This window comes from Hypanus sabinus, chromosome 8, assembly GCF_030144855.1.
Source record: "Hypanus sabinus isolate sHypSab1 chromosome 8, sHypSab1.hap1, whole genome shotgun sequence".
In the NCBI taxonomy this organism is placed as follows: domain Eukaryota; kingdom Metazoa; phylum Chordata; class Chondrichthyes; order Myliobatiformes; family Dasyatidae; genus Hypanus; species Hypanus sabinus.
This window is the reverse complement of record NC_082713.1, coordinates 146,626,922-146,747,055: the sequence shown is the minus strand read 5'-3', so window position 1 is coordinate 146,747,055 and position 120,134 is coordinate 146,626,922. Positions and strand designations below refer to the sequence as shown.

Sequence of the window (120,134 nt, the reverse complement as noted above, 5' to 3'; positions counted from 1 at the left end):
TTTTCTTATTAACTTTCAAAGGAAGGATAAAACTTTAATAAAATGTATTATAAGGTAAATGTATATATACTGTGTATGAATTAACAGTTAGACCATCCTATACCTCAATGCGCCTGGTTAAACCTCAGATTTTATACTTTATAAAAATAAACTATTTTAGAAATAGATTTAACAAAAGGAGCATGTGATCATCTAACATTGCTAAATTATGGATTTCTGTTTCATGTGTTTTCACTCAGTGTTAGCGCTGAGCATTAAATCCTGCTTTTGGATTTGGATTACCTGTGTCAGTGAGGGAGTGAAGCTCTCTGGCAGTGTGAGCGTTATTTGTATTTCAAGATTATGAGATATAAATTATATCTTACTTTATAGTTTATATACAGATATAGAATTCAAGATTGTAAGATATTATTCAAGATATGCCAGTGAGGAAGGCCCCACTCTGCTCCCCAAGGACCAGGCACTCTATCAATCCACTGAGGCTGTGGGGCCTCAGAACGTAACCGGTCGGGTGCTGAGGGATGGAGCAGCCCAGTCAACAGAGCTTCTAACAGAATCTTCAACATCTCTTTGGAACAGTCCACTGTCCCCTCAGACTTCAAGGTGGCCAGTATCATCCTGGGGCTCCAGAGGGTAACAGTAACCTGCCTCAGCCACTACTGTCCAGTGGCACTGACCTCCACAGTAATGAAGTGCTGTGAGTGGCTGGTTATGGATCACATTAAATCCCATCTTCATGCTGCATTGGATGTAGTTTTCACTCTAATCGGTCCACTGATGATGCCATAGGCTCTGCGCTCCACTTCGTCCTGTCCCACTTGGAAAATGGTGGCTCATATGCCGGGAAGCTGTTTATTGACGTCAGCTCAACATTGAATATGATCATCCCTCAGTGGGTAAGCTGTTCTCCTTGGTCCTCAACACTTCTCTCTGTAATTGGATCCTGAACTTCTTGACAGGTCCACGTGCTCGGCCCGCTGCTGTTCACGCTGCCGATGCATGACTGCACTGTTCAAACCGAATCATCAAGTTCGCAGATGACACAACAGTGGTAGGCCCCATCAACAACACTGACAAGAAAGCATACTGATGCACCATCAATAACTCACTCTGAGACGTAAGGCGAGATATCGGCTTTTATTGACTGGAAGAAGGAACCAGCAGTGAGTGACCATCATACTACATCCTGGAGACTGAGGCCGAACAGCAGGCCTCAATCGCCTTTATCCAGGGGTCTGTGGGAGGAGCCACAGGAGCAGTCAGCAGGGGGCGTGTCCAGACAGGTATATGTAGTTCACCACACATACGACGAGCAAATAGAGTGGCTTGTGGAACACTGTGAGCATAACAACTTGACTCTCAGTGCAGACAGGACTAAGGAGATGACTGTGACCTTAGGAAGGTGCAGACTGTCCACTCCTCACTGCACATACGCAGTTCCCCCTTGGAGAGAGTTGGGAGCACCAAGTCTCTGGGAGCGCACATAACAGACCGTCTCACCTGGCCCCCCCAACTCCACCTCTTTGGTCAAGAAAAGACAGCAGCATCCCCACTTCCTGAGGAGATTGAGGCGAGCAAGTGTCTTGACCAGGTGCATTATAAGGCATCTGACTGCGAGACCCTACAAAGGATTTGAGGACTGCCAAGAGGATCATCAGAGTCTCGCTTCCACCCATCAGAGAGATTTATCAGGAATGCTGCATACACTGCCCTCGCATTGTCAATCATCCCCCCAATCCGTCCAACGATCTCTTCAACTCCCAACCATCAGGCAGGAGGTACCGTAGCATTAGGACAAGGACTGTTAGGATGGGAATCAATTTCTTCCCTCAGGATGTAAGATGACTGAACTCACTGCCACCACCCAGGTCTCATCATGTATGAAGCTCTAGTTTGGTTTTTAACTTGAGCCGTATATGCACTTTACAGTTTTGCTAATTTATTTGTGGTAATAATACTTTATGTGTGAGTTATATGTGCAGTGTTGTACAACTTGGTCCAGAGGGGACTGTTGTTTCATTTCATGATATACATGTGTACGGTTGAACAACAATGAACTCATCTTGAGCTTGAAGGTTCAAGATTGTTTAATAGCATATCTAGTACGCAGGTGTAAAGGAGAATAAAATAATTGTTGCTCTGGTTGAGATGCAGCATAAAAAAACACAAATAAAGAATATGAGGGGTGATTGATAAGTTTGTGGTCTCAGGTAGAAGGAGATGAGTTATACAACTCTCGTTACGTGCACATGCAGGTCAACTCTTTGGGTGATTATGTTTGAAGTTAATAAATCATCAGGGTGATTGATAAGTTTGTGGCATAAGGTAGAAGGAGATGAGTTATTAACTTCAAACATAATCACTCAAAGAGTTGCACTGCATGTGCATGTAACAAGAGCTGTATAACTCATTGCCTACCTTAGGCCACCAACTTATCAATCACCCATCTGTGTACACTTTCTGGAGGTCCAAGGTCTATATGCTCCACGACTGCTGGACTAATTGTGTAAATGTAAGAGGGGACTATGTTGAAAAATAACTGTGCTAGGTTTTCTAAAATCGACTCCTTTTACCTTAGGCCACAAACATGTCAATCACCCCCATACAATAATTAAAAAAATCAAAATACATATGATAGCTTATATACAGTATACTGACAGTGTGTCCATAAAGTAACGCTGTATATAAGGTGTGTCTGTATATAAGGTGACTGACATGAAGTGATAAAGTAAAGGTGGTGTGGGGTGTGGAGGGCTGGGTTAGTGGGTGGAGATGTTGATCAGTTTTAATTCTTGGGGAAAGTGACTGTTTTTGAGCCTGGTGGTCCTGGTGTGGATGCTATGTAGGCTCCTCCCTGATGGGAATGGGACAAACAGACCACGGTCCAACACCGGTCACTGCCGCAGTGGCTGAGTATTGTGCACATTCTGTTCCGTTTGACATCTGGATTATTGTGTATTTTGTGAACTAAAACAATGCTAAAATGGGATGCATTATGTACACATGCCCATAATGAGCTACCTGGATGTAGAGTACTTCAGCTCCCAGTTCTGGACTGAAGCCACATTGCTTTCTCTTCAGGCAATAATAAATTACGGGCACAGGCTGGTGCTCATCCCAGATTGGTCTGCAAATTTCTGATATTTTGCACTGTCAGCTCCCATAGGAGGAATTGTGTAACTGGCTGTTACGCCACCAAGATTCCTTTGACAGATTTATATTAAGGAATATACATTGCTTTTAGGAGACAGGAAGGGCTAATGGTTCACAGCGGCAGAGTGTATTAGAGGATGTGAGTTACTTGACATGATTGGAATAAGGAACACAAAGCCACATCATGCTGTTAAGGAGAATGCCAGTTTTATGTCGGGGAATCATTTGACTCTTTGATTCAGTTATCATCATTGAGAAACACTTCACTGTGAAGGAACTATGTTTGGATTGATACTGTAAAGTGCTCCTTATCTTATAGCAGCCCCTGACCACATTTGCCTTAGTCAAAAGAACTTACGCTGTTTCAAGTGGCTTCCCCACTTCTCCTCCAACTGAGATAACCTCTATCCTGACAGCACTGCTTCTTTATAAGAGAAGATTTCTTTTACCAGGCTGGCCCTGGGATTTCTGATACGGTTAGCTGCCTCCTTTCTTCAACACATCCCAAAACAGCTGGGTAGTTCCTTTAAGCAGAGATGGTTGGGTAACTTAAAAGCAGCTTTAAGTGTCAAAGGTTAAGATAAGGCATTGGCTGAAGCATTAAATTGTTTTTGCTAATCTGTCAAGATCTGCGAACTCTTAATGGTTTCAGTGGGCATCAGCTCTGTGTGGACCCTGTGAGATTCTGACCACAGAAGTGTGCACTCTTGTTAAGATATTCTTCTTCAGCAAAAACTGTTCAACTTCTAACACCGACTTCCTAGGAGCAGAATCACCAAACCTCAGTAAACAAGTTATCCGCAGTACCCAGGAATGGCTTAGAAAAGGTGCTGCTCAAGCACAGCAAAGCCCACAACCCCTCTGGTAGCTTCAGCTCCGACCCGGAATATTACTACATATGTGTACAAACCCTTCGGGATGGCACATGCCAGAATACCAAACCATGTCTGCTTTTATCTGCATTCCAGACCACCCTCCCCGCCTTCATGTAAAAATCACTGAGGCCACGTTGATCAGTTGGAGAGCACGTTAAACCCTGAACAGGACAGAAATCCTGTTCTACTCAACTTTATCAATTTTGATATCTTTTCCACAACATGATTTCCTTTAACAGAGTCGTATTAGTGTCTGCCTTTCAAACCAGACTTGATAGGACAATCATTTATTAGCAGTAGAATCCTGGAATCATACAAACCTTAAAGCACAAAGGAGGTGGCTCGGCCCCATGTACTGTAACTTCTTCAAACTGAAGGCTTACAGCTGGAGATTTAGACCACATAATGCCAAATTATCCATCTCTCTCCGGTGATCTGCCTTTGGCAGATCCTAACACAAAAGTGTCGCAGGAGTTACTAGAAAGAATTGTTTGAGATGCATGAATTTTGAATCCTTTTGTGATTGTGGGGTAGGGGTTTACAGTCAGGGTTAAAAAGAAACCAGTTGGGGTTATTTGTAATTTTAGAGGGCATTTATTCCTATAAAAAATAACTCATTGTTTGCCACTATTTATAAATAACACAAAGTTACAAGCCACTCCAATTAGTAAGAGTGGGCTGTGTGTTCTGGCATCGCATGTAGACCAGACAAGAAAGGATGGTACACACTCCTTTCCTGAATCCTCCTTTTAATACCACACAGTTACAGTATATGAAGCTCCACACGGATGATTTTATGAAAGCTGACGAGATGAATGAGACTGGCTGTATAAAGTGGCTCCAGGTGAATGCTCAGAAAAGGAGTGAGAGCCAGGTGTGACCAGGAGTAGAAGTGAAGTGTGGCTGTGGAGGAGTGCCCCGTTGAGGGGTGTTTGCTGAGTAGGTTTGGCAGTGAGAACAGCTGCAGTTGGATGTTCAGAGCAGAGGAACAAGAGCCAAGAGCAGCAGAAAGCAGAATCAGAAAATAAAATAGTGACCTCAGAATCACTGCAGAATGGAAGGATGACACCCAAAGAGAATAATAAATATTGTAACAGGGACAGTCAACATTAAGTAGTGAGACACCTAAGGATGTAAGGTAAAGAGCTGTACTAGTTAGACAATTAGAACTAATAATCAATTAGTAGAACTAAATATAATTGCTTATTTTTAACTTGGAAGAAAATGATACATTTAGAGAGTTCAGTGATGAGAATGCATGGACTGAAGAGAGTCAGTAAATTTTACTCCACGCTTTCACAAATAATAGGGTGGCAGGTTGCAACATTCCTTTTGAATCCACACCCTACAGCAGTGAGGATTCGAGTTTTATGATTTGAAAGGATCAGTTACACTACCGGGGCAGTCCCGAAAACTTCAGTCAAAATGAAGCAGTGCGCTGAATATTTGGTCAAGTTTCTGAGAAATGCACGGGCGAAAGGGGAGTTATGTCGGTTATTTCACCTGGACGCAACTTTATTTATTTGTTTGTTTATGAGATTGAGAAGTCACTAGCAAGACCAGTATCGATTATCAAGCCTGATTTCAAAAACTGCAATGACGATTCTGAGGTCACTGATCAGTCAATCACTTATCGCGATATCTTTCAAGGGAAAGTATATTTTTGAAACTGCCAAGTTTTGTAAAAACGGGTACTCCCATGATTGCAAGGGGAAGAGATTTAGTAGGAACCTGAGGGGCATCTCGTTCACCCACAGAATTTGAAAAGAGCTGCTGATGGAAGGTAAATCCATTAACAACATCGGAAGTGTACTGGGATGTGTGCATGGATAGGTAAAGTTCAGAGTGATATGGGTCAAACAGGGACAAATGGGACTAGATTAGATGGATTCTCAGTCATCATGGAGCAGTTGGGCCAAAGGGCCTCTTTCCATGCTGCTTGATACTATAGCTCTGCTGTTAACTAGTCATGATTATATACTAGATATTAACAGGAGGAAAATCTGTAAAAATATATAAATAGAGAGAGGTAATGCAAATTTCTTAAATGCAAAGAAGTTCAAAAAGGGAGAGGCCACTCTAGATTTAGTTTGACATTAGCAACTGGAAGGGATATTAGAGAGGGAGCATTGTGCTGCTAGTGATTTTCATTTAGTTTGCCTAACATTAAATTGACATTTACAATTTGGCAAGTGTTTGGGTATGTGTTTCAAGTGTGGTAAGACATTAGCCTAACAACATTAAGGAAGTGGAATTAAACTGAGGAAAATTTTTGGGTGGAATGTGCTCGATAGACTGAAGAGTCTCCTGCATCACAAATTTGGAGGATATGTGTGTTCTGCAGGTTGTTATTCGAAATATTTTGTTTACTTTTAAGCATTGCTGTATAAACAGAAAAAAAACAAGCTTTAGTAAGCAACATGTGGACAATTTGTAGCTTCGTGACAGACGGAAAGTTATTGCGAGACTAAGTAGAAGCCCTCATTAGCAAAAGGTTACATCAGTCGTTTTATTTAAGACATTTGAACATCACAATGCTTCCGTGGTGATGCTGAAAGCTATAGGAGTAAATCACCAAATCTTGAATTTTATTCAGGTTATGTTCTCCAGCTCTCAAACCCTGTAGAGCTAACAGGCAAAAAATCCCTCAACTGTGCTTTGAGAACAGCAAAGTGAATCAATTATGAGCAGAGAACAAAATGTCCTCTGAAAGACAAATTCCAAGTTAGACCCCCAGAATGCAACAGCAGAGAGACTGAGCAGAGACAGCACTGGCTTTTTTTTCTCTGCTCCAATACTGCTTAAAAACATTAGGGTCAGACGAAGAGGAATCTTAAACAGGCACCAACTTCATCGAAGCAAAGGGAATTGAGGCTGGAAATGCTCTGTGGGTTAGGCAATATTTACAGAGAGACAAAATGAACTGACGGTTCAAGTTGATCTCTGATCAGACTGCGCCCAGACATCCCTGCTTGTGGCTTCTTGTTGTAAGCATACCCACATGCTTGCCAATGCCCCCATCCACTCCAATTTCATCAAATATTTTCTACCACAGAACTATATATTTTTGACAAATTGCTATAAGATTGATGGAATCCGTTAGTCTCACGAGACCATGGATCTGCGCCCGGAAAGTCTTGCTTCAGTCTCCAGGGTGCAGGCCTTGGCAAGGTTGTATGGAAGACCGGCAGTTGCCCATGCAGCAAGTCTCCCCTCTCCACGCCACCGATGTTGTCCAAGGGAAGGGCAAGGGCCGATACAGCTTGGCACCAATGACGTCGCATGAGTTGCCAGAGTGAGGTTGAAGGTAACGTCAGACTGCCTTAGGGACTCCAGCTCCGGATTTGTCCTCAGGGTTTACTCCCGAAGCTCTTCCCATGAGTGGGTATGGCCGCAAGGCAGCAGAGGTTTGAAATTAGAGTTTTCCCTCTCTTAGTTGGACTGCCTTCCCAGAAACATCATGTGGTTATCTCTTGTCATCATCTTGCACAATATTTGCAATTCAATTGAAAGCCAACTATCCCAAAAAAAGTTGGTGTTTGTTTAATACTCTGTGCCTAAATGAGTAAAAGAGTGGCAGTATTTATATATTACTGTAATTTTAGGAATATGACATAAGGTGTAAAACTGTGTAACTCATTTCCAAAGACAGGTTCAGAAGAACCCACAATACATTGTATGAGCTGATAAGTGCTCTGAGTAAGGGACTGGACATATTTTACAATGGAGTTAATAATATCCAACAAACTTCAAAGTAAAATCCTGGACTGTTCATGGTCTCGTCCTGTAGTCATGCCTGACTTGGTCAGGTTCATCAAATGATAGACAGGAGGGGGAGATGAAGCATTAACAGAGGAGAATAGTGAGGAGAATAGTGGGGAGAATACGTCTGAGGATAAAAAACAAATCAATTTCTTGTCATTTCCTGATTCTCCAATATTACCTTTTCATGTCAGTCTGCAGCAGATCTACATAAAGTCTTGTTACTCATTTTCCCTTTCACATTTTCACTGAAACTTTCACAGCTTTTAAGTGTTGATGCCTAGGTTACTGTTGTATTCTATGCTCACTTAAATTATTGGTCCTACGTAGCAGCAAACAGAAAGACCACAAGGAGTTGGTGTTCAAAATAACGAGTGATTTATTAAAGCTGATACATACTGGGAGACGAGTCAAAGCTGATCTGCCTGAGTGTGAAATTGGTACAGCTGACAACCTCCACTCCATCCACAAAAAGTGGAACTTTCCGATGGCCATCCATTTTAATTCCTGTCACCACTCCTATTCCAATGTGTTAGTCCCTGTCCCCCTCTTCTGCCACGATGAGGCCACACTGAGGTTGGAGGAGCAGCGCCTCATATTCCATCTAGGTAGCCTCCAACCTGATGTCATGAGCGTCGATATCTCCAACTTCCAGTAAGTTTTTTCTTCTCCTCCTTCCTTCTTCATTTCCCCACTCTGTTCTTTTATCCCTTCTCCTTGCCTGCCTACCATGGCCCCCTGATGTTCCTCTTCCTTCCCTTTCTCCCACCTTTTGAATTCCTCCTTCTCTAGCCCTTTTCCTTTTTCAACTACCTCCCAGCTTCTTACTTCATCCACTCTCCTCACCCACCTGTCTTCACCTATAACCTTTGAGGTTATCCTCCTTCTCCCTCCCTCTAGCATCTTCCCCCTTCCTTTCTAGTCCTGATGAAGGGTTTTGGCCCAAAACGTCAACGGTTTCCATGGTTGCTGACTGATCTGAGTTCCTCCGACATTTTGCATGTGTTGCTCTGGATTTTCAGCAGCTGCAGGATCTTTTGTGTTTGGAATTACACACCAGTAAAACTAGGTTTGGATAACAGAATAGTGGATACAGAAAGACTTAATCATGTAGCAAACAAGGTCTTGATTATAGAATAAAATGATGTACCACAAGTCTAACTCAGTTAGCAATGAATCCTGTTTTTTATTACAGCAATGGATGCTATAATATAACTAATGAAGTTCCTGACACTTGGGTTTCGTCACGGCTTCATTCCATGACTCTACTTTTAGGCTTTGTCTGTGATTTTCTGTTATCACATTAGCACAATCCACATCCCTGTTTACTAGCTATTAGGACCTTGATATTCTTTCCTTAACAAAGTCCTCAATTCCTGAATTATGAAGTTTCCCCAATCCTCAGGCTTGCTATTCTTATTACAGATTTATAACCTTTTCCTTTATTCTAATTGTCCGTTTGATGCTTATGTGCCAAGTCACATGATGTTGGCGATCATTGTCTTCATATGGCCGTGATTGTTCTTGGCAAATTTTTCTCCAGAAGTGATTTGCCATTGCCTTCTTCTGGGCAGTGTACTTAGAACTCGGGTGACCCCAGCCGTTATCACTACTCTTCAGAGATTGTCAGCCTGGCATCAGTGGTCACATAACCAGAACTTGTGATATGCACCAGCTGCTCATACGACCATCCACCACCTGCAAAGATATTCATCAACGCTTTCTGCCCTTTAAGTTTCTCAGCTCATCCCAAGTTGATTTTAAAGTGGTAAGTTGATGTATTATTGTCATATGTACCAAAATTTAAAGTGGTAAGTTGATGTATTATTGTCATATGTACCAAAATTTGTCTTGCATATTATTAATAAAGTGGTAAGTTGATGTATTATTGTCATATGTACCAAAATTTGTCTTGCATATTATTAATAAAGATCAATTTATTACAATAGTGCATTGAAACAATACAAGGCAAAACAATAACAGAGTGGAGAATAAAGTATTACAGTTACAGAGGAAGTGCAGTGCAAGCAGACAACAGGTGCAAGGTCACAATGAGGTAGATTGTGAGATCAGGAGTCTATCTTTTTGTACTCAGGAATAGTGGGCAGATGATGTCCTTGAGTCTGGTGGTATCTGCTTGTAGGCCTTTATATCTTCTGCCTGATGGGAGGGGGGTGGAAGGGGAGAAAAAAGACTGTTCGTGGTGGGAGAGGTCTTTGATTATGCTGGATTCTCCATGGAGGGGAGATATGTCTCCACAATGTGCTAAACTGTGTCCACAAGTCTTTACATTTGTTTGCCAACATGGGCAGAGCAGTTGCCCTGATGCATCTGGATAGGATCTTTCCTACGGTGTGTCAATAAAAGTTGGTGAGGTCCAAAGAGGCCATGCCAAATTTCTCTAACCTCCTGAGGAAGTAGAGGCACTGGTGAGATTTCTTCGATTTGGTGTCAATGTGGTTGGACCAGAATGGCTATCGGTGATGTTCACTCCCAGGAACTTGAAGACTCAACCTCAACACTTATTGTCAACAGGATCATGTGCACTGCTGCCTTTGTTAAGCCAACGACCAGCTCTTCTGTTTTGCTGACATTAAGGGAAAGATTTTTGCATGATAATGGACTCTCTATCTCTGCTGACATTAAGGGAAAGATTTTTGCATGATACCATATCACTGAACTCTCTATCTCTGCTGACACCATATCACTGGACCCTCTATCTCCTTCCTTTACTTTGAAACATCATTATTTGACCTCCAGGAGCATCACAATCTCATCATGACTGGAGGGCTTGTGTGACTCAATGACCCAGAGAGCTATGCTAGCTGGAGTCAGGGCTTTATTCTTTAGCTCTTGGTAGGGTCACCCATGCCAAACAGGTCAAAGAGTAGAGGTCAGACTAGGAGTGGTCCACCAATCCTCTAGGATTGGGGACTTGGCTCAGAGCTAACAACCCTTACTGGTAAAACAAAATTGTTATGGAAACAGCAATGAAGAATCCTTCTACATCTGTGTGCGATGGTATTTCTGAAACCCCACCCTGGACTTGTATGACTGACAGTAAACCAAGAGGAAGCTACTGACACAATGAAGGAAGCTGTGAACACCGCCAGAGATGGGGGACCTTCATTGCTGCCCTAAACTCCAGTGGTGTAATGGCCAAAAGAAGAAAGAATTATTATTTGAGATACAGCCCATTATAGTTGTATCATCTGCAAAATGGAGTTAGAATCTGGCCTTTTACTTGATTTTCTAAATTAAGATTCCCTCTTGTGCTGTCAGTCCATTCTTTACAACTCTTTTCCATTTTCAGTATTCTCTCTTTGAATTCTGTTTGTCATCTGAAATATTGACAGTGTGTGGAAAGCATATTTAAGCTTTGCTCAAAGCCCTAAACTATGCAAAATTCTATTGAAAGCAAGGTTTTTCAGAATATACACCTTACACGCTTTGTTTGCTCAAAGACCTTTTCTGCAGATACATATTGAGCATTCTGTTAGATTTAAATCATATTGTGTCCGCCTGCTGCCTGTGAACATTCTCATTGATGTAACTCCAGAGGGCGTGGACAGTTGTGTAAGTGGATGCCATCGACCTCATTGCCTTTGTGAAGTTTTGTCGAAGCTTGATGTACGTTAGAATGCATTCTGTTAGAATCCACTGTAATACCCCCCAAACCCCTCGCCAAGTTACAAATTAACTGCAAGATCAAAAATTACAAGTCAATACTTTATGCCACAGCCTATTAATGACCATAAAGGAACACAGCTGTGCCCTTCCTTCCAGACATTCAACATTACTGTCTGATTCTGTTACCTACATTCATATCTGAGCTGCCAAAGTCCCATTAATATCATGAATATTGATTTGTTAACGGATCAACTCTGAAGAATTGTATCAAACTTCTTTTGCAATGTCTCTGAGTTTATTCACCTTACCAGCTAACATTACCATTTGCAAATTGTATGTTAGCCATTGCGGTTAGTTAAAAGTTGACTGCTTCCAATAAAGGATAGTTTCTCTGTGGTTTTCACTGTGCTATTTGCTGTAGTCAGCAGCAACACTAAAGACCCTAGGCACTAGAACTTTCATCCATTACTCTATCATATAGTCCTGTTGAGTTAGTACAGAAAGGGCTGATTCCATTCTATCATTTCCTGTCAGGCAGAGTAATTAAAACATCTTCAGTGATTTTTGTACAATCTCCCCCTATGGGAAAATTCACAGTCCCTGCTGATCACAGCACAGTCAGATCAGCAAAACAGAATATCCTACCCTTTGTTGTAAAGCCCAAATGCACTCCCTCTTTAGTTTCTCTGCAGCCAGAGCAGAATAATGATGCATCAGTCAGATTCAGGGAGCTGGCTTTCACCCTAAGCTTGGCTGCCATCTGTGGAGAGTCTGAACATTTTCCCTGTGACAATACAGATTCTTGCAGGGTGGTTTCAGTGTCTGTGTAGAGTTTGTAGGCTTTTTATCTGCAGAGTGCTCAGATTTCTTCTGACAGTCCAAACTGAAGTAAAATATGCAGTCGGTGCAGTTTGTATGTAATTATTAGTTGTAGGACATAATTTGTCACAAGTGGCCTATAATCCTTCACTGCTGTAATATAACAGTGGTGCTTTTTCTCTTACATCATCTCTAACTCCAAACCCTGTCATTGCCTTTTCAAACAGGCAGCTCACTGTGAGACGAGGATCGGCCTTTACCAACCTAACAATGTGAAAATTCAGTGACAGTGCACGGAATGCGGGTTACTTGCTTTTTAGTTAGAGTACGTGTATCTTTTTGACATTGATTAATGTCAACTGATTTTGATTAAGAAGATTATGCACAAGAAATTTTTTGAAACCTTCACTGCTGCAGGCTTAAGCAGCAGCCAATTTACAAGCATTTACTGCAAGAAAGCCCATATACTGGAGCCAACAGTATCATTTTGGATAGCACCCACAATAAACAAGATGTTTTTAAACTAACAGCGACTGCACTCACAGGTCCCTGTCCATAAATCAATAAAAATAACAACAGATTGACTCTGCACGTCGACACACGGTGGCAATGATAAACCTGATTCTGATTCTGCTATCTATAATTAATTATGTAAACCATCTGCTCTGCTCAATGTAAACATTGTTTCTTTCCTGACGAAGGGTCTCAGCCCAAAATGTCAACAGTGCTTCTCCCTCTGGATGCTGCCTGACCCCTGCTGCGTTCCACCAGCATTTTGTGTGTGTGTTGCTTGAATTTCCAGCGTCTGCAGATTTCCTCGTGATTGCTTTTCTTTCCTTATTGTCCATTCTGGAACACCGGGCATGCTCAGATGTGTTTTGAATGGAAAATGCACAGAGTTGTGAAAATGGAGACGTGCCAATACATTATTACGTTGACCAAGTGGCGTAGCAGGTAGTGCAACTGTCTCGCAGCTCCAACAACATGGTGTTAGTGGAGTTTCCATGTGTTCTCTGTGTGACAGTGTGGAATTTTCCCCTGGTGCTCTGATTTCCTCCCACCTCCCAAGGATATGCTGGTTGGCAGATTATTTGGTTGGTATAATTTGTTGTTATACCTAATAAAATAACCACAGAGTGTGTGTTCATCTTGTGCATTCAGGGATGCTCTTCTGCACACCACTGGTATAACGAGTGGTTACTTGAGTTACTATTGCCTTCCTGTCAGTTTAAACCATTCTCACCTGATCTCTCTCATTAATGAGGCATGTTTTGCTCACAGAACTGCTGCTCATGAGATGTTTTTCTTGTTTTTTGACCATGCTCTGTAAACTCTAGAGACTGTTGTGCATGAAAATCCCAGGAGATTAGAATTCAGAGATATTCAATCCTCTCAAACTCATACGAACATCCGACGGCCAAAGTCTCTTAGATCGTACTTCTTCCCCATCCACTCTGATGTTTGGTCTGGACAAAAGCCCAACCTCTTGACCGTGCCTGCATGCTTTTGTGCATTGAGTTGCTGCCAGGTAATTGTGTGGTTTGATATTTGCATTGATGAGCAAGTGTACAGGTGTACCTAATAAAATGGACACTGGTGTATTTTAAAGGGGGGGAAACGCAATGTTTTCAACTTGGAGAATTGCTGTCTATTGTTACACTGACCAGTTGGTAGGGCAGGTAGCTCAACTGTCTCACAGCTCCAACAGCACAGTGTTGGTTTTGACCTTGGGTGCTGTCCGTGTGGAGTTTGCATGTGTTCCCTGTAAGAGTGTGGATTTCCTCCAGGTGCTCTGATTTCCCCTCACCTCCCAAGGATGTGCTGATCAGAGAATCATGGAGTCAGAGAACACTACAACACAGAAAAAGGCCCTTCAGCCCATCTAGCTAGTGCCAAACTATTAATCTGCCTAGTCCCATCCATCTGCACTCAGACCATAGCCCTCTGTATCCCACCCATTTATATACCTAGCCAAATTTCTCTTAAATATTGGAATCGAATCAACATACACCATTTCCTCTGATAGCTCACTCCACCCTTTGCCCACCCTCTGAGTGAAGCAGCTTGCCCTCATGTTCCTCTTAAACATTTCTCCTTTCGACCTTAACCAGTGACCTTTTGTCCTAGTCTCACTTTAATGAAAAAAACTGCTTGCCTTTATCCTTCATGTATGCCTCTGTCAAATCTCACTTCATTCTCCTATGCTCTAGGAAATAAAGCTGCTAGATTAATTCGTTACTATAAATTGCTGCTACTGTAGGTGGCTGATGGGAGAATCAGAGAGCTGTTAATTTGAATATCTGAAAGAATATCTTATTGGGTAATAACGTGGTTGATATAATTGCACGGAGAACTAGCATAAACGTTATGGACTCCTGTCTTAAGAAAGTATGAAAATATATGTAATAAACTAACTTAACACCACTACATCCAGCAGTTCCCCTTAACATACAAAATTACTTTAATAAAATCAGTCTTTAAGCTTCTAATTTCTAGGAATATAGCCTGAAGATTAGAATCTTAAAGAGTGATTTTATTAAAGTGTGTAATGTTTCCTCATAATTGAACTTTGGGTGAACAGATATCATTCTGATAAATCTCATTTCCACTTTGCCCCCAAGCCAACATGGCCACCACCATCCTGGGTTCTGGTGAGTACTCCAGATGTCGCGTCACTATAGTATAATTCCCGAAGGTTTATATTCGTGTCTAAAAACCAGCATTCCTTTTGCCTCTCCAGTTATTTTCTTTTAAGTTTCACCCGTGAAAAAGGTTATAATCTATCGATCCCTAAGTTTCCCTAGATATATTCCTAATATTTCACCCTTTAGAAAATATTCCATTCTGTCTTTTATGAATTCTAATTAGTTCACTTTACATTTGCCTGGACTGAAAGTCAGCTCCAACATTTACTTCTTTTTCTTCACTTGTGAATCTATGCATGCAGCATTATGCTTCTGGGTGCATTAGCTACTATATGGTCTACATTTTAGTCAAAGGCAGGTTTAGAAGTGTGACATTCTAAGGATATAAGAATATAAGCAAAAGGAGAAGTAATTCTTTCAATCGCTTGTACCTGCCTCATCAGTTATAAGATCATGGCTGATCATCTACCTTGGTGTCCCTGTTCTGTGTAGGAGTGACACCTTCTCATGCCTGGCTGGATTCAGGTGTTTACATTCTGATCCATCTGCCGTTAGCAGAACCTGCTTTTATCCACCACGTGTTGGGGGGTTTAGGGATACAAACTGGCAGGTGACAGGTGAATTCAGGTGAGAGGAAAGGTGGGTAGGTGGGGAAGGAGATGAAAAGAGAAACTGGGAGGTTATAATACCCTTGATGGGCTCGTTTAAATTATTGACATAGATTCTGAAAAACTGGGACACCAGCACTGATCTTTATGGCACCATTGTGATCACAGCTTCCTGAGCTCAAAAAATTCACAGTTTTTCCTACTCTTCCTTTTCTATTTGTTAGCCAATCTTTGGTCCATGCTGGTATATGATCTCAAATCCCAATTTCTTAAATGGGCTCAGGCTATGGGTGTCATGGTCCAGTCCATGAAGTCCACATTCCGGTTATGGTCCGGTCCAATTGTTCCTTATTCCAGGTTTACCGATTTGCCCTTGATCTGTTGGGTGCTCTAATTGAGGCACCTGATTCTTACTTTGGGCTTGGTACATAAACAGCTTCTGGGTTCAGCTTCATTTGCTTGACTGTTGCCTTTACCTTCCTCCTGAAGCATTGTCCGTATTGCTGGCAAGTTGTTTGGAACTGTGTCCATGCCTTTGCCAGGTAAGTCTGGCTGTTTGCTGCTACCTTGTGTTGAGAATTGTCTCTCTGTGTATGAGCCCTGGCCCTATGTCCTACTCTCTAGGAGGGGCCCTGACTCTGTAGAGTCCTGGCCCCAAATCCTGTTCCTAAGGAAGGGTCCTGGCTCTGTGTTCCATGTCCCTGTATTCCTGCCTCTCTTGAGACCAAGGCTCTGTGTTCTTGTTCTCTTCAGACCAAGGCTCTGTGTTCAGGTATCCCAAGATCAAGTCAAGGCTTTGGGTTTTTGTCCTGTCTGTGTGCCTTGTCCTGTGCAGGAGTTCTATGTCTAGTCTGGCAGCCAAGCCTTGAAGAACCCAAGCCATGTCCAGTCCTGTAGCCATGTTATGCCCTCACCTAGTTCTGGGATCTGAGCCTGAGTCAAGACCCAGGTTCTGAGTCCTTGTCCAGTACCTGGCCTGAAATCCAAGCTCAGGTTCCTAGTTCCCAGTTCCTCATCCTGGTTCTGCTCTCTAGCCAAAGTCCTAGCCCAGGACTAGCCTAAGTTTGTGTTCTGTCCTGTCCCTAACTCTAGTCAAGTCCAGTTCCCTGTATGTCAGTGTCTGTGTCTTGCATTTTGGTCTGCTCCTGGTGCCCACCTTATGACAATGGTTTTACTTTGGCTGTTCTGCTCTGGGTTAATGAGCTCTATTTGTTAGTTAGTCTTCAGTTCATGCTGGTGTATGATTCCAATTCCCATTACTTCAGTCTAGTTTAGTTGGCACTTGTGTTGCAGCTTTTCAAAGTCCAACTAAAAGGCATTAACTAAATTGGGAAATATATTCTCTGGTTACAAAATTTCCATGTCCTCCATCGCCCAGTCCAATTATTTTCTAAGTGTTCTCTTATCACTTCCGTAATAACAGATACTAACACTTTACCTACTCCTGGTATAAAAAGTCTGCATTTCCCTGCCTTCTCTCTTGTTTCTTACAATGTGGATGCATTTGCTGCTTTATAATCTGTGTGAACTATGCCAGTTATGGTTGTGTTTTGGAAAACAGCAGGTCATGCATTTCTCCATCAATGTCTCTTTCAAACCTTGGGATACAGTTCAGCAGGTCCTGAGGATTTGGGGTCAAGGGATCCTGGGGGAAGCCTGTATAAATAAAGCACTTTCAAAGAAGTTCTCAAGAGTGCTACTTTAATTGTTTTCAAGATATTCAACTGACTTGCTCTTTACAAATAGTGTACAGTAGTAGGCAGCTGTCGATCCCAGGGGATCATGAGTTTGCACCTCTGGTGGACTGTGTCCTTCCCAGGGTGCAAGCCTGGGTGGTATGATTTGAAGAACAGGCTGTTGCCCATGCAGTGGGTTCCTCTCCACGCCACTGATGTAGTCCAAGGGAAGGGCAAGCGCCGATACAGCTTGGCACCAGTGTCGTCGCAGAGGTCGCCAGATTGAAGTTGTAAACAACATCAAACTGCCTTGGGGACCCCGGCTCTGGATTTCTTCCTCGGGCTTTACTCCCAAAGCCTTTCCCATGTGGGTAGGTATGGCCGCAAGGCAGCGGAGGTTTAAAATCAGAGTTTTCCTTCTCCTAGGTGGCCCCACCTGCCTGAGTGTTCAAATAACATATGTTCACGGCACAGAGGAAAACAGTCAAGCTCAGGATCAGGTTAACAGGATCAAGGGCAGATGGTCTACTCCTGCTGTTTCCTTTATTTCTTATTATCGATATTAACATGTCCTTAACTGTGTCTTGCACCTATAAATTTGAACTGTGCATTGATGGGGAATGAGGGCAAAGATCAGGTGCAGTGCACTGATGGTAGGCAATTGATCAGATGAATTATTAAATAAACTCCACCTACCCTTCAACTTCAAGTGCAAAAAATACTAAGGTGAGGAGAAGTGTTTTTCCAGTGATCATTACTTGGCCCTCAATCAACTCCATGAAAAGAATATAATTGCTGATCTTCACACGATGCATCCTTGCCACTGCCACCCAACTGCTGGATGTTTTCCATTATAACGGGAAACTGGGTGATCAGGAGCCATTTAAAGTCTTGTACCTTCAGGGTGCAGTAATCTCAGATGTGCTCGGGGAATTTCATTTTAATGAGATCCTGGAAATGTGCTGGTGATGTTTCAATAAGAGAGGAACATGATGTAGATAAAAATGGGCCCAGTTCAATTTTACTTACTGACTGCCAAAACTGCCTACCCGATTATTGGGTATGGAATGGTTTCCATTCTATTCCTGAGCATGATTCAAGTGAGACTAAAATATCTGTCTCAATATGTAACCTGGATAATTCATGTCTGATTTGCCAATCATTCTGCTTTCAGTCAGATGATTTAACAGTATTGTATGTAGGTACAGTAACATAAGGTTGAACAGATTGTTCCTGGAGATATAAGACTTGTGATTGACTTTGTTTAGAATTAATTACAATGGAGAAGATGTATCACCATTGTAGTATTTTATTCAGTTTGGTGTGTATGTACCCTCACATGAAATATACACACTAGCAAGAATGTGTGTATACGGCTATGTGAGGGAAAACAACTCAAGTACTTGAAAATGAACCAAGTAACGCCCATCATCTGGAGCTGAGTGGTAGGTAGTGTGTGTAAGTGTCAGTTTGTGGTTGTATCTTCTAAACTCAAAGTCCAAAATCTGGATCTGGGGGGACGGCGATTGTTGGCTGGAGGCAGAGACGGAATAGAGTAGTCTCCATACTCCTATGGAAAGAAAGATGTACTAACATTACTCCAATTATGGGATGGTAAATTATGTACAGTACATTCAACTTTGCATCATGGCTGGTGGAAGTTAATGGATTCCCATAATACATATCTCCTTCAGTGCAAATTTGTGAAAAATGCTCTTAAATTTTGCCAACACCCTTTAACTAAAACTACCATAAACCTGCTAATTTATTGATGGTCAGAGTCAGGATGTGTTTCAGTGAGTGCATTGTAAAGGCTAATCTCAGAGCTCCTATAGGCTCCTAGGGGTGCCCTGTTGAATTTTGTGGAAGTGGTTAAAACAGAAACTGTAGAGAAGGATAAACCATCCCTTCAGTCTGACTTTACTGAACTGGTGTCTGTGATTTGATTAATGCCATTCACAGATGAGCTTTTATGTCCTACTTAAAGCATTGAGCACCTCATCATGAAGACAGAAATCCACCAACAATTCCATACCCAGAAAAAAAAATCACTCGTGCATTACAATCAATTTACATTGTAAACCTAGCAGATTTACTCCATGTAAAACACCAGGGCCATTAGCATCTAATATAACCATATAACAATTACAGCACAAACAGGCCATCTCAGTCCTTCTAGTCCGTGCCGAATGCTTACTCTCACCAAGTCCCACTGATCTGCACTCAGCTCATAACCCTCTATTCCTTTCCTGTCCATATACCTATCCAATTTTTTAAGTGACAAAATCAAACCTGCCTCCACCACTTCTACTGTAAGCTTGTTCCACACAGCTACCACTCTGAGTAAAGAAGTTCCCCCTAGTGTTACCTTAAACTTTTGCCCCCTAGCTCTCAACTCATGTCCTCTTGTTTGAATCTCCCCTACACTCAATGGAAAAAGCCTATCCACATCAACTATCTATCCCCCTCATAATTTTAAATATCTAGATTTATTCCTAGATTACTGTTCTACTGCATTCCTCAATGCCCTACCATTTACCATGTATGTCCTATTTTGATTAGTCCTACCAAAATGTAGCACCTCACACTTATCAGCATTAAACTCCATCTGCCATCTTTCAACCCACTCTTCAAGCTGCCTGACATCTCTCTGCAAGCTTTGAAAACCTATTCATTATCCACAGCACCATCTATCTTAGTATCATCTGCATACTTACTAATCCAATTTACCACCCCATCATCCAGATAATTAACGTATATGACAAACAACATTGGACCCAGCACACCACTAGTCACCGGCCTCCAACCTGACGAACAGTTATCCACCACTACTCTCTGGCATCTCCCATCCAGCCACAGCTGAATCCATTTTACTACTGCAATATTAATACCTAACGATTGAACCTTCCTAACTAACCTTGCCGGAGGCCTTACTGAAGTCCATATAGACAACATCCACTGCTTTAGCCTCGTCAACTGTCCTAGCAACCTCTTCAAAATATTCAATAAGATTTGTCAAACATGACCTTGCACGCACAAATCCATGTTGACTATTCCTAATCAGACCCTGTCTATCCAAATAATTGTATATACCATCTCTAGAATACTTTCCATTAATTTACCCACCACCAACGTCAAACTGACAGGCTGATAATTCCTCGATTTACTCTTATCAGATTTAATAAGGAACACCTTAAAATGAAAATTATCTCCGTCAATAAAATAATGACATCCTGCAATATAAATTCACTTAAAATGAATTTCTATATTAACATAACAGTAAATCTTGTATATCTGAATACATTAGAAGAATACTTCAGTTTAAATGTTTCCAAGTGGAGACCATGAGCTGGGGTTTCCTCACAGCATGTTGCTTGGAATAATGATGGAAAATGGGTTGTGAGCAATTATAACTCTACTCAAGAGTTCACCTTTTGTCCCCTTGCTTCTGTAAAGTTCCTTAATTGACTAGTTATTGCCTGTAACATATAATGTGCAATCCCCTTCTGCCATCATCGTACCTGTCCCTCCCAGGGATTCCTAAATGCAAGGCAGTGGTAGATTCTGGGATACAGTTGGAAAGGCCCCTAGGCCGCTATACAAAGGAAGAAGGCCACTCACTCTCCATAATAATCCGTGAAATGTAGGTACTGAAGTAATTGATTTTGTTTAAGGGCTTCATTAAAAATTACTTTGAAAATCCTGGCTCCTTAGGAGCTTTTCTGCCTCAGCCATTTCTGTCTCCCTGAGCTCTTTTGTAGCATGAGCTTATCAAGAGCCTGACCCATGAAGATGCCCTCTGGTTACAGGGGCATAAGGACACAGGAAGGTACAAAATTGCAACAAGGAGTAGAAAATCATAAACACGAGAAATTCTGTAGATGCTGGAGATCCAAAGCAACACACACAAAATGCTGTAAGAGCTCAGCAAGCCAGGCAGCATCCATGGAAAAGAATGGTGGTATGTATCCAGGACACAATGGTGTGTGATTGTTTCCCATAGACTGCTGACTTCCTCCAGCATTTCATGTGGGATGACTGGTGAGTGTTACTTTGCTATGATTGAAGTTTATTTTTCTGATGCCCAGAATCTTTCATTGTGCTATGGCAGTGCTGAGTTCAGAGGGCCAAAACATTCTTACTGATGGCGATGGGTGAATATGGAGCATTGAAAAGTATGATTCTGCATTTTCCCTAGATTACCATTGTCACCCACTCTGTCCTTATATTGTTATACTGTTTTCACCAACAGAAATATATGGTATTCAAAATAACCTCACTTTAATTCACAAATACTGTGCATTTACTTGGTTTTGTACATTATCTTTACACTTATTGCAGTTTCCAATGAACCTGACATCAGATTCATTTATTGGGCTCACCTTAGAAGTGACAGTGTCTTGGAAAGAATCTGAGGATAAATGGGATTTCAAAAATATGTTTCAAATTCCAAGAGGAAAAAAGCCAGAATGTCATAATGCCATCAGCAAAGATCCCAGCAGCACCCTGTTAACCTGTTTTACAGAGGGTGGGCTGCATTAATAGCGGTGATAAATGCAGCCTCTTTATTTTGCCATGTCACCTCGTGGCTCTGTCTCAGAAATGTGACACTGTCATCCCTGATTTTCTCTGCTTTCCACATGTTGTCAGGTGGAGTGCTTTCTAAAACCCAGCATGTTCAGTGCTCGAGTTGTAAATTTAGCAAAGGGGCTAAATCATTCTACTAGGCTTAGCTCATTCTACAGTGTTTAAAGGTAGAAAAGACTGCTGAGGTTGAATATTTGGTGTTCACTCTCTAACCTCATTTCCTGAACCTCAAGATTATCTATCAGAAAATGAAGATTCTATCAGTGCAGAAAGTAGGGGAATTTTAAACAAGTTATGCAAAATCTCTTGCAACTCCATCTTCAGTAATGCTCATGTACAAATAAATCCTTTATAGGCATCTGGAGTAAATTTAGTCCATAAAGTAATGGTATCCTCAGTCAAAATCGTGCTTCTACCAAAGGTCTTCAATTCAAAGCCTTTGCAAATGTTCATTTCCAAGCATATGTGGGTACGTTTTGAAGCTTTTCAATGTCGAAAAAAATAAAATATTAACTAACTTAATAGTCAATAGTGATGGAATTATTAAATGCTTCAATGCAGTTTTGATAAATAATGTAGCCACTTGTGATTTTAGACTGTCACTCACAGGTGGAGAATTAAAATGTACTTTTATTTATAAACCTATTTTCAGATGTATTTACAAAAAAACACACAACTCTAGATCAGAATTGTAAAATCATTATAATTTACTTGCAGAAAGAAAATAGGTTCTTTTTCTTTGTTTGAGTGCACTGGGTTATGGTAGATTTTATACACTGTTATGCAAATGTTTTCAGGGCAATCTGAATGGCAGCCAACCAACATCACTTCAGAAGCAATCTGAGTGCAATTACTCTACAGCAGTAAATTAGAATCCCTATTGTCAGGTTCATTGATAAAATTCACCACAGAAATCCAGACATAAAGGATACCTGTGGTGTTTGACATTTAATCATCAATGTCTGACGCTCTATTTTCATGCAAATATTTAATAACAGAATATTGAATGTTCATTTTATTGATTCATGCATTCATTCTTTATGAAGTCTTCAAAACTTAAACATGAGTCTGCTCATTACCTTGCACAAAATCAAATAGGAAGCAACCACCTTTAAGCTTAATATAGTGTACATATTGGAACAAAGAGCTTAATCAGCAGTAATACCCTAAAGGTGAGGTGAGGAGCATCAGTCAAACAATCTGTACATTCACACATCCAATCACACCATTCATGTGATGGTTGTAGATCAACAAATGTCCAAACTGAAGGATAGTTTGCAATTACAGATCTTTATTGAGCTTCCAAAAAAATAAAGAAATCATGTGCAAATTTCAAAGAGAGCAGGGTGCTTTGGCTCCTTTATTCCAGTTTCAATTTACATTCCTACGGCAGAATCGCGTATTCAGGAGAAAAAGCAAATTTTGAATTTCCAGGAGACGCTTTTTTTTGATGTAAGGAAGAACAGTGGAATCCGTGGAGAGAGAGATCTCCCTATGGTCAGTAGCACTAATTTGATGTGAAAACACTGGTCTCGTTATCCCATTCCCAGAATTTAGTTCCACATAACTTAAAGGACAGACTATGGAAAAGGTCTATGCAACCAGTGGCTGAAATACCCATTGACATTTAGCACTTAGTGGCCAAAGATGATTATTTTCTTTTTTTATTATTATGCAGTCTGGGGAGTTTGAAGGGATGGAAAGAGCACATGAATGGAAGGAATAAAGGTGGCTCCTCTGGTTCTACTGCTGAATCTATGGCGAAGTGTGGCAAGCTGCTCTATAGAACCAATGTTTCAGTGCAGCGGTGAGGGACCTTGTATTCAAGGCTATTAAAAAATGAAAAGATCAACTCTGCAGAATGAACAATATCCACTGTGGGCCAGGAGTACAATGAGTCCTTTAACTTTCACTAAAGATACTGCAGACACAGGTCTTTTGGGATAATGGACTTCATTGTCACACTCAAGATCCTCTTTGGCAAACAAGGCAGATTTAACATCACAGTAACACACTCGTGATACTATGTGCAGATCTGAAGCAGTGAGCTCATGGAGAGGTTTACTTCTGGGGAACTAACAGCAAATAAAACCTTTTATCCTTTCTGATGAGTCGGGAATTAGAGCTGAGGGGTGAATTAAAACTATTGGCAGCCACCTCAACTACTTAGAACATTGTGAAATAATCGGTTCCTGCCCTTAATTAACAATGTTGGCAGAGAGTAAGCTAGAATTGGAAGTAGCAGGAGCTTCACAAGCAATGCTTGTAGCTAACCTGTAAGGTGTTACGTAAATAGAACACTCACTGGAGCTCATTTTGTACATGGTGACCTGCAGCAGCCCAGATAACTCTGACACAATAATTTGACTCTGTAACAATGGTGTCCAGTCAACTTGCTTGCTTATTATTTGTTGCTTATTTCTCCAATATACAGGTGCTGACTAATAAGTCACCAATATATATTTGCTGATTAATAATTCAGTTTATTGAAGCTGTCCTTTTGGCAAGGAGATATACATGCTGCCATTTGATGGAATTGGGAGAGCAATGGAACTACTTTTTCTTGGTGAGATAGGATATCTTTAAGTAAAATTTCCTTAAATTTTTGTCCAGCAAAAGTTTTTAGAAAGATTAAACTGGAGAGGATATGTTCTCTTGCTTCCTGAGTACACCTTAACAGCTAAGTGCACAGCTGCTTCTCAGTGATTAGGAGCTTCAAGACTTTACAGCCCAAAACTCTCATATTTCGTAAGTAAATCTTAAATACATTAGAATGATGGAAACATATTAGTACTAAAGAATGAAAAGGCTCTGTATTTTAAGGAACTGAGTTAGATATGCTCCCCCAATACTTATGCCTTTGCTTTACTCTCAACACTCTGCCTCAGGCACAGCTTTGAAACGCCATCTCTACTAGACCAATAACCCATCTTCCAAATCTTTGTTCAAGCCAGTTTTATGAAATTACTGCTCCAAATGTACTTTGAGTGTAAGAGGCCATTTTGTGCTCTGTCCAAATGGAGAAAAATCTAAGACTCATTTTGCATTAAAACTAATACAGAAAATTGACCTTCACATTGAAGATATGAATCATTTGCATTTCATTAGCTAGTCTTCCATTATCCATAAATTAAAATTATGCTATAGCCATTATGAACTGAGGTACATTAATAAAATTGTCCCAACGCTTATGACTGCAATGGCAACTGCAGTTTGTACTACATGTTTATTCATTACTTTAGTCTGATTTTTTTTTAAAAAAGCAAAGACAAACAAATCAATAATTTTGAGAAATACCACAATCTTGGATCTGCAGTGGCATGGCCTTGTTGTTGCACAGAAGGACTTTGAGAGAAGTTATGCTCTGACAAAATTTGCCATCAGACATCATCTATTGATACAATGACCAAATCTGAAACAGTTTGTCAGCTCTGAATCTAATGACAGTCCAGTGTGTGCACTGCAAAACCACCTTCAACAGGGAGACAGTAGTACTGTGAGAAAGGGTGGCTTCTCTCTCTCATAGCCAGTGTCCTTGCCAACATTCTCTGAAATGTTATGAAAACTTCTATAATGCATGCATGTTAGGCTGACCCTCATACACTATACAAATCATTTCAGGAATCTGGACTCGCGGTGACAAACTCTTCAATAGGGAATAATTAGCACTTTCATCCATTGCGAATAAAAGCCATTTGCTCCATCAGTAAAAGATAACAAATCAAAAGTGGCAGCAAAGTGTGGTACAGAACCAAATATAACCGTTGCAGTTCGAGACTGATAGCTCTGAAGGTTTAGTGGTGGTAAAAATAATGATCAACTCGTTTTGAGGTTTGAAAGTGAAAAATCACCAAGGTTCTTGCTCCTAATTGTCATCAAGCAAACCTTGTTGGACGACTATGATCCAGTATGGCTTGAAAGGCTAAACTGGCCACTCATTTGCCTTGATCTTACATGATGATTGATCTGCCTGCTGCCTAGGAATTGCTAAAGGCAATAGGATAATTTTTGTAGGAACCATAGCCTTTGGAAGAAATAGCAAAAAAATATTTTTTTGTAACAAACTTTAAAAATTCCATGCCCAAAAGAATATTTCCCAAAGACAGAATAAAAACAAACCCTGAAAAATCCTCAAACAGCTAAAACAAATGCTCCTGATTTGAAAGCTGCCAAGTCAGAATGGGTTCCACCTTGCACTCCTGAATCATGTATTCTGGGGTAATGATTCTTGCTGCATTGGATCCCTTCTTTAGTTGGCCACCAATAATCAAATGTTTCCCAGTCTGCTTTGCACTCTCCTTGTACCTCTGGTTCCACATCTCATGACTAAAGGCCTCTTGTTGTGTTGCTGGCTGGGATCCATTTTGGGAACTGATCCAGCTGGAAGAGAGGAAATCCCCAGGTGCTGATGGCCAGCATCACAGCAACCACCCCGATCACGTTCACGCCAAAGCCAGCTTTCACCTGCAACACAGAAGCGGGACTTTAGTATAGGCTCCATCCTGGGAAAACATTTAATTCACTATTCAGACCTCAAGTCAAAAGTCACCAGATTCTGAGTCGGAGTAGATTCAGCTTGCAACCCACACTGACAACAAGTATCGTCACTAGTGAGATCAGTTCGGAGTTCTCCCTCTGTGTGTACATACTGCACACTGAATGAACAAGCAGTGTGAAATCAGAGGTAACAGAAACAACAGTACACAGACACGGGGCTAAAAGCCATTCACCATTTAACCTAGGTGCCTGCTGGTTGAGCCATTACACAAGTAGTTGTGTTCAGGATAGCCAAAAGCAATTACATGCAAATGTAGTTGTGTGCACTGTTCACATCCTGTTAGAACACAGGCATATAACTTGCACACATTGTTCCTATTGGAAAAACTCTCATTACTCAGGGTAATTATTGCTAGCACATCAGCCCTTTGAATCAATAGTGGACTGTTGGCTTTCTGCATGTCCCAGCCAAAGGCCCTGAGCACAAGATCTAGAATACAAATTTGGGCATGCAAATTCCATTTAAGGGTCTTGGCCAGAAACTTCAACTGTCCACTTGCTGAGTTCCTCCAGCTTTTTACATTGCTACAGCTTCTTGCTGTTGGTACAGATGGCAAGCTGACTTGTTGAAGCAAAGGATTACAATGGACCTGAGTACAAGTTCATGCTCTTCTCTCACCACTATTACTATCAGGCAAGAGATATAGAAGCCATAGGTCTGAACACCTTGAACTGATTCCAAAATCTATAAAATCACTTTCAAGGACTCTACAACTTATTATTTTAGCACTTTTTTATTTGCACTTTGTTTATGCATTTTGGTGTTTTTTGGCAGGCTGCAGTCATCGCGAGAGGTGGTTTGTTCGTTATGTAATGCAAGTTTTAAAAAGAGCTTGGATACTTTTTGACTCTTGTTCGGCAGGCTTCAGTCAGTGCAGAACCAATAAAAAGCCAGGAGGTGTGAGCAGAGTGGCCACATTGGAGTGGGGCAGTGTCGGAGTGGTCCAGCTTTGGCTCGAAAGGTTTAGGCAGTTGGAGGTCCTAAGGAGTTTCTAAGTTTTTTTTCTCTGTTGGTACATGGCTAGCGTGCTGAGAATGGGTCTGGTGATATGGCATGCTCTTTGTGAGATGTGGGAACTCTGGGAGATCTCCAAATCTCCCTGATAACTACATCCGTATGAAGTGCACCGAACTGCAGCTCCTTAGAGACAGAGACTGGAGCTTCAGCTGATTGGCCTTTGGCACATATGGGGAAATAAGGAGGTGATAGGTAGGAGTTACAGGGAGGTAGCCACCCCTAAACTGCAGGAGGCAGGTACCTGGGTGACTCTCAAGAGAGGAAAAGGGACTAGGCAAGCAGTGCAGAGTACCCCTGTGGCCAGTCCCCTCAATTACACATACACTGCTTTGGATATTGCTGAGGTGAAAATGCCATACCATGGGAATGCCATAGCGACTAGGTCTCCGGCACTGAATATTGACAGCGGATTCCTTAGTTAGATTAAATACAGGAGATACTGTGGACGTGATTGAGACACCAGTTTGCCTCCGAGGTGCCAGAGTCAGGGATGTCTCCGATCGGGTCAATGGTATCCTAAAAGGGAAGGGTAAACAGCCAGAAGTCGTGGTGTGTATTGGTACCAATGACATAGATAGGAAAAGGGAGGGGGTCCTGAAGAAAAAATATAAAGAGTTAGGCAGAGAACTGAAAAGTCGGATCTCCAGGGTAGTAATCTATGTATTGTTGCCTGTGCCACTGGGAGTAAGAATAGGATGATTAGGCAGATGAGTGTGTGGTATTGATGAAGGGGGGAGAGCTACAGATTTCTGGATCACTGGAATCCCTTCTGGGGAAAGTATGACCTATACAAAAAAGGATGGGTCACACCCAAACTGGAAGGGGACACATATCCTTGCGGGCAGCTTTGCTAGTGTTGCTGGGAAGAGTTTAAACCGCGGTGATGGGAACCGGAGAGATGAGGCTGAGGAAGGGGCAGTTGGTATGCTGTACAACCAGATACAGTGTGTAATGACACTATGAGGAATGACAGGAAAATCATAGGGCATAATTGCATTCAGTGGGATGAGTTAAAATGTAACGGGGGGCCAGTATCAAAATTGAAAGTGTAATAATTGAATGCACGCAATATACGGAATAAGGTAGATGACCCTGCAGCTCAGTTGGAGATTGGCAGGTATGTTGTTGTGGGCATCTGAGTTGTGGCTGAAAGAAGATCATTGTTGGGAGCTCAATATCCAATAATGCACATTATTGGAAAGACAGGTAAGCAGAGGGTGAGATGGTTTTTAAAAAAAAAGAAATTAAATCCTTAGAAAGAGGTGATATAGGATCAGAAGTAGAGTCCTTGTGGGAGAGTTAAGAAACTGCCAGGGTGAAAAGGCCCTGATCGCAGTTATATACTGGCCTCCAAACAGTAGCCAGGATGTGGGCTACAAAGTACAATGGGAGATAGAAAGGGGCATGTAAAGAGGGGAATGTTGCAATAATCATGGGGGAAAATTGGGTTGGTGCTGGATGCCAAGAAGGAATTTGTACAATTTCTATGAGATGGCTTTTTAAGAGCAGCTTGTGGTTGAGCGCACTAGGGGAAGGGCAATTCTAGATTGGGTGTTATGCAATGACCCAGATTAGATTAGGGACCTTAAGGTAAGGAACACTTAGGAAAACTTTTCATGATAGAATTTACCCTACAGTTTGAGACAGTGCAGCTAAAATCTGATGCATCAGCATCAGAATCTGATTTAATTGCATTGTTACAGTGGATCAAAGGCATGGAAGAGGAGCTAGCCAAAATTGATCGGAAGGGATGCTACCAGGGATGATGTCAGACAGGGGAGAAGGCTGGGAACTGGGGTTGAGGAGGAGATAGAATAAAGGATCAGCCATGATTGAATGGCGGAGCGGACTAGACTGGCCAGATGGCCTAATTCTGCTCCTACGTTTTATGGTCTTATGGTTTTTATGACGGAAATTCAGAAGATGCAGGAAAGATACATCCCAAAGATAAGTATCCTAGCGGGAGGATGAGGCAGCTATGGCTGACAAGGGAAGTCAAGACATCATAAAAGCTAAAGACAGGGCATATAATATAGCAAAAATTAGTAGGAAGGCAGATGATTGGGAAGCTTTTTAAAGCCAGCAGAAGGCAACTAAAAAATCATGAGAAAAGATAAAAATGGAGGAAGCCAATATACAAGAGGATACAAAGTAGTATCTTCAGATACATAAACAGTAAAAGGGAGATGACATTCGAAAGGTTGTAATGGGGGGCAAAGAAATGGCAGACGAAGTACTGATGGACAAACTGAATAAGTATTTTGCATCAGTCTTCACTGTGGAGGACACTTGCAAAATGCCAGAAATGCGAATGTCAGGGGGCAAAAGTGAGTGTCATTGTACTACTAAGGAGAAGGTGCTAGGGAGGCTGAAAGGTCTGAAGGTAGATAATTCACCTGGACTAGATGGATTATGTGCCGTTGCTCTGAAAGAAGCATCTGCAGAGACTGTGAAGGCATTAGTAATGCTCTTTCAACAATCATTAGAATGGTTCCTGAGGAATGGAAAATTGCAAATATTGTTCCACTCTAAGAGGGGAGGTTTGCCTGACTTCAATGATTGGAAGAACATTGTAGCTTATTAATAAGGATGAAGTTTCAGAGTACTTGGAGGACATGATAAAATAGGCCATAATCAGCATGGTCTTCAAAAGGGGAAAACTTGCATGACAAATTTGTTGGAATTCTTTAAGGAAATATCAGGCAGGATAGACAAAGTCAATGGATGTTGTTTATTTGGATTTTCAGAATGCATTTGACAAGGTTCAATACATGAGGCTGCTTAACAAGATAAGAGCCCATGGTATTACAAGAAATGTACTAGAATGGATAAAAGACTACCTGATAGGCAAGAGCAAAGAGTGGGAATAAAGGCCTTTTCTGGTTGGCTGCTGGTGACTTGTGATGTGCTGCAGGGGTTGGTGTTGGGATCACTTCTTTCCATCTTATTTATCAATGTTTTGGGGTGAAGGAATTGATGGCTCTGTGGCCAAGTTTGTGGATGATACAAAGATGGGCAGTGATAATATGGTAAACTGGATCATCAAATTTGCAAATAACATCAAAATTGGGGGCATAGTATACAATGAGGAAGACTATCAAACCTTGCAGCAGGATCTGGACCACGCGGAAAAATAGGCTGGAAAATCAGCAGATGGAATTTAATGCAGACAAGTGAGGTAAGTCTTACACGGTGAGCTGTAGGGCACCAAGGAATGTGGTAGAAGAGATGGATCTGGGAGTACAGATCCATATTTCCTTGAAAGTGGAGTCACAGGTAGATCGGGTCTTAAAGAAAGCTTTTTGCAATTGGCCTTCATAAATCGAAGCACCCGAGTAGCGGAGTTGGGATGTTATATTAAAATTGTATAAGACATTGGTGAGGCCTAGTTTGGACTATCGTGTCCAGTTTTGGTCACCTACCTACAGGAAAGATGTAAATAAGATTGAAAAGGTAGAGAGAATTTACAAGGATGTTGCTGGGATTTGAGGACTTGAGTTATAGGGACAGGTTGAGTAGGTTAGGACTTTATTCCCTAGAATGTAAATGATTGAGACTTGATTTTATAGAGGTATACAGAACTATGAGGGGTATAGATAGGGTAAACACAAGCAGGCTTCCACTGAGGTTGGATGAGACCACAACCAGAGGTCATGGGTTAAGGGTGAAGAGTGAGAAGTTCAAGGGGAACGTGAGGGGAAACATCTTCACTCAAAGTTGTGAGTGCGGAATGAGCTGCCAACACAAGTGGTCCATAGAAGCCTAATTTCAATGTTTAAGAGGTTTGAATAGGTACGTATATAGGGGTATGGAGGGCCACGATCCTGGTGCAGGCTGATGGGGGTAGGCAGTTTAAATGGTTCAGCATGGACTAGATTGGCCAAATGGCCTGTTTCCATGCTGTACTCCTCTATGACTCTACAGTTTTTGTAAATTCTATTGTATTTATTTTTCTTTAAATGCTTGCAAGATAATTATCATGTTTGTTCATGGTAACCTATACATACTTTAATAAATTTGACTTCGGCACTCCACCACTGTACCAGTCATGAAAAATAAGGGAATGGCAGATGACAGTGAGAAATATCAGTGTCCGGGTAAGAGATTAACAGAGAAACATACAAATTAGGAGCAGAAATAGGCATTCAGCCACTGAGTCTGTTCTGCTATTCATTACGAGCATGGCTGATCATCCAAGTTGTTCTTGTTCTTTCTCAACATCCCTTGAACTTGTTTAACCATCTGTACTATATATAACTTTTAAAAAGCACAGTTGATGTCTTTGCCTCAACTACCTTCTATAGTGGAGAATTCCAAAGATCTCCATTCTTCTGGTGAAGACATTTCACCTCTTCAACATTTCCCAGGTGATCTACCCCAAATACTTGGACAGTGATCACTGTCTGCAGCCCTCCCCATCAATGGCAACATCTTTCCTGCAACTAGTTTGTCCAGGCTTGTCAGAAAGTTTCAATGAAAATAATTCTAAGTCTGCAAATTGTTTTCTTTACTGTCACCTGCAACCCATTCTGTTTGTTGAGGTCCTCACTGTTGGGATCGATTCTGCGTTCTCCCCCTCTGTGAAGGTATACACTGGATGAATTGGAGCTACAGACAAACTGCATCAAATAGAATAACAACAAAAACACCAGTACACTAACATGTGATACAATCCATTTCAATATTTAATCTAGTGGCTTGCTTCCTGATCCACTATACAAGTAGCTATGCTCAGGATAGGCTGGAAACAAGCACTATTATTGTTCCATCCTTCAGGAATTCTTTCTCCAAAGTATTGCTACTAGCCCATTCTATATTGAAGTTACTTATAATTTTGGCAATATGGAAGCCTCCTCTAAGATATAAAATATAATTTCAAAATCATATTTAATTCAATGCCTATGTGGGAGGGAAGGGTTAGATTGACCTTGGAATAGGTTAAGAAGGTCAGCATGACATTATGGGCCAAAGGGCCTGAACCATGCAGTACCAGGTTCTATGTTCTAAGTAATTTCAAGTTGAAGTTTATCACCTTAGCTTTAAAGTAATAACCACTTTTCCATCATTCCACCCTGAGAAAGTAAGGTCTTAACCACTCATTCCCTTTCCTCCTCTGCTTGTGAAGCAGAAGTTGGTAAATACTCAACATATTGGAAGCAGAGTACAATGTATGATTGATAGTACATCGTATCACCAAGGGTGAAATTCAGGCCAGATGTGCCTTACCATGTCTTGAATTTGACAGTGCCCATAGCTGAAGACAATGGCATTTGGTGGATTACCAACAGGTAGCATCACAGCAAATGACACACACATTGTGGCTGGTATCAATGTGTACAACGGATTTATCTGCAGAGTCTCAGACTACAAAGAAAGCAGAAAGCAAGTATTAAGGACAAAGTAATAATGTTTCAGGAGTAACTTATTGCTTATGTAAAGAATAATAAAAAAAAACTAAAGTTTGCTTTCAGAGTCTGCGAGGGAGCAGGATAATATAACTTCTGGCTCAGAAATCGCTGGCTGGTGCAATGGAGCAGAAACTTCCCAACTCTTACTTTAAAAGATTTCAAAGCCACAGCAATGAAGAAAACCATCTCTAGCCTTGGTGACATGTTACACAATGAAATGGAATTCTTTAAAAGGAGACCACCACCCTGTGGGAGAGAGCTTTGACAACTTTTTCCACACACAACAGCATCTTCTCGTGCAGAACATTCTCTCCCATAGATTCTCTCCATTGATGCAATAGCAAGCTCCTTGCTTTAACTGTGGGTGCACACAACCCTAATATTTTCAGCTGTCAAATTTAAACCTGTGCATGTACATCTCACAAAGGTACACTCCACTTCAGTTCCTCAGTGAGAAAATTATTTTAGTTTAGAGCAGGTTTCACTGCGAAACATGACAGGAACCTCAGACACAAACAGGAGCACCTATTAACTTTTTCTTAAATATTGTTAGTACTTTTCTGAGTGCCAACTCCCAAGAGTGCAATACAGTTTACATTTTATTTTCATGTGAACTCAAGGTGAAAGAGCTATGTTGGCATTATTTAGTTTACCCCATTGCACATCAAGATCTGAATCTGGATAGGCCTGCAATCCTCTATTGAAAGAGTTACCACGGCTCAGCCAATCCGAACACATCAAAAATGAAATTGGTAATTTCTTTTAAGCAAACATATTAACAGCTGGGGCAAAAGTAAGGAGATGGCATTAGGCTGTGGCTCAATCACGATCTAATCGAATGGTGGAACAAGGTCGAAGGGATGAATGATCGACTCAGTGTTCCCATATTTGCAAAAACTGGCAATGTGAGCGTCGTAGTTCAATATCTTACAGGATAATTAGAGTATACGTGGCCACTGCTTTGTATAGGCTCACCAAAGTGGAGAGAATAGGCAGGAAGACTGTGATGGTAGCTGGATTACTCGCAAATTCAGTGACAACCGACACCAAAAGGCATGCAATTAACGTAACAGCCCATGGCGGGAGATTACTCATTGGTTCCATTTGACGTCCAATCCAATCTGATAGGCCAGACACCTGAGGGGAAAAAGCCAAACTTCAATAAGGAGTTGTATTTGCAATGGAGATTGTGGATAAACACACCCTTATTCAGGAAACACAAAGACCATATGACGGTATAAAACACTTAAATCATAATTATACAACACAACTGACAGTTCAAATAGTTAGCTGGTAGACTGGGTAACAGCTTCCTCTATGTACCCTCCTGGAGTAAGGAATACTTCATCTTATCAGGATAATCCATTCCCCAAATATTTCTTCCTATCCATAGGTTTAGCCAGCAGGACACCCAATATTATAAGAAGATATACGTTTCATTTTACCTCCCTTACAGTGGACATTGAGTTACTTCATCAATTTAGTTGTGGTTTATGAAAGCATCTTACAGGCTTGTTGGGTAGTTTGATAGGACGAAAAGAGCTTTCTATTATCTCATCACTTCCAGTGGTACAAAGCAACAACAATCCATGCCAGTCCAATCTCATTTTCCTTTTGCTTGCAGGTTAGCCTCTGAGATTCCTCATGCCCATCCATAATGAACCCAGTTTTGAAGAACATGAAACACTTATTGTCTCTTTACCTTGCAGCCTGCAGCTAAGGCGTATCCACCTCCAACAAGGATGACAATCTCCCAAGGCATGTGTTTCTGAAAGTCTTTCCAGTTTATCAGTGGTGCTAGGGGATTGTGTTCCTTTGATTGCTTCAGTTTCTTTAAGTCCCTTGCACTTTCCTCATCTGCACAAAGACAAATTATCAAGTTTAATTCTATCTCAGTGCCTCCCCACTCACTCTCCATCAGTCACATTTCCAGTGTCATTACTTCAATTAATTACATGGCATGGGGAAGCTGGTGCCAGACTGTGAAGAGGCCAGCAATTCAGTCATCAGAACTCACCATTGTTCTCCTCACCAAAACAGGAGAAAGATGGTTTCTGAGCAGGAATCAAGAAGAGAAGAAAGCCCAGGAAAATGGAGACAGTGGCATCTGTCCTATAGCCTTTTCTAGAAGGAAAGGAATCAATATTCAGACAACACTGAGAGAAATGATTCATTGATAGTCTACACAAAGTAGCCATTACAAACATTCAAAAAAAAGGTCACTTGTCATGTGCTACGATTGTAGATCTGGGCACTGGATGCATTTGACAGTGGACTTGGTGAAAAAGCAGAGGCAGCTAATCAAGTCAAAGCTGATATTGAAAAGCTTTTGTTATTCATTGAACCTCATCCTTACCTCTCAAAGAGTGATGTCCATCCTGGAACAAACCCAGGTTCCCGAGTAAACCACAACAATGTCAACAATACAAAGAAAATCCCTGTCACCATCTCAGGATAGCTGAAAAACATTAACGTTGAATGGATGTAATTCTATTTTGAGAAACTTAAATGCCAAATATTGGCTCCATGCTCTAAAAGTCAGCAACAATTTCCCCCTTACCTGAATGGCCCCAATTTCTCATATTCTTCTTGAATTCTCCTTTCAGACATCTCCTCACGTTTCGTCTTTCTCTTCTTGCTCAGAGAACAAGTTTCCTTAAAGCTGTCACAAAAGATTTATACAAGTGATGTAATGAAGTTAAGTGAATTGTCATCTGTTCTATTTGATGGAAGACATTTTCCTCTATGTAGAGTCAATGTGTATAGAACAATGCCATTTGTGATATTAAATCACTGATTCCTTTAGAGACTGGTATTTATCTTGGTATCTGAGGTGATATTAAACCAAGTAGAATATAGAGCCTTAGATTTCTAAATATTCATTCATACAAAGCTCTTCTCCAGAGCGAAGACTTACCAAAGATTCTTGGATGAATTTTAATGGACAGAAAATCTGAGGAAGGTATATAATTGATGATAGGTGATGGCACTAGTTTGTTTATGCTATACAGAAAAATATTAGTAAAATTAAACTTGAAGTTCTCAAAGATTTTCAGCACGTTGGTAGTTTGCACCATAAAGCGAGCAGTCTGTGCCCGAAACAACAGATCGGCTTTTGGCTGCATTCCATTCAATGATAATACTTTCCACAATATGGCCTACTTGTTCTTTTATTATGATTGTACTTAAAAAAAAAAAGTTTGCTAATTGTAAACAGAGGATGCATCATAGCAAATCAGTCTTCTTGCAAAACTGTTGTGTTACTTGTATTTCCTATAAATAAACTCATTTAGGATTAGACTGGATTCTGTAGGACTCAGATATAGAAACCCCTGGCTGAGTCCAAAATGGTAAAAGTACTTAAGTGCCGCATTCTGACAGCAATGACTGGGGCTGGTGTAAACACCGTCTTCCTAATGAAAGTGGGTTCTATGTGTCCATTTACATATTTCTCCAAAAATCACAGGAGAAACATCAGCTGATATGATGCTGATGAGCAGAACATTCTATGGAACATTTTCTAGGCTTCTCAAGCCCGGTGAGTGGAATTCAGCACATGAGGAGTAACTCCTTTTTGAGCTCTGACTCTAGGTGTGTGCAGCTGCTCTGTATCTTTTCATCTTCATGGCAAAATAATAATCTTAGATTGGGAAATCTGTCTACCATGCAAATGGGTACATTGAATGGAGCCAAATGAAGATAGCATCAAAACTTCCGATTGCTCTTCTGAAATAGTAAATCAGCGGATAGGCAAAGTGCAGCAAAAGTGTAACTTTGCATATATTGAAAGTAGTGATGATTGTTTCCTGACTGGTACCATCACGGTATGGTGAATCATTTGTGCAGGAATGTAAGATGTTGCAGACAGCCATGGACTCAGTCCAACACATCATGGGCACATCCCACCCCAACACCAAAAGTATCTACATGTGGTGCAACAAGAGAATAACATCTATCATCAAAGATCCCCACCATTTGGCTATGGCATCTTCTCACACCTACCATCAAGCTGAAGGCACAAAGGCCTGAACTCTCACACCACCAGGTTCAAGAACAGCTACCTCCCTTCAAACATTTGGATCTTGAACCAACCAGAACAACCCTAGTCACTACCTCAGTGTTGAAAAACTATAACACTTATGGCAAGGCTTGAATACTATCATCACTTATAAAGTTAAATCAAGCAACAGTGGGGCTTTGCTTCCAGAGGAGCTCAACGCTCAATGATCACTTAGACTGACAAAACATGAAAGAACCATCACCAACTCCACATCCCTTGATCCCGTGAAATCAGTCTCTGAGGCCAACATGCAAGCAGTCTTCAGGAGATGAATCCACAAAAAGCATCAGCCCACATGGGATACTTGGCCAAGTACCAAAGACCTGTGCTGGTCAACTGGTTGGAGTGTTCACCAAGATCTTTAATGTCTCACTTCATGAGACTGAGATACCCACCTACTTCAAGCAGGTTTCAATTATACCGGTGCCCAAAGAGAATGTGGTGGCCTGCTTCGATAATTGTCACCCAGTGATGAAGTGTTTTGAGAGGTTGGTGATAAAACATATCAAGCCCTGCCTGAGAAGAAACTTAGATCTGCTCTAATTTGCTACCAGAGGAGCAGGTCCACAGCAGATTCCATCTCATTAGCTCTTCAATCAACCCTGGAATATCTGGACAACAAAGATGCATACATCATGATGTTCTTTATCGAGTCTTGCCCAACATTCAATACCATCATCCTATCAAAATTAATCAATAAGCTTCAAGACCTTGGCCTCAATACCTTCTTGTGCAATTAGATTCTGGATTTCCTCACTTGTAGACCCCAGTCAGTTTGGATTAGTAAAAACATCTCCTCCACAATCTCAATCAGCACAGGTGCACCACAGAGCTGTGTGCTTTGTCCCCTGTTCTACTCACTTTCCACCTATGACTGTATGGCTAAGCACAGCTTCAATGCCATATTCCAGTTTGCTGATGACATCACTTTTGTGGGCCAAACCAAAGTCATCGATGAATCAGCATAAAGGAGGGAGACTGAAAATCTGGCTGAGTGGTGCCACAACAACAACCTCTTACTCAACGTCATCAAGATCAAGAAGCTGATTATTGACTTCAGCAGATAAAAGCCAGTCCTCATCGGAGGAAATTCCTTGGTATTATTGTTTTGGGGGACCTTTCCTCAGCCCAGTACGTAACTGCAAGTATGAAGAAAGCACAGCAGTACCTCTACTTCCTTAGGAGTTAGTGGAGATTTAGCACAACATCTAAAATGATGACAAACTTCTATAGATGTGTAGTGGAAAGTATATTGTCTGGCTGCATCACAGACTGGTATGGAAACACTAATGCCATTGAACAGGAAATCCAACAAAAAGTAGTGATTCAGTTTAGTCCAGTTCATAGATAAAGCCCTCCCAGCCACTGAGCAGATTTAAATGAAACACTTTTGCAGGAAAGCAGCATCCATCATCAAGGACACCCACCATTCATGACATGCCTGTTCTCACTACTTGCTGCCATCAGGAAGGAGATACAGGAGCCTCAGGACTCACACCACCAGCTTCAGGAACAATTACTAGCTCTCAACCATCAGGCTCTGACCAAAGTGGATAACTTCACTCAACTTCACTGGCCCATCATTAAAATGTTCCCACAACCAATGGACTCATTTTCAAGGAATCTTCAGCTCATGCTGTTAATATTCATTGCTCAATTATTCTTACTTTTTTTATTTACACAGATTGTTGTCTTCTACACTCTGGCTGAATGTCCAAGTTGGGGAACCTTTCATTGGTTCTGCTGTGGTTATTATTCTGCAAATTTATTGAGTATGCCAACATGAAAATGTATCTCAGGATTGTATATGGTGACAAATTCATTTTCAAAGTACAAATATACTTTGAAAAGTTTTCATTACATTGGATTTTTTTGCTCTAGTTGTATTCTTTTCTTTTAATTGTATCATTAAAATTTCATTTTTGTTTTTCTTGTGAATGTTACGTTTCTAATGCTATGTGCCTGTGTAGCAGCTGAAAGTAAGTTTTGAATTGCACATGTACATTTATGTAATCATGCATATGACAAGAAACTATTTGTCTTGAAACTTTAGGGGCAGTGTAGAAAATGCAGCATCTATATAGGAATACTTTACTGCATCACACATTGCCATCTCCATAGTGGTGTGGTATCTTGAAGATATTGACAAAATATGTCATTACATTTACATTAATATCCATTGGGCTCCCAGCCAGGCTGGGGGAAGACAACAAAACTTTTGGACTTTTTGTAACAGTTTTGCGATAATCACTTCTAAGAGATTTTTTTTATTTTGTCCATTGTTTCAAATCTATGAAATAATACTCAGACTTCAGAATAAAATCTGTGCCAATGCAATTTTAAAGTGAAAAATATAGTTATACCTATTGCTGAAGTCAGGATTCTGCAATGGCTCTGACTACTTGTTTTCACAAATCACGTGTTTATCTGTAGTGTTCTGCCAGCCAATTTTGGATGATATCAGCTTTTTTAAAAAAAGTTGACTGACCTTTGCTAGTTTTCTAGATTGGCAAGTTGCACTATCAAAGAGCCAGATGCAAAGAATGGACTGTGACTGCTGCTTCCTGTTTATCCTGGTTTAAGAAGCAGGCTTATCCACAGCCAGTAAACATGGTACTTGAGATAACAGCCCAAGTAATACACAGACACAAATGTTTACAGCTGAGACGTCTTTTACCACCATATCAAAACTGTATTAAAATGGAGTACAAAGCATATTGTGGTATTGTTCCTTGATGTAATTTCACAGTAGGTAGTGTTTAGTGGCGAGCAGAACCTTGTTCCAAATTCTCCATTGTACATAAGAACATAAGAAATAGGAGCAGGAGTAGGCCATTTGGCCCATTGAACCTGCTCTGCCATTCAATAAGATCATGCTGATCTGTCCGTAAACTCAGCTCCATCTACCTGCCTTTTCCCCATAACCCTTAAATCCCCTACTATGTAAAAATCTATCTAACTGTATCTTAAATATATTTAGTGAGGAAGCCTCAACTGCTTCCCTGGGCAGAGAATTCCACAGATTCACCACTCTCTGGGAAAAACAGTTTCTCCTCATCTCCGTCCTAAATCTTTTCCCCTGAATCTTGAGGCGATGGCCCCTAGTTCTAGTCTCACCTATCAATGGAAACATCTTTCCTGCTTCTATCTTATCTATCCCTTTCAAAATTTTGGATGTTACTATAAGATCCCTTCTCATTCTTCTGAATTCCAGAGTATAGTCCCAGGCAATACAATCCCTCCTCACAGGTTAACCCCTTCATCTCTGGAATCAACCTGGTGAACCTCCTCTGCACTGTCTCCAAAGCCAGTATATCCTTCCTCAAGTATGGAGACCAGAACTGCACACAGTACTCCAGGTGCGGCCTCACCAGTACCCTGTATAGTTGCAGCATGACCTCCCTGTTCTTGAATTCAATCCCTTTAGCAATGAAAGCCAACATTCCGTTTGCCTTCTCAATAACATGTTGTACCTGCAAGCCAACTATTTGAAGTTCATGCACAAGCACTCCCAAGTCCCTCTGCACAACAGCATGCTGCAATCTTACACCATTTAAATAATAATCTGCTCTTCTATTATTCCTTCCAAAGTGGATGATCTTGCATTTACCAATATTGTATTCCATCTGCCAGACCTTGGCCCACTCATTTAACCTATCTATATCCCTCTGCAGACTCTCCACATCCTCTGTACAATTCGCTTTTCCATTCAGTTTAGTGTCATCAGCAAATTTTACTACGCTACACTCAGTCTCCTCTTCCAAATCATCAATGTAAATGGTAAACAGCTGCAGGCCCAGCACCGACCCCTGCGGCATCCCACTCACCACTGACTGTCAACCGGAGAAACACCCATTTATACCAACTCTCTGCCTTCTATTGGTTAACCAATCCACTACCCATGCCAATACACTTCCTCCAACTCCATACATCCAAACCTTATTTATAAGTCTCTTGTGCAACACCCTTATCAAACGCCTTCTGGAAATCCAAGTATAATGACATCCACCTGTTCCCCTCTATCCACTACACTCATTATGTCCTCAAAGAACTCCAGTAAGTTTGTCAAACAGGACCTGTCCTTTCTGAATCCATGCTGCGTCTGTCTAATGGAACCACTCCTTTCTAAATGTTTCACTATTTCTTCCTTAATGACAGTTTCAAGCGTTTTCCCGACTACAGATTGTAAATAGATCAATGCAAAGAATGTTTTAGCAAATAACACAATACAGAGGCAAAACTCTGCTGTTGACAGTAAATACTGCGAAGTTCAAAGTACATTTATTATCTAAGTATATATATAACCTAGAGATTCATCAGCCGAAAAACAGAAAAAAACCTGATAGAACCCATTAAAAAAAACGGTCGTCAAACACCCAATGTACAAAAACAACCAAAGAAACACAAAAGAGAGCACATCTTCTAAGTTATCACACGGCATGAAGTTGCATGCAGTATGGCCAAAGGATAAAATCCTACAGTGGGGTGCCAATGAGGCACCCTACCCTGGCAGTTACTCAGAAAGTTTCTCAACAGCTGCAGTATTTGTGGGAGATGTGGTTTATTTGTTGCTTACTTGCATCCCAGGAAAAGCCAGTGCATCCAGATCCAGGTCAAAACCAGCATGATGATGGCAATAGGAAAGCTGAAAACAAACCAGGTGCCAAAGTTGATAGATCTCGATTCCGGGTAGCGACTGCGAAATAAAAAACAGCAGGCTGTCAGAACTGCTGACAATAGACAGGCTGGTCAAGATCAAGCATGCACCAACGCAAATTTCACCAGAAACTAAAAGGGGAAGGAGCGCTGACAAAATGGTGGAGGAACTCAGCAGGCCAGGCAGCATCTGTGGAAAAGAGTAAGCAAGGTTTCGGGCAGAGACCCTTCGGCAGGACTGGAAAGGCAGAGGAGAAGACAGAGTAAGAAGGTGGGGAGGGAGGGGAGGAAGAAGTACAAGGAGGTAGGCAATAGGTGAAACTGGGAGAGGGAGAAGGGTTGAAATAAAGGGCTGGGAAGCTGATTGGTGAAAGAGGTAAAGGGCTGGAAAAGGGACAATCCGGTAGGAGAAGAGAGAAGACCATGGAAGAAAAGGAGGGAGGAGGAGCACCGGAGAGAGGTGATGGACAGATGAGGAGATAAGGTGAGAGAGGGAAACAAGAATGGTGAAAGAGGGGAGGGGGGCAATTACTGAAAGTTCGAGAAATGGAACTTTTCTCAGGTTGGAGGCTACCCAGACAGAATACAAGGTGTAATGGAAATGAGCTCAGTGGTGATGTGGTGACTAAAAATACCCCACCTGGCTTCCTCCATACCTCTCCTTTGCAGACTTGTAGCCATATTCCGGTTCAGGGAATCCTTGGACAGCAGACAATTGATGGCACCTGATCCAGGCCTACCCACAGCTGCCTGGGCCATATCCATTACAACAACTGAGCTGACCCTCTGCCAAGGGATCGGGGGGCAAGGTGGTAGTGAGGCCTCAGTGAGGCCTGGCCTTAAGAAGGAACAGTGCTGAGGCCCTGCCCCTGTAACATCTCAAACAGCCTTGGCCATAAAGGAATCCCAGCTGTGTGTTGACCCTCAGCTCCAATCAAAACTTCAGGACTTTTTAAAAAAATGTTGCCGATTTAATACTGCTGTAAATAATTACAATTTTAAGACTTTTACAAAGTTATAAATATAGAAAACAAACTATTATTTTGCTAAGAAATAATTTAAACAAAATAAATAACTTGCCCTCTTCCACTTGAACTCTAGACTGGGAATCCCCACTGATATTAAAGGGCTGACTGCTCCACGAGGCAGATTCTCCATGGTATCCTGAAGAATCCCAGGACAACCAGGCTCCAAAATTGGACTTCAGTAGCACTCTACACATCACTGACTTAACAGGAGCTCTGTGCAAGCTTGGCACTTATTTGAGTATGATGGCCAGACACTGGAGGTTGCATTTTAAGCAACCCACACCCTTTATTCATAGCTTAAATTACTGATAACCAGAGCCACCATTGTTGCAGGTCCTCCCTTTGGGCCGCACAGCCACAAGCCAACCAAAAACAGAAAATGAGGAAATTATTTCCTTGGGAAATAATACTCAGTGGTTCAGATCAAAGGCCTTTCATCTGAACTGAACTGTTGCAGAGTGAGAAAAAAATTATAGAGAGGGACAGAAAGGGTCAGATTAAAGTTGCCAAGGTAACAATTACTGTAAAAACTGGCAAGTAAAGATAGAGGAGAGAGAAAGAAAAAATCAGAACAAGTTAAAATGGGAAATTACAGCCATAACTATGAAAAAGAATAGAATTATGAATTGAAATAGTCAACTTCAGTACCAAGTCCCGAGAATTACAATGCACCGAGTGGAAGAGAAAGTGCTGTTCTTTGCGGTTGCAGTGGACATGATTAGTGCAAAGCTGGGGTACAATTTCAGAGAGATCGGAGTGAGAATGGGTGCAGAATCAAATGATAGGCAACCGATAGGTCTGCCTTTAAGGGCTGAATGGAGGTGTTCTATAAAGCAACTACACAATCTGAACTTAGTTTTTCCAAGGTCAAAGCCTGTAACTGTAACTGTGAGGCATGTCCTTGCAAGCATGGCAGTTCAGCACCATATCCTTAGCAGCATTTTGGGGTGGAAGCTAATGACTGCTTTTACCAGGGATAAACCTACCATAGGAATATACTTATTTCTTGAGATACAGTGTGAAATAGGCCCTTCCAGTCCTTCTAGCTGTGCCACCCAGCAATCCCACAATTTAATCCTAACCTAATCATGGGGCAATTTACAATGACCAATTAGCTACCAACCATTACACTCTTGGACTCTGAGAGGAAACCAGAGCACCTGGAGGAAACCCACACAATCACGGGGAGAAGGTACAAACTCCTTACAGGCAGTGACAGGAACAAATCAGGCACAGAGGGAAGTCTGTTCTAGAAGTGGCAGACCAGGCTGATTAACAGGGTCGTTATCTGAGGAATGAGAATCTTACGTATTGAACTGCTCAGCGAAGATGAGGTTGGTTGAGGTTCCCGTAATTGTCATGAGGCCTCCAATGGTAGCAGCGTAGGTGATGCTTAGAGAAAGGCACTTGCAGATCATGTGATCGCGTTTGGTCTTGTATTTACTGCTGTACTCCTTTCTGGGTTGACTTTGGTCCTGTTGGGAAACAGCAGCAGCAAATAAACTAAGTGTAACTTTGATCCATCTCCCTCCTTCTCTCGGTCTCCTCCCCTCTTCTCAGTGAGCACTCTGTCTGCTATGGGTTGATGTTCAGCAGCTAAACCAGTTATTCAGCATGCGGTCAGTAAAGCAACATTTCACATGCAACTCCAAACTAAACAAATGTGAAACTTGCCAATACGAGATAGCCGTTGGATGTCTGCCGATCATTGCAAATACACTGGAACTGGACACTTCATTAGATACATCTACTCGTTAATGCAAATATCTAACCAGCCAATCATGTGGCAGAAACTCAGTGCATAAAAGCACGCAGACACAGTCAAGAGATTCAGACCAAACATCGGAATGGGGAAGAAATGTGATCCAAGAGACTTGAACAGTTGCTGGTGCGAGGCACAGTGGTTTGGGTATCTCAGACACTGCTGATGTCCTGTGATTTTTACCCGAGTTTACAGAAAATAGTGTGAGAAACAAAAAAAAATCCGGTGTGCGGCAGCTCCGTGGGTGAAAACGCCTTGCTGATGAGAGAGGAGAACGTCCAGACTGGTTCAAGCTGTCAGGAAGGTGAGAGCAACTCAAATAGCCAAGTATTACAACAAAAGTGTGGAGAAGAGCATGCTTAGAAAGGACCTAATAAAGAGGTCACTAAGTGTATGTGCAAATAGTGGACAATAACAACACACACTTAATAATGGGTAACACATGCAAATAGGTTAGCAAAGCAGCAATGTGCATCTCCTGTTTCTAGGTCTTGTTCTATAGACCTCCCTATCCTACACTCAGCAAGTGTCACACACCATTCTATTTTCTGTTAACTATTTGTGTTGGGGAGTTAAACAGGCTGCAGACTCAGTAAGCAGCAAAGCCAGTCTGGTGGACGTTTGACCCATTTCAACACCTGGTCACTCTAAAAAGAGCCAGACCACAATTGATAACGCTCTGTGAAATGCCACTGCCTGAACTAAGCTGGAAGGCAGCCTTGGTGGATATTTACTCTGTCCAGATTATCTGTTGGCTGCATTTGGCAAACAAACATATTAACCAGGGCCTCGACCTTTTGGATCTGTTCAAGTATTTGATTTTGAATAATTGGGAATTTTTGAGCAGATTATGCAGCCTGACGAGGGCCCTGACTCAAGTAAACAGCTGATAGCAAAATGATCATTAGCCTTGCAGCTTGTTTACTTGTCTATTTTCAGCCAAAGGCAGAATGAGGAATATTTCTGTATCCATGAGCCAAAGTTTGACTGAATCCTTCACACAAGCTCTCTGCAGACAGCCAAGTGGCATGGCCCAGATAAATCTATTCCACGCCACGTCACACAGATGATGCAGCTTGGTCTCCTGCTAATCAGTCCACTTTGGCCAGCTCGGTGTCAGCAGCCCTTCTTGCGGGAGAGTAACAACTCTTTTCCAATCGATCCCCTACTCTGATTCGAGGGATCAACACTTTGGTCCCTCTTTTATGGCAAGGTGCTTCCCCCCATACATATGTTTCTGACTAGAGCACGGCAAGGTTTAGAATGAAAGGTTGGACATGTTCCCTATTGACTCAGCAGCACATTTCGCCGTTCTGTTCGCTGGTCTGTGCATCCCTGATATGTCTTCACAATGCTGATCATGCTCAGCCTCAGAATCAGCTTTATTATCACTCACATACTGTATGTTGTGAAATCTGCTTTTTTGCTGCAGCAGTACAGTGTAATATCTAAAACATCACTATCGCTTGCAATAATAGATAGAAAAATACTGCTAAAAGAGGGCAAAATGGTGAGGTAGTGTTTATGGATTCACTGTCCATTCACAAATTTGATGACAGAGGGAAAGAAGCCATTCCTGAAACATTGAGTGTGTCCTCTCCTCCCTGATGTGTGGAATGAGAAGATGGCATAACCTGGTGGGTGAGGGTCCTTAATGGTGGATGCCCCTTCTTGAGGTACTGCCTTTTGAATGGTGGGGATTCCAGTGCCCATGATGGAGCTGTCCCAAGTTACCACCCTCTGCTGCTCCTTCCCCATCCTGTGCAGTGGCACCCCTGCATCAGATGGTGATGGAATCTGTTAGAATGCTCCCCGTGGTACACCTGTAGAAATTTTATGGAGCTTTTGGTGACATACCCTCTCTCCTCAAACTCTTAATGATGTATAGCTGCTGGTGTGCCTTCTTGATGTTTGCATCAGCACATTGGGCCCAGGATAGATCCTCTGAAATGCTGATGCCTGGGACCTTGACACTGTCATCCTTTCCACTGTTGACTCCTCAATGAAGACTGGTGTGTGTTTCCTCGACTTCCCCTTCCTGAAGTCTACAATCAATTCCATGCTCTTAGGGACATTGTGTACAAAGTTATTGATACAACACCACTCAAATGGCTGATTGTGCCAATTCCACACCCCATTCTCTTCCAGTGTTTAATACGTTGTGATTATGGCCAGATTTATATCTACCTACAATCTCCATTCTGTTTTAAAATGACTTTCTTTTCTTGTCAGTTTCATCAGAAACTACTACTTACCACAACAACCCTTGTTTAGGATTATGTCCGGTTAGGACAAAACGTATATCCTTGAAACCCAGCTCAATAACAGGGTAGAAGCAATCATTTGTCACCTCTGATGAGAATTCCCATGAGGAATAGCCACGCTTCCAATAAGTGCTAATCCCACAGGATTGGCCTGGTGGAAAGTCAGTACAACTCCCTTCTGGTTGCAACAACAGAGCTGGTCTCAGTGATATCCAAGTCACGGTACTAAAAGAAGGTTGATTTAATTTTAGTTTGTGTCCCTTCCCAACAATCTGACTGGAAATGTAAGGCACAGCGGAATGTGGTAGGTACATCCGTACCTTAATTGAGTTGGTAGTAATGCCATCCTAGCCTCAAGCAGCCTCTCTTGGGTAGAGGACGAAAAGCCTGTTTTGCACTGCTAAACTAACAAAGAATGCCCATCCCATTCCCCTCCCTTCACTGCCGCTGCAGGATCAGGGCACCAAGGATAGTCAGAACACTAAAGCTTCGCTGTTGGAGCTGAAGGACAGCTCGCAGGTTTCAAGGGCAGCCACTGCCATTCAACCGCTTGAGCACTAAGTAAACTAGAACAGCGCCCGGGTGCCGTGAGCCTGGCATTTACTGACTTACAGATGTGCTGCAGCAGAGCCCAGATGTGAAGGGATGGCTGGGCATTGCACTCTCCCATCCTGCACTGGTTCAGAGCTGACACAGGATACCAAACCCCACTGACTTCAATGGAGATTCTAGGCCTATGGGTCAGAAGACTAAGGAGAAGGTAATCATTTTAATATCTTACTTTATTATTTCCAATCATATCCCTGGGTTTTATAGGTTTAATCCCTTACATCAGTGTTGAAAGCTGTTAGATGTTCCCAAATTAACAGGGGAGATGGGAATATCTCTGATGGTGTTATCAGAAGGCCTTCAGGGACAGGGCCTATGCACTGCAGCCCGAATCAAGGAAGATGAGGCCTACACAACCAGTCCTGTTAAGTGCAAATACACAGGATCACAGGCACTGGTTATAGGCCTAGCTCAGGAAAATCCAACCTATTAACATAAAATGTGTGTCCACTTGTTGCTATATATCTTGAGTGACCTCATCTTTTGAAGGAAGAGATTTGTAAACAGTTGCAAGCTACACAAATTTTTAAGTGAATGTTGCAGAATACAAATGGTTTCCTAATCTTAACCTTTACCACAAACAACAACGTAATCATAAAACATCATAATCAGGCTACTGAGAGGGGACAGCAGGGTCATAAAACAGGAAGAAACAGAATACTAAATCGTATCAGTGACCATGAATTTGATAAGGCTGCAAACCTGTCTGTCCGACTTAGTCAGCATCTCGTCAGATTGGTTCTTCTTCATTCCACTAGAAAAATAAACAAAATGTTAAATAACTCCAGTAAATCACCAGTATTTTCCAGAATCACATTGCCCAAAAGAACACTTGCTATTTCAAAGAATCTCTGATTGTCATTCACGAGAGCTAACTGAAGGAGCTTCTGGAGATTGCAAACAGTGCCATGTTCTCAGTTATTGAAGTAAACAAAAAGTGTTGCCTTATCAGAAATTCAACTAATAATTCTTACGGTCCACTGCCTATTTCCTGATTGACCACGAGTGGGGGACAAAAAAAAACAAATTATATTGACTAGATGATCAGGTAAGTCAAGCAGTGATGGAGCATCTGTTTGAACCTTAAACAGAGTGCACACAGCTGGAGTGTATTAATTTCAAGGATATAATGTCCATATTGGATCTGAAGCGTGGTGCATGCAGCTAATAAAAGGAGCTCATCTAGTTTGGATGGCCCAGGTAATGTACTGATTGATTCTCATTAAACGATCTTTTTGGATTCAGAATGGTCTTAATGGAAGACGAGCAAATAAATTGCCAGCGCCACAAATGAGTTCGAGCTGATGGATACTGGCATGAATTCCCTCTCCTGGCATTGTTACTAACCCCGTGATTCACAACTCATTCCTTCAGAAATTGGTATATAGCCGGATTATTCATCCCAACATTTACCAATAGTTCACTTTACAAGTTGATATAGATTATGGATATTTTGTAATTATTTGGTTGTGTATCCCACTGCCTATGGAATTCTAATCGATGCATTTAACAGACTTGCACAAGAAGTAAGCCCAGAACTGTTTGTGACTCATTGTTCCAAATATACCATACACACACCTCAGAGCCTGGCATTAATAGACTCAGTCTGAATACTTCATAAGAACTGAATTCTAAAATGAATCAAAGAAGCCCCATCTCCATGATGATTTCCTTTCCGTGTTGTGTCATGCCTGCAGAAGAGTGGCATCTGAGAACAGTAGCAAGAGCTAAAATTAACCCGCTCACTCCATTACAAGCCTTACTGGTCGAACCAAAAATGCACTCCTAATTTACAATGGAGGATTTTGCAAAGATTAATCTGAAGATTCAATGTCTTCATATATTTAAATATTACATTTCCTTAGTGCCTTTCAATAAGATGCTGAACCTGCGGCTTAAAATCCGTTTGGATGCCAGATCTTGGACTTGAAATGATAACAGTTCCTGTCTCCAAAAATGCTGTCTTATGCATTGATTACTTATACCATCTCTTATTTTTTTAAGTTCCAGTGCCTACAATTTCTACTTTTCTAAAAATATCAGTACTCTACTCGCTGAGTCTCCCACTATGGGTTCAAGACCAGTTCAAAGACTTGAGTGCAAAATTTAGAGAAATTCTTCAAAGCAGCATTTAAGGAATGACTTCACAGTTGGAGATGTCTCCTCTTAGGTGAGGTGTCAAACCAAGACCCATTGGTCCTCAGATTGGAAGAAAATCAGTTGAGATATCCCCAGTGTTCAGAGCAATATTAATCCCTCAACGACATTCAGTAAAAAAAAAACTTTGTCTTTATCCATCCTACATCATTATCTGCTATGGTTTGGTTAAACACAAAATGAGCCAGGATATCCAACCTTGTGTTGGCTCACCCTCCATTGGCTGGTTACAGCCTCATTTGACAGTCATTTGGGCCTACATCAGGCTCATCAGTCAACGCTAAGTTCATAGGCTGACCTAAGATGGACTGTCCCACAAGCCAAGCATCTGCACACGCAGGAGGTCAAGTGACCATCCTTCTTACTCTGTGGTGATAAATTTAAAAGCTACCCACTTCTCTAAAGCCTGCATTGCAACTTATTGGAAGGCTGCATGTAAATATTGAATCAAAGTTATTCATATTAATTAATTGTCTTCAAAATATTGGTAATTGGATTGCATCTGAACAAATATTAAATAATCTTTTCCTGTTAGTGTCACTATTTGTTTAAACTAACCTCATTTAGACAGTTTACAGAGCCAAGTCATTGAGAAATAAAACAATTACAGCAGGGGAATGGATTCTTGATTTGGAGCTGAGCACACTGTTAGTGGCAGCAGGGAAGTCCTTCTTTGCATATCTTATTGGTGTTGGTTAGTGGGTTTATGCATATATTTTCTGGAGTGAAATAACAGCTCCACTGAAGGATGATTTCTGCATGGTACTGTACTGGGCTAAATTTTGCATGAAATTTTCATTCACGATAAACTGGAACGTTTCTTTAATTTAGAAAATGTTACCTTCAGCCCAGTAATTTTCACAAAATCAATAGACTCAGGGTGATTTAGAATGTGCCAGTATTTGATTGATAACAACAAACGAACTAGGGAAATTCAGGGAATTTTATATCAAGTAGCGGTAGCCATTAATGGTAAGAAATCAGGAAGGAATCCTACAATTGCTCACTCTGAATAGGTAGTAGGAACATTATGAAACACCTATAGCAAACCTAGTAGGATTAACCATAATTAAAAATTTTAAAAAACAGAATATCTTAAATGCGGGTACGAGAAAGTGCTAATTGTATTTAGCCTTTGAGTGGTACTACAATGCCCACCCTTGTATCATGAAGTTTTATTTTTAGATTAAAGTTACTTTGGATCTGTAGAAGGTGCAGACATGAAAACGGCAAATTTTTGAGCTTTGGATGATGGGAGCAGGCTTACCCGCTTCGGCATCTTTCATGCCTGCAGGGGATAAGGCTGATAGAATTGTTAGGCCTCGGCTTCCTCAGTTCCTAGCCCTGCATCTGACAATTTATGCTTTCAGCTCTTTCCTCAGTAGAGGCTCCTTTCTATGTGGCCAGTCAGATAGGAAATTTCAAAGAGATAGTAAGCGTTTAGAAGTTTACTTGTGCATAGTGATGCACCATCAATAACTCTGAGACGTAAAGGTGAGATATCAGCTTTTATTGACTGGAAGAAGGAACAAGCAGTGGTTGACCACCATACTACATCCTGGAGACTGAGAGGCCGGGCTCAGGCCTCAATCTCCTTTATACCAGGGTCTGTGGGAGGAGCCATGGTCAATGGGAGGAGCCACAGGAGCAGTCAGCAGGGGGCGTGTCCAGACAGGTATATGTAGTTCACCACACATAGTTAGACAGACACTGAGAAATATACATTTTAAGATCAGGTTATCCTTCTTTCAATTTAGCAAGCGAGCAAAGAGCCCTTGTAAAGGGACACACACAAAATGCTGGAGGAACTTAGCAGGCCAGGCAGCAACTGTGGAAAAAAGTGCAGTCAACATTTTAGACTGAGACTCTTTGACAGGACTGGAGAAAAAGGATGAGGAGCAGAGTTAAAAGGTGGAGGACAGGAGAGAGAAACACATGGTGATAGGTGAAACCAGGAGGAGCAGGGATGAAGAAAAGAGCTGCAAAGTTGACTGTTGAAAGAGATACAGGGTTGGAGAAGTGGGGTGGGGGGGTCCGGCAGGAGAGAACAGGAAACCGTGGAAGAAAGAAAAGGAGGGAGGAGCAGCAGACGGAGGCGATGAGCAGGTAAGGAGAGGGAAAAGGGGATGGGGACTGGTGAAGGAGAGGCCGGTGGGGGGGGGGGGGGGAGGGGGAGAGAGAGAAGGGCGCATTACCGTTAGTTCAAGAAATCAATGTTCATGCCATCAGGTTGGAGGCTACCCAGGCGGAATATAAGGTGCGTGCCCCTCTCTCCCTTCCTTGAAAAGGAAAGTGACATTTTGCTTACAGAAGAAGTAATCTGTAATTATAGGGGTTACCTGCTGGTTAGTGTGATTACTAGTCTTAGACAACCTCAGCTTTGCCTGATTGCCTTAAGAAGTCAGAGAGAAATTTTTCAGCAATTTTTCCAAATGAACTGTCGCATTTATTTGCTGCTCCCAAGAGATAACAGGATGGAAATAAGCAGGAGTGGGCAGGATTGCGTTGTTAATTTGCTCTTGCAAGGGACACAGCTTTTAATTTACCTTTCAGAGCTCATGTATTGTCAACACCACCTGCAAGTGTTAAAACTGGAGCGGTTTCATTTTAACAAGTCCCGGAGCGAGCCAGGGATGGCTCCTCCACACAGCCGCCTCCTTACCACTCAGGGATCAATAATCCTGAAAATTCTCAGCAGAGCCTTCATCACCAGTACACAAAGTTGCCCATGTCACAGATGCTAGGAGGGTCCAGCTTTGAGTGGGCAGCTAGGAAGTCAGAGTTCCAGCAGTCACTCACCCAAGAAACCCATTGATCAGCCTCCTCTGACCAGAAAGGGTACCATCCGCAAATGATCCAGCTCAAAGCATTTACATTTTATAACTTCCTGTTCCTTTTGTCTCTCACAACATTCCCCAATTTTGAATCTGCAATAAGCGTTCTAGCCCAAGACTCACTCGATCATAAAATATCTGAGTCATAAAAATCTGCTAGAAAAGTACACACTCAGTTTAACACAACAAATGCAAACAAACTAAAAGATGGCTTACAGCCAGTCTCAGCAGTTTTTAGTCTGTGTTTCTCTGGTATTTGGAAACGTTGGTGGCTGGCCTAGAAGGTTCATTTGAGGCTGAGCTGCAGCGGCAGTGTGAAAGCTTGGCTCCTCGTTGTTACTTGTATAGATTTGGTTAACTTTAACCTGACACAGATGGCCATGCCCTTTCCCAGTGGCCAGTGCTGCCTCTGGCTCTCTGCTAGTCCTCAAGTTCAAGTGTAGTACAGCGACACACAAACTAGTGGAGGAACTCTGCAGGTCAGGCAGCGTCTATGGAGGGAAATGGTCAGCCTACGTTGAGAGGAGAGTTGCTGTCAGTTGACGGTCACTTTTACAGTCTCCCCCACACCCAGATTCACTGAGAGCAGCCAGAGCTGTCCCCCTCCCCACCTCTGCAGATACTCTTCAAGTATCAGCATACAGTTAATGATTTCTGCATCTTCAAGTCTGAAAGTTGAGTGTTCCAGTTCACTTCCAGGCCATGGACACTGACACAGAATGTTATCTGAAAGTGAGGAGCTACTTTGCTGAAGATATTTTAATAGGGAGGCAGTTTATCTTCTTGCTACCCATTCATAATTGTTGGGAAAGATCCCATGGAAGATTCCCAAATAATATAATAATTTCCAATGCTGTACTAACCAATATTGTGTGATCAGTAACTACCAAAAGATAATTATGACTCACTTATGATTTTGTTGTTTAAGAAATGCTGGAAGTTATTTGCCTACAAGCCAGTAATTGCACTTTAGGACCGATGGTTCTGATGCTTGTCGTGATGTCCTATTAAGATGCGATACAAGTTCTTTCTCTCCCCTTATCTTTGCATAATCACATTTTCATGCACATGTATGTTCTAATGTAACTTTTCAATACATTTCAGACATCAAAAGAGACTTCTAAAAACCTGGGGAAAGCTTAAACGCGTTAACCAACTTTATGGGTCAGTTAAGCATCTCAAAGTCCAAAAGCAGTGGTAGTTTAAATTTAGCTTTCTTGGCCAAGACAGAAGCATCATCCGCCTTGGGTTCCTGTCACATCCTTCACTGCCCATGTGTAACACTTGGAGCATGCAATGCTGATAAGAGGAAAACTTTACCTGTTCCGAGCATTAACAAATAATTTAACAGCAGGAAGGGTTACCAATTTCAATTCCAATCCAAACTTCTTCTGTCCTATGTACTCAAGCTTACTCAACTCACCTTACATCATTTGAATGTTCTAATTCCCTCTAATCTGGGCCCTATCTGATGAGGTGGGCTGCAGCAGCTTTGCTGGATTGTCTCCTCACAGAGCCCTCAGCACACTGGGGATCACTGGTGCGAGGAGGCAGAGTGTCATCACCAGAGAAAGCCTCAACGTGGCTCTGGGTGGAGCGAGCAAGTCCACGGGGACCTGCAGCACGTGCTACCTGAACACAAATTGTGGCTTGGGCAACCACAGCTGGGTTGCCTGGGTGATGATATCTGATGTTGAAAGACCCGAGACACCCAATGACCTCAGGTTACACTGCTGATTATGTGTTCAACGCATAGATGAATCGTCCAAATAATGCACCAACTCTTATTCACAAGACCCACAGTATCGAGTAATGCAGTGGCATTTGAAGGCCTTTAAATTTCCTCAAAGGATTGCTTTTGTTGAAAGATCTAAATGAGCTTAAGTACCAGTGTGTTCATCTCGGTAGAGTCACAGCCAGTGAGGATCACAACAGGTAAGTGAGCAGCATTGAGTTATGTTTCAGGGTCATCCAGAATTAATTTCATATCTTTTGTCTTCAGCAAATATAACATGAACAATCACCGAAAACAGTATTTAGAAATTCAATTTAAATTAATCACTAAGTAAATCCCCTTTCCAGTCCCATTCCTGGAGCCCAGTTCTCATAACTTGAATCGCAAGCACAGAAGGAAACTTACTTTTCTTTAAGGTAGATAAGCTCCAGCTGCTGCTTCTCATCTTCCTGCTCTGGAAGGAATAAGGGGCAGATAATGAAACTTGCAAATGAAAAAGACAAAAGTAAAAAGAAAAAGCCAACTCCATGGTTTGGGATTAGAAGTATTGCCAACAGTGTCCTCAGCCAGGCTAAGCCTGAGCTCCAGTCTCTACTAATGCCAGCTGACAGCTAAGCCCTTAGTAATGGTTCATTATCTCTACACTCAGGAGGAAAGCCGACTGCTGATTACAATCCATGTCAGTCTTCAATAGAAGACTTGCAGATACAGAACAGATTATATTTTTCATATCTCCTTTCTCTGTAAAGCTTATATCTCCTTATTCAGCAGTCGCTAGTTCCCAAAACATCCCAACAGACCCAATTCTCTGCTTATTTCCCTCTACAGCTAGGAACCTGTCGAGGAACTCAACATCTACAATAACCAGTCGATGTTTCAGGCTGAGACCCTGATTTCCTCCAGCATTTTCTGTGTGCTGCTTTGGATCTCCTGCATCTGCAGATTTCCTCGTTTCTGTTATTTTTCTGTCCTGCTCCTTCCGACCACCAATTTTTGACACTCATAGATACGCTAGGGAAATGGTTCAGTTGCCAATTCACCTACCAGTACACCTCTAAGATGTGGGAGGAAAGCAGAGGACTCAAGTCAAACCCAAGTAGTCATAGTGAAAACATTTGTAAATTCATACAGACTGCACCTGAAGTCAGAATAGAACACAAGTTGCTACCTGCTTAGCCACTGCAAACCACCAGTGGCAAATCAGTGGTGAAGGAGCCAAAGGCCCCTTCTGGATGGATAACATGCTGGGGCCTTACTATGGAAGGTCCTGTGTCCAGAAGGAGGAAATAGTTTTGATTTTAACTTGCCTGAACTGGCCATAGTGAGAGAGTCATGACTCTTTATGTGATCATTATAATTTTGACATGAACTTAAAGCAGGATGGTCCAAGAGTGTAGATGGTGAGTCTTTTAAAGTGCATGGTCATATAATGACCTCCACTAGAAAGCAGAGAGACGAAGGACAAAAATATTGGAATAGCAAACTGAGTGGATACGGTCAGTTTGAGTTATTATAAACAAACTAAATTCTGTGTCACTATGAACAGTACAAATTCCTGCAGGCAATGTGAGTTAGCAAGAATAACTTGAATTAATGAAGTCATCATGAGCTACTCCAAGTCACCATGGTTGTATTGAGTTACTAAGAACAAAGAAAGCTAATACACACCATATTTTTGGGACACTGGGCCAGAGTAGGTGTCTTCCACGCTGTCAGTGTCGGTGATTTCTGCTAACTCTACATCAGATTCCAGGCTGGTGTTGATGAGCTGCTGCAGGACAGCTTCCGCAATTGGCATCACCATGGCAGTGGTGGAAGTGTTACTAAGCCACATGGACAAGAACACCGTACAACACATGAAGCCAAGGACTAACCTGTGAGCAGAAACGAACATAAACACCTTGCAGAATAGATGGAGTTAGGAGGAGAGGCAGGGTGATCTATATTGACATGGCCCGGTGGAGGCTGATGTTAGGGCCTTGCCAGTGAGGTCACCTCAGCCCAGGTGGCAGCAGCCAAGATACCAATGGCTCCAGTCTAACAAACATCATCATTATGTGCCTGTTGTACGACGTGGGCAAATACGGTCTTCGAAAATGATTGTTCTTGACAACTTTTTTTGTACATAAGTCGTTTGCCATTACCTTCTCCCAAGATGGGTGACCCCAGGCATTACCAGTACTCTTCAGAGATTGTCTGCGTCTCATCAGCAATCGTATAACCTGGTCTTGTGATATGCACCAGCTCGCCCATGGTGTCATGTGACTCTGATAGGGGGTCGGGGGGGAGGGTGATGCTACACCTTACTCAAGGGCGACCTGCAGGCTTGCGGAGGGAAGCAGCGGCTCAGGTCCCCTTTAGTAGAGGCGCATCTCCACCCGCCACCTGACCCTAACGCTAGGTGCCCAATGGGGCAAAATTAAATTCTGACAGTTCTGAGGGATGATAATCCTGTCTCAGACTGGGAGAATGAAGAGGATGCATTCTCTATACCTGAATCAACACAGGCTAGTAATCCAGGAAATCCACCATTTTACTCAACTTTAATCCGGTGGAGGTGACGCAAGAAATAGGCTGTACACCGCTTCAATTCCCAGAGAGAGATCAGCTCTCTGTTCAGGCAGCCTTCTCCTTCTGGGTCATGTATCCTCTGAAGGATTTTGAAAGATTGTAATCTCTCTGTAGATGACCTCTCTATCTAACTGCGTTTCTTCCCCAAAACTACAATTGGGTCTACTGACCTTTCATCATCTGACACACACCCTACTGCTAGCTATTACCCATTGCAAAACGAGTGGCTCTGACCCTCCCCCCCTTCCCTTGGATTTCACCTGAGTACTCCCCACCTCTATACCCAAATTTTATTCCACAGCAACATATGAAAACAGAAAAAATTGTATTTCTTGTCACCTCTGTGAACCGCTCCTACCTGTTCACTATCAATGGATCTCATTGTAAAAACTAGTGCTTTAAAGTTTAGCATTGATAGATTTTGGTTTTAATGTAGCTGCAGTGCCCCCTACTGCCACTGGAGGTCTCCATACTCAGAATCAGAATCAGGTTTAATATCACCCGTATACGTCATGAAATTTGTTAGCTATTGCAGCAGCAGTACCACGCAATGCGTGATAAATATAGAAAAACTGAATTAATATACATATTGATTATAAATTAAATAAATCAAGTAAGTAGTGCAAAAACAGAAATTTAAAAAAGTAGTGAGGTAGTGTTTGTGGGTTCAATATCCATCTAGAATTCATATGGCAGGCGGGAAGAAGCTGTTCCTGAATTGCTGAGTGTACGACTTCAGGCGTCTGTACCTCCCTCCTGATGGTAACAATGAGAAGAGGGCATGTCCTGCCTGGCGGGGGTTCTTAATGATGGAAACCGTCTTTTTGAGGCACAGCTTCATGAAGATGTCTAAGCAGGCATTTCTAACCTCCATAATTTAACGACAGTGAGCTGACCCACACTCTCTGCTCTCTTTCAGCATTTGGTGCAGCAAATTTTGGTGAAATGCATGAAACATGCAGCATTTCATACTGCAACCTAGAGTTTGCTGTTGATGGAGTGTCATTCCACTGTCTTCCCAGGCTGGGACTTTCAACAGCAAATCAAAAGTAACACCCACAGATGCTGCAAACCTGAGATAAATGAAAATCAAAACAACTGCAGACAACCTGAAATATCATCTCTGTCTGAAACAGCATGACCTGCTGAATATTTCCAGCATTTGCTTCATCAATGAAATGCATTGAGCAGTGCAAAGTTGCTGTGGTTCCATGGCAGGTGTAAATTGAAGTCCCCAAAGACACTTGAAGAGGACTAAGGAGGATGTCTCTGAACTACTTAAGGCCTATGCACACGTATATTGCAGCTGGTTAGCTTTGAAAGGTTGTTTTAATTGAATTTGATTTTATAAGAACTGCCAATGACATTCCCCCAAAGGTAATTGTGCAAGGGCCCACCTCAAGGAATAACTACACCTATGAAGGTTTGCTGTGAAGACTAGCTGGGTTAGAACCATCTCCTGCACAATCGCCTTTGAATAGGTAGATTTTTAAACTAATAACCAGCAGTGCATTATAAGTATTTATCCCTCTTAATTTGCAGGGTCAACTGTGTTGGCATAATATCGAACCTGATTTTAGGCATTCATCAAGAAAGAAACAAGAAATGGAGGGTGAACAGGCTAAAAATTGGCAGACAATCTTTCTGAGGCATTTTACTATATTACCGTCTCATAAAACTGTGCAGATAAGACAAGTAACTGATAAAACTCAGATACTAATGCCATAAACGAGGAGGAAAAAACAGGTCTCAGGGTTGTACATGTTATTCTGTCTGGGTAGCTTCCAACCCGATAACATGAATATCGATTTCTCGAAATTCAGGTAATGCCCTCCCTTCAACATTCCCCATCCCCTTTTCCCTCTCTCACCTTATCTCCTTGCCCGCCCATCGCCTCCCTCTGGTGCTCCTCTCCCCTTTTTCTTTCTTCCATGGCCTTCCGTCCTCTCCTATCAGATTCCCCCATCTCCAGCCCTGTATCTCTTTCACCAATCAACTTCCCAGCTCTTTACTTCCACCCTCCCCCTCCTGGTTTCACCTATCACCTCGCGTTTCTCTCCCCACTCCCCTACACCTTTTAGTTCCGCTCATCATCTTTTTCTCTCCAGTCCTGCTGAAGGGTCTTGGTTCGAAACGTCGACTGTATTCTTTTCCATACACGCTGCCTGTTCCTCCAGCATCTTGTGTGTGTTGTTCAGGGTTGTATAGGGTGATATACATGTCCTTTGCCGATAAATTTATTTTGATCTTTGAAAATTGTTACAATGACTAAGCTATAGAAACAGAACGATCAACACTTGTGAAATTTCTGGTGAAGTGATTCTTGATGAGAAGACAGAGTAGCCATCCCCTCTCCGTTACTGGCAGATGGACCTCAACCGACACATGTTTGAGTGGAGATATTACCACTGTAGCCTTTTCCTATCCAACTTCTTCCAGAACAACTGAAGGAGAGGGCAATTCCGATGCTGCTGTTATGGCTTTCATCAAAAAAAGAACCCTGGGATACTTGAGAAACAAAACCTGCTAAGCAATTCATTATTGACATGGAGAAACCTTCTTCTGGGCCTTGTTAAACATGTTCAGTATAACTCCTTACCGTCCATAGCACAATTATCCTACATCCAGGAAATTTTACTTCTGCTGAGATTCCAGGTACTCTAGTGAATTGTGTCATGGGCCTCCATTATACGATCTAATAGAGGCAGGTGGAGTTTCTTCAAAATGTCAGTTAAAATAGTCAGTACAGCATTAGAAGACCGGTGGGCCAACTTAACCAGGCTCAGCTCTTCTTTCTGATGTTAGGGTATGGTGCAAGTCATCCCCTCCGCCATGAACACTACCTCACTATTTTCCTCTCATCTTGCATTACACATTTCTGATTGTAACTTAGTATTTTAATTGCACTTTACAGCTGCTGAAAAACAAGTGTCATGATATACGTCAGTGATGATAAACTTGATTGTGAATCCGATTCTATCATTTGCCCAGATATTGGGTGGAACTGGTAGACATTGCCTTCAATAAACCCAGCTTATTTAATTGGAGTCCCGCTCTGATGCTTGAGGCTATATATTCCCAGCATAAATGAAACATAAAGATTAAGGTGATATATACTCACATTCCTGGTTTGGCTCCTGCTAACATCACCATGCGAAGAGCAATCCTCTTGTGCAAGTTCCATTTTTCAATGGAAGCAGCCAGGCAGATGACACCAATCAAAAGTAACGTTGTGTCCTTAAAGTACTCTGACGCAACCTGTTTATAAAATACACAAACATCAGCTCTGGTACTGAAGGAAATTATGCCTGCATTGGTATTCACCAAGGAAAAGGATGCAGAAGGTAATGAAATCGATATGAGGTGACCTAACAATCTAGGGCATGCTCGGATCAAGGAGAAGGTGATGGATCTGTTGAATAACATTAAAGTGCAGAAGTCACCAGAACCTGTTAACACCTAATCAGGTTACTGAGAAAGACAGAAGAGGCAATTGCAAGGGACCTTGACAAAGATCTTTATACCCTCTCCCACATCAGGTATGATCACAGAGGATTGGAGAGAGTAATTTAAGAAGAGTAATAGGGAAATTCCAAGGAATTAAAGGCCACTGAACCTCACATCAATGGTAGGGAAGCTATTAGAGAGAATTCTAAGGGATAGACTCACATTTGAAGTGTGGGCTTATTAGGGATAGTCAAGATGATTTGGTATGGTGAAGGTCATGCCTTATAAGTTGATTGAACATTTTGTAAAAGTAACAATGACAATTGATGAAGGTAGTACATTATCTAAGGCATTTTACATGGCAAGTTGATCAAGAAGATTAAGATTCATTTGACCACACTGACTTGGTAGACTGGATTCAAAACTGGTTTGACCGTAGAAAAGAGAGGTTTGGTATTGTGACTGGAGGTCTGTCATCAGTGAAGTAGTGTTCCGCAGGGCTCAGTGCTGGGACCTCTGTTTAAGAAAAATGCATTCATGAAAATGTATATGGTTGATTACTAGGTGCGTGGATAACATGAAAATGGTGCTATGGAGCTTGAGGAAGGCTCCAATGAGTCAGCAGGATAAAAATTAATTGCATGAATCAGTGGAGAAATGGTGGGTAGAGTTTAACCTGGGTAAATATGAGGTGTCTCCCTTTGTGAGTCCAAAAGTAGGATGAAAGGATATGTGGCAGGCCTTGTGTGGTGTCCCTCTCTTTCGTTGAACGTCGGTGATATCGGTGGATGGTATTGTCATTCTGCATTTATGGATTGGACTATTGCATTCTGGACTGTGGATTTTTTCAGACTTATGGTTTTTATCATTTGTGTTTTTTTTAAATCACCTGTTCCTTTTCCATTTGGTTGTTAGGGGGTTAATGTTCTGTTAGTTTCTTTTTGTGTGGGAGGGTGGGGCTGCTTTTTGGGGGGGGATCAATGTTCCAGGTCCATTTTGTGTGAAGGGAGGAGTTTTGGTGGTTGATATCAAGATGCCATTCTTTTTCATATGGGGGGGGGGGGTTGTTGTTTCTCTCTGAATGACTTTCATGTTCTTCCTTTCTTTTGTAGCTATCTGGAGAAGACAAATTTCAGAGTTGTGTGTGGATACACGTTTTGATAATAAATGAACCTTTGAACTTTTTTTGATGTACAGAGAGATGTTGGGGTCTAACGCGACTACTCCCTAAAAGTGGCAACGGAAGTAGTAAAGAGGGCAGATGACATGCTTGCCAACATCAATCAGGGCACTTGGTATAATTTTGGTGAGGTAGTGTGCAATTCTGGTCACCCCATTACAGGAAGAATGTGGAGGCTTTGGAGAGGGTGCAGAAGTGATTCATGAGATGCTGCCTGCATTAGAGATAATTAACTACAAGGAGAATCAACAATAATCTTGGATTGTTTTCTCTAGAGCAGATGATAGAGGTTTATAAAATAATGAGAGGCATAAATAGGGTAGATAGAGTTTTTTTCCCTAGGGTAGAAATATCAAACAACAGAGGACATAGCTTTAAGGTAACGGAGGGATTGGGGAAAGCTTAAAACAGATATGCAAAGTACTTTTTAAAAAAAAAGAACAAGGAAGCAGTAAGTACCAGGAACGTGCTCCCAGGGTTGTTGGTGAACATAGACATAATATTGGCATTAAAGAGGCATTCGGACAGGCATATGAACATAACGAATGGAAGGAAATGGATCAAGTGCAGGAAGGTGGGGCGGCGTGGGGGTAGGGTAGCAGTTAACACAACGCGTTGCACTCTGGGTGATCCAAGTTAAATTCTTGTCACTGCCTGCATGGAGTTCCTTCATTCTCCCCATGACCGTGTGGGTTTCCTCCAGGTGCTCTGGTTTCCTCCCACAGTTCAAAGACTACCAGTTAGTAGGATAATCGGCCATTGTGATTAGGCTAGGGTTGCTGAGTGGAGTGGCTTGAAGGGCATGTTCCACGCTGTATATTAATACATACATAAATAAACAAGTATAAACAACACTTCCACACAACAATGTATCAATGCTGGCAACTCTGCACCATAATGTTAATTACACCGATGACCCTGCCTAATAACAGTGAAAGAAATGTATGAACAGCCAGCATTTATCATTCAATGCCGTGTACAAAGAATGAGATTTGACCCAGTGCTATTGATTAAGATGTTCTGAGCAGCTATAACTTTGAGCGTACAACATAAGGCTGTTTTTACGCATATGGAGGGGTGAGGCGGAGGTTTAGAAAGGTTAATTACTGCTTCCAGCACAACCATTTCTCATCATTTGCCAGCTTCAGCTGAAAGTTATGACAGCTCAGGAACCCCAATTACATATTAATGAAGCCAGTGCAAAGTCGTCGTCATTCTCCCTGCCAGGCTGAGACATGCAGTAAAACCACTGGAAAGGTTAAGCCAGAATCTCAAGGCAAGGTTGTTGATAGTTTGGGCTGGAACCCTTCATCTGAAATCATTTAGGCATTTTCTGTCGTCAGTTCCTCTTGAAACAGAAAAACACGATTCAGTCTGTCTCCATAAAAGCCAGTCTTGGATGGGAACAAGCAAGGATCAGGAAACTCTGATGCTCTGTGATTTAGTAAAACAGAAACTTCCGCTCGAGACTATGCTGGTCTTGCTATACCTAAGGATTTCATTACACTATGACCAGAATATAGATATCAATGTGAAGTAATGTGAATTACCTTAAACAACTAAGGTGCAGGGCAATTGGAATCTGCAGTATGAAGATATTGAATTTTCATTATGTCACAAAGGCATTGAGTTTTTATGCCTGTGGTCTAATATTGTGGACAGAAATTAAGCAATTTTTTAGCTGCATTAACAGCATTTTACCAAAGGGCCTGAAGCAAGTTAGTGAGAGGCAGGATATTTGGTGGGTATTTCAGTGAAATTTGAGCAGCTAAAAAAAACCTGAGGCTATTGCTCTCAGGGCTAAAATGTCTTCTGTCATTATACTTATGGCACTCTTTTAGCACAAGGTTTGGGATTCTCCATGCACAAGGAGTGGATCAATGTGGAGTTTTTCTACAGGCATCAGTTACCTGATTCTGTACAGTACGATAGACAAAGGTACGTAGAGAGAGAAGTCCCTGAAACTCACATCAATCTTCACATCAACAGTAAAATCCTCTGCCAAGCAGGATTAGTTCTGCACCCTAGAGCCCAATTTAGTCTCTGTTGCGAAGCCATGCCCAGTCTCCGAAGCCAGGCTCATTCTTTCCATGGATCCCTGACTCAGATTGACATTGACCAAGTAGACCAAGGTCTAATTTGGGTGGACCCAGTAATTAGAAATTTAAAATAAAACTCTTAACTTACACTTGCTGATGGATAACCCATTAAAGTTACATCATTTTCATCATAGTACAGGAGAACTTTGGCCTCTGACGCAGTGATAATTAATCAGTGACCTTGATCACTTGAGCGGTTTCACTTACATTTTAGTTTTTATTTAAAAAGTAACATTTTAAGTGGCAATTTGCAATCCTTCTAGGTTCTCTTGATAAACTTTAATGAAGAAATCTTGAACAAAAGACTGGGAATTTCCATAAGAACATGGAGGAACAAAATCAAATTGAATCGCACTCTTAGTCATTTGTGTGCATCCTGTTCCCTTTCTCCCATCTTTACCTTCATTGTCTTCTGCTACACTTAGGTGTTAGTTGGGGATGTTTGCAGGAATCAATATGCTGCTGCTGTGTAGTAAGGCACCACATGAGCCATAAAAATGGAGAGGTATTATTTCCCACTCTTCAGATCCTCAAGATTGCATTATTCTCCTTTTAAATACTGCTTCCTCATCATCTCTGTGAACATTCTCAATTTTATGTGGTGGCTTAGTTTCATTAAACAATGAAAAGACTGATTTCTTGAGGAGATCACAGGACCGTACCTGCAAGAATTCATGACCTGTCCAAACCTAATGAAGACCAGGGTGCAAGATAAGGTGAGAATGATTGAGGAGAATAAGCAGCCAGGGTCAGAAATGACTCCAGGGGATTTTTGTGCCAACTTACTCTCAACTTACTGACTCAGTTTGGCTTATTAAGTTTGTTTTATGATTAAGTTTGTTTTATGTTAAAGTTTGGTGGCTCGAGACACCAGGAAGAAATAAATCTTCCGTTTATGATTTCCGAGGTGAAGTCAACCTTATGACATCAACAGGACTGAATGTCCAGATAGAAATCCACCAGTAGCCAAACTTCTCATACTTTTAGTCTGCACAGATTTAAGGAGAACTAAAATCAAGCAGTTTTGTTGGAGATGCTTGTTCTGTCACATTAGCTTTGTACCAAGTAGCAAGTCTACACCCCCAATGGTCGCTGAGCAAAGCTAAATAGAACACCTCTCTTCATTTTCCCTCAAACTGGCAGGTTCTCAGCACATTTTTGTCTATTCATGCCTACATTAATCAACACCGTGATGTTACGCCTGCAGCCCCCTCCTTTTTGAGAATCGCAGGATCGCTATTGATTTGGGTCAGGAGACCCAGGAAATGGGAGAGAGACGTGCGGAATGTCTTGACACCACCCCCCCCCCCCCCCCCCCGCCCCGGCGATATAAAGCTACAGGAAACGGCCATTGTCTCTTGGAGACGGAATTGTGTATTACAATACTGTGCTTCGTGGAAACCCTCAGGCAAAGTGGGCTGGTTGAGGGAGGGATTGCCGCACCCCAACCTGATTGACATCTGAGACCCTGTGAGTCAGGATAAAAGAAGGTCTGTGGGAACAGCCCCCCAGAAGCTCCAGAAGAAACGCTAGTGATCCCGTAATAGCGGAAGCCGATGGGAGGAGGCCACGTGCGTTCGGTTCCATTTACCCCGGAACAGGTGTCTTTTACCACGGAAGACCGGCTTTTAGCTAACAACAGGGAAACCAACTCCCAATGACTCTCGAAGGGTTGACATCATAAAAGGGCTGGGCAAGTTTTAACCCGTCTTTCTCTCAAACCAAAACGCTGCAGCTTGAACGAACTAACAGTGACTTTTATATTTCCATCGGACAATACATTATCCCCTAGACAACGATTGAGCTATTTCTTATTGATTATTACTTTACCCGCGCTTTTAGATTTAGTATTGACGACATATATTATCTGTATGTTTGCATTGATATTATTTTTGTGTATTTTTATCAATAAATACTGTTAAAATAGTACCATCAGACTTCAACGGACCTCTCTATCTTTGCTGGTAAGTGACCCAGTTACGGGGTACATAACAATTGGGGTTCTTGTCCCGAGATTTGACACCAAATTGGGAGGCCAGTGAATCGGGCTTGTAAGTCCAAACTTGGATCTGGTTACACGGGTAGCCAGACGGGAAACCAGCAAAGATGGACATGGATGAATTTATAGAAAACCCGACTCTGGAGGCGCGAGAGGCGGCCACCAAATCAGACTTGATAAATTTGGCAAAGGGGTTAAACCTCGCAGAGGTGAGGTTGTCCATGAAAAAGCGGGAGGTGCGAAGGGCAATAACTCAGTATTATATTGGAAAGAATGTGTTTGCAGCTGAGGTATTGGAAAATATCCCTGAAAAGGTACCAGCTAGTGGGACGGCTCAGTTAGAGTTGGAGAAATTAAGGTTGGCACATGCAATTAATGTAAAGCAGCTGGAAGCAGCTGAGAAGGAGAATGAAAGAGCCAAGAGAGAGAGGGAGCATGCGCTCCAGCTAAAGGAGTTAGAGGTGAAACGGGAGCAGGAAAGAGCTGAGAAACAAGGAGAGCATGAAATTCAGTTAAAACAGCTGGAGGCAGCTGAGAAAGAGAAAGAGAAAGCTAAAAAGAGAGAGAGAGAGAGCCGAGAAGGAGAGAGAGTATGGGGAGGCAGAGAAACAAAGGAAACATGACTTGGAGATGGAGAAGTTAAGGCAAGGGCGAAGAGATCAAGGGTCAGACCGAGAGGAGTGGTTTAATGTTAGTCGGGAGTTGAGGTTAGTACCTCCGTTTGAGGAGACGGATGTTGATAGTTATTTCTTGCTTTTTGAAAAGGAGGCAGTGAATCAGAAGTGGCCCAGAGATCAGTGGGTGGCGCTGTTACAAAGTGTATTAAAAGGCAAGGCACAGCGGGCATATACGGCGTTGTCCATGGAGGAGGAAGAGGAGGAGAGTTATGACAAAGTAAAGGCGGCCATTCTCCGGAGTTATGAGCTAGTACCGGAAGCGTATAGACAAAAGTTCAGAACTTTAAAGAAAGGGTGGAATCAGACGTATACCGAGTTTGCCTATGAGAAGGGTGTGCTCTTGGACCGTTGGTGCACAGCAGAGATAGTGGAGAAGGAATTTAAAGGTTGTGTTTCGGAGGATATCCAGATGTATTTGAATGAGAAGCCAAATAAGTCCATCTCAGAATTTGCTAGGTTTGCAGATGAATATGCCCTAACCCACAAGACAAAGTTTTCCTCAAATAAAAGTTCCCAGAGAGACCGTGGGAACGATTGAGAAAGCCCGCCGGCTGAGGCAGAGGTCCCGCCAGGAGCTAGTGGTAAGATTGAGGAGGAGAGGCCAGACAGCCAGAGATTTCCGGGCTTGACCTGTTTCAATTGTGGAAAGGGGGGGCATATTGCATCTAGGTGCTTTGCTCCGAGGAAAGAGACAGGAAAAGGGAAAGCAGCAGTCCCTATCAGATGTGCTGTGGTAATCAGTAAATCGACAAGAGAGCCCCGGGTAGACAGAGTACGAGAAGGGTCTGAGACTTGTCTGTCAAACGGAACCATGTCTGTGAGGGAGGGAGACACCCCAGTTCCAGTACAGATCTGGAGAGATACGGGGGCTGAGCTATCGTCGATCAGCAGTAAGGTACTAGATTTTGGTCGCAAGACGGGAATGGTAGCTGTGAAAGGAATAAGCAAAGGGACAGAAATGGTGCCCTTACGTAAGGTCATTATGGATTGTGAGCTGGTATCTGGACCAGGTGAAATAGGGGTGCGATCAGAATTCCCGAGAACTGACGTGGACGTCCTTCTGGGTAATGATTTAGCCGGTGGTAAGGTTTGGGCAGCAATGACGCTGACGAGCCGGCCGGTGAGTGTTGCGGCCCCACCCCTAGATTCCAAGATCTATCCCGCATGCGTGATCACTCGCAGCACGTCGAGAAAGGCAGCTGAGAAAGGGAGCAGTTTAAATCCGGCCAGTTTCGATTTAGCCAAGACGTTTTTACCGACCTTGTACCACGAGGGTTTAGAGGGTGGTAAAACGAAGAGTAGTAAAGTGAAAGAGGGTAAGGGAGAGGAGGTAGACCTGCCCTTAGCGAGGAGAAAAGTTCTAGAGGCAGGAGATAAAGATGAGAAACAGATAGAGCTGTTAAAAGGTCCAGGGTTGGACATGGATGATCTGTCTGGGTTGGCAGAACTGTTTGAAGAAGTTGAAAATGCTAGAGGTGTTCCCGATAATGAAGTGAGGGCAGTCCTAGATGAAAAGGGTGCCCTTACCTTGAAGAAGTCTGCTGGGTTGGCAGATGAGGTTGTTTAATCCCGCGGGGTTGAGTTTACTCCCGAAGGGAGTTGCCCAAAGAGTAGCTGGGAGAATCAGGGGAAATTAGAATTTAGACCAGGTATGGGTATTGAAAGCCTGAAAGAGGCAAATGTCCCGTTTGAGAGTGTCCAAGATGTGGATGCACGTGGTAATGGAGCTCAGAAAAAGTCTGAGGTATTTGATTCAGTGGAACGAGACGGCCGTCCTTGTGGGTCAGATAGACTTGGTTCAGCGAAGAAAGGGTTAACCTTGGTAATAGTGGGGAGTGAGAGTTCCCAGATGTTTGTGCTTGAAGGTGTGTTAAAAGTTAATGCGGAGACCAAAAGTGGGGAGATGAATATTATTATTGAAGGAAACGGGAAATATGTAGTTCCCAAATCAAATGAAGAAAATTTAAAGCCTGTGGATCGATTACAGGTTGAGTTGGAAGATGATGACCCCCCCCCCCCCCCCCCGTGCTATTGTTATTCCAGAGTGTGGTGCGAAAAGGCAGAATTTGAAATGCTGCTTGAACAAAGAATTCGAACTGAAAACTAATAGCCTGAAGGGTCCTGAAGAGAAAACTAGCAACTTGTGTAAAATTAAAGAATTGGGTGGAAATTCAGAAGATGGTCTAAGTTTGGGACACAGTGTTGATAAAATAACTCCTATGAAAGGAGCGGGCGAAAGCCTATTTCGCCAGGGTACCCAAGTTCCCCACGTGGGGATTAACTGGAAAAGAGGCGAGGGTTAATGGGGACGCCATTTTTAAATAGCAAAAGCCGATTTTACGGGATTTCGACAAAGCATGTGAATAATAAAGACAACCCCATGGAAGCCTGCCTGTTAAGTTTGAAAGCAACAGAAAGATTAGTATTTGCATGAACTTTTGTAGTATACACGTAAGCTAAGATCACAACTCCTTAGTTTTTGTTTGCTGAAGGAAAGAAATAAAAATAGGTGGTTATTAAATTGAAGTCTGACGCTACAAGACTTTAGTAAGGTACAAGATGTTAAGATATTAAAGGAAGTGACACTAATCGTTAACTGTTTAGATGCTGAATTGAATGTATAACTGTATTACTCTGTAGTGAAAAGGAAAAGCTTTTGTACTGGGCTAGATTCTAAAATCCTGTAGGTCTCTGTACTACTTTGTTTTCACCGCTGGTGAAAACGCGATGAAGAAAGGGGGTGTTATGCCTGCAGCCCCCTCCTTTTTGAGAATCGCAGGATCTCTATTGATTTGGGTCAGGAGACCAGGAAATGAGAGAGAGACGTGCAGAATGTCTTGACCGCCCCCCGCCCCCGGCGATATAAAGCTACGGGAAATGGCCATTGTCTCTTGGAGACGGACTTGTGTAATACAATACTGTGCTTCGTGGAAGCCCTCCGGCAAAGTGGGCTGGTTGAGGGAGGGATTGCATCACCCCAACCTGATTGACATCTGAGACCCTGTGAGTCAGGATAAAAGATGGTCTGTGGGAACAGCCCCTCAGACGCACCAGAAGAAACACTAGCGATCCCGTAATAGCGGAAGCTGGTGGGAAGGCCACGTGCGTTCGGTTCCATTTGCCCCGGAACCGGTGGCTTTTTACCATGGAAGAACGGCTTTTAGCTAACAACAGGGAAACCAACTCCCAACGACTCTCGAAGGGTTGATATCATAAAAGGGCTGGGCAAGTTTTAACCCGTCTTTCTCTCAAACCAAAACGCTGCAGCTTGAACGAACTAACAGTGACTTTTATATTTCCATCGGACAATATATTATCCCCTAGACAACAATAGAGCTATTTCTTATTGATTATTATTATACCCGCGCTTTTAGATTTAGTATTGACGACGTATATTATCTGTATGTTTGCATCGATATTATTTTGTGTATTTTTATCAATAAATACTGTTAAAAATAGTACCATCAGACTTCAACGGACCTCTCTATCTTTGCTGGCAAGTGACCCAGTTACGGGGTATGTAACAGTGATCAAGTCTAATCCATTTATCAAGTTATCCATCAATTACAACCTCTCCATTCACCTGCATGCACATCTGCTGAAGAAAGTTGTTGACTGGCATAGAGAAAAGATGACTTTTCTTGAACTTGGCCACAAACTTAAGTAATAATTTCAGGTTGGACCTCCTCTCATAACTACTTGTGTGAAAGCTCACTGTCTTAAAAGGTTACCTCTACACTTGCAACATCTCCGATTTCATTTCAGATTTCTGCCCAGTGGAATATCTTGTTTTTGTGTTATGAGCCAAACATATCGCATGCAGCATTGGAAGGGCCAAAACAAAGTAAAGCAAAGGCTCACAGAAGAGAAATCTATAATAATGAATACACCGTTATGTTCAAGTGACAAATAATTATTATTGTAATTACTTCTCTTAAGCACTGTGTTCACAAACAACATGACAGAGGCCCAAATTATTACACACAAGTCTGTTGCTACCCTTGGGATTCAGTTCAATAAGACATTGTTACTTCAGTTCTTTAAATAATTTACTGACAGTTTATAATCATACATTTAATTTGGTATTTTCTATTCATGAAATTCCAACTCAAAAATCATTTCAAATCAGATAATATTCTTCAGATATCTGTATTGCTTTCTAAACTACAATTGTCATGCTGTGGCTGATAAACCAGGTCAGCGGGGCAATAAACTGGAGGTAGTAGACAGATCCCATGATATCTTATTCCCTCAAGAGCCATTAGATTTTGTAGAGTTCAATGAAGTCAGTGTCATAAGAAACTCGATAAACTTAAAGTACTAATTGGATCATCACTATCCCCGGGAATACTGAAGATTCTAAGGTGAACAAGATTAATTCTTTCACAGGATTTTGTGGCTCATTAGTAATAGATTTGTAACTTGCTTTGGATCTTTCTTCAATGACTTTTCACCCCACCATCTCTTTCTTTTCTCCAACTTATTTCATGGAAACCAAAATCTCCAACAAGCTGAGTGTTCTTTCTTGTGGTAGCAACATGAGTATTTTCTAGAACAGAGGTCCCCAGCCTGGGCTTCATGGACCCCTCTGTTAACAGTAGTTCCATGGCATATTCTGTAAAAGGTTGGGAACCCCTGTTCTAGAACGTTTGTCAGTCTTTTATCGAAGGTTGGTCTATCTATTCTTTACCACAATTCACCTGTCTCCAATTTCCATGCGTGACATCCAAATAATGGGACTAAGTGCTGACATATTGTTCTTAACTTCGCACAAGAAATCTGCACATGCTGGGTACTGTAAGGAGCTTCCTTCTGCTGGCTGACCCAGCTGCTGCAAATGGATGAAAGACTTGCTAATTTGTTGGAAATAAAAGTCAAGCAACATATTCTGGATCAGGGTATAACTCTGAAGTCAGTTATCCTCTCCTACGATTCATTCATGAGAAGTAGTCAAAAAAGTAGACAGAAGCTATCATCTGCTGGACCGTATTTATATAGTGCCATCCATTTCCCTTTCAGCTTAAGCTTATGGTCTATAGAGATCACAATCTGTAATTAGGTTAAACTGGAAGCATGTCTGGCACTAGCCTTTTCTGGGACTTCAGTCTTATTCCCCATTATAGTATTGCTGATTCTATTGTCCATTGACCTCCCTGACAGGGACATGGGAATAGGCTATTGATCCACTTAAGGCTTAACTGCATCCTAAATCCATTTACCTGGCTTAGATCTCTTGTTTTTAATAACATTGGTCCTATGAAATTCTGTCAAGGGGTAAAAATAAAATAGAAAAGGCTGGAAGCACTTAGCAAGTGAAAGAGAAACTGAGTTACTGTTTTACGTCAAAGATCCTTCATCAGAAAGGCTGCCAGTTTCAATTTTAATGCTATGCTGGCCTCAGAAGCATATAGGTGATAGAAGGTAGGTAGCACAGAGAGCGGGTTTGTGTGATGATTCCAGTATTCCTGGTCCTACATATGCTGCGGGCCCACTGCAAAATGCAACTGACATTTGCAGTTCATCTGTTAGAATTAACAATTACAAAAAAATCAAATACTTCTGTTACGATCATCAGAGGCACAAAGATTGTCATGTCTGCTTGCCTGATGTTAGACAGTAACAAAAACTGAATCCACCACCTCCAACACGTGACGGCGTTCATCGTTACAGAGCTCAGCAAATCATTGTATGATGTCAACATGTACAATTAACTGAAAGCTTCAGACAAAAAATGGAAAAATTACTGCAATCTTATTGGTTTAACCTGCGGTTGGAGATTAAAGGCTAGAAGATACATAAAGAGAGTATACAATATAATGCTGGCAATTTACATACTGGCTGTACGGTTTTGTTCCCTCTGAAATGTTGTCTAATTTCTGTCAAATGCATTCTGTAGTAGCATACTAGTTTCAAACCTTGGGAAAAGCGAATCATCAATATTGACGCCCTTAACGTTCATGAAGGCTCTATGATTCATTCCGGGCACCACAACAGAAACAGCTTAAGTGGCCATTTTTAGCTGTGACACTGTTTCTGTAAGGTTCTGGGATGAGATAACAGACCACCAAGAGACTTTCAGGTGAGTTGGCATAAAGGCCCCATTGAGTAGAGTTTTGAAGGAGCCCTACGAAGGAAACTGAGAAGTTTTGTGAGGCATATTGTTCCACACAACTGGCTAAAGTTAAGCTCAAGAACTATCTCATGTACTTTATCTGCATGGACACATGGAAGACTAATATCCACATACAAGAACTTCAAACGAACTGAAATTCTGAGGCTCGGTTACCATTCAGCCAATTGGATTGGAGTTTGCTTGAGCACGATACAGAAAGATGAGAGCAGAAATGGAATTTCTGCCTGAGTACATTAACAGTGGAGTTGCACACACTGTGTTAAATGGTCAAAGGGGAAAGAGTCTCCCGCAGCAGTAGCTGACATTCTCTCCTCATCGCTTACACAACTAAGTGATTAGTGTAATCAAAATCAGCAAAGAGATTTTGACTTATTCGTTAACTGAGAGCAAAGTGACAGAATAAATTGGCCCAGCTTCAAACTTGGAAAACAAGCTAGATATGATGACTGATAATTTATTAAAACTCAAAAATAGTTAAAAATATAGGATAAGCAGGATATAGGATAATCATCTGTAAGTTACAAAGCTCAGACAAGGCGGCATAATTCAAATCTGTAAAACACCGAGAGTTTCGTCCACTGTACATTCTGGCGGCTTATTTAACTAAGATCGAGAACACAAAAGTAGGCAATAGCAATTCAAAATTACCAAATACTACGTCAAGAAAGACAGAAGAGTTCATTTTCTTTCAGATTGTTCATAGGTGGAAATGCTTCCAGAAAATAATTTTTAGTATATGAATCAATGTATTTTCAAACTTGGAGCTGAATGGCGTAAAGATAACAACAATCACTTCTGTGTGAAAGCGCAACAGTTGAGGAATTGGCACAGGCACTTCTGCATACAGCTGTCGTCAGTGAGTCCAACACCCACCAGTCACGCACCTAATGACATCAAAAGTCATGGAATTCAATGGAGACACGAGAGGCCGCAGGGACTGGAATCGGGTGCTAAAGAATCACACTGCTGGAGGAAATCAGCGGATCTGGCACTGTCTGGGGAGAGAGATGGAGAGCTGACTGATGAAGGCTCCAGAGGAAGGTCCCTGACACACAACATCAGCTGTCCATTTCCCTCTTGATAAGTAAGAGAACACGTTACTTCTTAAACACAAGAATTTAAATAAACACAAGGTTGCAGGAGTAAAGAACAGTTCCAGCCATGCTGCCAGAACTAGGTATCAGCAACTGCTCCTTTCACACTTCCACAGCTGGATGAGCTGGCAAGATGTCGGAGAAACATTCACCCAGTTCTGTCGATGCATCGTGTGCAGGAAGGCAGTCCTGGTACTAAACCTGGCATAACCAACAGGGTTTAAATATAATGCGGCTAGACCAGGAAACCGACCCTAGACTCTGCAGTCTGAAGTTATCACAATTCTGCCACTGTATCATATCAACCATATAACCTCTTGATCTTGACATACGTGTTATTAGATTTATAACAGATATTAAAGAAAGATACCCAAGTCACTTTGCACCTTACACTACCCCAAGGTCACCCAATGCACTTCAGAGCTAATGAAGCAATTCTGAAGTGGAACCTGATGTTAAGTTCAAAACAGAACACTTAGCACATAACAACCCATATGCTGGATCTTCTTTTTACCCCCTGGTGATGCTATTAAGGAATAAATGCTGGGCAGAATGTTGGGAATTCTGCTGCTCCTGGGATCCTCTACGTCCACCTGAGGGGAGAGCTGGCATATTAATTAATCATTTCTTTCAAAAAATGGTACCTCTGTGAGTGCCGTACTCCCCAAATACTCCACACCATTCAGCTTACAAGTCAGAGATGTGCTTTTCCTCGCATTCTGCCAGCAAAAGCTTTTAACAGTTATTGATGTGAATGAGGTACTCCGACTAGGCAGGTTACAAAGTGCCTGTGAATCAACACACACAAAATGCTGGAGGAGCTCAACAGGTCAGGCAGCACCTATGGAGGGAAGCAAACAGCCCATGTTTCATAAAGGCCTCTTCATTTCCTTCCGTTTTCTTTCACACAGAAAGTGTTGGGTGCATGGAATGCACTGCCAGCGACGGTGGTAGAGGTAGATAGAATAGGGACTCTTAGATGGGTACATGGAACTTAGAAAATAGAGGGCTATGTGGTAGGGAAATGCTTATCAATTTCTAGTTAGATGGTCAGCACAACATTGTGGGCTGAAGGGCCTGTAATGTGCTGTAGATTTCTATGTTTCTATGTTCCATAGATGCTGCCTGACCAGTTGAGTTACTCCAGCATTTTTTGTGAGCATTTCTCAAGATTTCCAGCATCTGCAGAGTCTCCTCTGCCTTTGAATCAACCCTTTCCCATTTTATTCCTAGAATGGAGGGTATATTTGCTGTCTTTGACTAGAGGGCAGCAGTTAGATATGAGATGCGTGTGTGTCATCTGGCAGTGTTAGAGGAACAGCCCATGAGGTTTGGGTCATCTGGAGCTTGTTCACTATAGCTGACCACTTTTGGAGATTTGTCTGAACCTGCTCCCTTTCACAGAACTATATAGCGTCTGCTGAATACTAGCATGTTCTCCCAGTCGGGGGCACCTGAGGGAATGGATACCTGTGTAATCTGGAGGAATGAGCAACCTGGAAAAGGCAGGCTCGTGGCTGCAGAGAAGTAGGTGTCCTTTCTTGGTACACAGTTTGAGACAGTGCATGGATGCCCTGGACCACACCCTGTTATATATAAAAGCCACCCCCTGACCCATTGGGCTTCCCCTGCATTCTACTTTATTTCAGACTCCCAACAGAGGTATTGCTTTGTATCTCATAGATCCAGCCAGTGTGACCTCCTCCACCCATCCCTGAGTGACAAGTGAACCCCCAGCCACGAGTACCCAGGCCTCATTGCATCAGTCCACTCCACCAAGTCCTGACTTGGACTCTCTGACCCAGATATCACAACTCACCCACCAGTTACTGCTATCCCACTCCCCATCAATGCCTTGTGGTTGGCATTTTCACCAGCCATTGAACCAATCCTTGACCTGGCCTTTTTATTTCATAGTCCAATCTTTAACTTGCCTCCAACTTCCCGGAGGCATTTCCCCAGTAACCAACCACACCCTCCCCTCACCTCCAGAGTAGGTCTCAGACCTTAACCTCCAGAGTACATAAAGGGAACTGCTTTACAAAGTGTATTGCTGTTCAGTAGAGCACAATACCTTGGGCACCAGGAACCATTGAATTTCTTAGCAAAGGCTCAGAAACAAAATATTCATTGGCCGAACATTCACAAGCTACAATCGCCCTCTGAATTCGAGGTATTGCTGAAGCAAAGACTTGGGCATAGAATGCCAGTGCTACGGGAAACTTGTAGTTGCAGTCTAGGATAAAATCTTGGAGTAATACATGTGGAGAGATGCCTGGTCTGATGGTTGGTTTTTGTGCAAGGAAGTACACTACTCAGTGATCAAATACAAAACAGCAAACCCCCAATTAGCATTTCTATGAATTCAACTGCAAATTAAAATGTAGATTATACTTCTTGCTGCCAGGCATTTGACACTCTAAGAAACAAAATACCAGTCTGGTAGCTTAAGAAAACAGACTGGAAATTACTCAGTCAAGTCATCATCTTGCCCTCCTGCTGATGCTGCTGATTGCCTCTTCCCCATTTCAGGCAGCAAATTGGAACAAATACGAAAAAAGTCAAAGAAACTGGAGCAGGAAAAAGGCACATTACTAGGCAGGGCTGGCCTATACATCAGAGGGCACAGGTAGATTCAGCTGCGATTAAAGTCTAATTTTCTCACTTCCTAAATCCTGATGACTCTGATAAAGGGAGAATGTCTCCAAGGTTGGGGGAGCTTTAGAGTGGTCATACAAATACTATTAGTCAACATTTCACTCTGACAGAGTTTTAGTGTCACAATTCAACACAATAAAAGTCCCAAAGTGCCCCCTTCAGAGCTTAGCAAATGTACTGCACAGGCATCTCCCTTCCTTTTCTTGTAATTCTCAGCACTAATGACTACAGTTGTTGCCTTTATGTATTGGAGGTAAGAACTGTGGCTCTCTCAGGTACATGGGGCTCTTCCTGTGATGGATCAGAGTGCAAGCTGAAGGGGTCCTGCAAGGCTTGTCCAATGGATTGGCAAGTGAGAACTGGTAGTGGCAAATAGATACCGGGGGGGAAGGGGTGTGAAGAACTTGTGGAAGATGGGAGTCTAGAATGCAAGGCGAGAGGAAGATAGTAAGTGTAGGAGATGAGCAGAGTGCTTGGTGCAAGCTGGGTTAGACTGGGCACAAGGAGCAAAGTATCTGACTGAATGGCACTAAATGCCAGGAGGTGTTACAATATACAATCAGAAAAGGGGCATGCTGCAGAGCAAGTGGGCATTGGATAGAGAGGAGAAAGAGGAAGATGTAAGGAAGGGAGGAGACAAGTGGCTATCAGTTAAACAGAACGATTAGATCATTGTGGAAGTGTAATGCTTTGGGGTGGAAATAGATTGGAATTAAGTGGATAGGAATTATATGTAAATATTGAAGTTGGGTAAAGGGGCAGAAGCTGTGGACTACTCTACAGAATGATTTGTGTGAACTTATCCATTAACATTGTTCATTTGGCTCTTCTTGGTTTCACAAGAAGTAGCACTCTATCGTATTATTGGTGTAGTTCTATAATACATCAGAACTAAATGCTCATTTATTCTTTATATTTAACCAATGCATTTGCCATTTTTTAACTACCCAGGCCTCTAGAGTGACCAAGAAACAGATGCAGGAGTAGGCCATTTGCTTCTTTGCTGCTCCTCTACCATTCAATGTCCTTCCTTAGGTAGAGCAAGACCTGGCCTGTATACAGTTTATCAGGAACCAGTGTAATCACTCAATTTACTCTTGTGTTCAAATCCACTTATAACAAAGCCCTAAATTACATTTGTGTTATGTTTCATAACTCTAGAAATTAACTGAGAGAAAAACATGAGCCAGGGATACTTAAGTACTTAATTCTTCTTTTAATGAGTCACTCACATATGACATGGTGACATAATGACGTATGCCATTCATGTACTTCTTACATAGCACTGAATTATATAATCAAAGAATGCTTTATCAAACAATATATTTACAATGTTATTGAAATAGCAAACAGACTATGTTCTCTGCTTAGCTATAAACTCCAGATAAATATAGAATACATCTCAACACACACCCAGTACACTATATAACTACTATATGGACATCCAGAGCACTGTAAAATATAAATTGTCCTATTCAGGGCTAAAGATTCAATTGTGGTGGAGGATTCCTTGCTCTTGTGGGGTAACATCAGATGGGACTTGTGGCTATGAAACAATCTCTGACTCTGGAGCCCCCTCCACGCTGGATGCAGGAGTTGATTTTGGGACTGTAGGAAGTAGTTCTGACAACCCTGGACACCTTTCGTCTCTAACAATGAACTCTGCTCTCCTGAACAGGCTGATGGGTCTGATATCATCTGGAGAGGACACAAGCTTCATTGTATAGGAGAATGGTCCAGTTCTGTTCTTAATCTTTCCAAGCACCCACTTTTGATCAGCTCTGTAGCTCCTCACCAGGACTACTTACTCGGGAGTGAAACATCGAACTTCCTTGTTTGAGGAGTCCTCAACTTGTCTCAGCTGTTTGTCCTGCATGCTCCTTCTGAGGTAGGTTTTGAGGAGATCCAAGCATGAGCACAAAGGACTACCCAGGAACAGCATACCTGGTGAGTTGGTTGTGGAATGTGCTGCGTTGTGATAGGAAAGGAGGAACTTGGTGAGCTTCTGATTCAGTGCTAGTGTAGATTGTTCTACTGATATTGCTCACAATACCATCCTTAGATGTAATAGGTCTTAGTCCATTCATTTTCAGGAATGACTGAAATTACTCCATAACAAATTGTGGTCCATTGTCACTAACTAAGTGTTCTGGAATATCCAGGCTTCTTAACATATCAACAGCGTGTGAAGCTATAGTTGATGTGACTGGGAACACGTCCAGCCACTTTGTAGCTGCATCCACTACCACCAAGAAATTTGAGCCTTCAAAATCTACATGTATCATCTGCCAGAGCAGTGTGGTCTATTCCCAGGGATGGATAGGCACTGCTCCTGACATCTTCTGAATGTGTTGACATCCCGAAGAGTTCATGGCAGACTGCTTGCTCTGCTGACCTATCCCAGGCCAGCAGACAAAGCTTCAAGCCAGCACTTCCATTTTCACCATGCCTAGATCATTAGCATGTAGAGTAGCTACTCTTAACACTTTGGCTCTCAGCTTGGACGTTACAATTCTCAATCCCCACATAAGGCAACCCCTGTAAAGAGTGTTCATCCCAGCACTGGTAAAAAAAAATGGTGAAATTGGAATTTGTGCTGCAAACTCCAGCCATTTTGGGTAGCCATGTGGACCTGAGAGAATGTGGAGTCTTCGCTGCTTTCCCTTTGGATCATCTCTACATATAGGGTGACTGCTACTTTGCATTGGAGAGAATTCATCAAGAGTAAATGTCCGCTTTTGTAAATTTTTCCAACTATTTCCTTTTCCAAGGATAAACAGGGCACTGCCTCAGTTGTCCTCTTGAATTTCATCTTGCAATTCCAAGGTACAGGGCACATCTCTGCATTCATGCTGTTACTGATAATGGAACACCCTTGTAGGGATTGAAAATGGACACCAGTGGTTGATTACCAGTAATGAGGGGAAAGTCTCTCCCATACATGTACTGGTTTGTAAGTGTCACACCCCAAACCAGACTCAAGGCTTCCCTGTTAATCTGTATATATTTTTACTCTGCAGCAGGAAGGGAACGTGATGCAAAAGCTATGGACCATTCACATCCATCACTCATAACATGTGACATGACAGCACCTAGACCATACGGTGAGGCATTACAGGCAACCGTCACTGGACAAAGTGGATTATAATGTTTGAGTACGTTGTCTGATGTCACCATCTCCTGTCTTTTGGAAAGCCACCTCACACTGCTTTGTCCATTGCCTTTTCTTCCCAATCTGTAGTAATGAGTTCAAACGGTGGCGCACAGAAGCCACGTTTGCCAACTGTTATAGTAATTGACAAATTCCAAGAAGGAACACAACTGTGACAAGTCCTTTGGCCCTGGGACATCCACCACTGCTTGAATTTTCTCAGCACACTTGTGTAATCCTTGGGCATCAATAGAGTGACCACAGTAATTGATGCTTGGTTTAAAGAATTTACAACTTGTTGCTTTGTGCTTTGAGCCTATAATCTTGTTATCTTTTTAACATGGTCTTGAGATTTTGGAGATGTTCCTTGTCATTCTTACCAGTAACAATGTTGTCATCCTGGGTGCCTGGGCAGCCTTGCAGCCCCTAGTCCACAGCTTTCTGGCAGAGTGCCAGTGCAAGTGCTACTCCAAAAATAAACCTATTATCATCATAAAACCCTTTGTGTGCATGCTTGAGGCAAGAAACACACTTCTTCTATCTCTATGTGTAGGCCTGAGCTACGTCTACTTTGCTGAAATGTTTACCTCCAGAAGGGTTTGCAAAATATCCTCTATCCTGCACAGAGAGTATTGATCTAATTTCAGTTGTGGGTTGGTGGTGATCACAGATCCTGACAGGCCCATCCTTCTCAGCTACTGGGACCACTGGCATTACCAGGGGCTCCACTCAACCTTGGAAAGAATTCTGGTCTCCATGCAATCAGCTCACTGGCTACTTCATCATGGATGGTATAAGGAACCAAATGGGTGTTATAAAACTTGGGAGTGGCCTTTTCATTTAACATTATTTTACCCTTGACATGTTTGAGTTTTTCAATGCCATCCTTGACCACATCTGTAACATCATCCAGTACCTTCCTTAATTCACTTCTGGTTGACCCTATTGCAAGGGATGTGGCCTGCAAATGGTGGGTGGATCTTCAATTGTCCCAACAAATTACAGCCCCACAATGTTAGCATTCCTGTTTTTACCACATACAAGCTCGCTGGGGCTTGTTGATTGTTGTATTTCACTGTTGTGCATATAATTCCCACAGGAGTTATCTTTTCTCCATTACAAGCTCTTAGTTGTACTCCAGGCTTTAGTTCAGTATCTTTGAAATATCATTCAAGCTCATTTTATGGAATGACTGAAACAGCCAAGCTGGTGTCCAGTTCCATTTTAATTAACTTGCTGTTCACTTCTGGTTTAAGCCATATTGCTTGTGTATTGTTAGTTTTCACCTTATAAATCTGAAGTTCTATGTCATACTCATCATTATCGAATTTATCAAGAGCATGCAGATTAATTCTCTTTTTGAAGCTACAACCTGATTTTTGTTTTTTCATCTTTTTCTCTCCCCTGTGCAGACCTTATATTTTTGTCTGCTCAAGATGCTCTTGGTATGTGTCCTACCATGTTGCATTTTCTGCAAGTTTTGTCGGCAATAGTTTGGCTCAGGTTCATTTTAAAACTTCCTCGTCATCACTGTTATGCTTCGCAACTGAAAAATTAATTGAAAGACAAAGACAGGAGCCTGGAATACTCAGCTGATTAGTTTTTTTTCTTTTAGTGACGTGCTCATGTACATTGTAGTGTATAACGAGGTACACCTTTCACCTACTGTGCTTCTTACACAGAACACATTGAATTATGCAAACAAATGCTTAATCAAACAATATATTACTGAAACACTAAATACACGACAATTTGCCATTTGAACTCCTTGCTGCGCCTGATTTATGTACAAGGGCACAGAGGTCCCTCTGAACATTAATGTTTCTCTATCTCTCACTATTTTGATTTTTCTAACAAGGCAAGTGATCGCCACATTCCAAAATTGGCTCCTTCAATTTCACCTCTTCAAAACCTTACAACATAGTTCTTCTGATCCTGGGGAATTACCACCTTCCAGTCCTTTAAGTGTCTCCTTTGTCTATTCTAATGCCAATCTTTCTCAGCTCCTCATTCACTCCAGACCCATTAATCTCTAATACTCTAAGAGATTTTCTGTGACTTGTCTGCAAAAACAGACACAAAACACTGGAATTTCTTTGCCAATTCCCATTCCAAATGACTATTTCTCCTCTCTTAGTCTGTAAGAGCCCTTAGCAACACATGCTAATCATTTTCTTTTTTATGTTTTTATAGGCACAGCCACAGTCCTTTACAATGCATGTTTTGAGTCTCTTTCAGAATTACTCATATTCTGCTTGACTATCTTTTTATCAGCTTTCCTTTCCTCTTCTGATGAATTTTGAAATGTTTCCAATCCACAAGACAGCTGATCATTTTGGCAGAAGTCTTTACCCTTGATCTAATACTATATTCAAATTAGTTAGTTAACCATGCTATTTGGTTATATGCCTTAAAGTACAACAAATAATTGGTTCCCAGTTTTCACAAAATTTAAGTATTAGCAATATTATCCAACCCTTCTCAGCTATCATCAGAAGCCAGTTCATCATATACACACTGCAGTTACAGTTGCTCTGAATCACAAAACTTAGCACCAGCTCCCGCATTAATCAGCTGCAATACATCATCTGTCTTCAAAAGTCAAGATATTGATTTAATTGTTTAAATATAATCTTACATCATAGTTCTCACTCAAAGTCCACCAGCCATAATAACTACACTCTGAACACTGTACACTAGATTAAAATGAGCCTCTGCAGAGCCATGCAACCCAATGGGGATCCTACATGTTGTGCAAAATAGTGAATCATTATTGCCATTACAGAAGTCATCTGAACAGAAGCAATGAATTTGAAACATCTTAGGTTAGCACTTCAAAATACTCAGAGCGTTACACAATGAAAACAGGCACTCCTTAAAACAGCAGCCACAAGTCTTGGCCCATCTTTGCACCAATGACATGGGTAGACGAGGTTGAGGAGGTCCTTAAGAGAGATTTTGGAGAGCTAGGTAGAAAGCTAAGAAACAGGACCTTCAGGGAAGTAATCTCTGGATCGCTGCCTGTGCCACGTGCCAGTGAGGGTGATTTGGCAGGTGAAATGTGTGGCTGAGGAACTGGTGTAGGGGGCAGGGGTTCAGATTTATGTATCACTGGCATCTCTTCTGAGGAAGGTATGACCTGCACAAAAGGTATGGGTTATACCTGAACACGAGGGTGTTCACTATCCTTGTGGACAATTTGGCTAGAGTTGTTCAGGTGGGTTTAAACTAATCTGGCATGGGCCTGGGAACAGGAATGATAGTGCTGAGTTAGTTCATTTATAAACAGGGGCCACATGAGTGAGACTCCTAGTAAGGAGAGGCCAATGATAGGGCAAATTTGCTGTCAACAGGATGTGTTGCCATGTGAAAAGCTGGACAAAAATCGAAAAGGGTGAATACAGGATTGAAGGTGTTATATTTGAATGTGCACAGCATACAAAATAAGGCAAATGAACTTGTAGCACAGTTACAGATTGGCATTATGATATTGTAGGCATCACTGAATCATGGCTGAAGAATTGTAGCTGGGAGCTTAATGTCCATGGATACACATTCTGTTGTAAGAACAGACAGGAAAGCAGAGGGGGTGGCATTACTCTGATGGTAAAAAATGAAATCAAATCATGATGAAGAGGTGACATAGGGTCAGAAGGTGTTGAATTATAGGTGGATACAGCTAAGGAACTGCAAGGGTAAAAATACACTGATGGGTATTATATACAGACCCACAGATAGCAGTAAGGATGTGGTCTACAAATTACATATAGATATAAAAGGGCAATGTTACAATATCCATGGGGCATTTCAATATGCAGATAGATCGGGAATATCCAAGTTGGTTCTGGATCCTGAGAGGGGGAATTTCTAGAGTGTCCATGAGATAGCTTTTTAGAGCAGCTCGTGGTTGAGCCCACTAGAGGATCAGCTATTCTGGATTGGGTGTTGTGCAATGGACCAAAATTGATGAGAGAGCTTAAGGTAAAAGAACCCTTAGAGTGAAAATGATCATAATATGATTGAATTCACCCCAAAATTTGAGAAGGAGAAGCTAAAGTCAGATGCCCCAGTATTATAGTGGAGTAAAGGAAGTTGCAGGGGCATGAGAGGGAAGACAGCCAAAACTGATTGGAAAATAACACTGGCAAAGCAGCAATGGCAGGAATTTCCAGAAGCAATTTGGAAGGCACAGGATTCATACACCCCAAAGTGGAAGTAGTATTTTAAAAAGGCAAGATGGCACAACTGTGGCCAACAAGAGAAGTCAAAGCAAGGGTATATAATAGAGCAAAAATTAGTGGGAAGTTGGAGGGTTGGGAAACTTTCAAATACCAACAGAAGGCAATTAAAAAGTCTTTAAGAAGTTAAAGAGGAAAAACGAAAGTAAGCTAGCCAATAATATTAGAAAGGTTACCGGAAGTTTCTTCAGATACAAAAAGTGTAAAAGAGATACAAGACAGGATATCAGACCGCTGGAAAACTATGCTGCCGAGGTAGTAATTGGAGGCAAGGAAATGGTGGAAGGACTGAATAAGCATTTTCCTTGTGGAAGACACCAGCAGTATGGTGGAAGTTCCACATATCAGGGGTCATGACATGTGTGAAGTTACCATTACTGTGGAGAAGGTTCTTGGAAAACTGAAAGGTCTGGACCTTTCATCCCAGTGTTCTAAAGAGGTGACTGAAGAGAGTGTGGAGGCATTAGTAAAAACCTTTCAAGAATCACTAGATTCTGCAATGGTTCCAGAAGACTGGAAAACTGCAAATGTGGCTCCACTCCTCAAGAAGGGAGAAGACAGAAGAAAAGAAGTTATAGGCTGGTTAGTTTGACCTCAGTAGTTGGGAAGATGGTGGAGTCTATTTTTAAGGATGTGGTTTTGGGGTACTTGGAGGCACATAATAAGATACTATAGGCCATAGTAATCATGGTTTCCTGAAGGGAAAATCTTGCTTGACAAATCTGTTGGAATTCTTTGAAGAAATAACAAGCAGGAAAGACAATGGAGAATCAGTTGATGTTGTGTATTTGGATTTGCAGAAGGCCTTTGACAAGGAGTCACACATGATGCTGCTTAATAAGCTACAAGCCCATGGTATTACCAGAAAGATTCTAGCATAGATAAAGATTCTGGCAGGAGGAAAAGAGTGAGTATAAAGGGAGCCTATTCTGTCTGGCTGCCGGTGACCAGTGTTCCACAGGTGTCTGTGTTAAGACCAATTCTTTTTACATTATTATCAATGATTTGGATGATGGAACTGATGGCTTGGTTGCAAAGTTTGGAGACGATACGAAAATAGGTACAGGGGCAGGTGGTTGAGGAAGTAGAAAGGATACAGAAGGACTTGGACAGATGAGGACAATGGGCAAAGAAGTGGTAGATGGAATACAGTGTCAGGAAGTGTGTGGTCATGCACTTTGTAGAAGAAATGAAAGGGCTGAGTATTCTCTAAATTGAGTGAAAAATACAAATCTAAGATGCAGAGGGACTTAGGAGACCTTGTGCAGGATTCTCTAAAGTTTAATTTGCAGGTAGAGTCTGTGGTAAGGAAGACAAATGCAACATTAGCATTCATTTCAGGAGAACTAGAATATAAAAGCAATGATGTAATGTTGAAACTTTATAAAGCACTGGTGAGACCTCACTTGAAGTGCTGTGAGCAATTTTGGGCCCCTCATCTTAGGAAGGATGTGCTGAAGCTGGAGAGAATTCAAAAGAGATTCCCAAAAATTATCCCACGTTTGAACAGCATTTTGTATGAAGAGTGTTTGATGGTTCTAGGCCTATTTTCACTGGAATTCAGAAAAAATAAAGGTGACCTTTTGAAACCAATCTAATGGTGAAAGACCTTGATACAGTGGTTGTAGAAAGGATGTTTCCTATGGTGGGAGAGTCTAAAACCAGAGGACACAGCCTCAGAATAGAGGGGTGTTCTTTTAGAATGGAGATGAGGAGGAATTTCTTTAGCCAGAGAGTGGTGAATCTGTGGAATTCTTTACCACAGACAACTCTGAAAGCCAAGGCTTTATGTATATTTAAGGTTGGTATATCCTTGATTGGTTAGAGCATAAAAGGGTATGGGGAAAAGGCAAAAGATTGGGGCTGAAAGGAAGAATGGATCAGGTATGATGAGATACTGGGGCAGACTTGATGGGCCAAATTGCCCAATTCTGCTTATGGTAATTCTGTCTCATCTCTGGGATCATTGTACCTTGATTTAAAGGTTGTTGGCACGTGGCCTAGTGGATAAGGCATCGGTCTAGTGATCTGAAGGTCACTGGTTTGAGCCTCAGCTGAGGCAGCGTGTTGTATCCTTGAGCAAGGCACTTAACCACACATTGCTCTGCGACGTCACCGGTGCCAAGCTGCTTGGGTCCTAGTGCCCTTCCCTTGGACAACATCAGTGGCGTGAAGAGGGGAAAGCTTGCAAACATGGGCAACTGCCGGTCTCCCATACAACCCTGCCCAGGCCTGCACCCTGGAAACTTTCCAAGGCACAAATCCATGGTCTCACGAGACTAACAGATGCCTATTATTACTCTTATGATTTAAACAAAAAAGGAAATTATTTTCTTTACAATAATAATTTTGTAGGAGGAAGGTGGTACAGGTCGCAGAAGACTCTGTGACAGATTCTAAAAGACAGCTAATTTAACGTTGTTCTCAATGAAATGGATTTTCCATATGTCACAATCTGTATCTCACTCCTGCTAAGACAAAATTCACTACAACTTCGACACACGCTCCTAACATTCTGAACCCACAAGCTGCTTATTGTACAAAAAAAACTAATTATTTATTTGTCCTTGCAACATAAATATCAGGAATGAATGAACCAATTTAAATTGGTTGGAGTGAGAAGTGAGAATAATTCATTATAGAACAACAGGCTGCTTTGGAAGTAGTAACTAACAGATTCAGATTAGCCCCGATTATGATGAGGAATGAATGCTGGAGCAAAACTGAAATAGTGTGCCCACCCACACAGCTGAGTGCCATTGCATAACGCTGTCTGCTTCTGGAGTCAGCAACATTTGCGTTGTGTAGAGGTTTACCAGTTACTGGGTGCAATATTGCATGGTGCTGATTTTTTTAAAAATTTAACAAAATCACTAAAATTGGAAAGACTGTTGAGTACTGTATCACCATTATATTGAATAGACTTGCTTACTGCTATGTACTTTTTACTGGCTTTCCAAAGCAATCTATTGACAAACTTCAACCTATTCAGAACACAGGTGCTAGACTTTTAACCAAAAGCAGGATAAAGGAGCATATCACTCCTGTCCCAGCTACTCTGAATTGGCTTCCTGTATCTTTTAGAATTTATTTCAAAAGTTCTCATACCTGCTTTCAAAGCACCAAATGGTGGGATGGGAGTACATAACAGAATTGCTCTCTTTTCTAAAATCCTGCTTGAGCCTCAGGGCTTCTCCTGCTAGTCTCCTAAAATGTTTACAAGTTCCCTCAAAAGATAGTTGACAGATCAGCATTTTTGTTTTTTAAACTCGGCTCCTAAACTGTAGGACTCCATACCCGAAAGCACAAGGGGTGCAGACTCAGCTGACACCTTTAGACACCAGCTCAAAACCTATTTAACCTTGCCTTTAACTCACATATCTTTGTCCTTTATTTTCAGATTAGCTGTTTATCCCTTTGCAAAGCACTTTGAACTACATCATTTGTATGAAAAATGCTCTATAAATTAGTATTTCTTATTGTAAGAGGAAAAGGGACAGTGATCATCCACATTAAATACTAGCGAAAGGAGCAGGAGTTTCCAACATCTGGACTGTTGTAGTAGATTGAGATCCAGATGTTCTGAGCATTATCTGCCACCCTTCAATCATATTGTTCTTTCCACCCTCATAGATGTTGAGCCATCCTAGATGTTGCCTGGAGGTATCCTACAATGTTATTGCAAGTGAACCAGCTGACAGAAATGCTTATGGTTCCACAAGATACCAAGAAACACTATTGTAGGTTATTCCAGGGTAGGAGATGCCAAGGCAGGAGACATCAGCAGAATGATATGCATGAAGCATGAAAATTTGGTACGGCAAAGAAGGTTAAAAAAACAAAAGGATATAAATAAGACAAGTCCAGATTAGGCATTGTGCCACAAACAGAAGGAGAATTCCATGTCATGAATTCAAATGTTCCTGTTCACTTGCTCAAGAGTGACCAAGGAGCAGTCAGAAAACAAAAGTCCCGAGACACAAATCTGAATGGCACGTCGATCCCAGAAGATTAGGTCATTGGGCTTGAAGAAAGTGTAATAGCTGATACAGTTACAGTTGATGGCAGGAGTAGGTAAAAATAGGCCCAATTATCTGAAGGGGATGCAAACCTTGTCAAACAAGATTCAGACCTCAGGGCACAAGCTTTGAAAAGAACAAAGAGTATGTATTGTTTATTTATTATTATTAATTTCCTTTTGTATCTGCACTCTAGTTGAACACCCAAGTTGGGTGGGCTTTCATTAATTCGGTTATGGTTATTATTCTACTAATTTATTTAATATGCCCACAAGAAATGAATCTCAGGGTTGTATGTGGTGACATATGTACTTTGATAATAAATTTACTTTGAATACTTTTGTTCAAGAGGTTCACATTCTCCCAGCTCACATTTACCAAAGGCAGATGGACTGCAGTCAGCCCTTTTTTGGTGTTGGTTACTCTGCCACACAGATCCAAGGTAACGTTGAGATTGTGGTCAGTATGAGAAGCAGATCTGATGTAGGCACGAGTGATGCAGCTTTCAGGTGATAAAGCAGAAGCTATTGAGCAAACTGTGAGAACGTTGACAAAGCTAGTATTCTGAAACTGGTCAAATTGGAAGCTGAGCTACTTGAGGCCCTAACTTATGGAGACCCAAGTCACCTTGTGCATTTCTATAAATGAATACAAAAAAAAACAAAGAGAGATCAGATTCTACATCCCATCAGTTGCACACTATCATGGAGTAGACAATTGTGACTTCAGAATGCAATTGCACAATAAAACATTTTCAATGTTCATTTTAAAATAAACTTTGTCTGAACTGCAACTTGATAATGACCATTTCCAGGTTATTTTGCAATCCTCTAGACATTTGTCCATGCCATTCCCATCACAATTTACCCTTGTGCATTATGGTGCACTAGAATTTCTGAGTAAGGAAGGTGCAAGACTGTATTGTAGATCAATACAAATGGATTACCCAGAAAGCACTCTTGTTGTGGAATTGGAAGCTCTAAGTGAACAAAATACTATCTTTGGTGTTCAATATGAGGTGAATGCATGATAGGGAACATAACCTATTTGATACCATCTTCAAAATGTGAAGTTATTTGTTTTTGCAGTGGGAGAGATTTTGGTTAGTCAGTCATTTGGTTCCACAGATAATATGTTCCATCTCCAAAACAGAGTCTACTAAATTTTTAATGCTCCCCAACAACAAGTACAGTGGATTCTTATTAATGAGTGCACGTCAGGACCAGTACATTTTGGTAAATAATAAGCAGTTGCCTCAATTAGCCAAAGTTTCATGTAAATAGTTAAAAAGGTAAGGTACAAAAATAACAAACTATTATTTAACTGAGTAACAAATTATGTACTTAAATGAAATACAGAACAAATTAGAACACTACTACTGTACTATGAGACTGGATATTAGTTCCTAGTACTTATCGAGGGAGGAATTCATCTGCGTCACGTTCTTTTGATTGATTGTAAATAAACAAAATCAGTATAGACACCTGGTGCAGAGAATGGACTGCATTCATACAATGCTTTAAATGATTGCGCTCTCCAGAACTTCAATTTCATTATAACATTGCCAATACCTTCAAATCTTCGTAATTTGTAACTTGTAGTAGTGAAATTGTTGCATTTTCATGCCTGGCTGTTTCTGGCATCTCCAAGCCTGAATGCATGGAACCACAGCAAGCAAAACAATTCAGAATTGTTTTACTGCGTATTTGTCGGCAACCGTCAGTGACAAAAATCACTGCTATTTGAACACAGACAAATGCAACTGACTATTTAATAACTATTCGCTCTATCGCCTAACGGCCACACAAGCGCACATGACTGATGATAGTTAGAAACTGTTCAGCAAAATGCTCCTGCCCCAGTTAAGTGGCGTAGTGCTGCCCCCGATTGACCGATAGCCCAATTAACCAGAATCCACTCTACAGCTTGGGCTTTTGTCCTGTGCCTTCCAATAACAGGAATAATAATTTGATCAGTCTGTAGCCCTATAAAACTGCACCCAATCCCTAATCTGAACTTTAGCTGAGCACACATCAATTTCTTCTGGAGTTCTTATCACTGTAGAATATTATTAATTCCATCCACCGTTGCCACTTGCTGAAATCTTGCCTTTGTGGAAATATCCATTCCTACCAGCATTGCCATTCATAAAAATCAGCGTTTAAAAGATCATGTGTCACTTCCCTTCTGAAAGTAATGATTTTAACTGCTGACTGCTTGGAAAGGAGTTAGGTTTATAACTTTACCTTTGTTTTTCAGGTGCACTGAGTCATAATCATCTATGATAATTCTTCTTCAAGATCACTAATGCATCAATGTCTATTCAAAAATATGTTCTGTAACATGCAAAATACAAGCTGAAAAATAACATACAGTGACTGTGCCTTACCTTCAACCAGAAGGGAGAATTTTAGGAGAATCATCAATCACTTTTGCACCATTGTTACTGGACAACTCTCAGCAACCTTTACATCTCTTTTCCATTTCTTGTGCGTGAATGTAGGTTTGTACCAGCACCCACTATATTCTAAATCTCCTAGTCATATTTTCTTAAATACTTTGTGCTTATCATTATAACATACAATTTATATAAACTTATAGCAGAGACACCATTTGTTAATTAACCTCAACTGCATCCCCAAAAGGTACACTTCAATTAACATCATAATTAGATTGTATTGCTGGCATATCCAACAGCATACTACAATGATGATGAACTGTATCTCGTTCCATTCACTGAGGCCATTTCTAATGCAGCACCAGTGTTGTTTTTAACAATTTTTGAAATGTTTTTAGCTGAAAAACTTTGTTATATCCTGCCATAATGCCCTCTGACACATCTCGCTCCTTGTTATACAAATGAAAATGTTGCTGTCAAAGTTCACAGAGTAACAACATAATTCTGTCTGGTGCACATCACAATGCTGCATTATTCCCTGACTGGCCTCGTTTTCATTGTTAGAAAGTATAATCTACCACATAAAATTTTGCATGCATCTTGTTCATTGGGTTCTCAGTCAATGACGTTTCTGATTCTACAACAAATGCAAAGTGATCATTTCTCTTATCGCATATAGTTGTCTCTTTTGTTCCAGCCATTATCACAGTTTAGGACTTTAAATAGTCCTGCATAGTTTTATTATTTTTTAAAAATGGGTAATATATTTATGGTAATTGTTGGAAGCACAATACAGAACTCAGATGCTATTCTGAGATGATCGTTAGAAAAATCATTCCACAAAACACTTTTTCCCCCCTTCCATGAGTAGTTGTTCCTACAGCAGTATAAACAGGCACACACATAAATGCATAAAACATGGAATGAATATTTTCTTACTTCACTGGCCTTTAACACCCCAAACAATGGAAAGAGGAAAGCAGGAACCATTGCTGCTGCTCCAAGTGGGACTGCCTCGGACACCCAATACACAGCGGTGACTATAAGGACATACGCACACTGTGCTTCTGGCTGGAAAACAAAAAGAGAACATTTACTTAGTTGAATCAGAGACAGTGAGTGTATCAGCTGGAATATTGGTGTGAGCGTGAGTGGTGCAGTGTGAAAATTTGAGCATTTTCAAAGCAGATTATGACTGTTTGACATACATTTAACTACAGCAGAGGCAGCAGCACAATGCCAAGACAATCCAAACCACAGGAACAACATGGTGCCCAGGGAATGAAATATACAAATGGAAAAAGCGCAGACTGGGCCCTGAGAATCTTGCACATAATCACAACACGTGCACTCATCCCAAATACCATACTGTAAAATGTAACTGATTTCTGTGTCAGCAATCTAACTTATAACCAAAACAGTTGCTCACTGTGTGGAGTGACCAAACAGCTACTAAAAGCTCTGTTTAGGGAGTCCAGCAAATAACCATAGCAACCCTAAGTTTAGCAAGAGCAATGGCACAAAGTGTCTGGGCGATGCAATGCATAATCACAGTGGCTGTACTCCACTGCAAGGCAGTCCAACACTTGTACTGTGCCTCAACAACCTGGCACAGCACCACAGAAACTGCACACAGTCCCATGTAACACTACAGCAAAGTCCCACTCTTCCCCCAGACAACCCTTCAGTTAGTCACAACAGGTACATGCCACGAGTCCACAACATCCAACCAATTTATTCACAATTGATCACTGAGTGTGGGCAATCCAATTTCAATCACAGTGAGTGATCATTGCAACCAGAACATAACCTTATCATCAGACTACAGTGCCTGGATAACCCAGCCTAATATCCACAGCAACTGCAGTGCACACCCCCTTAGCAACCACACGCTTAACTGAGCAGTCCAATAGCCAATCACAACAGGTGAACACTATGGCCTGGCCATCCAAGTTAAAAAGCCAGCCGACGGTGAAGTGGCATCCGCACTGAACTTTGAGGAGAGTGGTCCTGGGTTCGAATCTGGCCGGCTCCTTGCATGCTTTTCATCCTTGCTGGGTTGAGCGTTGAGTTAGCAACTTGTAAACAAAAATACAATGCTTATACAACAGCAAGGCTGCCGCCCGATGCACCACAGGCTCAGAAAGGAACAACAATCCAAGTTTTTTAAAAAAAAAACAGAAACTCCACAAAATTCCTGAATAATGCAATGAATAAATACAGCATTAAGGCAAAAAAAAATCAAGTGCTGGAAAACACCATAGGCATGTTACCATAGCAACAGCACCCTGTGTCCAGGCAATACAACCCATTCCCACAGCAACAGCGTAATGTATTTGGGTAGTACAAGACACAACCACAGCACTGTGCACTATCCCATCGGCACAATACACAACTACAGTTACTGCATTGTTATTCATAACTACCAAATCATTTTCCAGTTTAAAGCAGCTTCGGGGTGCAGGGGTGCAGCGGTAACATAGCAGTCAGCACAACACTATGACAGCTCGGGGCACTGGAGTTCAGAGTTCAAACCCAGCGCCGTCTGTAAGGAGTTTGTACGTTCTCCCCGTGACGGCCCGGGTTCCCTCCAGGTGCTTCACTTCCTCCCACAGTCCAAAGTATCACTGTTTAGTAGGTTCATTGTTCACTGGAGGTTGTCCTGTGATTAGGCTACTATTACATGGGCGGGTTACGGGGATAGATAGATGCCAACCTCACAGAGCTATTTTATGTTTCAAGGCCATAATTAGCCAAGAACAATCACGCTCAAGGCCATGATCGCCCACGTCATACAACACTGCAATAATGATGATGTTGATAATAGTGATGGGTCCCTCCATCCCACAACTGTTCATGTAGTCAACAGTTCAAAGTAATTTTATTATCAAAGTACATATGAAAGCAGACACAACCATGAGATTCATTTTCTTGCAGGCATTCACAGAAAGTACAAAGAAACTCAATAGAATCAATGAAAGACTACACAAAAAGACAGACGAACAACCAATATGCAAATGACAACTGTGTAAATACAAAAAAAAAGAAAATGATAACCATAAATAAATATCAAGAACATGAGATGAAGAGTTCTTGAAAATGAGTCCATAGGTTGTGGGGACAATTCAGTGTTGGGGTGAGTGAAGTTACCCCCAGTTCAGGAGCCTGATAGTTGAGGTGTAATAACTGTTCCTGAACCTATTGGTGTAGGTCCTGTATTTTCTGTGCCTCCCTCCTGATGACAACAGCGAGAAGATGACCTAGATGGTGGGGGTCCTTGATGATGGGTGCTGCATCTCTGTGACAGCACTCCATGTAGATGTGCTCAGTGGTGGGGAGGGCTTTACCCATGATGGACTGGGCTGTATCCACTACATTTTGTAGGTTCTTCTGTTAGAGGCAATGGTACTTCCATATCAGGCCATATAGACAGTCAATAAACACTCCACCACACATCCACAGAATTTTGTCAAAATTTTAGATGACATGTTGATCCTTCAGAAACATCTAAGAGTAGAGATACCGCCATGCTTTCTTTGAAATGTCACTTATGCGCTGGGCCCAGGGCAGATCCTCTGAAATAACACCCAGGAATTTAAAGGTGATGACCTTCTCCATCTGTGATCACCCAATGAGGACTGGCTCATGAACCTCCTCCTGTTATGACACTGAATGAGACGTATGACACCACTCAACGAGATTTTCAGTCTCCCTCTGTCATCATATTTGAAACAGTGGTGTTATTGACAATCTTAAATATGGCAATGGAGCTGTGCTTAGCCTCTCAGTCACAAGTGTAAAGCAAGTAGAGCAAGGGGCTAAGCACACAGCCTTGTGGTGCTCCTGTGCCAGTGGCAATTGGGGGGAGCTGTTGTCGTCAAACTGCACTGACTGGGGTGTGCAAGTGAGGAAACAGAGGATCCATTTGCACAAAGAGGTATCAAGGCCAAGGTCTTTAAGCTTATGGATTAGTTTTGAGGTGCTGATACGATTGAGTGCTGAGCTGTGGTCAATGAAGAGCATCCTGATGTATTCATCTTCACTGTCCAGATATTCCAGGGTTGAGTGAAGAGCCAATGAACTGGTATCTGCTGTACACCTGTTGTGGCAGTAGGCATATTGGAGTAAGCTGATACATTTCATTACCAACCTCTCAAAGCAATTCATCACAGTGGATGCAAGTGCTACTGGGTGATAGTCATTGAGGCAGGTTATCACATTCTGCTTAGGCACCGGTATAATTGAAGCAGTTGGATACCTCAGACTCCCGAAGCAAGAGGTTAAAAATATCAGTGAACACTCCAGCCAGTTGATCAGCACAGGGTTTCAATACTCAGTGAGATACTTCATTTGGGCTGGATGCTTTCCATGGTTTACTGTCCTGAAGGATGTTCTCATGTCACAAAAGAGACCGAAACCACAAGGTTGTTGGGGCATGTGAACATTTGTGAAGGTACCTTCATGCTTTGATGACCAAAGCTCGCATTAAAAGTATCGAGCTCATCTGGGAGTAAAACCTTGTAGTCACCTTTCACTTTGGTTTCATGGTTGTAGGAAGTGATGGCATTTAAGCCCTGCCACAGCTGTAAAGCAGCCCTCAGTGATTCAAGCTTGGTCCAGAATTGCCACTTCACATGTGACTTGGCATTCCAGAGGTTGTATCTGCACCTCTTGTATTAACTTGGTTGATGGACTGAAATGCCAATGATCTGAGCCTCAGCAGACTGCAGATCTTTAGGTTCATCCAGGGCTTCTGGATGAAGAAGACCCTGAATAATTTTGTGGGGTCACATTCGTCTCTAACTGTCTTTATAAAGTCTGTGACAACTGTGGTGTATTCATTCAGATCCTCAGACAAGTCCTTGAACACGATTCAGTCCAACTCAAAGCATTACCATAGCCACTACCTCTGCCTCCCCTGGCCAGCTCTATTGTCCTAATCTCTTAAATCTTGCTCTTTAACCTCTGCCCGTAGGCAGATAGGAGGACAGATTGAAAGCTCTGGGCAAAGCATGAATGGATCACTAATTGCATTCCACACTAGTAAAGAGATAAGAGAATCTTTAGCTGCATAGCCAAGGGATGAGAGTACAAACCTCAGGAAGTGAGATTAGCTGCTTGAAAAACTAGAGTGAAATAGAATGACTTCATTTTTCTTACTCACGCAACATCTCCACAGTTACAAAAATAATGAATAATTAATGACAAAGTATCTCCAAAATATCATAATTTTGTTCTAGGATACAACATCCATTCTCCATTTTATTAATTTGGAGAATAGTTTATTCAAAAGCAAGGAGGGAAATTTCATTGTCTCTTACGGTTACAGAACATCTTGAAGCACTTTACAACCAATTTCTTTTTTTCAAAAAACAGAGCACACATACTTGCTTAGTTGGAAATGCAAGTATTAATTTGATTTGCCCTAAGCAAGATCCTTCAAGCATCAGTGAGCTAAATAATTGGTTCAGCTGTTTTGGTGATGTTGGTTGAGTGACATTGTGTTTCCTGCAATCAAGTGACACCACTTCATTTCCTGGAGCCTTTCTAACATCTTCAAGACAAAAATGTAATGGAATATCACCCATCTGCTTGGGCAAAAAATATATATATAATTATATATATCAAACGACCCATCACAAAGCTGCTTGCTTGAATTCACCTCATTTAGCATTCACTCCCTGCAGTATCTGCACATTGTGTATAATCTCCAACTCCCCAAAATTACTCTACAGCATTTCTCAAGCCAACTGAATGGACAAGGATAGTAGGAATAAGGGAAAAATTCCCAAGTTTTCTTACAGGCCACATCCCATCTATTCTTGGAAATGTGTTGTTATTCTTCATTGGCACTGGCTAAGATCTACAGCTTCATTCCCGACAATACTTTTGAAATAACTTCAGCATGACCAGCAGCTATTGAAAAACAAAAGCTCTTCTTCTTTCTCATAGACTGCAGTGGCACAGCTAGTTGAGGTACTGGCTAAGCCCGGTTTGATCCTAACCTCCAGTGCGGACTGCTTGGGAGTTTGCGTGTTATCTGTGTAACCACACAGGTTTCCCCAGATGCTCCAGCTTCTTCTCAGGTCACAAGGACCTGCAGCCTGGGAGGTTAATTAGATATTGTAAATTGTCCCTGGTGTATAGGTGAGAGGTAGAATCAGGGGACAATGAATGAGAATGTGGAGAGAGAGAAAAAAAATAGAAAGAAGTAGAAATTGAAAATGGATTAGTGTCGAAATAATGCATTTGGGAACTTGGTGGTCAGCAGGGCTGGAGGGCTGAAGTTCTCTTTCCCAGCTGTGTTACTCTGCAACAATTATGGATGAGCTGTAAATTATGTCCATCATGAATTGGCAAATTATGCAAATGATCAAAAATATCTGACTAATCTCAAGTTTTCCTTCCTGTTGTCATATTACAGAAATGAAAACCATTTTCTTGTCTAAGTTCATCCATCAAGATGGACTCTCATGTCCCCATTAAAATTTGCTGTGGGATCCAGAATTTTTACCTCTAAACAGAAGTCTGCTGTCTCTACAATCTTAAATCAAGAGGAATGTGCTGATATCAGATTGAAATGTAAATCTCAGAAGTTTGAACCTCTGGCTCCTTCTCCAATTTTACCATTGTCCTGTTTGCTAACCTCTCTGCTAATTGAACTTTGCCTTTCACCAGCCCAGCTTCATTATCTTTTAACTCTTCATTGCCACGTTGGGCCCAATTGCTGTTTTCCACATTAGCATTTTGTTCCCTGTATGTGTGTGTGTGTAGGCCTCCGTTAGTCGTGATGGACGATGGATTTGTACCTTGGAAAGTTTCCAGGGCGCAAGCCTGGGCAAAGTTGCCCAAGCTGAAAGTCTCCCCTCTCCACACCACCGATGTTGTCCAAGGGAAGGGCATTAGGACCCATACAGCTTGGCACCGGTGTCATCGCAAAACAATGTGTGGTTAAGTACCTTGCTCAAGGACACAAACGCAGCCTCAGCCAACTGGCAACCTTCAGATCACTAGACGAACGCCTTAACCACTGGGCCATGCGCCAACACTTTGTTCCCTACAGCCTCTCACAACCAGCAAAATATTGATCTGGGAAGCAATCAAAACAACCAGCTTTTCAGATCCCCTTTGATGGCTCATATTTACATCATGTTAAAGATTTCTATATGAATTCTGCCTTTGGAATAATTTCACATGTGAACAGGGAAAGGTACAGGTCTCTGAGGGCTATGTTGAACTCGACTGAGGAGCGTTATCAGCCACAATGATATTGAATACTGGGGTAGGCTTGGGGTCTGAAAGCCTACTGCTGCACCTATTCTCTTAGGTGTTCATGTATATGGAACCCCTTCAGTCTATGCAACTATTTAATTAGACTACAACTGATCTGCATTTGAATCAACTACCATATTGTGCCTTGTGCCTTGATACACATCATAAAAAGGTGATCATCCTCATTCTTGAATATCTCAAATAATCCAACATCCAAAACCCTCCACTAGCCAGGATTTACTCCTACTTTGGGTACTGTCTGGGTGGGTTTGCCCTGGGTCCTTACAAATTCCAAAAGAAATGCAAGTTGGTATGTTAATTGCCCCATTAATTTCCTTGTGCAGGTGGGTGATAAATGAATTAGGTGAGAGATGGCAGGCACTTGAGAGTTAGTAAAATGGTGGTGATGTGATCGCATTGAGAACTACCAAAGATTCAAGGAGTTTTATGAACCCCTTCTGTTTCCTAAGGAAATATAAGATCATCTTTATGGTAAGCATATTCCACATTTCTGTTACCCTTTAGGTTAAAAACTTTCCATAATTTCACTTAAATTATGCAAAATTAATTTTAAGTTATTTTATTTTGTATTTCTTCCACTGGTAGAAATTCTATCCCAACTACGAAATCATTTTGAAGTCCTCAGTGAAATTGCCTTTCAACATTCTAATCTCAAGGGAATATAAACCAAGTGCATGCAACCTCTCCTCAGAAATGACCCCCTAAGATCCACAGCATATTGGTAAAACTACAGGGCATCTGCCTTTAAAGCCGATAATATTCCTGCACAGCAGTGCTGAACACTCCAGAGGGAGCTTGCCAAGGACTTGTTCAAATGAAGCATACCCTCCTCCCATTGATATTGATGTTCCGGAGATAGCTTTGTGCATTCAAGCTTTCTGATAGAATTCCAACCTGCACTATGTTTTCCCTTCCTGTCTCTCCCTTGGGTGTGCTTCACGTCTGTAAAAGCTTTTCCATTTAGACTACAGAACGTACTCTCCAGAGTCTTACATACATAAATGTTACATACATGAGTCAGGGGAGTGAGCTTTTTTGCTCATTGCCCAATTTTGTTTTTTTTAAATGTATATCAAGACATTTGGCAAGAACACTAATACAGCACCCATTTACTGCACCAAACTGAAGCAAATTTCAATTTCTAGGCTGAAACCTATTACAATTCATATCACAAAACCTTTTGAGGTACGAGCAAAAGGGCAAGCAATCAAGATGAGTAATTAGCCCAGCCCTATTCACCCTGGGGCAAGCTTCTGCTGACAGTTTATTGACATGATTATGCCATCCAATACTAACTGTGCTGCTAAATAGATTAGACTAAACAGGGGACAAAGAGCTAATTCAGTAATGTCCTCCAGATTGGCAAAATGTTTTTGAGAGCATGCACCTAGATTGGCCATAAATCTTCTAATAATTCTTTTGCATACCAGAGTAAATTTTGAGCAGAGATTATCACTGATTAATGAATTAGTAACAATATTTATCATATTTAAGGAATAGATTAATCCTATTGTTTGTGTTTTCACTGTTATACTATTAATAAATTACAACAGAGATTGAAATAAATGAAGCATTTTAAAACATATTCAGAAATTATTCTTAATCTTTTCTAAGACAATTGAATAATAACAATGACAAAATAGTATTGCTATTGTAACTACTTACCAACAAGTAGTAACATGTAGTGTAGACCAGGCCATTGAGGACTTCAAAAGGTCTCATCCAACATCATGTGTTCTGGCACCAAGTTAGTGTGAAACTTTTCCCAAGAAAATACTGTATCTTACTGCTCTCGAGATGTAAAAAAAATCATTCACCGCTTCATTTGGCAGTAATGATGATCATTATGCATCTTTTTATTATGAGTGAGTTTTAAATAACCGAGCAGTGGCTCTGCATGCCATTTTGGGCATGTGCGCTATAGGCCCCCTAGACCATTCTGTGTGGTTGGTTATTTACCAATACCTCAACAATATAACAATATCCTTACAGATAACAATATCCACTTGTCCCTAATCCTCCATCTTATTGCCCCTTCATTTTGCAGTCTCTCATTTGCAAGCTGCAGATGTACACAGTTGACTGTTACATTCCTTCCCACTGTCATTAACTCCAGTCTTACAGCCTTCTCTTTTCAGTTCGTGAAGGATCGCAAGCTGGACAGGCAGTGAAACAAGAGCTAGAAGAGACCAAAGCTGAAGACAATCTAACGTGACCGGCCAACTGGAAGGATAGTCACTGGACATTAACTAAAGGATGGAACTGTACATAAGGAGTTACCAAAGGTCTGCTGCTATGGCAGGAAGATGGCACGGAGCCAGGGATGCTCAGGATGATTTTGCAAAGATATCTAAACTGCAAATCAAGACCCAACGACAGGCCATGTTATAGGCATTCTGAAGCAATCTAGGAATTGAGATCATTTGTGGCTTCCCTTACACAAAGTTATGAAAGATATGCTTGGGACGTGTCCCAGCAAATGAGGATTTTAGACCAGTGGGGATGCAGTACATTCAGTAGTGCCTGATATTGGGTTGCATCTGGCATTAAAAGAATGGGCAAAACAGTCCCTGTGTTGCCTTGTACCTGCAGGTCTGGATGGAATACATTACATACCATGATATCAAGCTCCAGTCTACTGCAGACATCTCTTGGTGTATATAGGAGGATCTCTCCCAATAGACCCATGGTGAACACAGCCTCCTGCTAAATGTTCCTAGTAAAAGATGGTTCCAAATAACTAATGGTTGAGAGGGGATTCAGCTAAGCATCTCCATATTGACAGCTTCTAGCTCTGTCATCATGTGCAGTCTTCAAGGAATTTACTATGACTTGCCCCATGGTGGTGGAGTGGAGATGCATCTCTACCAAAGAAGATGTAAGGTGCTCCTTCCCTCCGCTAGCTTATGGGTCACCTTTGGGCAAGGTATAGCACTGTTTAATTCATTGATCCTGGAAAGGTCCCGCAGCATAAAAGCCAGGACCAACAGGTTCCGGGACAGTTTCTTCCACCAGGCCATCAGACTGATTAACTCACACTGAGTTGAGTGTATTTCTATGTTACATTGACTGTTCTATTTATAATAAATTATGATTGCTCTTTGCACATTTAGACAGAGACATAACGTAAAGATTTTTACTCCTCATCTATGTGAAGGATCCAAGAAATAAAGTCAATTCAATTCACTTCACGTGAAGCAGTGGGAGCAGGTGGTGGATGGCCATATGAGCAGCTGGTGCATATCACAAGTCCTGGCTATGCAACCACTGAGGCCAGGCAGACAATCTCTGAAGAGTACTCATTATGGCTGGGGTCATGCATCTTGTAAAGACATTGTCCAGAAGGCAGAAATAGCAAACCATTTCTGTAGGAAAACCTGCCAAGAACAATCATGGTCATGGAAAGACCATGACTGCCCACATCATATGGCATGGCGCATAATGATAATGATCCCATAGTGCCATTTTAACTGAACCTAAAGGTCAAGTTATGAAAAGGAAATGATAATGGTTGTACTAAAGCATTCTGTGGAGGAAGCCCTTACTCTGCATCTTACATAAACCAAATAACTTGCACCATAACATTGATTCTGAAGAGAAAAATGGTACTTCATTCTTAACACCAACATCCAGTGGTGTACAAAGTTAAAACAAAGAAAAACTCTCCTTACTATATTCAAAGGACCGCTGAAAATATATTATATTGATATTTGTTTCAAATCAGCTTCTAGAAAGGAAATTACAGAAATATATTAAAGCCATTATATGCATTTTGAATTAACGTTACATATATACAGTACTGTGCAAAATACACACACACCCCGAAGACTTTTGTACAGTGTTGTCATATTAATTGACAAGAACTTTTAATTAAATTTTGCACATTATGGGAAGATTTGATTCACATCATCTTTAATAATATGGCCATACAATTTGTGCATGTATTATTATAATTTTGCAGAAATTTAATATATAGATCCATAAAATACTAGCCTATACCAGTCTTGATACAGGATCTCAGCATCAACCATCCTTCTGCCTCTACAGATGCTGCCTGACCGGCTGAGTTCCTCCAGTTTTTTTTTGCTCCAGATTACAGTATTTTCAGTGTTTCCACAGAGCAGCACCATGGTGTTAAAGTCATTGTAGAAGTTTTATTATCTTAAACTCATGTCAATCACACCCAGACTACCAATTATCTGCTTGCACAGTGATGAAAGCCAGCAGTTAACGATCTTTTGAATACTTTCTAAAGCTGGTCAAATCCATCATTTGATGAGACAGAATAAGATACAAAACATGATACAATAAGTTGAATCATGATTGGCGTCACTTAATTCAATTGTGCGAAGAACTATCATCTCCCTATATAAAATAAGCCCATTTCGCTTCAACCTGTTTACAGAAGAAAGCATCTATCCAACTTCATAGCTCTTACATAGCACTTACAGGCCTGTCAATTTATCTTAAAAGACCTGCCAGTCCAGATGAAGGGTCTCGACCCGAAACGTCAACTGCACTCTTTTCCATAGATGTTTCCTGGCCTGCTGAGTTCCTGCAGCATTGTGTGTGCCCTACCCACACAGTGTCCTGCTCAGAAAAACTTTATCCCTTTTTTTTTTACCCTCACTTTTCACTAAAAGTGAGGCCAGTGGCCAGTGTTTGAAATGAAGAGCTCTCCAGCACAATGAGCAACTATGAGTTATCATTTACTGACACTGACTAATAAATTACACATTATCCAAAGTCAGTGACAAAAATAGCATTTAAACCAGTTCATTAGCACCCCAACTACACATGGCTACAGAGGTATCTGATTTGTGAGTTGCATATCGGGTCTTGTTTATGGTAATCCTACAGGAATACCTGAAAACCCCTGGAATTTCAGTCAGTCTCAGCCTACCAGTAGGTCTTAAACTGAAGGGAAGGAATGAGAATGGATTGAACACTGGGATGCTCAGGTGAGAAGCGTTACATGCCACCCAAATAATTTAGGGCAGATTCTGCTTAGTTTGTGCGCGTCTTTTACCTCACCCCACAGGTACCAGAGAGATGATAATCCCAGAAAGTGAAGATACTCAGGTCAGAGCCTCTCAATGGAGAGTGGCACCATACTTTGCTCAGATCCACAGTCAAACTGGGAATGGATGAGCATCTATGAGCATTTCAAGTTGGCACAGGTGCCAGGGTCAATCACAAAAAGGCAAGGCCACGTTCCTTCACAACTGTTCCAAGAGGTTTTCCTTTCCCTTCGCCAAGAGGCCTCACATCCTGACCATACTGGGGAGTTGATTCAAGGGAGTCAGACCACTCCACTCAGAACTAGGTGAAGGGCATAGAATGTAAAGAAAAGATTAGTGATTTCAAGTGGGCACTTACGGACGTTTGTTCTGATTGGCTGCTTAACTTCCCATGTTTTCTATCCAGTTGTGATTAGACACTATAATGGTTAGTTTACAGCAGTTGTGTAAATACATCAGAGATCTTTCCTTGTCCCCTTCCGTTTTCCCACCTCCACATTGTTTCTTGCCAGCACCAAACACAATTGCAGTTTTCCTGTGTACATTTAGAACATTCAGCTCTACCTCATCATCATCTTCCCAGACTCTTCTAACACTGCAAAATTGTTGCGCTCCTTGTCCAACACCTGGTACTGGCTGGGCCACTGTCTTCCGTCCCAGTCACAAGTTCCATTCCCTTACCACTGACTGCATCTCTCTGGCAGCTGTCCAACACTGAATGAGTCTTTACACAATCCTGAGTTGAGCTTCCAACTTCACATCTTTTGTATCAGGACTACTGTTGATTTTCACCTTTGGTATGGATGCCAACTCCAGCCGAGTATCAATTTAATCACCTGCATAAATTTGAAGCGCATCTTCCGTACCACCCAGATTATCCAGAGCAATGTGAAAATCAGAACAGATTTGGACTCCACAAATGGCACTGCACATTCAGAAGAGTTGGTGACAAATGCTTGACCAGGACTTGAAACTTAATCTGAAAAAGCTGACCTGACCCAAGCTAACATTCTTTCATTTCTTCATATTGATCCTAACTGCCTTTTTGGTTCATGTAATCCTGACTGCCGCTGTAGCTTCTCCGACATAAAATAGGTAGATAACTTAAAGGTTGATTTGGAAGTAGGCTGACAGAAATAAAATAAAATAATGTTTTTTTTACTTTCTAAATTTTAGTGCCATATTCTTTTTCATTCTAAAGTAGCACATCAGGTGGAATCTCACAATGCATACCAGATGACAAAAAATACTGGAATCTGCTCCCTTTAATAATGTTCAGGGAAAAGCCTTTGGATGGTCTGATGCTAGGAATATTTAAATGGGTTCTCTCTGTAGATACCCCCATTAAGATTATGTTGGGAAACATGGAGTCTGATTATGCTTCAAATATTGAAAAAACAGCAGCAATAACACAAACAACTCAGCCCATCAAAAATATTGGAGAATGCCAACTTGAAGATGTATAAATAAGTACATAGCTCGCTTGTCACAAGCAGCTCTTCAGGATGCGCATCTTGTGACATACAGTACTTCTGTATATATGTAAAAGCAAAGAGCAAGATGCACAAAAATTAATTTTGACACTTCCTGCGAAGAATATGGTAGTTTCATTTGCATGAAGCTGATGGACTTTATTAAATCCCAATAATACCAGCACATTTAAAATTTCTGGCACTTTATATTCCCCAAGATGTCCATACTAAAAAATTTCAATGCAAATCATACTTAAAAATCACACTTATCATTAATGTACTGCCAACAGACTGGAAGAGGATGCTGGAAAAAAATCCCCCTTAGAATACAGAAATTCCTTTCACTATTCATCTGCCTGTTAGTTCTCTGCCACTCAATTATTTTTATGCAGAATACAGGGATTCTAACAGGTATGGGATATGATGGACAGAGAGCTGCTTCACTGCATTCTAAACCTTTACTTTATCTTGTTTACCTGTTTACCTCATTATTAGAGATGGAGTATACCTTGAAGAAACTTATCTCCTGTTATCTTTGTTTTTGAATGTAATCCTGAAAAAAACCTGATACAGATTACAGCATGTAAGGTGCACTGAGACATGACCCCATTAGCACTGTGTAACAAGATCAGATACATGTTCCCCTTGATGTGATTTATTGGTTTTAATTACATTTTTTTCTGTGGAATTGTATCTTACTGATTCTAAAGTTCATCATGATTTATTTGTGAATTGTTTAATTTCAATAGGTTCTGCCAGACAAAAGCTCAGGCCACTAAGATGCACTTAAAAGTTGTGGCTTAAGTGCTTATGATCAGACTTTGCATTTAACCACAAGATTGGTCGTCTTTTCAAACTTACTGAGAGGTACCATGCTCTTAATGAAATCAATGAATGGCTATTGTGCTCTTTGCACTATATCCCTTTGATTAAAATCAAAGGTGAATTGTACACCTGAGCCATAATGCACAGTGTTGTGGCTGTTCCCTAAACACCAAAGGATTGGGAAGAATCAAGATAAATCACCACAGGATGGGTTCACCATACCAAGTAACATCACGCTGATTTCTGAAGCGGAACACAAATATAGTTGTGACTGAAGCTGCCTCTAACAACACAGGCAAGGCACAGTCAAAATATTTTTTTCTTTTGGAAGTGTTCAAAATTAGAGACAATCGATGATTTGAGTTTTTTTTTTCTAATCAGTAGATAGATGCACACAGTGATTATGAACAAACAAAAACTTGGCTGGAAATAGTACTTTTGCCACTAATTCAAAAAAATGTTTCTATGACAGATGTGTTGTTAAAGGCCTTAAGGGACCATGCCTCATATATTTTAAGATGTTCTCTCTCTATTACATCAAAAGTAGATTTTTTATCACATTGTAATTTTCCAGATAATATAACTGCATTAAACAGACATCAGATTAATCTGCTCTGCATAAAGTATTTTGGGATATCTTTGAAGGACAAAAGCTGATTGAAGTATTGCTGTACCGTTTTCTATGTCCACAGTCAGGATACTACAATTCACCACAAAATCTTTATGTCAAGGAAGATAGAGTTCCTTCCCAAAGTGACTAGAAATGTTTGTAGATAGTTTGGGGAAGAAACTTGGTCACAGTTGTGGTACACCAAGAGTAGAATAGCTAACACTGTAATACACACCATGGGCAAGTCATGAAAGGGTACTAGTGCTGTTTGAGATATTATTTACATGATTCATCATTCCCTGGATTAGAGGCAAAAACCAAAGCCTACTGATTATAATACTTCATCTTTAACTTCACTCATCCTGACCCTGAGCCAAATGAAGGAATTAATATTTAATTCCTTCCACCTAGGCACTATACATAGAGAGGGTGCAGAAGACATTCAGTAATGCATCTCAGTTTCTTATAAACTCTCTTCCAAACGTTCTTCAAACTAAAAGTTATCTTCCTTATATTCTTCTCAGCGTCAACCTCCAATACGTTTATAACCTTCTTCTGTACTCTTTTCCCACTCACCATTCCTAACTCCAGTCGTCTGGCCATGATCCAGCTGCCTCTCCTCTGGCACCCCACCCTGACTCCTCATTCTAAATCTAGGATTTGAACCCACATCTTGTCCACCCCTCTAATCTCTCATTTTATGATTGCATCTACTTCATTCTTCCTGAACTTGAAGGTAACCTACATAGACCCATGGAATGGTTACCATTAGAAGAGGACATCTTGGAGACCGCTCTAGTGCCACCTTTTCCCTTAGGAATATCTCCACATAAAGACCCTTTGGAAAAGCAAAGTGCTATCATGATGTTCAGTCTTTCCATACTGAACCCGAGTAGCTCATATATCTTGAGGAAATATACAGTATACCAAATGCAACAACGGGGGAATTATAAATGAGCCATCAGCTAACGGTTTAATTTTCGCTATTTTCTAACTGCATCCGTTATATTACTTCAACAATGAAGTGGTTTGTTTTTCGCAATAAACGCTAAATGATACTGAAGTAACACTTGATTATCACCGTGCTTGCACTCAGTTAGCTATTTTGCAGCCACGGCGGGAATCACGTGAAACAGCGGTACTTTGCGTACGAAGGCTGAATGAAATGGTGTACTTACGCTGTCAGGGTAGAGGACAGGCAGAGGTAATGTCAGAAGAGGGATCAAGATGACCAACAACAATTTCCGGGCTCTCCAGATGTTCCTCAACATTCCCATAGTGTCCAAGCAGCAAATCTTCAGGCTTTACTCAGTGAAGGAACTTCTCATTGGAAGCACGTGATGAAACCCGGTTCCTGAGTTGGATGCGAACCTTCTGAACTGATGATATCCGGTTTTTCTCTCAGTCGTCGAAAGATGTTTATTAGTAGTTCCACTCTAATTGTCCACAGATACCCAGTGTCTCTGGTCTGGGGAAAATTCCTCAATGTCTTCTTGCCAGATTTTTACCCTGGTTTACGCTGTGTCGCTCAAGCCCGAAAGCAACGTGCTCCAGTGCTTGGGTTTCCTCCGTGAAGTTTCAGAGCGGGTACCGGGTTTTCTCTCGTAGCTCTTTCGCTGCGATCAGTTGGGATTCCGCCGGCAACTTTCTTCAACTAGTTGGTGATGTGGTAGGAAACTGCAACTTCTTTTTTCCTCTGTCTGTCCCTTACCCTGACCCTATTCCTAACTCTACCCTTAAAACTTCTACAAACTTTTCTTTTTATCAAAAGTTAATTTCAGCCTTGGTAAGACACCGCCCACTAGCGGGGAATCCCCGCCAATCAGTGCATGACAAACTCCTCTTGCTTCCAATCAGACCGTGGCCCTTGTTTGCAGGTCTCCGCCCAAAGGTTTGTGTAATGTCCGAGTTGCTCAGGTGACCCACAGGGATTTGCGCTCAGACACAGTGCAGAGTTAATACCCCTGCCCTTTAACCCCAGTGTGTGCCCAGCCCAAAACCTGCTGGAGAACCTGGATCACTTGTTTATTTGTTTGCTGTCCTGGATAGCTTAAAGAGATACTAGAGATAACGAGTGGCAAGAATTGACAGCAAATCTTATGAACTAATTATTCCGCAGATATGGATGGAAATATTACTTGAAGTTTGCTGTATTTAGTAATACAACTTGAAGCTAGTCGGAATTTGTAGGCAGAATGATGTCGCATCGGGTGTATACTACGATGCTCGACAACTCCGCGGGTATAATTAATTAAATCATATACCGTGAATTCTGAATAATTGTCCAAGTCAACTAACTTCAGTTTTCACATGCAAAAACAAACTGGGGATATCTGAAAATGGAAATATGTCCTGAAATTACATATAATGTAGACATGAGGACGTAATATTTAAAGTCGGGGCTCCTCTTTTCAGGTGAGCTACGGAGAACATATTTCAGATCAATCTTCCCAATTTCTTTATAAAAAAACATGTAGAGTTTCTGTTTGTATCTTGCTTAACAGGGCCATTGGATATTGCTTAAAAGGATGTTCACCGGCAGCCAAGAAAGCTTCAGAAGTTGAAGCGTGAAGCTCATTGTCGGCCCATTCAGCTTTCAGCCCGCTCCCGCTGTCAGCTCCTTTCAGGAAAAGGAATAAAATTGTTTCTAGTGCACAGAGTTCCCCTCCATGGTCAGTGTGGAGGACAGCATAAGGACCTTGGTGAAAATGATTCTTGAAAGAAAAATAAAGTCTTGGTTTAAAGAACACGTTTTGTATCCCATTCTTAACATCCCAAGACACTTAATGGCTAAGGATTAAACTGTTCGTGTGAGCTTCTGCTGTAATATGGGAAACATGGTGTCCATTTCTGTACAGCAAGATCACACAAATAGCATTGAAGTAATGATAGACACAAGAGATTCTGCAAAGGCTGGAGATCTTGAGCAACAAACGGAATCCTGGAGCGGTTGGACAGCATCTATGGAGGGGAACAAATAGCCTCCTGTTCATTTCCCTTCACAGAAGCTGTCTGCTCTGCTGAGTTCCTACAGTGTTTTGTGTGTGCTTTAATAATGATAATCTATTTAGTAATGATGATTAAATTGATGAGGACACCAGAGCTAGCTCTCCTGTTGTGTTTTGAAAGAATATTATGATTCTTTTTATGACTAAATGAGTAATGGTAAGCTTTGGTTTAATATCACATCTAGAATTCTGCACATTTGCATGGCAGTGCCCAGTTAGTACTGCACTAGGGTATCTGCTTAGATTTCCTGCAACAACCAACACCTGCCAGTACGGACAGCCTCTTGTGCCTCCACCCAATGTTCTGTACTTGTCTCTGAAACATTATCAGATGGGAGGCCAGCAGCCTCCATCACGTCAACCAACACCCTATCCACTGTGCCAAGGCTGACACCTTGCTGATACCTACTGAGGAAGGTGCCTACTTTGAGCTAAATCATATAGCACACTGGTAGCAAAAGGAAGCACAGACGCAGATAAAAGTTTCAAAGGAGGATGGAGCAAACATGGACAGGGGTGGAGGAGGGACATCTGGAGAATGCAACACACTTCAGAGCTTCACTGGGCATTTAAACTGCAATTCAAATATGCCCATTCATGCGACTCCAGAAAAAGTTGCTGCTGGGCTCTTGAAAATTGGATGTGTTGAATGTTCAAAATTGAAAATGGATCAACCATTCCAGTTAGCCCCCACCTCACCTCCTTCTATCTGTTATCTCAATTACTGCACTTCAAACCTCTTGTAATGCTGTTGACATTGTAAATACATGCTGCTATTTACAGTATGGATTTATGCACATTTTCAACCTCAAACTTTATATAATTCTTTATTCTTTATCATTGTTGAATGTTGTTTTTGATGCAAGTCATGCCAACACGCCACAACAAATTCCTCATACATGTGAACGTAAGTGGTGAATAAGGTTGATCTTTGATCTTTGTTAACACCAGCACTTTTTATTTTTCTTGGTAAAACTCACCCACATGATGCCAATGTGGTCTAATGCACCATCTTTGCTGCCTAAAGATTTTCTGCCTTGAGAAACAATTATTTAATGGACAACAATACTTCAGTCACCCCATTTCTTAAAACAAAAAACATGTTTTGTAAAGGGACACCACTCAGGCTGCACTCTGTGACCTCACTGAAATCTTTGACTTCTTTGTGATCTTAAGGACAAACCCACACATTCGATTGCTGAGCATAGTGAAATCTCTCACCTCAGGGTCATTCCAGATCTCTGTCTCGTCTCAAAGTCTGGTGCTCAATGCTGCATTAGGAACTTCAAGATTGTTTAAGATTGCTTAAATTTAAAGATTCTTTTTTTTAATTGAATTTTCAAATGGTTACAAAAGGAAAAAAATTATCAACTCCTCCCCCCTAACATATCCCCGTAGGAAGAGAAAAAAAAGAGAGAAGAAAAAAGAAAGAAAGAGAGAGTGCCTGGAAATCGGAAAATCCCCACATGCTCCACGGAGTTCGTAATAACTTTAGTATATATATATATTTATTTCTTTCCCCAAATAACCAATAATTTGATCATTGGAGCACCTATATATTTAATCCTATCTTTTGTAAATAAAGCTGCCAAATTTTCTGAAATATTTCATATTTATCTCTTAAATTATAAGTAATTTTTTTCAAGTGGAATGCAGCTGAAAATTTCATTCTTCCAACAATCTATATTTAAGTATGAATCTGATTTCCAAGTAACTGCAATAGCCTTTTTGGCTACTGTCAATGCAATTTTTTATGAATTCTTTCTGATATTTATTCAGTTTGGATTTCGGTTTTATCCCTTCAATATTGCCTAGTATAAATAATGTTGGAAAATCAAACAACACTCTTTTTTGTTATTTCCAATTAAGGGCTTATATAAGAGATAAATTGGGTCAAACAATGTTACTGCTGAAACCTAATGAAATAGAAACTTTAATTCAAAAAGGAAAAATTTAAAAAATTATTTCTTGTATATATAGTTTGATTCAAAAACAGGCAATTAAACAAGGAATTCATAAGTCAAGACAAAAATAGAAAGTGATTTGAATATTAAAATTGAAGAAACAAGTTGGTCAAGACTATGTCTTGACAGTATGACAAATACAACAAATGTCCGGTTAAGATTAGTACAATATAATTTTTTACATCAATTATATATTACATCACAAAAAATAAATAGATTAAACCCAAATTTATCTGATCAATGTTTCCGATGTAATCAAGAAATTGGTACTTTTTTACACTCTACTTGGTCTTGTTTTAGAATTCAACCTTTTTGGACAAATTTAAGAGTTTTATTGGAACAAATTATTGGACAACAACTTCCAACTTTAAAGATTCTTGATCATTGCAGGGTCAATAAGGAAAAATTAGATTCAAGATTCAAGGTTGTTTAATGTCACTTCCAGTACACAAGTGTAAAGGAAAACAAAATAATTGTTACTCCAGGTCTGATGGAGTGCAAAAAAACCCACAATAAACAAGCATAACAATAAAAAGTAACACTATAAATACATAAGATAGTTTTTATACCAAGGTTGATTGTATGTATATAAGGTGACACTAGGTATGGGAGTGTTTGTACATAAGGTGACTCTGTCAGGAAATGATAAAGTCGTGGAGGTATTGGCCAGCCTTAATGTAAGCAGAATGAAATAATTATTACTCCAGATCTGATGTAGCACAAAATACAATAGAAAACACACAATAAGTGTAAATACATAAGATAGCTTACATACATTAATTGCATGTCCATAAAGTGATGCTAGGCTGTACATAGGTGACTGATAGGAAATAACAAAGTAGTGGTGGAGTTAGTGGATTGGGGTGTTGATCAGCCTTACTGCTTGGGGAAAGTAACTGTTTTTGAGTCTGGTGTTTCTGGTGTGGATGTTACGTTGCCACCTCTCTGAGGGAGTGGGACAAACAGTCCATGAGCAGGGTGGGTGAGATCCTTCAGGATATCATTTTCCGTTCTCCAGTACCTTTTGGTATCTGTGTCATTGGTGATGGGTAGGCTGATGATTTGGGCAGTTTTGACTACCCATTGTAGAGATTTTCTTTTGACCACAGGGAATTTCCATACCCTGCAGTGACATAGCATGTTAGGATGCTCTCTGCTATGCATCTGTAGAAGGTTGTGAGTGCATAATCCGGCTCTCTTCAGACTCCTCAAAAAGGTAGAAGCATTGGTGAGCTTTCATGATTTTGTTGGTTGTGCTCTGGGACCGTGAGATGTGCACTGCCGGAAGTATGAAACTGCACATAGTTTGCAGTGCTGTGCTGCTGATGTATAGAGGATGTGAGTAGTTCCAGTTCTCCTGAAGTCAATAACCATCTTCTTTGTCTTGTTGACATTGAGGAATCTGCCTGGCACCAGGTATCCTCTCTGCAGGCCATCTCAGCGTTGCTGGTGATGAGTTCCACCACTGTCGTGTCATTGGTGAACTTGACAGTGTGATTATTCAGGTGTTTGACCGTGCAGTGGTGTGTGAGCAGAGTGCACAGTCAAGGGCTCAGCACACAGCCCTAGGGGGGCACCCGAGTTGAGGATGATGGGGAGGGAGGAGCGGTTGCACATTTTGACTATATGAAATCTGTGTGTTAAGAAGTCCAACACTCAGCTGCATAGTGGTGCTGTTAGACTGAGGGGTAGGAGCTTGGTCACCAAGGTCTGTGGGACAATAATGTTGAATGTCGAACTGAAGTCCATAAAAAGCATTCTGACATAAGGGTCCTTGTTTTCTAGCTGTGTCAGGGACAGGTGCATGACAGATGCTATGGCATCAGTCAAGTTCAATTTCAAATTGTTACAAGGATTTACCCCTTAGTAACAATGATAAGAGAGGCACAGAGAGATTCTGTAATTACTGACATGTACCTTTATTGTTTCAACAGAAGATAATTTACACAACCAAGTACCAGTCTGCACACCTACCAAGTTTTCCTGCCCCTCCATGAACAGTCAAATAATAGAAAGGGTAGTACCCATAGAAGGAATCTATACTGGCCATATGTTCTTCATAGTCCTGATCTAATCTCCACATGCCCATGGGGTAATCAACATCTGCGATGGCTGGTCTTGGGAGAGTTGTCACTACTTTGCATTCAGAGCCTCTTCTTTTATATTCATTCTTCACCAGTTCAAATGTTGCATTTCAGTGTTATTGGCAACAGACCATCTGATTGATCTGTAACATCTCCTATTGGCTCTAGTCTGAGCCAACATCCAATTATTGTCCTTCTTCCACAAATGAGAACTGGTAATTTCATGGCCCTTTGTTCTACATCATTTACCAAATCACTAACCATCTCAAATCTCTCAAGTCAAACACAGAACCCACCTTTCACAAATTTACATGATATATCTAACCAAAGAGCACCCCACAAATAACTTCTCATTTGGAAATTATCTCTTGTCCAGCAGATTACTAGGAGCATCATTGTGTTTACTTTAAAACACTGATTCAGCTAAGCAACAGCAGTTCACAAAATGGAGGATGCAGAGTAGCTTAACAAAATGGTAGCCTCTATTCTTTTGACCTCATGCAAGAACAAAAACAATTGTTCTGTCTACTTCCACTGTCCTTGATTCACTCAAATTCACTGACTTGTAGACTGTAGATCTTTCTGGCCAACATCTCCCTCTTGATCGAAATATATTTATTTTGGGATCGTTATTCAACTCTCATTCTGATGACTACTCATAGGATTGCTATGAATCCCCAGCAGGTATGCTACATGTACATTATATAAAAATAAAGGTAACAAAATTCAAGATAAAGTTTATCATCATTCAACAGTATACATGCATACTGCTAAATGAAACAGCAGTCCTCCAGTCCAAGGTGCACTCCACAGTACATGCAATTTTACACAATACATAAGGTAATATTACCACAAATAAGTTAATAAATAATAAGCTATATTTATGACATATGTCAAAACGTGAACACTGTATGCTACCTTTGCTTCATACGTGATGTGGAGAGTGGTTCTGTCGGTAAGCATATTGGTGAATGTCCAGTATGGCAGGAATGGAGTTTTTGAAAAGTGTTTTTGATAAATGTTGTTCAACGCATTTTATGATTGGTGTCACTGCCACTGGGTTGTTGTTTAGTGTTGAAGATGTGGAGTTCTTTGGTACATGAATGATCATGACTGATTTGAAGCATATGGGAACAGCAGTCTAGATTGAGTGAAGTATTGAATTTTCCTGTGAAGACATCAGTGAGCGGGTGTGCACACTTCCAAGGTACTCAATCTGGGATGTTGCCTGGCCTGGCAACATAATGGAGTTGAATCTCTACAGAGTCCTTCTCGCATCTGATGCTATTACAGAGAGTGGCTGCTCACTTCAAAGGATATAGTTTTCATGGCTAGCATTATTGTATGTTGCTTGTTTTGAAAGTTGTTTAGAGCGTTAAGGTGAGAAGTGTCACCGGTACAGTTGGTGCTGTTTCTCCTTGCATAGTCATTATACCCTTTTTGCATCACTACATATGTGGGGGATCATTATTGGACAGGTGTTCCTGGATTTTTTTTTTGTGCATAGGTGCTTTTTTGTCCTCTTGATGCCTAAGATGAGGTTTTCCTTGAATGCCCTAGAAGCTGCTTTGTCTCTAGATTTGACAACAATTCCCTGGGCTTTTAGTAAGGTGTGCATCTGTGTGTTCAGCCAGGACTTCTAGTTGGGCTGTGAGTTCACATTTTTTGAGACGCCAACATAATCTACATACTTGTAGATATAACTGGTGACCGATGAGGCTTATTCCTTGAGATTTGTGTATTCTGTTTTTGTGGTGGCTTCCTTGAACATCTGCTAGTTAGACCATTCAAAACAGTCCTGAAGAATAGAAATTGCCTCATTAGGCCATACAGTGATGTTCCTTTTGACTGGTTTCTCCATGTTCAACAGCAGTTGGTGTGCTGGCATTAATGTTATGAAGATGTAGTCAGAACGCAATTTGAGGGTGTGGGGTGGCTTCAAAAGTACCACATCAGTTTGTATAAACATGATCTATGCAGGACTAGGTGGGACTAGGCAGAAAAATGGTTTGGCACAGGCCTGTTTCTGTGCTGTAATGTTCTTTGGTTCTATGATCCAACTTTTCCTTCAGTACAAAGGAGCAGGCAGCAGAAGCATTCCCATACATAGACTGTACTTAACTCCTTAGAGAAGTTTCCTGATAACTTCAATGCCTTTAGTGCTGTATCCCTCGAGACTATCCGGGAGCCCCATGCATTTGCAATAACCCCCCCCCCCCCCCCCCCGTGGGAGATGGTATTCTTTAGGCTCATGGGAACTCTCTCCCAACAATACAGCATCCATTTGTTGGAGCACTAATTCTCTCCTCTCAGTATAAGAGTATTGCTTGTGATATGTCACTTTAAGTACCAGCTCCAGAAATCATATATAGGTGAAAGAAGACCGTGTAGGGCAACACTTTGGATCCAGTGATCATAATTCTGTTAATTTCAAGACCTTTATGGAATAGGATAGGTCTGGTACTTGGGTTGAGCTTCCAAACTGGAGAAAAGACAATTTTCGTGGCATCTGAAATACATTGTCTAGGATAGATTGTTTTCTGACAAAGGGATGCTTAGTATCTGGGTGATCTTCAAAAGTGAAACATTGGGAGTACAGTGCTTGTATGTTCCTGTTAAAATAAAAGATAAGGCTAGAGGTTTAGGGAACCTTGGTTTTTGAGGTCTATTGAGGTCCTGGTTAAAAAAAAAGTCAGTATGATTTCTGTAAAAGGAAATTTTGCTTGACCAATCTGTTGGAGGACTTTGAGGAAGTAACAAGCAGGGTGAGCAAAGGAGAGGCAGTGGATGTCCTTTACTTGGATTTCCAGAAGGCATTTGATAAGGTGCCATACATGAGGCTGATTAACAAGATAAAATCCTATTGCATTACAGGAAAGGTGAAGGAGAATCCCAAGGGCTTCTGCAGATATCTTAAGACAAAAGTATAGCAAGAGCCAAAATCAGTCCACCAGAAGAATGGGACATGAGAGAGTTAAAATCTTTATGTTGCATCTCCATTGCTATGTACAAGCAATAAAGAAGGGAAATATGGGAGGATATTGCCCAAACACTAAGACTGTATATAGAATTGTTTTGTATGTACAGTCAGCTATGCCCTCAGATCGATGTGTATTGATAACTCTGATGGCCTGGTGAAAGAAGCTGTCCTGGAGCCTGTTGGTCCTGGCCTTAATGTTGCAGTAGCATTTTCTAGATGGAAACAGCTGAAGCATTTTGTGGTTGGGGTTACTGGAGTTTCTGATGATCCTCCAGGCCAGTTTTATGCTCCTGCTACTGTAGATGTGCTGGGCTGACCGTGCCACTCTCTGCAGTGCCCTACGAATGAGTGAAGTACAGTTCCTGTACCAGGCAGTGATACAGCCAGTCAGGATGCTCTCAATGGTGCCCCTGTAAAAAGTCCTGGGGATTCTGGGACTTATGCCAAACTTCTTCAGCCATCTGAGGTGAAAGAGGTGCTGTTGTGCTTTTTCCACCACACAGCCAGTATGTACAGTCCAGGTGAGATCCTTGGTGATGTGTATACTGAGGAACTTGAAATCACTCACCCTCTCAACTACAGTTCGATTGATCTCAATAGGGACTAGCCTGTCTCTGTTCCTCATGTAATCCACGATAAACTCTTTCATTTTTTCGACCTTGAGGGAGAGGTTGTTTTCTTGGCACCACTGTGTCAGGGCATTGACTTCACCTCTGCAGGCTGTCTCATTGTTGGAAATAAGGCCTGTCAATGTCGAGTTGTCTGCAAATTTGATCAACAGATTGGAGCAGTGCCTGGCCACACAGTGGTGGGTGTAAAGGGAGTAGAGGAAAGGGCTCAGGACACAGCCCTGGGGTTTGAGGGTTAGAGGGGCAGAGGTGAGGGGGCCCATCCTTACTACCTGCCAGTGATCTGACAGGAAGTCCAGGATCCAGTTGCATAAGGCGGGATGCAGGCCGGGGAGCACTTTGAATAAGCACATCTCTTTGCTAGCCCAAAGTTCAGTAGTGGTGCAGTGTGTTAGTACTCTCTTAAATAAGGTGCAATTGCAGCTTTTATTGTGGCAGGCTGGGTGGCTGCTGTGCTAGTTCAACACCTGGCCTGTGTGTGTGCCTTTCCAACTGTTTGAACCTCACGGCGTCACACCAGCTGCCAGCGGAAGTGGTGGATGTGGGTTTGATTGCAATATTTAAGAGAAGGTTGGGCAAGTATATGGATGGGTGGGCTTTGGTGGGCTATGATCCAGGTACAGGTCAATAGGACCAGGCAGAATTATAGTTTGGCATGGACTAGATGGGCTGAAGGTCCTTTATCTGTGCCGCAGAGCTCTACGGCTCTATAGAGGACGACATGTGCAGAGAAATTTAAGAAAAAGGCAACACATCAGTTTCAGCACAGTACACCACAGGGAAATCCAGCAACAATTTTCAGTGGGTCACACAACTGATGTCCTCAATCAGTCAATGGCAGGAGTTGAACCCCAATCTCTGGCACAATAAATCATTATACTAACTACTATGCTACATTGTCACCCTTTACACTATAGTAAAGTAGTGATATGTAAACACTATGGCGCACAATGGTAGTGTAGCGGTTGGTGTGACGCTATTACAGCTCGGGACATTGCAGTTCAGAGTTCAATGCCATCTATAAGGTTTCTCCCCATGACCATGTATGTTTCCTCCGGGTGCTCCGGTTTCCTCCCACAGTCCAAAGACGTACCAGTTAGTCGGCTAATTGATCATTGTAACTTGTCCAGTGATTAGAGAAGGGTTAAGTAGGTGGGTTGTTAGGTGGCACAGCTTATTAAGCTTGAAGACCCTGTTTCGCACTGTATTTCTAAATAAATAAATAAATAAATATATATATATATATATATATATATAAAAAACTAGAAGCTATAAGTAAAAGTTTTTTAAATTGTTCAATATTGTTTTCAACTCGCACATCATGAACCGGCAGATGGAAGAAGGAAGTCTTAATTACTGGTGTTAGTGTCCAAATACTTGTGTGTTTTATCAGTCAATGTCACGACCATTTTTGGCAACGTCCTGTTCAAGTTAGTCCACTGGGAAAACTTTGCGGTTGAGTATGGTGCCCTGTTCTTGCTGGCTTAAGAAAAAATGTCTGGTTATTCAAGAATATCCTAACTCTGAAGTGATTGAAGGGGTATCCAGTCAGAACTTATGGGGAATTTTTTATTCTTGGTGTGCTTCAGATTTGCAATCATTGAAATTCCATTGATACTAAGTTATTTAACTTTGGAGTATTAAGGGCAAGATCTGTGTGAGAACGGGAACCATTGAAAAGAGCAGATCTTACTACATATGAATTTTACGTGGGCCTATAAAAAAAAATGAGGTTTAAGCAGGATGACTACTGTGGGAGCAGCCATTGTTGGAGTGGGACAGAATTGGACTGGGGAAATAAGGTTTTGGCTTAAAAGGGTTCAGCAAAATGAAGTGGAGGCATAGGTCTCAGAGGCCATTTTGGAGCAATTTTGTGTCATTAGGCCAGTGTAGGGATCTAAGATCTGAGGTTCTGCCTCATGAGGCCTCAACGAGGACGTACAGGTGAGCTGCAGGCAAGAACAGGTAGGAGTTGCTTTTTTAAAATTTAGTAGTTAACTGAACGAATACCAAATTACATCTAATAAAATAAAATAAAATTCAGGATCAGGTAATGTGTTGTAGTTGCATGATGTGGGAGCTGGTGGATCCCATTGTGGTTCTTGTATTAGCTGCTCGAGGGACTCAAGCTCAAAGCTGGTGACCTGAAATCTGAGCTTCAAACACAACAATGCATCACGGAGGGGGAGAGTTATCTGGACACTGTGTTTTAGGAGACAGTCATGTCCATTAGATTAACCTCTTCAAATTCGGTCGCTGGCCAGGGAGAAGAGGATGTGACTGTGAGTGAGGCAGGATCCTCAGCCCTTGAGCTTGTTCAACAGGTCTGAGACAGTTGTTCTTTGTGAGGATGAGGGTCAGGTCAATGGGGAGAATGATCGACTGAGCCGTAGCACCATAGTTCAGGGAGCCATTCAAAAGCCGGCAGAGAAGAGAAATGTTGATGTAATTGGGAATAACATGCCAGGGGAATGGACACAATTCTTTGTCACAAGGAGCAAGAGTTCTGATGGCTATGTTGCCTGTTTGGTGCCCAGATTCAAGACATCTCATCTGAGATGCAGAGGAATTTGGAGTGGGAAGTGAAAGATGCATTTGTCTTGGTCCATGTGGGTACCAACAACATAGGACAAATAAGGAACGAGGTTCTACTGAGGGAATTTCAGCTGCTAGGGACTAAATTAAAACACAGAACCAGAAAGGTAATAATCTCTGTATTGCACATTATCTGAGCTATATGCTCAATCAGATCAGAGAGATTAATGTGTGGCTCAAAGATGGGTGTGGGAGAAGTGGGTTTGACACCAGTATTAGAGAAGGATGGGATGGGCTCCACCTAAAGCATGCTGGGATCAGGGTCCTGGTGAATTGCATTATTAAGTCTTAAGTGTGTGGGGGCAGGGGTGGATGGTTAGTTCAACAGCTTGGAAAATTATGGATAAATTAAAAGGGGAGGAGAGCGCAAGAGATGTTACTGCTGCCTCCAGAATAAAGAGTAAAGCAGAAAGTGTAGAAAGGGTTAAGAATTTAACTTCTGGTGATGTGGAGACAAAAGGGTGGTGAATACGAACCAAAGGTGTTATAGTTGAATTCATGCAGCATACATAATAAGGCAGATGATCTTATAGCGCAGTTAGAAATTGGCAGGCATGACGTTGTGGACACCTCTGAGTCTTCGATGAAAGAAGATCACAGCTGGGAGCTTAACATCCAAGAACACGCATCATATTGAAAAGAGAGGCACGTGGGCAGAGGGGCTGGAGTGGCTCTGTTTGTTTAAAAAAAAATGAAATGAAATCCTTAGAAGTGACATAGGATCACACAATGTAGAACCCTTAAGAGTTAAGAACCTGCAAGGGTTAAAAAAAGACTCTGATTGGAGTTGTATACAGGCCTCTGAACAGTAACCAGGATGTGGGCTACGAAGTAGAATGGGAGATGGAGGATGCATGTAGAAAGGGCCATGTTATGATAACTGTGGGGAATTTCAATATGCAGGTAGATTGGGAACATTAGGTTGGTAGTGAATTCCAAGAGAAGGAATTTGTGGAATGCCTATGAGATGGCTTTCTAAACATAGATAAACATAGACCAATTCAGCACAGGAACAGGCTCTTTGACCCACAATGTTGAGCTGAACTAGCTGAACAGTTATTTAAAAAGAACCCAAACACTCATGTGCCTATCTAAATGTCTCTGATGTATTTACCTCAACCACCATACCAGGCATCCACCACTCTGAGTAAAAAATTTACTCTTATTGCCCTCTTTGAACCTACCCCCTCTCACATTAAATCCACGCCCTCTGGTATTAGACATTTCTACCCTGGGGAAAACATACTCCCTGTCTACTCAATCAATGCCTCTGATAATCTTATAAACCTCTATCAGATCTCCTTTCAGCTCCTGCCCCGCCAAAGAAAAGCATTCAAGTTTGTCCAGCCTCTCATGATAGCACTTACCCTCTAAACCAGGCAGCATCTTGGTAAAACTCTACTGCACCCTCTCCAAAGCCTCAACATCCTTCTTGTAATGGGGCATCCAGAAATGTACACAGTACTCCAGATGTGGCCTAACCAGAGTTTTAAGAAGTTGCAACATAACCTCTTAACTTATGAATTCAATACCTCAACTAATAAAGCATGCATCCTACAAGCCTTCTTAACTACCTTATCGACCTGTGTAGCCACTTTCAAGAAGCTATGAACTTGGATCCCAAGATCTCTCTGCTCAACAGCCCTGTTAAGGATATTACCCTTACCAATGTACTGTCTCCTTGCTGTTGTCCTAACAAAGTGCAAAACCATCATATTTATCTGGGTTAAACTTCATTTGCCATTTCACTGCCCATAACTGCAACAGATCCATACCATACTGTATTCTTTGCCAGTCTTCTACAATATCCATAACTCCACAAATCTTGGTATCATCTGCAAATTTATTAGCCCACCCTTCTACATTTTGGTCCAGGTCATTTGTATGCATGACTAACAGCAGAGGTCCCTGCACAGATCCCCGTGGAACACCACTAATCATGGACCTCCTGCTCAAGTAGGTCCACAAGCCAGTTCTGAAACCTAACAGCCAATTCACCATGTATCTTAACCTTCTGGATTAGTCTCTCATGAGAGACTTTGTCAAATACCTTCATGAAATCCATGTAGATAACACTCACTGCCCTGCCTTCGTCAATCTTGTTACCTTGTCAAAAAACTCAATCAAGTTGGTAAAACACGACCTG

At 41.5% G+C, this 120,134-nt stretch overlaps 1 protein-coding gene across 2 annotated transcripts; it reads right to left on the bottom strand.

Annotated features, from left to right (window-relative positions):
* Window positions 1-23,026: 23,026 nt before the first annotated feature.
* On the bottom strand, window positions 23,027-106,463 carry slc13a4 (solute carrier family 13 member 4). 2 transcript variants are annotated; one of them, XM_059978190.1, is made up of 15 exons: window positions 105,907-106,463; window positions 90,447-90,578; window positions 59,536-59,672; window positions 55,512-55,717; window positions 54,249-54,297; window positions 47,820-47,871; window positions 43,791-43,957; window positions 41,375-41,494; window positions 35,299-35,400; window positions 35,095-35,196; window positions 34,756-34,862; window positions 34,441-34,595; window positions 33,714-33,875; window positions 32,557-32,694; window positions 23,027-26,219 (listed from the first exon to the last, which is right to left on the bottom strand). In XM_059978190.1, exons 1-15 carry the CDS (start codon window positions 106,003-106,005, stop codon window positions 26,082-26,084), a joined length of 1,866 nt encoding a protein of 621 aa, XP_059834173.1. In that variant the 5' UTR covers window positions 106,006-106,463; the 3' UTR covers window positions 23,027-26,081. The 2 variants fall into 2 exon arrangements, with proteins under 2 accessions (XP_059834173.1, XP_059834174.1); XM_059978191.1 differs by lacking the exons at window positions 90,447-90,578; window positions 105,907-106,463 and adding an exon at window positions 63,011-63,152.
* Window positions 106,464-120,134: the final 13,671 nt, after the last annotated feature.

Excerpts from the sequence above, each read along its gene's own strand:
- slc13a4 (XM_059978190.1), bottom strand. The coding sequence starts at position 106,005 with ATGGGAATGTTGAGGAACATCTGGAGAGCCCGGAAATTGTTGTTGGTC. Across the intron at positions 90,579-105,906 it reads CTGTCCTCTACCCTGACAGC|CCAGAAGCACAGTGTGCGTA; the intron begins GTAAGTACACCA and ends TTTGTTTTCCAG. Across the intron at positions 33,876-34,440 it reads CCTTAGCTGCAGGCTGCAAG|GTGTCTGGCCTATCAGATTG; the intron begins GTAAAGAGACAA and ends TTTTCCCCTCAG.